The sequence below is a fragment of the Camelina sativa genome, chromosome 20 (assembly GCF_030686135.1).
Source record: "Camelina sativa cultivar CO46 ecotype springtype chromosome 20, ASM3068613v1".
NCBI lineage: Eukaryota > Viridiplantae > Streptophyta > Magnoliopsida > Brassicales > Brassicaceae > Camelina > Camelina sativa.
In genome coordinates, this window is record NC_141899.1 from 14,174,533 (window position 1) to 14,277,666 (window position 103,134).

The window sequence follows — 103,134 nt, forward strand, 5'->3', positions numbered from 1 at the left end:
ATAACCATTAAGTCTCATATAAACATAAGTTTATTAGGACTAAAGTCTAAATAATATATGCTCCTAATATTTTCTCCAAAATTTGATGCCCTAAGTGAATGTTTCTTTTTTCCTAACTATGGCACGGTTCTGAACATATAGTTATGTTGTTGTTAATAGAAATGGTTATGGAAACTTCTTAAATATAATTTTCATAAATATTGGGTATGAAATTATTGATATACAAAAAGTTTATTTCAAATAGTTTAATATGTGTGGATGGATGCACTTGCTCCTTAATACGATTACATGTTTTCCCATTTAAAAGTCTAAACACAATAAAATCAATCACAAGTAGTATAGTCTTCACGTCACAATTAAAGTCTCTTAATTGTACTACTCCCTGGTAAAATGGTTTTGTACTTGTTTCTTGTGTGATCCAACATTCTCCTTGGCTAAAACTCTTCATAAACACACCCTAATTATTAGCTAATTTAAATACCAAACAATAAATTTCTTAATGTGTTTAATTCCCAAGTCCAAAATATCAAACCAAAGTTTGCCATCCTCAAAAACAAATCTTCAAAAACAAAACACACAAATTAATGATACATTAAAAATAACCTTTACTACAATTAATTCAAACCATAATTGATGAAATTTTATTAAAGATTTTAAATTATACTATTATTCGTTATTTATTTTAATTAAATATAATATTTTTTATAAAAATAGATTTTAGACAAAATTAGAATTTAGTAGCTCTATTATTTAAGAACAATAAAATATTTTCATAACAATAATTTTCGGATATATATATTACCTATAATTTAAATATATTCTTTTTAATCAGTTTGAAATCAATATAAAAGAGCATATTCCTCTTATAGTTGTTTCATTAGTCATTTTATTATTATTAATTATTGTTTCATTTTCATAAAAAAATATGATTAAATTTTAAAACAAATTTGAAAATCTAACCTTTAAACAAAATGAAAAAGCCAGAATGATGTAGTCATGCTTCATACCATCTAGCTCGATTACTTGATTTGAGGATCCATGTTCTACCAACGGCTCTTCCTTCTCTTATCCATATCCTAATTAGTATTTAATAAGAACTCGATATTTATGATTTTTCAATCAAGGGTGTGTCATAAAAAAGAAAGATCAAACTTTAACATAATATAACATCTACAAAGTCAATTAACTAAGTAAATTTAAAGAATAAATAGATCAAAGTACCATTGGTTTGAAGAAACAGTGACACACAAGGTGGAGAAACAATCATTTCCATGCTCTATTCGAACGCTGAAATCAAGAATATAAAACTCAAATTAGATCTTCAATTAGCAAAAAGAACAAAAAAATTATGTGCTATTAAAATTGAAAAACGAAATAATATATTATAGGCTTAAACAAAAAATTTCGTTATACATAGGAAAATGGTATAGAAAAAGTTCAATATCTGTCTATGATTTTTCATTTATTATTAAAATATTGTTTGCCAAATATATTGCTTAAATTTCGTAATTGTTCGTTGATAGTTTCCACAAAATTCGCCATCATATCGCCTATATTTTGTTTGAATATTTGTTTCATAACTCAAAATAACTAATTACTTCAATTATCTTCAATTAATTCACACCATAATCGATGAAATTTTATTATAGATTTTAATTTATACTATTAATCGTTATTTATTTTAATTAAATATAATAATTTTGTAAAAATAGATTTTAGACAAAATTTAAATTTAGTAGCTCTGTTATTTAAGAACATTAAAAACTTTCATAAGTTTTAAAATAATAATTTTTGGATATATATATATATATATATTACCTATAATTTAAATATTTTCTTCTTATTAATCAGTTTGAAATCAATATAAAAGAGCATACTTCTTTTTTAGTTGTTACATTATTTATTTTCTTATTATTAATTATTTTTTTATTTTCATAAAAAATATTGTTAAGTTTTTAAAGAAATTTGAAAATCTAATGTTATCTATTTCCATTTTTGATAATTCTATATTTACTTTCTTTAATTAACCACGTCATTTATAATATCAAATTAGGTTTGACCAATTCAATTCCTTATATAATAAATTGTTGTTTCCAGAAATATATCTAAATATATTATCAAGTTAAATATGTTTACATATATATAATTCTGAATTTAAGTGTCTGATTTTTATGGTAATAAATTTAATTTTCATAAATGTTAGGTAATTTTTATTATTAGACTGTGATCTGTTTGGAAACCGATTTAGAACCCATCTTAATTGCACCCGATTTTTTAGGGTTATATCTTTTAATTTCGGTTCAGCTAATACCACTAATATCAATCTGTTTGGCTCCTAATAAATATCAATCTGTTTGGATACATGATTTATATATATTCTTATTCTGTTTTCAGTGGCATTTCATGTAATAATCTCTTAGGGGGGGTTATTGGATGTATGATTTTGATGGATTTGGAAATCCAAACAAAAATCATGTGTTATTCAATCATTGATTTTAAAATACTTATCAAAATCATGTGTTATTGGTTCCATGATTTACAAATACTTTTTAAAATCCTCTGTTATTCATTTAATGATTTGTTTTTGGATTTCAAAATCCACATTATGTTTTATATGGATTTGAATGGATTTGATAGTGTAAAATAGAATGATTGAAATCCAAGGATAAAACATGTTATTTCAAAATCCATCTGTTTTGATTTCTAAAATTTACAATTCCATATGGATTTAGAAATCATCTCTCCAATAACACCCCCTTAATCTATTTCTACTTATTAAAAATGCTTCCCTTTTAATAGTATAGATATGGTAAGTAATAACATCCAATGTTGACATTTTTGTCGTAAACAAAATCATACTTGTGAATCACCAACTCAACTGACGGATTCTGTTTGTTATTTTTTTTATGACATTTATACTCAAAAACAAATGGTATTTTGTAACTGTTTGGTCTGCTTTTAATATCAGGGTAGTTTTGGAGATCCTTTATTAAATTTTGATAGAAAATTAATTGCAATGAATGTGAGGGTTTTTCAAGAGGCTTTTGACCATTTCCACATAATAAATGATTCCTATATTAATATTATATATTATAGATTAAATCATATATGTATTTTTTTATTACAAACTTAGTAGATTTTAGTGTAATCATATGTAAATACTATGTTAAAATTAACCAAACCAATCATAAATTTAAGCATAAAAAGTTAAGATTTGAAATCTCAAAATATGCTTTAAAGATTTACTAAAAATTGGAAATTATGGACACAATTAGTAGAGATAAGTCGAAATATAGTTTGAAAAATATTTTTGTGGAAAAATATATGGGTGAGTTACTAGAATATTGCATAAAAGCTTCCTTATTACAAAAGTAACATACAATTGTTTGTTATTACTAGACTAACCCATTGTACCTATACTACCCCTGAAACTAGTGTTGGGAAAAAACGTAATTACGGCTAATGCCATTAGAAAAAAAAAAAACATTGGAAGTTGGGACTAAGTCTACCGATCCTTTGATGGTAGATTTATACACGTGGACTGATTAAAGGTGTACGTCAGATATTTTTGGTACACTTAGTTGTAGTCTTGGTACACTTATCGGTCACTGTAGATGGTACACTTAGTTGTAGTGTTGGTACACTTATCGGTGGACGTACATGAAATCGATTTGATAGATTAAGTTGGTAGAGGAATTTCCCTTTGATGATAGACTTTTGTTTTTAGCGCGTGTAGCGGCAAACGTAAAAGGGTGGGAAGATATTTATGGTAGACTAATGGCTTGTTGCGACAGATTTTTGCGACAGCCTTCTCTCCTTACAGATATTTTTGGTATACTTGTTTGTTTTTTTGAAATAGTTTTCGGAGTGTGATGGTAGGTTTCTTGTCCGTGGTAGATTTAGTAAGCATTTTTGACAGTTGTAAAGTCTTACCAGAATAACACGAATTTGTTTGAGCTGTCAAAGACAGTCTAGCATTGCGATAGACTTATTGGAGGTAGATCTAAACACGTTTGCTGTTCTTCCGATCTATGGTGTTCATGTAATAACGTTTGTAGCAGATTCATCAATCGTATTCTGTTTGTCGGCCGGAGCAAACGTCTTTTTCCTACTCTGTTTCGTTAATCTTTCCTCTGGGTTCATCCATGGAAGAGCTAGATATCTGTTCGAAAATCTATATAACTCACTTTTGATAGGTTTTTAATTTAGAAATCAGATGTTGAGATGAAAATCTATAATAGTTGAGTAAAAAACCCACAAGTGAAACCAAAAAAATAGACATAAGTTGTGAAAAAATAAAGTGAGGCAGGGAAAATTAGGGTTTTCAGTCGTATGTTAGAGGTAGAAGACGAGGATATTCTGGTAATTTCGGGTTCATTAAACCTAAAATCGAACGTGTACGTACATATAAATGTGTACGTACATATGAACGCATAAGTACATAATGTTCTTGAGATTAGAGTACGTACATAACGTTCTTTTGCTTAGTGTAGGTCCATAAATCCGTTTTAATGAACAATATTATTGTAATTTTATAGTCATCTTCAACATATCTTCTTCTATAACCCTAGCTTATATTGTCGTTATAGTTACTGTTATAGAAAAAGTAAGAGATGTTACTAGAACAACCTATGTAATTCGTGTTAAGAGGAAATTCACCAATTTTGCAATTAATTGTGGTTGAAGTCGGTTCAGTTCTTTCCAAATTATTTATTAGTTTAAATTCATAAATTATTTTAGACTGATGTTGGTGGGATGAGCCAGGCCCGTGCAGTAGTGCAACGCATGGGCGACTCGCGAAAGCCCAGATAGCAAGCTATCTTAACGGGCTTTCTCCCTTAAAAAATAGAGTTAATATCGTGTGGACCGATGGCCCACATATCAGATATTAAACTGATAAGAACAGATACTACACTTGATCTTAGCCAAAAGGCCGAGAAAGGTATGACTTGTAAGTTGGATCCGACGTTTTATTTATACCACTCGTGTTAGAGCGAGAGTTTCCTCACTCACCGATGTGGGACTTTAAACTAAACTAATGGCGTACTAGAAAGTAGGATGTGGACGCGTGTACAATATTACTACCCGCCTCTGTAATTCTTAGAATCAAACTTCTACAAGCTCTTCTTGTCATTCGTTTATCAAATTAACTGTTGATTCTCACTGGGTTGACATTTTTTTTTCTCCGGTGGAGTCAATTATATTTTACAAATCAGATTGGTATTATATGAGTATGTCACCAATGTAGGTTTCAGGTTCTCTTGTTGTTGCCGACTGTATGGTCAATGGCTGGTGCGGCTATGGATGAGTTTAGTGCTTAGTACTTAGTAAAATAACTTAATTGGTGAAATTATTAGGCTGGAAGGCGACAATCCAAGGTTTGCTCTCATCTGCTTCTTTTGGTATAACTCGTTTGAAGTCAATCATCTCATTTTGATACATTTCAGATGGTTGTCTGTTAGGCATAGGATCTCTGAACTTGCATCTTGGTATTTTTCTTAGAACACACAAAGTTTTGTGGTCTTTATGTTGTCTTTGAGATGGTTCAGTTGCAGCTAATTTGTATTTCTGCTTAAGTTTACAGCCACTCTCAGTAGAGCTTGGACCAGGAATATTGAGAAATATCTTTGATGGAAGTTGGAAACTTAAAAAATTTAGATTGGAGATAACGTTACCAGTTAGAGATTCTAGCTTCTAACTGTTGCTGGATATCATCAATCTGTTAATATTACAGAGGCTTTGAACTTGAAGACTATTGCAAAACTATCTGGTGATGTATACATCTCTCGCGGGTTTGTCTGTTCCAGCTCTTGACCAAGATTGTCCTTAGTAGCTCCAGCCAAATAAATTTGGTATTATGTTTTACCGCACAACGTTACTTTGCTGAGGTCTTCCTTCACTTGGATGCGAAACTTGAGTCTGGCTCTTGTGTAGACTAATATATTGGTCTCTCTTTCTCTCTGACTCTCTTCATTATTTCATATGTTTGTTGGTACAGACGAAAAGAATGTAGGATTTTGTACTCAAACTCAATAAGAGATACCCTCCAGGGATCATCATTCCATTTGTTCTCTAAGTTGCAATATTGGTCCTTTAGTATTGTTTACACTTTTGTCCACTAGTTATACAGTTGATTGATCTTCCACAAAGGTAAAGTTCGTACGACATGTGGTTCAAAAGGTTGACATTCTCGCTAAAGTTTTACAAATTGAGGAATGCAGAAGAAATTTTTGCAAGAACATGTGTTTTTTGGCATTAGAGAACTGGAGATTACATAATTGAAATGTTGTAGGAATAAACATAACAGACATCCAACAGTAGTTTGTTTAACGATGACAAATAGAGAAGCAGAGTAAAAACAAAGCCAAGGAAAATCTTATATTAACCAGGTCCGACTTTGGGGATATCGTAGTGCTCACTCATGTTAGCCAGATACTGATTGAAATCCTCAATCCTGTTACGGTGAGACTTGTTGGCTTCCTTAGCTAGCTTCTGCACATCCAATCTCTGTTTCTGCTCTATGTACCTTCTTTCTGCAGGCGTTAAGAGTTCATCATCATCGTGCTGCAAGTTCACATCCTCAATCCTGCCCGCTTCTTCACCTTCTTCTTCTCCTTCAATCAAATTACCCAGTGCTTCTGTGCTTTCTCCTAATAGCCAAACAACAACATATCAATTTTCCATAGTCCATGAATGTTAAGGAACAGTTAAAAGTCATGTTATGAGAAGAAAGTGGTCAAGTCTTACCTTCTATGAGATCATCAGTAATTTTAAGAGCTTGTTCTTCCTGTTTCTTATGCTTCTTCTTCTTCTTCTTTACTCCACCGGCTTTCACATCCAAAGCCTTCCCTTTTAACTTCAGCTTCCCACCAATAACATTGTCGTATGCTGACATCTCTTGGCTGCTAGTCACAACACAGAACCACAAAACACACAAATTTAGATTTACATATTGGAAAGCCAAGAATGAGACTTGAAGTTTTTGATTTCATTGATGAGGTTCGTTAACAAACAAAAAAGACTTTGTAGCAGGGGCAAAGTATCAATACAGAAAAACCTAAACAAAGACAAAGACAGAACCTAAGAAATCAACTCATCACAAACCATGCCACACACCATTTTTGACAAATGACACAAGGAGCAGAGGCAAAAGAGACTTAGAACTGCAGAAGTATATATTTTACTTACTTGAGTACGCAAGATACGTTTATCAAGGTGAGTCCACATTCTAGTTAATCGTGGTAATTGGTATTCCATTTGTGCAAGAGCAACCTATTTTAACAACTTGGTTAACCTGTGCAAGTATCAGACCCTCTCCTAGTACAAGAGAGTCCAAACCAGCTGAGACTTCGAATATATGTTGTGTGACGTCCTTGTTATACAATAGAAAACGGTGCTGACAGATCTCCGAAACTGGGATCCCACTCGTCTTGCAAAAAACATAACAAACGTCAGCATTTGCTATTGAGATTGTAATATAGTGATGAGAACATATGACAGAGAAATCATCAGACCGAGTGAGATTTAAGCATTGTAATAAAAGGCAAAGACCTTAGACATCCACTCAGTAACTTCTTTGACACCACGCTGCTGAGAGAGAGCCAAGACATAAATCTCCATGCGGTTGCAAGTACTGAGAACAACAGCTTCTTCGATATGATTCAAACCGCATAACTCAGCGATAGCTCGTGGCCATTCAGCTTCAGGAATAGCAAGCTTCTCACGCATCTCAACAGGAGCTGTGTGAATACTAAGCCCAATCACCACAATACTACTTCTTTCCTTTGTGTATCCTGAAAACCATGAAAACAATGGGAGTTCAGTAAAAACTGACACTTTTTAGCTTCAAAGAAATATACAATTCAATCTCCTCCAAAAAAATCAAAATCAAGAGTAATTAAGGAGATCAGCTAGGAGATCAATATATCGTAAAGATGATTGCTTTTACATCAAAGTATACGAGTAAACTATTCGAATCCAAGCGGCAAAATGTTGAATAGCTTATCAAATCCCATCAAAATTTAGAAATTGGCAGCCAAGGAAAAGAAAAAAACTCCAAATTTGGGACTTGAAGAGAGAGATAACGTATGGTCAATAGCAGAAGACTTGAGCAGTTCAAGAACAGAGACAAATCTTGGCCGGAACGGGAATCTGAAAAAGCTTGATGTCTCTTACAACCACCTCACCGGACTTATCCTCATAGATTTATGCAGAGGCGAGAAGCTAGAGATGTTGATACTCTCTAACAACTTCTTCTTCGGTCCAATCCCAGAAGAGCTTGGTAAATGCAAGTCCTTAAACAAAATCAGAATCGTCAAGAATCTTCTCAACGGAACTGTACCGGCAGGGCTTTTCAATCTACCGCTAGTTACGATTATCGAACTCACCGATAATTTCTTCTCCGGTAAACTCACCGATAATATCTTCTCCGATAACTCAGGCAAAATAAAAACTAGATCTGAAACTTTGTTAGAGAGAGAAAGTGAATCAAATTAGAAGGAATCAATGTTTTTTGTCCACCCAAATTTAAGAGAATCCAAAAAACAGGAATCGATCGTTCAAGTTTTTTGTGTTTCTTTCTCTTCAAAATCACAGTAAATTTAAATGTAAGAGCATAAGATCTCAAGAGCAAGAGCATAAAATCTCAAGGTTTTTTTAGATCAAATTTAATTATAAATGGCATAAAACGTAATAAAACACACAACTCAGATAGAGAAGTAATTTGCAAACTTTTTTGTGTTATTCTAGTAAGACAGAAATCTCAACGTGTTAGTCTAGTAATAAACCTACTTTTATGTAATATTCTAGGTAATTTCCCAAAATATATTATAATTAATATCACATATGACAATTGTTAATAAGGAACATCCATAAAATTTAGCTACAATTTAAAAATTTTGTTATCTACCTATTGGATTTAGTTCTATGATTTTAGGTACAAGTACACCATTGAGGATAACACAAATAGAAGAAAAAATCATAATATAATATTTTAATCAAAAGTATATGAGAAAACTTACATCTTATATCTAATTAATATAAAAATCTTAACATATCGATTAAAATATTCCATATAAATATTTATACATATGAGAATATATTCAAAAGATTAAAAAAAATTTGAGTTTGTAAAGACCCCATTTTTTAATAACCTAATAACCCCATAATTATTATTTAATTCCTATGCCAAGAACAACACAAAGTGACCAACAAAAATCTAACTCAAATTATCATAAATTTTTGGAATTCTTTCTAATATAGATATGTATATGATACCATGTAGATAGATATGTGATCTACTTATCTTTTTCACGTTTTCTATTTAAGAAGAAAAAAATATACGTAATCTAAGTTACAAAAATAAAATATATGTAATCTAAGTTACAAAAATAAAATATATAAATTATGTGTTAAAATATATCCAATTTATTGAACATGCCACTTTCTAGTTTTGAGATGTCTTGTGATTTGGTAAGAAGGATTCATACTTTATTAATAAGATTAAAAAAATTTCGATTTCAATTTTTCAACAGGAAAAAAAACTTTTATCCCTTTTTGAATTAGTGTATATTAATAAATAAAAAATTCAAAATAAGATTAGGTTAATAATTTAATAAATTAAAAAAAATATTTTCAATAAAATAAGTTTTCAAAAATACAAACAAATTTGTTTTCTTTTTACTTATATATATATATATATATATATATTTCTTGATAGATTTAGAATTTTTACATATTTTAGTAAATTTTGAATTGACACATGTTAACATATAATCGATAAAATTGACCTGTCACGATCTTGTTAGTAGATAACTTTAAAAATCAAGTTTTATAAAGAAAATAATAAAAAAGATATCTATTTTTTATAATTTTAAAAAATTTAGTTTGATTTTTATAATATAGAAATTAATTTCAAGTCGGTTCAGATAATTAATAATTTGATATTGACAAGAAAAATATTTTAAGATAATAAAATGGTTTTAGTTTCTATCGCTAGATTTTGGTTCGGCTTAGTTGATTCGATTCGGTTTTCACCTAACCATTAATTGGATCAACCAAAACCGACATAAGAGTGTCTCAAGTCTCAAGTCTACTTTAATGTAATTTTCAGTTAATTTTGTTTTCGTTGTCGCTCTGTAACGATGGAAAGCAATCTAAAGACCTATCTAGTTTCGTCCACCGACTCGACCGAGTTCACTCGCCTGAAATGGTGTTTCACTCGTTCTACGATCATCGCCTTAGACGCCGAGTGGAAGCCACAACATTCCAGCTCCTCTTCGTTTCCTACAGTAACTCTTCTCCAAGTCGCGTGCCGACTCAGTCAAGCCACGAATGATGATAATGATGATCGTGTCTCCGATGTGTTTCTCATTGATTTGACTTCGATTAATCTCCCGTCGGTGTGGGAGCTGTTGAATGACATGTTTGTTTCTCCGGATGTGTTGAAATTAGGGTTTCGGTTTAAACAGGATTTGGTTTACTTGTCTTCGACATTTATACAACATGGATGTGAAGGTGGATTCCAAGAGGTGAATTGCTTGATGAAGATTTTGAAGTTTACTTCTTTGTTTTTTAGTTAAAGCTGTGAAAAGTTTTAGTTAACGTTTTGTTGAGACTGTTCTTGGTAGTTAGGATTGCATTCAAGATAAGTGTAATCGAATTGCTACCAAAGTTTTTACCTTTAGCTCTGTTACCTCTTCAAGGTTTTAGTTTTCTTGTGTTTGGATCACGTCTGGTGTTTATAGATTAGGTAAGTAAGATCAAAGTAGAGTCTTTGATTTGTGTGTTTGTTTTCCTTTTAGTTTTTGCTTCTCTAAAACTCTCGTATGTGATTGTTAATGTGAATAGGTGAAACAGTACTTGGATATCACAAGCATATACAATCATCTGCAGCATAAGCGGTTTGGGAGAAAGCCCCCAAAGGATATTAAGAGCTTGGCAGCTATATGCAAGGAAATGCTGGACATCTCTCTCTCAAAGGTTTGTCAATCATTCCCGAAATAACTTGACTTTTGGTTAAAATAGACTAGCTTGATACTTCTATTAGATATGTGTTAACGGTTTAGGCTGTCTTAGTAATGTTAACTTGATGGATGGATTAGTCTTTTTACCTTATGCTATATGCTGTTTAGACATTTAATTTGATTGTTCAGTGTAGATCTAAACACCCTGGAGAATCTCGGTCTCTTTAGTTGTATCATATTACTTCAAGGTAGTCTTTTGACATTTAGTTAGCTTTTCTAAGGTTGCTGGTAGGTAGAGAAGCATACTGTTACTAAGTCTTTTTTAACAGTTTTTTATGCTTTTAGGAACTTCAATGTAGTGATTGGTCACATCGTCCTCTTACAGAAGAACAGAAACTATATGCTGCCACAGATGCTCACTGCTTGCTCCAACTATTCGATGTATTCAAGGCACATCTTCTTGAAGGAATCAAAGCGCCAGATCCTGGAGAGATAAATGTTGGCTTAAAAGAACTTCTGACTGGATCGGAATCTACCAGTAAGATTGTCACGCTCAAACTTTGCAAGGCTGCAGATGTAATCAGATCAATGTCAGAAAATGGTCAAAACATTACCAATGGAATGGTTTCTAGAAAAACAACTCTAAACACAATGCCGATGGACGAGAGTCTGTTAAGGATTGTCAGGAAGTATGGAGAAAGGATCCTGTTGAAGGAGTCTGATCTTCTACCGAAGAAACTCAAGAAGAAAACAAGAAGACGTGTCCCCTCAAGCACTGTGAACACAAATAAGCAGTTGGTCTGTTCTGCGGAATGGCAAGGTCCACCGCCATGGGACCCATCTTTAGGCGGTGATGGCTGCCCTAAATTTCTTTTGGATGTGATGGTAATATTTTGAAATGACTTTGTTTTATGTACTTGAAAAAATTCTATTATATGACTTCACCTAGTTAGTATCTTTGTTTCTTGAATGTAACCATTTTTTCACATCGATTGCTTATAAAATTACTCTCTAGGTTGAAGGTTTGGCGAAACATCTACGTTGTGTGGGTATTGATGCTGCAATTCCACACTCAAAAAAGCCAGATTCAAGGTATTTTTTCCAAAGCTGATACTGTAATATTTTCGTGACTATGGGGTTGATCACACTATCTATTTAGGTTTCCTGAATTTTTCTGTTGATCTGTTGATACAAATGTCAGGGAGTTGCTTGATCAAGCATTTAAAGAGAACAGAATTCTATTGACAAGAGATACAAAATTGCTGAGACACCAGGATATGGCAAAACATCAGATATATCGAGTAAAGAGTCTTCTTAAAAATGAGCAGCTACTTGAGGTACAAACGAAATTAATTCTCAACGTATGAGCTGTTCTGTAAGATCTGTGATGAGGCATGATTTGAAATGGGACACCTAAACTGGAAATTTTGACTTCAAGAAATAGGCTCTCTTGAAGATAAATATTTAAGCGAATGAGTTTATGTTTAAATAAAATCTTTCTGGGTGGAGCATTTCGAAATAACCTCATATACTCATTGTGCAACCACTTTATTTACATTAAGTAGAATGATTATGGGTTCCTACAGGGTTAATGAAACAATAAGCTGCACAGGTGATAGAGACTTTCCAGCTAAAGATCAGCGGAGATCAGCTGATGTCAAGATGTACAAAATGCAATGGGAAATTTATTCAGAAACCTCTAAGCATTGAAGAAGCCATTGAAGCAGCCAAGGGTTTCCAAAGAATACCCAACTGCTTATTTAATAAAAACTTAGAATTTTGGCAATGCATGAACTGCCATCAGCTATATTGGGAGGTAAGTCGCCTACCTCATCTGTTTCCGTTCTCCATTCTAGTTCCCGAAGGAGTATACTGTGTGTCAATATCGTCTGGTCCATGTATGTATTTGACATGCGGAATAAATTGTTTGTTTTGCTGATTGAACAGTCAATTCAGCCTAAACCATTTTCAGTTGCCTAAGGATATTTATCAGATCAGTTATCCAATTAATTATTGTATGAAGATACATAATTGGTGAACTTAATCTTGATTTCTTTAGAACATCTTCATGTGTTTTATGTGTTAGAGCAGAAACCATTGACCTCTATGATCTGTCCTATCTCTAATAGTCAGTATCGAGATGCTTAACGTTTGTTGTGTGGTTGGTTTCAGGGAACTCAGTATCATAACGCAGTCCAGAAGTTCATGGAAGTATGCAAGTTGAGTGAGTGATTCACTTATTTTTTTGGTGAAGTGTTTCAGGGCCACTCTTTCTTGATCTCAGTTCCTCAAATGTGTTTTATCATTTCTTTGAGCAAACAAGATGTGTTTGTAGCTTGTCATATGCACACGTGTTCCAGAGGTTATGAACCGTGTACAAATGTCTTTTAGTTTTTACTTTTTTTTTTTTTATGAATAAATAAATCATTCATTACAATTGAAAACCGTTTCTTGAGAATCGACGTCGACAACGATTAACTGGAACAAACTAGATTATCTCCAAAACTCTTCACTTGTCCCAGTTCTCCTTTTTCTCTCAGTGGTGCCGTGTGGTGTCATATGCTTTTGAAAAACCTTTTCCAAAAGAGCTCTTCTAATGGCTGTAGAGAAGAGCAGAGGAATGAATCAAAATTGTGATTCCTTTCACAAAGGATACAACTATTCGGTTTGTTCGATTTTTAATTTGAACCGACCGGTTTTGATTGTCAATCTGCATAAGAAAAGAAAACATTATTATGACGGTTGAACCGGACCGGTTTTGATACATTCCAATTGATTTTAGTCGGACAAGTATTGTAATTTTTTTTTGTGTTCTTTTTCTCACGGAGTCGTCGTCATCGTCACTTTCTCTTCTCATCGGCGAAGTTCACATTCACCAGTAGTACCTCGACGGTGAGATTTCGTTTGGAGTCTTCTTCCTCCTCCTCAGGATCTCTTCTGTCTCCACCATCGGAGGTCGCATCCCCGGATCTTCGCCTCGCCAGCAAATACTACATCGTTTTCTCTGTTCAATTCGCCACTGGTCTCTCTCTCTCTCTCGCCGAGCATAATCACCAAATATTGCTTAGGTATGCTAATCGACTCTTGGTTTAATTTGGTAATTTGTCAAGGGTTTTCTTGAATCATTTAAAACTTTGTGGTTCAGACGATGAGAATGCTTGATGTTTTGGGGTTAAGGTGTCAAAATTTAATTAAACCTTCTTTTGATTCTATAACCCTGCTAATTAGATCTCCGACTCAGATTACAACTTCAGATTTGATCGATTCAGTGCATATACAATAATCTTATAATTTGATTGTTCAGCTCCTAGAATCTGGTGTGAAGGATCATCGATCTCACACTCTCCTTAAGCGATTGATCATGGAAACTCCTGGAAGAAAAGTTTTGTATGAGATACGTCATCATGCTTCATTGCCTTATGTTCCTAGATATCCTCCTCTTCCTCAGGTACAATGTTCATCATGCTTATAGAGTTTTAACTAATCGCTGTGAGTATAGTGTTTATTTTATATATCTTACATTGCGCTTTGATCTGCTTGTCGAAGTTTAGGCAGATGGAACTGATTCGAAAGGAGGGCTTCGGTCTCTTGTCTCCATTAGAGGTCAGTTGCAGATGGTTGATTCTTTAGTTGTTTGACCTGCTGGTGAATAAAGTAGGGAGCTTTATATGTTCTCTAGTTTCTGTTAGTTTTCTAGAAAGTATTGGGTTAATTACTGTGTTCTGGCGTGTACGCGATTTTAAAAGCTGATTTCTTTTTTTCACATGTTTTACAAGGTTGTTTTCTTATTTGCTCGTTATAATTTCTGGAGAATGTGTAAACTGTTCTATACATTGAAGTGTTTTATCAAAATGCCGGGATATGTAGTAGACTACAGAGGGGAATTTCTCTGCCTTATTATTTATTATGCCGTTTAGCAAAGTCCATACACAAACTCAGAGATCTGTGATTTTGAATCTTTTGTTTTATGAGCTTGTAGGAATCATGTTTGTGCACATCTCTTTTCGTTAAATTAGCATTATAGCCCATTGGTTGATACAAGCTTCTTCATTATTTATTTTCTGGTATTAAGGTGTTAGTCAGCTCAAGGAAAAGTGGAGTGAATACTGGAATCCGAGAAAGACTAATAAACCGGTGTCATTATTTATTTCGCCTAGAGGAGAACTTGTTGCCGTCACTTCCGGAAATCATGTTACAATCTTGCGAAAGGACGATGATTACAGGAAACCATGTGGCAGTTTTACATGTAAGAAATCTGGCATATCTTCCCTTGGTTTCACATATTTTTTGCCTGATAATGGTTTTTGGGGATCATTGCCAATTTGCCATAGCACACTCCAATACAAGTATTTGTAGAATACTGCATTTATCTTTCCAAAAACTATCTACTTGATTTACTGTGATAACAAACGCCTAAAAAAGTGCATTTACTTTTCTTTTTCTCTTTTCCACCAAGGATGGTATGTGGAAACTTTGTCTCTTATTCTGTTAATTTTCGAAAGTATCCTCTCATCGCAATACTTTTTTCTGTCTCTCTGTTTTCTTAATTCATGGTCTATTCCATGTCCATTCTATGGTCCTCTTGACTTACTGTTCTCTGCATCAGCCAACATATCAGGATCATTTACTTCCGGAGTGTGGTCCGAAAAACATGATGTTCTTGGTCTTGTGGATGATAGCGAGACCCTCTTTTTCATCAAAACTAATGGTGAAGAAATAAGTCAAGTCACAAAAAGAAACTTGAAGGTTTCTGCATCAGTATTAGGATTGATTAAGGACGACTCTGATTTGCAACCATCATGCTTGTACGTTTCCTTCCGTCCCTATTTCTTATTGATTAAGATTTAAAGAGTACTGGGATCCTGATGTGCCCTTGTGCATTACAATATACTTGTTTGCTGAAGGTCTACCTCTGATATGAAATTTTGACTGGTGGTCTGTCCCAATGACAATTTGCCTGTAGGTGTTCGTTCAGTGTACTTACATCAGATGGACATGTTCATCATGTCGAGATCAGTAGGGAGCCAAGTGCTTCTGCCATTTCCAAACATGCTTTAAATAATGTCCCAGCTTTGAGAAAGCAATTCCCCAACCATGTTTTTTGCTTTGATTACCATCCAGACCTTTCTTTCCTTCTCATTGTTGGTAGTACTGCAGGCATATCATCGACAGTGAGTTCTGGTAGGTTTTATACAACTTATTTTAGTTATGGAAGTTTTAAAATCGTAGTACTTATTGTTAAGAATTGAAAGCTACACAGTCGCTCGAAATCAATCAATTTAGCAAGCCACAGCTGCATACTCTTATATAGGAAAGCTACCTATAATTTATCAATGTTTGTGGTCGTTTAATGAATAATGTGGTTGTTGAAAAATTTCCTATGAACAGAGATGTAGGTTTCTGATTTTGGTATTATTAATATTTTATTTACTTACACTTCAGGTTCCTCGTGTGTTTCACTTTGGCGTAAGTGTCAGAATTTGGGTCTGGAACTGTTGTCCACCACAAAGTTTGAAGGCGTGTATTCTGAGACCAAAGATGATCAGTTGGCATATCCAAAGATTTTAATCTCACCTCAGGGGTCACATGTTGCAAGTCTTGATAGCAATGGGTGTATGCATCTTTTCCAGTTAGATAAAGCAAGATTGACACTTACGTACTGTCCTTCTGAAGACAGTTCTGATTCACTTAAGCCAGATAAGTCGCTACAAAGTTGGAAAGAAAGTTTAAGAAATGTCGTAGATTTTACTTGGTGGTCTGATCACGCCCTTACAATTTTGAAAAGGAGCGGTAGCATTAGTATATGTGACATCAGTAGGTGTGTTATAGTTCAAGAGGATGCTACAAATTATTCTATGCCTGTCGTGGAAAGAGTTAGGAGATTGGAAGGACACATTTTTCTTTTAGAAAGTTCAACGCAGGAAGCAAAATCAGCTTTGGCCAAGGTTGACAAGGACCCAAGTGAATTGCATCATACTAGTGAGCATAGTATGTTATGGAGGCTAATATCTTTTACTGAGAAAACAATTCCTGAAATGTATAAAATCTTAGTTGAGAAAAGCCACTACCAAGAGGCGTTAGATTTTGCTGATAGCCATGGGTTGGATAGAGATGAAGTATTCAAGTCAAGATGGTTGAACTCAGAAAAAGGGGTAAGAGATGTGAGCATGATTCTATCAAAGATAAAAGATAAAGCTTTTGTGCTCTCCGAATGCTTAGATAGAATTGGGCCAACAGAAGATTCCATGAAGGCCATACTTGCGCATGGAGTTAATCTAACTAATCACTATGTATTCGCTAAATCTGAAGATCAAGAATCCCAACCACTTTGGGAATTTCGTTTGGCTAGGCTTCGACTATTGCAGTTTAGTGAAAGGCTCGACACATATTTGGGAATAAGCATGGGCAGGTATATATCTTTACACTTGCATCTTCTTTTCCTTTCTGCAGATAGGTAAGCAGGTATGCCATATAGTACTATTTAGGTCTGGCATATCCAGGTTTGTTTTGGGTCTATGGTTATCCAACACAGAATGAGTGTCCTTTAGAATTTGGTTAGAATTTGACATCGATTCTAGAGTTAGGTAATTTCGTGGGTTTTATTGCTACTTGAAAAACTTACAACCCTCTTTTGCCACCCTTAAATACCCACGCAGACAGTTTCCATCCGATATATCCAAGCTCTTTGCATTAGGTTCTGCATTTCAGAATTTCCGGTTACTTTCAATCTACTTTTAAACTTAACTATCCAGTTACTTTTAGAAAGGGTTAATGACATTGTCTCCACAGATATTCGGTGCAGGATTACAGAAAATTTCGGAGCAATCCTATCAATCAGGCTGCTATTGCACTCGCTGAGAGCGGGAGGATAGGGGCCTTAAACCTGCTCTTTAAGCGGCATCCTTATTCACTTGCATCTTTCATGCTGCAAATTTTGGCAGCTATTCCTGAAACAGTTTCCGTTGAAACGTATGCACATCTTCTTCCGGGAAAATCTCCTCCAACTAGTATGGCAGTGAGAGAAGAAGACTGGGTTGAATGTGAGAAGATGGTTAAATTTATTAATAAATTGCCGGAGAATAGCAAGAATGATTATCAGATTCAAACTGAGCCAATTGTTAGAAGGTGTTTGGGGTATAATTGGCCATCATCAGAAGAACTTGCCACATGGTATAAAAATAGAGCTAGAGATATTGATTCTTCCACTGGGCTGTTAGACAACTGTACTTGTTTGATTGATATCGCATGGAAAAAAGGCATATCTGAATTGGAACAGTTCCATGAGGATCTATCATACTTGCACCAGATCATTTATTCTGATGAAATTGGAGGGGAAATCTGCTTCAGCTTAAGCCTTGTTGGGTGGGAGCATTTATCTGATTATGAGAAATTTAAAATGATGCTTGAAGGGATTAAAACTGAAACTGTGGTTAGAAGATTGCATGACAAGGCAATTCCATTTATGCAGAAAAGGTTTTTGGGGGCAAACAATCGTAATGAGGAGTCCTTTCTAGTTAAATGGCTGAAGGAGATGGCAGCAAAAAATGAGATTGATTTATGCTCGAAAGTTATTGAGGAAGGGTGTATGGATTTGTATACTGTTTGTTTTTTTAAGGATGAGGTTCAAGTTGTTGATTGTGCTCTGCAATGTCTGTATCTGTGCAAAGTTACAGATAAGTGGAATGTCATGGCAACAATGCTATCAAAGCTACCGAAGATAAATGGTTAGTAGTCCAGATCCAATGTATCCCAACGCAAAGTCTATGTAACTAAATAATCAGATGTCCTTATTGAGTTATTGCTAAACCAAACTGAAATCCATGCAAATGCAGATATTGTTGGTGAAGACATTCAGAAAAGGCTCAAACTGGCTGAAGGTCATATAGAAGCAGGGAGGCTTTTGGAAATTTATCAGGTTTCAAAATTTGTCTGTATCTTGAATTACTTAAGTTGGTATCTCATAGCAAAAAATATGTAGCCTTGTTCTGTGTGCTCATATTTGAAATGAACTATCTTAAGTATAGAATCTTGTGCACTCGACTGGTTCTCTGCCTGTGTAGGAGGTACCAACAGATTTTATGTTTGAAATTTTTTGGAAGTTATAATTCTGCCTTTTATTCTACACAGGTCCCGAAACCAATTAATTATTTCCTCGAGGTTCATTTGGATGAAAAGGGTGTAAAGCAGATCCTTCGACTCATGCTTTCAAAATTTGTTCGTCGTCAACCTGGGCGATCTGATAATGACTGGGCATGCATGTGGCGTGATCTGCGACAGTTGCAAGAGAAAGCCTTTTCTTTCCTTGATCTTGAGTTTGTGCTGACAGAGTTCTGTAGAGGACTTCTAAAAGCTGGAAAGTTTTCCCTGGCTAGAAATTATCTCAAGGGTACAGGCTCAGTTGCTCTGCCATCAGAGAAGGCAGAGAGTCTTGTTATAAATGCGGCAAAGGAATACTTCTTCTCTGCTCCGAGCCTTGCTTCTGAAGAAGTAAGTGGTGTTTCTTTATTTATGTATAAAGCTTTTTTTCTCTACTAAATATAGTTACGCAACCTTCCATCCTTTCAATTCTTGCTTCTGGTGCTGTAGAGTTTTTTGTTTTCTTTTCACAAAGTTCAGTGTTAGCGACAATTCTTTTTGTGCTTGGATATGGAAATTACAGTTTTGAAAATTATATTTCCAGATATGGAAAGCAAGGGAGTGTCTCAATATATTTTCTAGTAGCCGGACTGTTAAAGCCGAGGCGGATATCATTGATGCAGTTACTGTTAGGCTTCCAGATCTTGGGGTTAGTCTCCTACCAGTGCAGTTCAAACAAGTAAACGATCCAATGGAGATTATTAAGATGGCAATCACGGGGCATCCTGGGGCCTATCTACATGTTGAAGAACTTATTGAGGTTGCTAAACTTCTTGGGTTGAATTCTTCAGAAGAGATAGCATCTGTTGAAGAAGCTATTGCTAGAGAAGCTGCAGTTGCAGGCGATCTGCAGGTGGCGTTTGATCTATGCATTGTTCTAACCAAAAAAGGGCATGGTCCCATTTGGGATTTAGGTGCTGCAATAGCAAGAGGTCCTGCACTTGAACACATGGATATAAGTTCTAGAAAGCAGTTACTTGGCTTTGCTTTGGGTCACTGCGATGATGAATCGATCAGTGAGTTATTGCACGCATGGAAAGATCTTGACCTCCAAGGCCAATGCGAGACTTTGGGAATGTTATCAGAGACGGATTCTCCTGAATTTCACAAGATGGGTGGTGTTTCTTGTCTGAGAGATTTCCCTCAGATGCTTGATGGGCTAAGCAGTGATCAACAACTAGATTTCGACAGAGTCAAAGATACACTTTCTTGTGTTGCTAAGGACTTGCCGGTTGATAATAGCATGGACTTGGAATCTCTTCTAAAGGAAAATGGGAAGCTTCTCTCGTTTGCTGCGTCACATCTTCCCTGGTTACTTAAGCTGGGTAGGAATAGGAAGTTGGATAAAAGGCTAATGCTTGATTCTATTCCTGGAAAGCAGTTTGTCAGCGTAAAGGCAACTGCTCTTGTTACCATTCTATCCTGGCTGGCAAAGAATGGTTTTGCACCAAAAGATGAGCTGATAGCCATGATTACAGACTCGATAATTGATCTTCCGGTAACAAAAGAGGAAGACATTATAGGATGCTCGTTTCTGTTGAATCTAGTAGATGCATCTAATGCAGTAGAAGTTATAGAAAAGCAGTTGAGAATAAGGGGGAACTACCAAGAAATTCGGAGTATCATGAGTCTAGGCATGATATATAGTTTGCTACATGACTCTGGAGTAGAGTGTACGGCTCCCATCCAGAGGAGAGAACTGCTTCGGAAGAACTTTGAGAGAAATCAAACAGAAAGTCTCTCTGGTAAGGGTTTCTCGGTCTATTATTTTTTAAATATACCTTTTTTTGCCAACTTCTTTTGACCTCTAGGTGCTGTTTTATACAGATGATATGAGGAGGATCGACAAACTTCAGTCAACTTTTTGGAAGGAATGGAAACATAAATTAGAGGAAAAAATGTATGATGCTGACCGTTCTAGAATTCTGGAGAGAATTATCCCCGGGGTTGAGACTGAAAGGTTTTTATCCCATGATATTGAATACATTAAGGTTGCTGTTTTCTCTCTCATTGAATCTGTGAAATTGGAGAAGAAGCTGATTTTGAAAGATGTACTAACATTGGCTGATACATATGGCTTGAACCAATCAGAGGTACATTTCACTTTATATATACCTTATACTGCACATACTGTCCTCAACTGCAACTAATATATACCTTTCTTTGTCTTCTTGCCAGGTGATATTAAGGTATTTAAGCTCTATCCTTTGCTCTGAGATTTGGACAAATGAGGACATCACGGCTGAAATTATACAAGTCAAGGAAGAAATACTTCTCTTTGCTTCAGACACCATACAAACCATAAGCACAATCGTGTACCCAGCAGTTAGTGGTCTTAACAAACAACGCCTTGCTTACATATATAGCCTCCTTTCTGAATGCTATAGCCATTTGGAATTAAGCAAGGAAGCATCATTGTTGCTTCAACCGCATGGTTCCTTTGCTGGGTTATCGAATATGTATAACGTCCTTAAGCAAGAATGCAGTAGAGTGTCGTTTATCACAGATTTGGATTTCAAAAATATTGCAGAATTGGGAGGTTTGAACTTTGACAGCTTCAACAATGAAGTCCATGCGCACATCAATGAGATGAACTTGGAAGCTTTGGCCAAAATGGTAGAAACTCTCACTGGCTTCTTCATGGAGAATTCGTCCGACCGTCTCATTTCCTGGCAAAATGTTTACAAACAATATATTATGAATTTGTTAGATACACTGGAGAGTAGAAGAGATCTTGATTTTGGAAGTGCAGAGAGTTTCCAGGGGTTCCTCGGTCAACTTGAGCAGACATATGACCACAGTAGAGTATATGTCAGGATCTTGGAACCTTTGCAAGCTGTGGAAATCCTGAAACGGCATTTCACATTAGTTCTTCCGCCAAATGACTTCTACGTGCATATCCCTGATAGTTCTACATGGCAAGAATGTCTTATATTACTGATTAACTTTTGGATAAGATTAGCTGATGAGATGCAAGAAGTAAAATCATCTACTCCAAGTCTTGTGGAGAATCTTATCTTAAGCCCTGAATGCATTAGCAGCTGTCTTACTGTTCTCATAAAACTAGTAATGGATGACAGTCTGTCCCCAAGTCAGGCTTGGGCTGCAATACTTGTCTACATTAAATCTGGTTTGGCAGGTGATTGCGCGACTGAAATCTTCAACTTCTGCAGAGCCATGGTCTTCTCTGGCTGTGGATTTGGACCCATTTCTGATGTCTTCTCAGATTTGTCCTCTCGGTATCCGACAGCTATGCAGGATCTTCCACACCTTTACTTGAGAATACTTGAACCCATTTTACAAAATTTGGTATCTGGGGCTCATGAAACACAGAATCTTTACCGGTTGCTCTCCTCTCTCAGTAACTTGGAAGGCAACCTGGAAGAACTGAAGCGTGTTAGGCTTGTAGTCTGGGAACAACTCGTAATATTTTCTGAGAACCTGGAGTTGCCAAGTCAAGTTCGCGTGTACTCCTTAGAGCTTATGCAGTTCATCTCGGGTAAGAATATCAAGGGCTCATCATCTGAGCTACAGTCAAACGTTATGCCATGGGATGGTTCGGCTGAGCTATTATCGTCTATGCAAAAGACTGAAGCCACGCTTAACCAAGCGTTGCCAGACCAGGCTGATGGTTCTAGCAGGCTCACAAATACTTTGGTCGCACTCAAATCATCTCAGATTGCTGTGGTGTCCATCGCTCCAGGCTTAGAGATCACCCCTGAGGATCTATCGAGTGTTGAGACATCTGTTTCTTGCTTCTCTAAACTCTCTTCTGCTGTTACTACAGCTTCACAAGCTGAAGCTCTTCTGGCAATTTTAGAAGGATGGGAAGAGCTGTTTGAAGCTAAGAAAGCCGAACTATTGCCGTCTAATGAGGCAACCGACCAAGGAAACGACTGGGGCAATGATGATTGGAATGATGGATGGGAAACATTTCAGGAACCAGAACCCATGGAGAAAGAAAAAAAGGAATATATAGTCTCGGCTCATCCTTTACATTCGTGCTGGCTGGATATTTTGAGAAAGTACATTGCCTTGAGCATGCCCGAAAATGTTCTACGACTTATAGATGGATCGCTTCAGAAACCTGAAGAGGTCCTGCTTGAAGAAAATGAAGCAGAAAGCCTGGCTGGGATCTTGGCCAGCACTGACCCATTTCTCGGTCTAAAGATATCTCTTTTGTTGCCCTACGAACGAATCAGATCTCAGTGTCTCAGTGTTGTTGAAGAAAAATTGAAACAAGAAGGCATTCCGGAGTTATCGAGTCAGAGCCATCATGAAGTTCTTCTCCTGGTTATATATTCTGGGACTCTCTCAACGATCATCTCCGATTCTTGCTACGGCTCAGTCTTCTCCTTCCTTTGCTATCTGATTGGAAAGCTATCTCGAGAGTTCCAAGAAGAGCGGATAAGACAAGCGGACAACAGACAATCAGATGCAAGTTCCGAGAGACGGTTTATGTCATGTTTTGGGAAACTCATGTTCCCATGTTTTGTCGCGGAGCTTGTGAAGGCCAACCAGCAGATATTAGCTGGGTTTCTGGTAACCAAGTTCATGCACAGTAACCCATCTCTTAGTCTGATTAATGTTGCAGAGGCAAGTCTGAGGAGATACTTGGAGAAGCAGCTCGAGTCTTTGGAGCATTTGGATGATTCGTTTGGTGAGAGCTCAGAACTTGCAACGCTGAAGAATACAATCTCAAGCTTAAGAGGCACTTTAAAGGAAGTTATACGATCTGCGTTAGCGTCTCTTTCTACTTGTACAAACAGTAGATGATGGAGGCTTCTTCTGAGGTGAAATGGTAACAAAAAATGAGTAATTAGGAGAGCGTAAATCTGTTTATGCGGTTTTTATATATAGTTAATATAGTTTCTAACTTTATTTTTCGACAGGAAAACTGTTTTTGAGGTATCCATATAAATTGTCCATCCTAATATGATACCTCCATTTTCAATTTTTATATAATTCAAAGAAAAGCTGGAAATTAGAAGACATTGACCTAAATGAAATGCAATTTCAACTAATTAAAATATCAAGTTCCCATAATCCCATTCTCTGCAGCCAGCCCTCTTCGTGTTTCCCTCGGCTAGTACCATATTTCATCTGAGCCACACATAACTACTATTCATCTCAAAGTTCAGGTATAAAATAATAGAGGTATCCTAATTACTATATTAACCTCTTGTTTAACTATGTTAACTCTTGTTTAATTAGTTCAGCAGCCACACATAACTATATTAACTCTTGTTTAATTAAGAACATTGACCTCCAACGTCAAACTTATGTGAAAACATATTTCATTCAGAGTGAAGAAACCCAATGTGGTCGGGGAGTTACATATGTTTTCTAGTTATTAGACTACAGCAGATAAGAGAAAGACTTTTTGCATCAGAAGAGTAACAACAAAACGAGAAACAAGATATATAAATATCCATTTGGGATGTAGTTATATCGATACATCCCTTCTCTCGTGCTTACGAGCCCAAATGAGCTTCTCGTTGATCCACAACTTTTTAATGCGTTCGCGTTTGCCATCGAGTATGCGATTCATGGTAGCGACCGAGTCCAAGACCAACCGAGCAAATAGTGATTGTTGTTGGCCATCGCTATATTGCATGTCAACGCCTTTAACACAATTTTCACCATACGTTTCTGTGAAAAACTGCTTCACCTCTGCCTCCGACACAGGAACCCCACGAGCAAACGTTAGAAATATGGTCCGTTCGCTTTCAATCTCGATGCTGTTGTCCCCAACAACGACATCATCGACATCAGTCATGTTGTTTGCCATTTAGTCTTGTGATCTAGGAGGTTAATACGTTTTGTTGCAATTCACATAATCAAATCTTTATATTTATATGCTGCATAACCAAAGCATTTTTTTAACTATATGGGCCGATCTAGTTATAAAGAGATTTAGCCACGTCTCTCTATACATTTATGATACTTAAAACTATTTATGGTTGAAGACAAAAAGAATTAAAAACACTATTTTATGGTTATTATGAATAAATAATGCATTTATAATTAATCATTAAAATCTGAAAAATATTTATGTGAAAAATCTTTAAAAATCATCCTTTTTGGGTATATCTTTTGAGTTCTTAATCAAATTTGGATTATGGTAATAAATGATATTTAATTTTTCTTTTTCTTTTATTTGAATATCATTCATTACCCATTCATTACCAATCTAGTTTCTATTTTTTTTAATTTAAAAAAAAAAACACTTTTCCTAGTAGAAACAAATTTTAAATACATTTATAAAAAATGACAAATTCCCATTATCAATTTCTGAAAAAAATAAAATTATGTTTTCTTGTTAATTGCAACTTGGCAAATTGGGAAATTGCAACATTAAATTAATAAAAGATTAAGTCGGTTTAGGCCTCTGGGCCAGTGTTCTAAAACGCGCTAGGCGTTCTCTAGGCGATAGATGAACGCCTAGCGCCTAGTTGTATACGCGGGAGTTTAGGCGGATATTTATATATACTATAAAATTATATATATATATATATATATATATTAAACAAATTATAAAATAATTATCAGTAAATAAATAAATAAAGTCAAATGCCAAATAGAAAAAATATTTCAGTTCTACAACTTGATATAAGACAAATCCAAGCTAAAAAAATAAAAATAAAAACCAATTTCAAAGAAATATAAAATTAAACCGTAAAGAAAGAAAGAAGAAGTGCAAACCATCATTTTCTTATACTCCGTATATGTCTTGAACTTCATCTCCATCTGATTCGAAGTCAATATCAACATGTTCTTCATCTTCATCATCATCTGAAATGACAACTTCATCATCCAATTCTCTAACATCACCCACATTACCCGCCATTGATGTCTCTCCAGCTCCCTCTCCAGCTCCCTCTCCAGCTCTCTTGCCATTGCCAAGTCCTAAATCCACATCCAAGTCCTCTTCTCCATTTTCACCCTCAATAATCCATTCTTGAGCATAAATAGCGTGATCAGCAACTAATATATCAATATCCTTCTCCTTTTGTACCTTTTTTCTTTTGTTCATAATTCTAGTGTTGAATTGGACAAAAACCAGATTATTCAACCGACTTGTATCAAGCCGATTCCGCTTCTTTGTGTGAATCTACATATATCAAACAAAACCATCAAGACTAAAATATTCAAAGCACTTTAGAGTCAAATGAAATTAAATAATAAATCTGTACCCCTTCAAATGAGCTCCAACTCCTTTCACATCCCGATGAACTAGTCGTTAAAGACAATATCCTTTTAGCCATTCTTTGTAAGTTAGGAACTGAAGTTCCGTAAGTACTCCACCACTCAACTGGAAAAATAAGCCATAATTCTATTAATTAATTTCAAATAATGTGTGAAAGGCTGAAAGCAAACAAGTATAGTGAAATACCTGGATCATAATCATCTTTGTTATCTTCACAACCTTTGATGGCCCATACTGTTCCAAAGTTATCTTCTTTCTTTTTGTACTTAGTAATTTCAGCATTGATGACATTGCACTGTGTGGTAAGGTCATCCGGGAAAAAAGCATCCACACACTTGAGAAAACTAGTAAGTACATTATCCTTTAATGGGATGGTTGAATCCTTGTAGAAGTAGTAAGGATTCAAAAAATAAGCAGTCAAATGCAGAGGATTGTCAAGCCGACCCTTTATCCTTTGGTCAATGATATTCATGATTGGTTGTATGTTTTTTTCAACATTGTTCAACCCACCACGCACCTCAACTTTTGCTTGTGTTAACTCCCCATGCAAGTAACCCATTGTCGGCTTCTTGTCCCCATCAACTAGCCGAAGTATTCTGACCAAGGGTCCAAAAACCTTCAAACACATTTTCACTCCATTCCAAAATTGCGTACTTCTCACTGTTTTATAGGCTTCTACTCCTTTAGGATGCTTTGCCCATTTACAGCTTTTCCAATCAGTACTAATAAACATTGCTTCTAACTTATCTTGTTTATCCATTAAACTTTGTAGTGTTAAGAAGCATGACGCAAACCTAGTGACTCCCGGTCTCACAATATCTTTATTTTGTGTGAATTTCCTCATCATTGCCAAAGTCTTATGGTGAGCATAAACAAAGATGGTGAACCCTTTAGCTCTGTCAATGACCGTCTTAAAGTTGTGGAGTTTCCCAATGCTCTCTAGCATTAAGTTCACTGTATGAGCAGCACATGATGTCCAAAAAATGCTTGGAAATTTCTCTTTTAAGATCTTAGCTGCAGCCATATTGTTTGGTGCATTGTCGGTTACCACTTGAACCACATTCTCTACCCCAACATCCTCAATGCATCCTTTAACAAACTCGAAAATAAATTGACCTGTATGAGCATCCTCGGAACACTCCCTAGAAGAACGAAACATAGTTCCTCCTCTACAATTGATGCACAAATTCATAATACTTCTTCTTTTTCTATCAGACCAAGCATCAGTCATTACTGAACAACCATTCTCCTTCCACTCTTCTTCTTGGGTCTTTAACAAACCTTTCACTCTACCAACTTCTTCTTTCAATAAAGGCTCACGTAAAAGGTATTGACTTGGTGGTGTAACTCCTGGACCAAATTGTCCTGCAGCTTCAAGCATCAACTTAAACTCATCAATTCCAGTAGAATTAAAAGAGACACCAGCTACATAAACCCATCTTGCAACATATTGATGAACTTTATGAAGTCTATCTTTCCAAAGTGCATCACTTATATTTTGTTGCTTTGTTGGAATGGAAGAAAGTCGTGGGTTAATATCTGATGCAAACTTGTCCATTGGACCAAGTGTTCGTGGCTTCTTTTTTGTTCCCATCTCTCCAAGTTCGACATCCTCTTCCCCATCATCACATATCTTTACAGAATTTCTCAAGTCAACATCTGACATCATTTTGTTTTTTCTTTTCTTCTTTGCTTCATCAATAGCAGTTTTACACTTTTCTTGATCCTCTTTTGATGATAATGGACAAGCAGAAACATTTCCTTGAATCTTTGCAATGTGCTCTTTCATCCTATATGCCCCACCTGAAAATTCTTTCCCACATAACTTACACTTCACCTTATCAGGATTTTTGGGATTACACAACATCCCATATTCCCAAGCAACATCTTTTGAATTTCTTCTTAAAGCTGATGTTTCTGCTAGCAGCAGAATGATAATCCCCTGCAATTTTAATTAGAAAAAACAAATTCAACTAAAAATCTAGTAATTAAATAATCAAATCATGACAACAGATCGAACATGATTGTATATGATGTTCTTCAACAAAAGATGTTATAATATTATATACACACTTCACAAGGCACAGCCACGAACAATAAAACAAAGGTCCGAAAACAGAGACATCAACAAAGTAAATCAGAGACATAATAAAACTGAAAGTTAAGCTATTAAACTATTACTTAGTAATATTAAATTAGAAAGAAAGAACTGTACCACAAAGACTACGATACACGAAAGTGAAGCAGCTCACCTTGGGAAGAAGGCAATCAGAATAGAGAGAGAGACAAACCAAATATGGAATAACAGAGAGTTATGAAAACAGAGAGTTATGAAAACGAGAGGTAAAGCCACAGAGATATCGATAATACTAATAGATTTTGGGATTGTATTCATTAAGTATTATGAAACTAGGGTTTTGCCCACTTAAGAAAATATACGGACATCTCGGCGGTGATCGTATACGCGGTCTATGCGGTGTCCAGGCGCCCGTTTTATAAGAAAACGCAGAATAAGCCGAATATGGTGTATTCGAAACGTTAGTACACCGAGTAGAGAATAGGCGGCGCCTAAACGTACGAGACGCCCGCGTTTTAGAACATTGCTCTGGGCCTTGTGATGGCTTATAAAAAGAAGACCTTCATGATCTCTTTCTCATTATTACGATCTCTTCGGATCAACTCTGATTCTATCGTCTCTTCTCCCCACAACCCTAAAATCGCAACGCTCTGCAAATCTCTTGCAATTCTCTCTTTCAAGGTACTTTACCATGTCTCTATGCTTCTCGATCTGAACCTCGATTAATTCTAAGATCTCTCTATTCCTAGTTCGTCAGATTTGTCATGTTTGTTCAATTTTTTTGGTGATTTTTGTACGTTCGTTATTTAGCTGTTGGTTGAGAACTATATCGTTTAGATCTGTTCAATCTAATGCTTGATTTTGCTATTCGAAGTTAAGCTTTGGGTTTTCTTGGTTTATGTAGATCCGTTCTCTTCGGGTGTTGTTTTGATTTCTTATTAGGGTTTCTTTTGTTTAAGTTTGGTGTATGTTTTGCTGATCGATTACTTGTTTTGTTTGTTTCTCCAGATGCAAATTTTCGTGAAAACACTCACTGGCAAGACCATTACTCTCGAGGTTGAGAGCTCTGACACCATCGACAATGTTAAGGCAAAGATCCAGGACAAGGAAGGGATTCCTCCGGATCAGCAAAGATTGATCTTTGCTGGTAAACAGCTAGAGGATGGTCGTACCTTGGCAGATTACAACATCCAGAAAGAATCAACACTTCACTTGGTTCTTCGTTTAAGAGGTGGTATGCAGATCTTTGTGAAGACGTTGACTGGTAAAACCATCACTCTCGAGGTTGAGAGTTCGGATACTATTGACAATGTTAAAGCTAAGATCCAGGATAAAGAGGGGATCCCACCGGATCAGCAGAGGCTTATCTTTGCCGGTAAGCAGCTTGAGGATGGTCATACACTCGCTGACTACAATATCCAGAAAGAGTCCACTCTCCACTTGGTGCTTCGTCTTCGTGGTGGTATGCAGATTTTTGTGAAGACCCTTACTGGAAAGACCATTACTTTGGAGGTTGAGAGCTCGGACACTATCGATAATGTCAAGGCTAAGATTCAGGATAAGGAAGGGATCCCACCAGACCAGCAGAGACTCATCTTTGCAGGTAAACAGCTTGAAGATGGACGCACCCTTGCCGATTACAACATCCAGAAGGAATCAACCCTTCACCTTGTGTTGCGTCTCCGTGGTGGTATGCAAATCTTTGTGAAAACTTTGACAGGGAAGACTATCACGTTGGAGGTTGAGAGCTCCGACACTATTGACAATGTCAAGGCCAAGATTCAGGACAAGGAAGGGATTCCACCAGACCAACAGAGACTCATCTTCGCTGGAAAACAGCTTGAGGATGGTCGGACTCTTGCAGATTACAACATCCAAAAGGAGTCGACTCTCCATCTTGTGCTTCGTCTTCGTGGGGGTATGCAAATCTTTGTCAAGACTTTGACTGGTAAGACGATCACCTTGGAGGTAGAGAGCTCAGACACAATCGATAACGTCAAGGCCAAGATTCAGGATAAGGAAGGGATCCCTCCGGACCAACAGAGACTCATCTTCGCTGGGAAACAGCTGGAGGATGGTCGGACTCTTGCGGATTACAACATCCAGAAGGAGTCTACTCTTCACTTGGTTCTTCGTCTCCGTGGTGGTGGATACTTCTGAGCTTATGGTCAGTAGTCAAAACTGGTGTTGTTTATTGAGAGACTCGTGCACTTGGAAGGTGATTTCTGCAAAAGATAAAAAAGACTTTTCTCTATCGCCTGTTATGTTTTCGTTATATGTACTTTTGTCGTAAACCTTTCCGGTTGGGCTCTTAATGTGTCAAGTTTTAATAATAATCCAAGTGCACGTTTTAAAAAATTGTTTTGTGATTTCATAGCATGCCTCAGAAAACGCAGAATATTAGAAGTTGAATGCAGCCAGAGTTACGAATGTTAACTCGTAGAATCTAAAGCTAACTCTGTTGTGCTCTTTAACAACCATGATTCTAAACTATGTAGTCTGTACCGTGGAGAGTGTTTAGAATCATGCCTTTTTTCGACGTCTGAATCCAATTTCACAAAGATATTAGTATCCACATAAAATTGGCATCTGATCTAAACAGACATGATGAAATTTATAGAAAATGTTGTCACTGTTTATTATTAGCTAAATCCCCAACAATGGTTCCAAACAACATCAATGAACCAAAGTACCAAACCCAGCAATGAATAGATAAGCGATATAATACATACACACATATCTCATATAAGGGACCTTGAAACCAGTCTCCAGCTGCAACACAAAATTGAGTCATATATATACATACGTTTATGTTCAGCAAAATTGAGTGTAATATGGGATTGTACCGAACCAAAATTACCAAATTGAAATATCCGTTTTAAACCGAAAATGAAAAGAAAATCTTAAACCGGTCCGGTTAGCGTTTGATATTATCCATATTCGAGAGCTTCTAGACGAAGAAATCTAGAGAGAGCCGTCGTCGACATTGTTTCATTTCCGCCAGCAGTTTGCGAACTCAAATCCTTACATATATCAGTTACGTTTCGTTTCCGAAATTATGAGAATTCTCGATTTCTCGTAGATTGAGATCTGCATAAACCCCCTAACCCCAGCAGATCATTAACTATAATTAACTAGAGGGAGGACTGCACCAGCCAGCCAATTAGTGTTTCGATTTTCTCACCATGCTTACTTGATGGATCATCTGGAACTGTAAGCTAACATCTGATAGAATGGTCCCTCTTCTAAGCCAAAGAGATGTGTTATGTCTAACACATGAACAAGTAACCAAAGAGATAAACTCTGTTTTTTCAAATTTCAAGTCTCCTCCATTAACGTGACATTGAAGTCTTTAAATACACAAACGAAACAAAACAGATTGATAACCAACCCTAGAAACAAGGAACATGATTAATGAAATGGGAATATGGAATCGTGGACTTGATATCCTAAAACTAAGGAAACCACTAAGCATCTTCTCTGGTTTGGTTCGGTTATGATCTTATCAACATCTTAATCTCAAAACAGAACATCATAGTAAAGTTTTTTTTTTCCCTTTGAAGCGCAAGTAGAGTACATGATGAGAATTCAAGAGTGTTTCAATTTCCACTGTCCTTAAAGAAAATGAAACCAAATACTCTGAAGCAGAGAGCGTAGTAGCAGCTTATTAATAGGAGGAGGATTGAGGTGGAATGTAGTAAGGTGCGGGGTAAGTTATAAATGTAACCATCCGGAGCATCCCAAGGACGTTGATTCGGAGACGGAATAATCATAGGGGGGAGAGGAGAAGAAAGTCCGCCGAGCCTTAACGCATCTTGAGCCGAGTCAAGCTTGATGGTCGTCATGGGAACATGTGATAAAACATGTCTCTTAACCCCAACGACGCGAGGAATAACTGGCAACGACCCACGAACAACGATGCGATCCTCGGGAACGCAAGAATCGTCCAAATCCTCCTCGATCAGAGAGGGGATCTCGCAAGGAAGTTGGGATGAACTCGTTGTCGCCGCGTGAGAGAAAGCCCGGCATTGAAGCTCAGCAAAGAGAGTAGAGTCGGAAGACGAATCAGAATGAGGGCTCGGCGACGACCCCCGCATGTCGCGACCCAGCCTGTCGCTGCCATCAGAATCCAAAGAGGTCGCTCGGCAAAGGTGACTCTCAGCAGAATCGTAAGAAACGGATCCGGGGGACGCTATCGAAGACAAATAAACAAAAAGAGAGAAAAGAGGAAATAGACGACTTAAAAAGAAGAGGAGGAGGTATACCTGAAAACTCGAGAGCAGAAGATAACTCGTAGACAGGGTGACGGAAATGAAGTAGAAGGGAAAGTATTTGTAGAGAGGGACGGAGGATTCAAGAGGCGCAATCATTATAACACTGCGTTTTGGCGACGGTACTACTTTCGGATCTCACGCGCGTCAGGAACCGCACAACGTGATTCGACCTCAAACATCGAAAATTGGGGGAACCCACGCGCGACCTTTCACTTCCCCAGGCCTTGTCCAGAGTTTACCATCCCTATGATCGGAAGCGATGACCTAAAATCCTTTGGGTAAATTAAGTTATCACTACAAGCAGTCCTTCGCCTGAAGACTACGAACTGAAGATCTTAGGGGGAGACTACTGTTAGGGGTAGATCGTCACCCCAACAAGAAAGCCGGTCCAGGAAAAGCCCAAAATAAACCTCCTAGGAAGAAGGGGTATTTTGGTCTTTTTAGAGGACGAACCGACACGATTCCCTATAAGTACAGGCGTACGGCCTTCGAGAAAGGGGATCACAAAAAGGGAAAAAGGACAGATATCAAGCACGTAACCCGTCGTCTTGAGTTGTCGAGCTCGCAGCTCGTCTTAAATCTAGTCATTTCACCTTGTCTAAATTGTATTGTAACCCGTCCTTTTGCTTCGGCATTAATCAATAAAAGAGAACTTCGACCCTCCATTCACCGAGTTAAACATATCTAATTGTGACCGATTTGGACATCAACAAGTCCCATTCTGCAACAAGCCCTCTTCTTGATTCTCTCCATAGAATCTAAAGCTAACCTTGTTGTGCTCTGCAACAACCATGATTCTAAACTACCGCATACCCTTTTTCGACCTCTGAATCACCAAATAACACAAAGACATTAGTATTCACATAACAAAGTTCTCATCCGATCAAACAAACATGATGAAGTTTATAGAAAATGTTGTCACTCTTTATTAGCTAAATCCCCAACAATGGTTCCAAACAACATCAATGAACCAAACTCAGCAACTGCCCAAACTCCTTTTCCAAAACCATAAGTGATGTATAGATAATACACATAAGGACCTTGAAGACAATCTTCTCCAGCGGTAACACAACAATTGAGTCATATAGTACATGTGAGTATCAGACATATCCAGCGTTATAAATGTAAGTATCAGACAGCAAGAATTGGTCTAAATGTTTGTCGGACTGTGTAGCGGATAAGCTAATTTGGAATGGTACCGAACCAAAATTACTAAATTGACATATCCAGTTTGAACCGAGAATAAAAATTTAAACCGGAGCGGTTAACGTTTGTTATTATCCCATATTCGAGCTTGAAGATGAAGAAATCTTAGAAGACCCGTCGACATTTGTAACATTTCCGACAGCAGTTTGCGAACTCAATCAAACCCCAAAAATATATCAGATTTTGTTCCGTTTCCGAAATATTGAGAATCCTCGATTTCTCGTAGATTGAGATCTGCATAAACCCCCCTAACCCCCGCAAGGTGCAGCTGAAAAATTCATTCGATCAAGAAGAAACATTTCATGGTATTCTAATAAAAAAGAAGGGCGATGAGAGGATCAGCACTACTTGATTTGATATTGTTCCTGCTCGTATCTCCATTAGCTAACAGTCTCAAGGGATCTGAAATCTCCAAGTTCTATGACAAATCCCTTTCCAATCAAATCTCTCAGCCTGATGGGTTAGTGTCTTCTTTCGATTCTTCGGTTTGAACTTTTAATTGATCGATCCATTTGCTGCTTTCATTCTCTTCTCTCTAATTTCAATTTGATGGGTTTGATTTGATTACACCTTATCTATTTGGGAACGTCAACATCTATTTGAATTGGTCTTAAAGTTGACATTTTTATTTTTCCAAAGTCCGTGTTTTTAGGTTTCTTGGACTATGTTGTTCTTAACAAGCTAAAGATTGTATTTTTAGGTTTCTTGGACTATGTTGTTCTTAAAAAGCTAAAGATTGTTTTTTTTTTCCTACAGAGAATCTGATTATGTATTGCTTTCTACGGTAGATGGGTCTATATCTTTGGTGGATATGTCCTCTCAGAAACTGGATTGGACATTTCATACCAATGAGCCTATATACTCATCATACCAAGCTCCTCATTATCATTACACTACTGATGAGGAACGTGCCTCGGCTCTTGGTGATGACTTTTACATGGATTGTGATAAGAATTGGCAACTTTACAATTCCTCTATGCGTAAAGGCAAACGCATAACTAAGGTGTCTGTCTTTTCGTATGATGTTTCTTAACCTCATTTTTTAATTAGAGTTTCTCACTGAAGTTGTATCATAACGAAGTGTGTATCTTTTTCTGTTTTAGATAGTGGATGCTTCGGAGTTCATTGGAACGTTGCCGTATACTTCGACGGATAGGATTGTTTTAGGTAAGAAAGACACATCTGTGTTTCTCTTAGATTGGAAGACTGGTAAATTGGTTAAGAGGTATAGAATGGACGAGTTATATTCTGATACATTCGTTGAAAATGATAAAGAAAAGGCTATTGTTTTGTCAAAAGAAGCTCCGTTACTATTTGGACCGGGGTTAAAGGAATCAGAAGATCTTCCTGAGCTGGTTTATATTGAGAGGAAAGATTTTAAAATCCAATGTATATCAAAGTTTGGAGATGTTTTGTGGAGTGTTTCTTATGCTAAGATGGAAGCTAAACTACAGAATCATGAGAGTGTACAACTTCTGGGTGGGTTATCTTCATCAGATGGTATTCCTATTAGAACTTCTTGGGGCAAAAACCAGTTACCGGTATCGTATACTACAAGTGTTCCTGTGGTCCAGTTACGTAATGTTAACTATGAAACACTGTTTCCGAGACTTGGTTTTCTAGACGAGGCGTTGTATCTTCCATTTCAAGATAGAAAACCTAATCAGTTGGCTCCTGGAGATGGGAATCAATTAGCACTTCCGAGCAATAAAGAGGCTGAAGAAGTCCTTTCCCTTCCCTTGCCTGAGACTGTAATATCTCAGATCACTGATGTTATTGATGGAAGCACTAAACAGGCAGGCTTTGCTAGCAAATTTTCTGGTTTGGTTGTCCTACTTTTCGGCCTCTGTGTTACTATGCTTTCTGTTTGCGGCATTTTCTTTTGCCGGTTAAGAAAGAGCATGCGGATCAAGGAAATTTCTGAAGTCCCAGTCGTGATACCAAAGAAGAAAAAGGCCAAGAAAAATGGGACTATAAAGGCTGCTCACAAGAAAGAGAACAAAGATCCCTGTAATGAAGATAATGAGAAGAGGTTTCTTACTGCTTTCCCTGGCCTCAATAATAGTCTGGCCGAAGGATATAGGGTTGGTAAATTGTGTGTATCCAACAAGGAAATTGCTAAAGGGAGCAATGGGACTGTTGTGCTTGAGGGATCCTATGAGGGTCGTCTTGTAGCGGTTAAGCGTCTAGTACAAACGCATCATGAAGTTGCTCAGAAGGAGATTTTGAACCTCATGGCTTCAGACAAACATCCAAATATTGTCCGGTGGTATGGGGTTGACCAGGATGAACATTTTATCTATATTTCATTAGAACGGTGTGCTTGTAGCTTAAACGATCTCATCCACGCATCCTCTGGACTGCTTGAGAGTCCAACATCTTCAAGTAGTATGCATTCGAGTCAGATCATCCCAATCCTCGAGAATGGCAAAGGAGTTGAGCTATGGAAGGAAAACGGATATCCATCTACTGTTTTGTTGAAGTTAATGAGGTTTGTTTAGTTTCTCATCTTTGACACTTATAATCAAAGGTTGCACACATCTTTCTGATCTTTGTATGTTTGTGTTACAGTGATATAATTGCTGGTCTAGTTCATTTGCATGATATTGGGATTGTACATCGAGATCTAAAGCCTCAAAATGTATTGATTGTTCAGAACTCATCTTTATGTGCAAAGTTATCAGATATGGGTATTAGCAAGCACTTGCCAGCCGACAATAGTGCCCTGACTAGAAATTCAACTGGTAAGAAACTTGAATACTTAGATGATACAATGTAATGATGGTAACATAAAATGATATATTCTTCTCATATTTGATTGTTGTTTTGAATGATAGGTTCTGGAAGTTCTGGGTGGCAAGCACCTGAACAACTTCGCAATGAACGGCAAACAAGAGCCGTTGATCTCTTCAGTTTAGGGTGTGTTCTTTTTTTCTGTATGACTGCAGGTAAGCATCCTTATGGAGACAATTATGAGAGGGACGTAAACGTTGTTAATGATCGAAAAGATCTTTTCTTGATCGAGAGTCTTCCAGAAGCTGTTCATCTTCTCTCTGGTCTCCTGCACCCTGATCCAAACTTGAGGTACGAATGGCACTTTTGGTTGATACCGTTGTTATCAAAACTAGCATTTATATGTTCAATATTTGAAAATGCAGACCTAGAGCACAAGAAGTGCTGCATCACCCATTGTTCTGGAACTCAGACACGAGACTGTCTTTCCTCCGGGATGCAAGCGATAGGGTCGAACTGGAAAACCGAGAAGAAGGCTCACAGCTCCTGGCTGCACTCGAAAGCACAGCAGCAGTTACATTAAACGGGCGGTGGGACGAAAAATTGGATAGCATATTCTTAGACAATATCGGGCGTTACAGGCGGTACAAGTTTGACAGCATCCGAGATTTGTTAAGGGTCATACGGAACAAACTGAATCACTATAGAGAGCTTCCTAAAGAATTACAAGAACTACTGGGGAGTGTACCTGACGGGTTTGAGAGTTACTTCTCAAGCAGGTTCCCAAAACTGTTGATTCAGGTTTATACAGTTTTACTTAATTACTGTAACAATGAAGAGTTCTTTTTGAAGTACTCTAAGACCACTGTATTCTAGGACTTCTTGTATGATAAAGACTTTTACTAATAAAGTTATACCTGATCTCATCAAGTAAAAATATGTTGCTGCTACGTTATGTAACTCCTAAATATAATTTTACTGTAATTTAGATACTTACAGTATAATGTTTCAGCCATTAAGAATACCACATATTTATGTTTTTTTTTTTTTAAACTTTTTAATCGAATATTTGTATTTTAGTTTATTAAGCAAACAATGTCGTGCTACTAAAAGCTAACAACCATTTAAAATAGGTGTGGGCATTTAGATATAAACTAGATTTGGACCCGTGCTACAGCACGGATTGAAATACATTTTATTATTTTTAAAATATTATATATGTAATTGTATATAATATTATTTGGATGCAACTCATGCAAATAATTTTTATTGTAAATATTATTCATGAAATGTAAATGTATTATGTAAGTCTTATATTGTTAATTTTAACCCGTGTTAGAGCATATAAATTTATTAATCCGTGCTAGAGTGTGTCCAGCAGCTTCCGTGCTAGAGTGTGTCCAGCAGCTTCCGTGCTAGAGTATATAAACATTTAACTCGTGCTTGAGTTTGTAAGTCTTAAAATTATAATATAAAAACAAAATTCAATTTGTGCTCTAGCATGGTCCTAATTTTTATTGAACGTTATGGTTTATCAATAAAATATGTGGAAAGTAAATTCTAATATTGTGTTCTTTGGAAACAACTTGATATATGACTAAAATCTTCTAAAAATACAGTTTGAAAGATCCATGATTTTATTTATTACCATTAATATATCAATTTGGAATATCTCCAATTAAGGTTGCACCCAATATTTAGGTGTAACCATTAATATATGAATTAATCTATAACCTATCTATAACCTATTTGTAATCATTTATAGTTAATTAAAAATATAAAGTCTACAAAAACTATGTTGTGTACTTCTTTTTATTAAAAAGGAGATCATTTGAAATAACTCCGCGATTATAATTTTAAATTAAATAATATAATTTAATCACTATAATATAAACTATATTGTGTACTTCTCTTTATTTTATATTATAATATAAATAATATAAACTATGTTATGTACTTTTCTTTTATTAAAAAGAAGATCATTTGAAATAACTATGTTATGATCTTCATGATATATTTGCTCCACGATTTATGGATTTATTATTTATTATCTATATACTCCACGATTTATGGATTTATTATTTATTATCTATATATAAAGAGTTATCTTATGAAGAGTACAAGATTAATGTATATCTTATATATAACCTATTAGTATGCATTTGTAACCATTTATATTTTTTAAAAAGTCTACAAAACTTAAGTTGTGTACTTCCCTTTTATTAAAAGGGGATGATACACCACATATTTTTTCACAAAATCATAAATAAAAAATGATCATAAATAAAAAATGATCATAAATAAAATTATGGATTTTATAACATTAATCCGATTCAGTTAATCGTTGACCGAATCTTTTGGTTTTGGTATAATAACATTGACCATAACTCTTTTTTTTTTGGTCAAGTACCATTGACCGTAATTTATTGTTTCAAATTTATGCAAATTGTTTCTATAGATAAGAAAATTAATAAAGTATAACTTGAACGTTAGTATTACTGATTTCAATTTAAGTTATCACACTCAAAATGTAAAGTAATCTGAGTATAAATTTACAAGCTTTTTGTATGGTTTCTTAAGCACATATATATACCACACACCAAAATGGCTCTCAATATGAATACGAATCTGATCATTACTACTCTTGTGACGATCTTGATTTCACATTTACCTTCTTCCTCAACAGTGGATCCTGAGCGGCCAACAAAGTCTGTAATCGACATAATCTGTAGCCAAACAGTCAACTTCAATGAGTGTGAATCGATTGTCACGTCACAGCTCGACTCGTCCCATACAGATATCGAGACCATAACGAAAGTAACGACAAAAAGAGCTCTGACCTATGCTATGGAGACGGTTTCTCATATCCAAGACTATCTTCTCCCAAATACAACAGATTCTCGGGACAAAGCTGTTTTCTCCGCTTGCAAGATCGCGTACAACGCCGTGGTTTCTCGTCTTCAGAGTGCTTATGCGTCCATGTATGAACGTGATTACGTGGCAATGAAGGCACAGCAGAAACAAGCACTTAGGTATATTGAGGTGTGTGTTAAGAGGACTAACTTCTTTCGGCGGACTCCGTTTGTAGCAGCCAACTATTATGCGAGGTTGATGGCGATGACTGCCTCCATTTCAGGCCAGATCCTTTGCTCTTCCTACAACCGCGACCCCTGTTAGAAAAATCCCGTTTTGATTTTAATTTTACAGATGATAGGCCAGGTTTCATGGAGCGTGAGCCAAGGCCTGTGCGAGTAGAAAGGCCCAATCCGAAGTATGTTGTTTGAGTCGTTACGAATTGGTGTCCTCCAATTAGAGGAGAATCCACTTTTCATTTATCTCTCTGTGATATGTCTCGCATATTTTGTAATTTTCCATTCCTTTTGTTTAGAGATTGGATAATCCCGAGTTGTTATTTCCTTTCCTATATAAATTAATGAAAAGCCAAAAAATAGGTAGTCTTAACTACCAAACAAATCTCTTGTGTCGTTGTTCTTTGCACTCTGATTGGGACTTTACCAACAGATAACTTTTTTTATATCTTTTGATAGAAACAATTGCACATTCCATTAAATTTTATTGTGTACAAGACCAAAATGAACAAACGTTAGCTATACCATTAACGTCGACTACAAGTAATTTATTTGGGAAAAAAATCGAAATATTTAGAATGTTTAATAGTTTTAATTTTAAACGTATCATCGTTTTGGACTTTCTAAGTATATTAACAAACGAAAACATTAGATAGAGAAACTTCTATTATTTTTTTGTTTAAAAATTTCAAACATAATATTCTTTAATTTTCGATGTCTATATTTTATCAATATTTTAGTTTTAATCCAGCAATAGGGGCTTAATTAGTTCTTTATATGGTATGTTGTAAGGAATTGGTTTGAGGGTTGCTTATCATGAAAATGAAGAGGACAAAAGTGGTTGAATCGAGTGAGCAAGAAAAACGTTGTGAAAAAAAATCAAATCATTTATTAATTTATTATAGACTGCAAGTCTGCAATACGATATAGACTATATATACACTAGATGAGTATCCGCTCAATGTGCGGGTTTAAAATTTTATAAATTAAATTAAAATTTTATAAATATATTAAAATTTGTTGTAAGTTATCTATAAATTTTATTTTTGTTATAATACATTGATTTATATCCATTTACAAATATTTTATGTATGTTACTATTAAAAGTGTATTTTTTTATACTTAAATATATTTTATGTTACAAATATATTCTTTATCACCATCTTGAAAATGTCTATATGAACACATTTAGCCAACTTTTTTATTTTCACTTCTGCATAGTTTTTTAATTACTAAAATTGTTGGCTCAAAAAATATTTTGAATAAAAAATATATTACATAATATACTAATCATGTATCATCACAATAATGTATGACACTCATCCCTTATGGAGAGAACCTTGCGTCCAACCTACTCCACCATGGAGAGAACCTTGGCTCCGCTTTCCTTCCTTAGGGAGATAATCTTGCGTCCAACCTCCTCCACCTTCGTCTCTTGGGGAGATAATCTTGTGTGTCCAACCTTCTCCACCACAGAGAGAACCTCGGCTCTGCCCTCTTCCTGTGTAGAGAGAACATGTTCACGTTTTTTTGCTATCTCAAAATGGCTTGCTCCGACAGCCAATTAAAGTAAAAACCTTTTTCTAACGTCACAAAAAATCTTTTGATTGTAACTAATGTTAAATTTCCCAATGTATTCATGGAAGTTTCTTTGACACACTATGATGTAGCCTCTGTCTCTGTAACGCCTCAACCGCCACCTTGCTTAGTGAGTTCATGTGCACTCTCAGTCCATGGGTCCACCTTCCTAAGTGGGTCCTACATCTATTCCCAGCCCATGAACCCATTCATATTCGATGATCGGTTTGTTACGTCTAGGAGGCTTTAAAAACTTGTTTACCGACCCTACAAATCAACAGATGATCTTTTCATGCGTTTTGTTTTCACTCGCACAGTTCCGACAATCGGGAAAGTCACCCATTATGAAGTTCTCTCAGGACCCATGAGCGAAAAATAAGTGCATTTTGGTGACATATGTGTCCAAATCAATTCTTTTACACCTTTCTGCAAACCAGGGTGTCAATGTTTTTGAGCTCCTATGGATATATCAACAACAAATTATGTTTTTTTAATCTATTTATCTATGTTTGTTGTAAGCTTGTGTTTGATTAGCCTATTTTATCTATCTATTAGGTTGATGAACTTCTACTCATTATCTCCTTTGGGATTGAATGAATAATGGTAACAATTATGTTTGCAAAAAAAAAAAAGGGTTTGTGATCAACCAATCAAGGTTGAAAATTTTGGATAAAGAATAATTTGACATAATTAAAGAAACAATAGAAAATTATTCAAAGATGAAAATATAAATTAAATAAAACAATCTAAATATACTACAATAAATTTTGAAATACATTATAAGGAAAAGAAGACGCATATATTAATTTGTTTTTTTTGGGTCAACTTATTAATCTTACCTATTCCCAACTGAAAAATGAAAAAAATAGGAGAAAAGTTTGGTATAAAAAAAATAAGAAAAATTTACCTTCCCATTAAAAAAAATTTTCAATTAAACAAAGTTGAAAGCGTGTTTTTGAATAAATTATTTAAATATGAAACAATCTATGTTTATATAGAAGTGAATACTGACAAAATTTAGAATTAATAATTAATTGTATATTTTCCTTAATCCTTTTTCTATTTTTTTGTAGAACTAATAACTTAAAATTAAAAATAAGTACATAATTTATAATTTTGAATTTTATGAACTATATATATATATATAATCTCCTTATAATAATTATTAAAAAACTTAGTATTTTTAATAAATTCTGTAATTTTGATAATTATCTTTTTACAATATTAATGTTTTATCTTTTTATATTATTAATATTTTCTTAAACAAAATATTTTATTTTTATTGTAATCAAATTTCTTCTATTAAATATTAACTTTTACACATGTCAAAATCTGAGATTGATAACTTGACACATATCAAAATCTTGTTAATGACTAACTTTCAAAACTCAACTTTATATAATAAGATACAGTATCATATCTAAAAAAAGTGGAATGGTTTATACTTTATACGTATGTTGATGCTTAAAGTAAAACTTTAATTTATGACATTATTTGTTACAATTACTCATTCGGATGATACAGATAATGGAAGTTGGTTAGTAATTAAGTAACTGGAAAGTGAAGTGTGCAAGTCATAATTTGGTTTCACTCCTAACTTATACAGTTATACATCTCAAACTGAATCTCATTTGTACGTAATCGTAATCCTAAACTTATACATCCCAAAATAAATTTAATACTTTTAAAAGTTTAATACGTAATCGATATGAATTAATTAACTAGACAAACAGAAAATCTCTAATCTGTAAACAACAATTCTATTATAACAATAATAATCTCAGAAGTAGTAAGAGTGCTGTTCTACAACTTTAAATTGTAATTGAATTCATCATTTCTTGTCCGAATCAAAAGAAAATATGATAGATAGCGTCTCTTTTTATTTATTTAACAAATTGATGGGAATTGGAATAACTTAACGGCATATGGTTGAAATTTTTTAATATAGATGGGAATAGAAGCTGACAACACATCAACATTGGGAGGGACATATCAGGACATCAGGTAGTAGTAACCTGAAGTCGGAAGTCAAACATATGCAACACCACCTAACGCAACCCAATCCACTCTTTTCATAAAAGTCAGTGCTCTTTGTGACAACACTTGGCGACACTTTCAAGGGACTCCAATTTTTTACCTATTTTTATATAACAAAACTAAAACCAACTTTACAAGATTTGTTGTACTACCACCATCTCTTCTTATTCTTCTATTCTTCTCTTTTTTACATAAAATTAAAAAAAAAAATGCAGGGTTAGTGAGTTTTCAGACCAACAACCTTGTATGTATCTCCCGCTCTGTCTTTTAACTGCAAAACGCGTGTTCCTTTCATAGTATTTGCCATTTGGTTTTGTTTTTTAAGAAACTTTGAATCTGAATTACAAAATCTGTACTTCCATAATAAATATAGAAACCCTAATTTGTACTTCTTTGCAGTACACTTCTCTCTCTCTCTCTCTCTCTCTCTCTCTCTCTCTCTCTCTCTCTCTCTCTTCATTCATTTCTCTTCTATAAAAATTTCTCAATCCAACATCACTAATATGCGATCCTCTCTTCTTCTTCTTCTTCCTTCTTCTTCGATCTTGACTCTACGAATCATTCGATTCTCGACGAGATTCGCATATTTTCCACCAATCGCCGGATCAAAGCCTTGTTTCCTTGTAAAAGAAGTAACCAATAATCAGATTTAGGTTATTTTTTCAGATTCGTGTTAATTTCTTCAAATGGAGAACGAGAGGGTTGTTGAGAGAGAACAGAGTCAATTTGAAGAAGACGTATCGATAGATTCGAGAAAACCACCGCCATGGAGGAAACAGATCACGGTTCGATCCATCGTCGCGAGTTTGTTGATAGGGATTGTCTACAGCGTGATCTGTCTGAAGCTGAACCTAACGACAGGACTCGTCCCAAATCTCAACATCTCATCAGCTCTCTTGGCTTTTGTCTTTCTCAAATCCTGGACCAAAGTTCTCCAAAAAGCAGGAATCGTTACTACTCCATTCACACGTCAAGAGAACACTATTGCTCAGACTTGTGCCGTTGCATGTTACAGCATCTCTCTTGCAGGTATAAATTCACACACACAATAAGAGTCTGCACATATTGGAATAATGTGACGTAACTAAGTTTCCATATATCACATAGGTGGGTTTGCATCGTACCTGCTTGGTTTAAATAGACGAACGTATGAGCTTACGGGAGCAAATACAGAAGGAAACAATCCTCGTGGTATAAAAGAGCCTGGTGTTGGATGGATGACTTCGTTCCTTTTTGTTACTAGCTTCATTGGACTTGTTGTATTAGTCCCTCTTCGTAAGGTAATGATTTTTAGAAAATTATGAAACAGAGTAAAATTTTGAATTCAGTGGTGTGATTACTGAGGATGAAATTGATGTGAATAACAGGTGATGATTATAGACTACAAGCTAACGTATCCGAGTGGAACAGCAACAGCTGTTCTTATTAATGGGTTTCATACTAACAAAGGAGACAAGACAGCCAAGTATGTTTGAATCTTGGTTTTTCTTTACTTGTTCATGGATTGGATTGGATATGTATATATTGATATCTTAGTCGTTTTTGATACAGGAAACAGATTCGTGGGTTTATCAATTCGTTTGGATTGAGTTTCTTTTGGGCATTCTTTGGATGGTTCTATTCAGGTGGTGACGGATGTGGATTCTCTCAGTTCCCTACATTTGGTTTACAAGCTTGGAAAAAATCGTGAGTTTCCTCTGTTTTTGTTATAACCTTTTCAAGCTTTAGTTTAAAACAAGTTTGATTGACGAGTGCTTTTATCTTTTTTGGGGGGATACAGATTCTTCTTTGACTTCAGTATGACGTATGTTGGAGCTGGGATGATTTGTTCACATTTGGTGAATCTATCGTTGCTCTTTGGAGCGATCCTTTCGTGGGGAATAATGTGGCCTCTCATAGCCCGGCTTAAAGGTGAATGGTTCCCTGCAACACTGCCAGAGAGTAGCATGAAGAGCTTAAATGGCTATAAGGTCTGATTTTGTCATACTAGTTTTATATACTTTGCGAGCTGTGGTAGCAAAAAGATGTGATAAGTTTTGTTTTTTTTGTTGTGTTGTTATTAGGTGTTTATATGCATTGCATTGATATTAGGAGATGGGCTTTATAACTTTCTCAAGATTCTTTTCTTCACTGGGAGAAGCTTTCACTCTAGACTCTCTAAAACCAACAGCGTCAACACATGTAAGTTTAACTGTGGAAAGATCCTACCTAACTCTGTTTTGTATTTGTTTCAATGTTAAAAGTATATATAACCAAGATTGATTGCAGTTGCAGCGGTAGAAGTTCCAGAAGATGGTACAAAAGAATCTGATAACCTGAAACGAGAGAATGAAGTATTCGTTCGAGAGAGTATCCCACTATGGATGGCTTGTGCTGGATACTTATTCTTCTCCATTGTCTCCATCATTGCCATCCCTCTGATGTTCCCTCAGTTGAAATGGTACTTCGTTCTCGTAGCTTACCTTCTTGCTCCGTCTCTCAGCTTCTGTAACGCATATGGTGCTGGCTTAACCGATATGAACATGGCTTACAACTACGGTAAAGCGGCACTCTTTGTGATGGCGGCATTGGCTGGGAAACACGACGGCGTGGTGGCTGGAATGGTTGCTTGTGGTCTCATCAAATCAATTGTTTCTGTCTCGGCTGACCTGATGCACGATTTCAAGACAGGACATCTAACGCAAACTTCGCCACGCTCGATGCTTGTTGCGCAAGCCATCGGGACAGCCATAGGTTGCGTGGTTGCGCCGCTTACCTTCTTTCTCTTCTACAAGGCCTTTGACGTTGGAAACCCGGACGGTGAGTACAAGGCTCCTTATGCTATCATATACAGAAACATGGCAATCCTCGGTGTTCAAGGTCTCTCGGCTCTCCCCGACCATTGCCTTGAGCTTTGCTACGGGTTCTTTGCATTTGCGGTTGTTGCCAACCTGGCAAGAGACTTCTTGCCAGAGAGGCCAGGGAAATGGATCCCACTCCCGATGGCAATGGCTGTACCGTTCCTGGTGGGCGGGTCGTTCGCAATCGATATGTGTATTGGGAGCTTAGTGGTATATGTTTGGAATAAGGTGAACCGTAAGAAGGCAGATGTGATGGTTCCGGCTGTTGCATCAGGTTTGATATGTGGTGATGGTCTCTGGATTCTGCCTTCTTCTTTGCTGGCTCTGGCTAAGGTTAAACCACCTATGTGTATGAACTTCACTGCAGCTCATTAAGGCATCTGAGATTTTTACAGACAAAAACCCGAACTCATTGCCGGAGAAATGTATTCTAGATATGGTTAGATTAGGAGTAGACAGTTAAAAGAGGAACTAAACCTCATATATACATATGTCTTAATACAACAATATAATTAATAATTTTTGAATAAGAATGAACAGAATGAGAGAGTTGGTTTATTCTTTTACCGGCGGAAGATTCTCTTTCCCGGCACAAAAAAAATTGTTTCATATACAAAACTGAAAATGGAGTCAGAGAAACTCACTTCTGAAAGTTTCACAACACACCACACAAATCATGACTACATTGATTCTGGTCTTGATATGTTAAACATGGATTTAGATAGCTACATAGCGGTAAATCAAATCCCTGAGTCTATTCTTTTACGGCTTGCCATGAACAAGTATATCACAGTTGCGTCCCAAGCACCAGGGAGTGATAAGCCAGTACACAGGGTAAAGGATTATGGGATGGAGTGTTCAATCTTGGTATGGAGGGTAGCAATAAGGTCATGTGCATCGTCTAAGAGCTTCCACACGTCTAGTTTCCCTACCATATTGTGGCACTCCCGGAGAATCTCCTCCATGCTACTGTACTTTTCTATTATGAGTTTCCTCCTCTGCAGAACTGAAGCCGCTACTGCATATAGCAACAAATCGTCTGTAGGAGGGGCTCGATGCTTTATGCGACGACTCCAGGAAGATTTCCCCATGCCAGCTCTTATTGCAGCTTGGTCTGCCCAAATCACTTCCCAGAGATGCAGCGTTTGGTCCAGAGTCAGCTCCCTTCTAAACATCACAAGAACCATTCTGTAAACAAAGAAACAGTCTTCAGCCTTGACTTTCTCAAGATGCTTGTATAGCTGTGAGTCTTTGGATTTGATAATCTTTGAGACTATGTTGAGTTGCCTTGTGATCCCAACCTCATCAAGTCTGAAATTCTGACGAGCCTTCTTCATGAACCCAACGAAACACCAAAATGCTTCGTAGTCATCAGGTATGACAGAGAGTATAGGGGAAAGAAGGTCACTCATTCCTTGGCAATATCCAATTTCAGGGTCATATAAAGCATAGGCTTCAAGGACAGCAACAAGTCTTGCAGCGTGAAATATTTTTGAAGGTTCCAAATGATTGTAGTCCTTTAAAACAACTGCGTCAGCAGCTCGACGTGCCCTATTCTCTGATACCATAGCTTGGGATGAGGAATATGGAGTCCACTCTGTATCAGCACGAAGAGCGTCAAGACGAATAATACGCTGCCAAGTCACAAAATCCTCTTTGGTACGAGAAATGAATATGCTGGATGAAGAAGTATGATTTTCATCCTTCCCTTCAGAAGAGGGAACAAGCTGAATAGACTCATTCTCATCTGAAGAATCTGAGTCTGAGGACTCAGAATTCAGTTGTCTCGAGCCAGTGTAGTCTCTATCAAGCTTACATGAGACATCACTCATGTAACCATTATCTTCCGTATTGTCTTTGTCGCTAGAGAGAGACTTGTGGTCGCTGCAAGCATCATCATCAGAACATGAACTGTCAGAGTCTTGCGCCAGTGACCAACAACTATCACGCCCGTCTTGAGTAGTTTTCTTGATCTTGTTTAACTTAAAAGTCCCACTGTTTTGTCTTTGAAGCCTTTTGCACTGTCTGCGTAGTCTCTCATATACTTTTCTGCAATTGTAGTAAGGTTAAGCAAAATCAAGTCAAAAATTAACAAAAGATATGAAAAGATCTTCCAACGATGAGTCATCTGTTTCTCACCTTCTCCAAGTTCTTGTAGCACCTCTCTCTTCTTCGGAACTATTCAAATCACACCTGTTTTGTAGAGAAGAAAATAAACAATGGTGAGGGATGTGAAGCAAGAGAAAAATGGTTCTGTGAGTATATATATAAGTGTGTCGTCGTGACATAAGTGATGATGCTTTCTTAACAAATCAGTCAAAATGTGCAATATTTGCCACCCAAATTTCACGTTATAACCAGACAATGAGACAATGTCCTTTGATTTCAACACATCACAAGCAACACAAGTAGAGTATAAACAAATAAACTACCACAAGTGCGACAACTAATAGAGTTTGAATATATATATACTTACACTCCAAGAAGGAACGGCCACACTTCCGACCGAATGCTAGGATCAATGCCCTACAAGAAGATATAAGAAAATGAATAACTCCAAAAACATTTGTAAATCACTGAAAAACTTCACTATACTGACAAAGCTTTGACTCACTCTACTCCGGACTTTCTTCAACAGATCTACTCCCCCATTCCGAAGTCTACCCTCAGGGGTGAAAAGTTTTTTCCACCGGCGAAGTGTGAGAGGTTTCTTTCGTTTTCTTCGAGACCAGGGCGATTTGAGTCGGTGCCTGAAAACAGAAAATGAAATAGTTTCAGAAAAATGCCTGCTTGTTCTGATACAATATAAACCATGGAACATAAATAAAGACATGTTGATATATAGAACAACACTACACTTTCAAAAGCTCACAAACATAGATAAGGAGCAAGATAGTGTTGAGATCCTATATGTGGAAAATAACTGAATGGGTTCATTAGGACAAAAGTAAAAAAAAACAAATCCAACCATTGATCCTGTAATAAAGACAACAACACTTAGAAGCAATGTACTAAATTCTAGATAAGATTCTTTTCTCTATCAACAAGCAATCAAAAATATCATCTAAACCACTGCGAAAGAACTAACAAAAATCTCAGCATTCAAAGAAACACATTCCCAATCAAATCAAACTCAGAATGATAGATATATATATATATATATAGAGAGAGAGAGAGAGAGATGAAAAGGAGACTCACGGATCAGAAGAAGAAGAAGAAGAAGAAGAACAAGAAGCAGGAGAAGAAGAAGAAGTAACAAGGACGAAAGCAGAACGCAAATGAGTCCACGGAGAAGACGGGGAAGAAGGAATAGGAAACGAAGACTTCGTTTGAATTCTTCTAAGTGCTTTCATCGAACCCAGACTCCTCTCTCTCTCTCTCTCTATCTTCCTCTTCCTCAATTCAAGGGTTCAAAGATCAGAAAATGCCCCGTACGAATCAGCAACAGATTTGATCCCAAAACTCCGGCGAAAACCATACGACCTCCTCCTCCTCCTTGTCAGCCGCGTCGTTGAAGAAGAAGAACTAGCTTCCGCCTCCTTCTCTGTATAAAGTTTGGATTTTTATTTTCTTTTGCGCTCTCTCTCTCTCTCTCTCTCTCTAGAATCTGAAAGAGAGGGGGGAAGTCAAAATGGGGGGAGTAAAGAGAAGGTCATATACTCTCAATCAATGTTGGAAGCCTTAAAGCCTATTCCTTTGGCTTTTTTATATACAAAGTTCGTTACCACCACCACCACCACTACGTAGAGGGAGTGAAATGCTCAATTTTTATTACACATTTAGTCCTTTTTCTTTATTTATTTCTTTCCTCTTTAATTATATTCACAGTCACAGTAATAAATGTATCTAAAGATGATTTGGTTTTAGTAATTATATAGTCCAACTAAATTAAATTTCTTAGTAAATATGTCAACCTATACCCATATATGTTTCCAACTATAAGTCCTTTTCAGTCAACAATCAAAAATCTCATATGAATCACATACCTTTTATATTCCCTACATTAAGAATAGATGAACCAGAATCTCATCTCTTTTAATGCCCAACGTGTTTTCTAGTTTCTGTAAATTAATATTAATACATGCTTCAATTTAGGAAATAAATATCTTACTCACTCACCACAAGGTCCACAATTACTATCTTGTTTTAAGTTAACACACTCATATCTCGGGCTGCACTATACCAAAATGACTCAACGGTCTCAAAACAACCATTGGATAGAGAATGTTGGTTCTGATATATTTTGATTTGATTCATTATTTCACAATGTCAAAAGTACACTTTTATTACAACAATCTCTTCCCAGATAGAGAGAGTCCGCGAGTTAAACCACTCGACCTAACAATCCAAAAAACCAAACTGGAGGAGTAGTCACATTGGTAAGTGAAATGAAATGGAAAACATTACGACTTAGAGCTTGGAAGATGCTGGTTTATCAAGAAACCAAACCAGCTCCTCTTCAGCAGAGACAGAACCCGCAGGTGGGACAGTCCCAGTCTTTTTCAGAGCTGCCTGCACGGCTTCAGCTTTGCCAGAACCGCAAACGACTAGAGCTACATGTGCAGAGGAGTTGATCACGGGGAATGTGAAGGTGATTCTTTCAGACGGAGGTTTTGGAGAATCGGTGATTGAAACTACCCATTTCTTGTTCTCGTTGCAGAGACCATGTCCAGGGAATAAGGATGCTACGTGGCCATCAGGTCCCATACCGAGAAGCATGAGATCAAATTCGGGGAAGCCGGTTGTTTCAGATACGCGGAGGATATTAGTCTTCACCAAATGTTTGAGACAGGTCTCGTAATCATCCGCTGCAGCCTCGGCGGATAGTGATTCGTTGATTGCATATACGTTTCCAGCTGGAATTGGAACCTGAAGAGCTCTTATCATCAGTTCGTTGAAAAAGTTACTATAATCATATATGTTTCAGTCATTTAAAACGTTTGAATCAAGAGTTATGTGATTCAACGTGCACTCTATACACACTGAGTCTCAACAACCACTACAACAATTCTATAGAAAAAAGAAATGAAGATAACTATGCGAGTTACAAGGATGTATCGAGAAACCTTTAATGAACATGTGAGACCAACAATGAAGGGGACAGAGAAAGTTCAAATACCTTGGATAGAAAACCATCATAAGCTAGCTTGTAGTTGCTGTCGTCGTGATCCTTTGGCACAACCCTCTCGTCAACCCAGAAGAAATGCCACCTCGCCCAATCGATCGAATCAGCATAAGGAGATTCAACTAATTTCCTGGAAAGTTTGAGCAAAGCATTTTCATTAGATAAAACAAAACACTATCAAGAAAGTAAGTCAAAGATATGAAAAGCTATGTTCTTGATCAACCATGAATTGAATAGAACCATAACTCAATAGAAAACTAAGAGAATCACAAATTGCAAAACAAACCAAGAACAGTCATACATCATCTTCAACACCAATAATGAATGAATGATGATAAACACCAATACTCAAACGATACAAATAAAACATTAGGTTCATTAATCGAACATTCATAGTAGTATCCATGAGACTGAGATCAAACAAAACCTAGTTACTTGGAATCCCATTCACAAGCCCCATTCAAATTCAAAATTTGCAGATGTTTAAACCCTAAAAATTAAAGACTTTACAACACCCTAAATCCCAAATCAAATCTTCACAAGCCAAAAAAATTATCATGGTTTTCAAATCGAAAGAAAGATAAAGAACACACACCTGAGCGATTTGATGAGAGAGCCACCAGAGACAACGACAGTGAAAGCGCCTCTCTCTTTACAAAACTTATCGGAGAGATCAGCTGTGAATTTTGCCAAATCAACCGCCAAATTCTCCTCGAGATCATAAATCTCAACTCTTTTCTTCTCCTCCGCCGTCGTCGTAGCCATGCTTCTCACCTCCAGTACCTTTCTCCGAGTATGAGATAATTTCCGGCTAGTAGATCCAGTTCCGATCGATGAAACAGAGTACGATTCGAAACGAGACGCGGTAGAAGAAGAAAAAGGAGAGCAAGTGAGATGATACTTGGGGAGAGAATAATTAGAACGGAGGTTGGTGGGCGATGAGAATAGAATCGAGCGAAGGGAACAACAAGACGAAGTAGCCATCGTAAACAAATAAAAAAGGTCTCGACTTTGTAGTGAAAGTGTGCAACTTTGACTTCGTGGAGTTAGTAGTACAAGTGGATTAAAGAGCCTTCTCCGTCCGACCAAACAAGTGCCAAACAGAGATTATGCTAAAGGACCACGACACGACCACCGTTTCGCTTCAGATGAATCTTGTTGCATATGGGCCAAGGCCCGTTAATTGTAATTAGGTTCAAAATTGTTTTCATGAACCTGAAGCATCGCGTTGACATTTTAAATGATTTGTGTAAAAGTTACAAATCCTATGTTATTCAATTATGGATTTTAAAAAGTCTCATGAAATCCACTATTATTGAACTGATGATTTAAAAATCTACTTTAAAATCCACTGTTATTCAAAACAGTTTGTGGATTTGGATTTTAATAAGTTTTAGGGATTCTGGAGGATTAGAGAGGATTTGTTTAGTTAAAAATATAGAAATCTAAATCTCATGGTTTTAGGTGGGATTTGAAAGAATTTTCATATAATTCATATCAACTTCCCTAAAATCTACAAAAATTCCAAATTTCCTAAATCCCATCAAATCCTCCAAAATCATTGTTTCAATACACCCCCTAAGTTTACAAGTTTCAATGTACTAGGTTCAATGTAGTAACATAATTTTTTAATAACTAATTTTGAGATATTTAGGCTATGAATGGGCAATAAGTTTTTCATTGGTTTTTAGTTTTTAGATTTTGGTTTTCACATTTTTGGTTTTTGGTTTTTGCTGTATATTTAAAAATTAATAAATCAAAAAATCAAAAATAAAAACTTACGCTGAAAAAAGGTTTTCCACAAAATCTCAAAATTATGGTTTTTTAGTTTCTCTTTGAAATTTGGAAAAACCACTTAGAAACTAGTTTCCCTAATCTTTAGAGAATCCAATTTTAAAAAATCTTGAATGGTAAAATAATAGATTTTTTAAAAATCAAAAACCAAAATCCAGTTAAAAACTAGTTACCATTCAAGGCCTTAGATTTCATGGAAATATAAGATAAGCATATGGGTGACTTATATAATTGATTTAGATTTAATGGAAAGTTATTCATTTAAGAAATAAATAGATTTTGTAACTGAAAGAACTTGAAATGAGTTATAAAAAAAAACTGAAAGAACTTTTTTTTTGTCAACAACTTTAATTGATTGACTCAAATTAACCAATTTTGAGGAACATTGTTATTAAAAGAAAATTATTTACACAATGAACTTTATTGGCCATAACAATATTAGGTAAAATTTTATGTACATGATTTACTTATTAAAGGGCAGATAATTAATTTCCTCATCATGTTCAACTTTTAATTATTATTTTTATCTAATAGAGTCTCTATATATATAGATTAACTAGTTACCCCAAGAACATACAATTCTCATAGAAAGAAAAGTTTAGAAGAAAACTAGAAAAGGTGAAAGTATGGAGAGGACAACCTCACTTGTATTTCTTGTTAGCTTACTTATCATATTTGCCTCAGGTATTATATATCTTCCAGAGTTTTTTTTTTCAAAATTTTCCGAATTTTAAATTTCATTTAATGAAATGCGTATTTTTTTCTTTATGTAACAAGCTATTTTGTTATGTGTACAACTAGTTTATCAAAATGGATGCTCTATATGTCAAAACAAAAATTTCAAATCCTAAAATGTAATCTAAATTTAATAAATTAGATGTCCAAATAAAAATAACATAGTTACGAAAACAATCACATATTTCTTCACAATTTAAATATATATATTTTCATTGTTAATTTCTTAGTTTACTTGTTCTTTCTATATGGTACAAATACATTTTTTTTTTATTATGTTAAGTTTACTAAAACAATAATGTTTCAGTTCTGAATCAAGCTCATACATGCGTGGACAACAGCCTTGGCCCTTGTAAAAATTGCGACGAAAGATGCAAGGCCAAACACGGGCCACTGAGCGTAAGCAAATGTAACGGTGGGGATGGGATGTGCATGTGCACCTACGAATGTGTGCCACTTTTACCAGCCAAAGTGTGCCTCGGCGCGATTGATATGTGCACTGACAAGTGTCCTCTGACTTGCTGTGATAGACTATGCGCAATAAAGTACAAAAATGGACGTGGGGGTTGTGTCGACTATCTTGGTTATAGGATGTGCACATGCGAGTACTCCTGCTAAAACATATTGACATAATTATGTAAAACAAATAATATGGTGATAAAATTATTGATATTACTACTCTTCGTTTGGGTAATACATTATGAAATGTCATCATACATCACATATAATTTATCATTATCAAGAGACTAAGTTATGTTCCTAATAATCAAATGAAAATTAAGATAACTAAAACAAATGCACTTGAAGATCTAACCAAACCACAACAGAAGCCCTTGGGTGTTTTCTATATCTCTACTCAATCTAAGGCCTGAGAAAGATGAATTAAATACAAACTAGAGTGTCTTACAAAAGATATCTCTGGTCTTTCATTCATCTGTAGAAGAATGTGTTTGGTTGGGCAAAGCTACTGAACAAATGCAGAGCTCGAGAGGGCTGCGCATAAGGCACCATATGAGCCGCTCCTCTCACTGTTGCAAAAGTCAGTAGCTTTCCATACTCGATGGCCCAGCCTCCAACCTAGTTACATTGAAAAGGTTTGCAATCCGTTTGAGAAATTTTTGCAGGGAGCAAACTTGGCTTTTACTAACTTTAACATTGTTTCACCGTCTCAGAACCTACTTGTCTTTTGTGAAACCAGGCTCCATATGGAACTGTGGTCTCGAAGTTGAGATCTTGAGCAAGTTCTCTTACGAGAGTTCTAGAACCCAGGAATGGAACTACGGAATCTTGATCTCCACTGCAATTTCGACAAGCTGGGTGTTAAGCTAAAAAAGACAGGAGAAGAAGGAGATAAAAAGAGATTTTCAATAGAATTATTACCTAAAGATCCAAACAGGAATTTTGTTCTGTAGAATTCTCTTCAGAACCGGAAGCATGTCAATGTTCCCATCTATGCCAGAGTAGTTTAACACGCTGTGACAGGCAAAGTAAAAAGCCAATAGCAATACGTATAGAGATATATCAACTTTACTTATAAACAGCTTTTTTAATTTTGTGATCAATGAAACTGAGAGAGAGAGAGAGGGTAAGCTAATTTACCTGCTGCACATTGACCATTCATAAGGCAGGTGAGTGCGGTTCGCATGAAGCGCTATCTGTACCTCTGGAAGGTTAAAATAGAAGCGTCTTTCGTATGTCATACAAACATCCACTCCCAAGCTCATCTTAGTTGCCTGAAACCATTTAAAAAAAAAATTGACAGACAATTCCAACAATTAAAAGGTTTTTTTTTGTTGGTAGGACCAAAAGGTGAAAAAGGGCTGACAATTTTCTTGAGCCTCAGCTCTTGCTGAACGATAGATGGATAGCATACGTCAAGGAGAACATCATAGTTGTTGACGTACTCAGTGATGATGCTTTCGGTTTCACCGATAGCCTCATTGCAGGCCGTGCTTACGTTATGGGGGCTGGCAAATGTGTAATCTTCAAAGTCACATTGGCTCGTGATTGTGAGTTTGAGTTCATCAGAGATCATCCCATGAGACCAGAAGAACTCGTACATAGCTGGACTGTCCCTCTCAAGCTTCAGAAGTGGATTGCCAATCTGATCAAAAAAAAAAAAAAAACAGAAAGGATTCAGAAGAGAACCAAAAGAGCTCATGAAACGTCAAGAAGGGTTCTTTTGCTTACTGCAATGCCTTTGATGTTGAACTTGAAACCACTTGACCGTGAATTGTAGCTGAGAATCGCATCAGCCAGTTGAGGTATGTAATGTCCTGCAAAAAATATGAGAATATTGATGTTTTTTAAGGTCAACATTCAGTTTCCGTCATCGATATCGAAGACACACCTGCATAGCTTTCGCCAGTGAGAAAGAGGTCGCGAGACTTCAAATTTGGGAACTTGTCCAACCATCTCAACAAGAAGACGAGCATATCGCTAGCTGTTCCAACAACATAACACATTTTAAAGAAACAACAATCTATCTACTAATCTAGTTTAAAGAGTGGAATTTAGATTGTACCAGTAGATCTGTCTCCAGCGTTGTAATCAGAGGTTCGGTTGGAGTAAGACCATCCTACTCCAGCCGGTGACTCCACAAATAGCAAGTTCGAGGCTACACATATATATTACAACACATCAAATGTAGAATCAGAGAGAGCTCATGCATAAAATTGTCAAGAACAAACAAACCTTTGTTCCAAGACATGGAGTTAACACGGAGGCCACGGCCATCGCCTGTGGGGTAAAATGGACCTAACTCAGTGAAAGCTCCTCCACCAATCGAAGAACAACCTGGACCTGCACTACAAACGCTCAAACATGAAATTTAATTCACACATTCTTTAAAACATATGAACTACTGTATGTAGAAAAAAGCTGAGCGGACCTCCATTGAGCCAAAGGGTTAATGGTTTTGTATCTGGTTGTTTGACAGCCTCCACGTAGTAATAGAAGAGACTCCGACCAGCTTTCACGTCGACATCGACATAACCTGCGTATTGTTTGAACCCAACTGTTGGTTGACCTGGTAGCCTCACCACCAAATCTTCTTCCGGGTACCCTTGCACTGACAGCAGCAACAGCACTATTGCCACAGCCATGGCCTGCCACGACACACTGGCCATCTTCTATGCCTTTTCGAATTATCTGCCCATTGATATGTCAAATGAATCCACCACATTAATAAACCCAGTTCAAACAAACAAGAAAGATATACACTATGAAAGATGAAAGGCCAAAGAAAAGAATAATCAAATCAAGAGAAATCTACATAACACCCATACCAAAAAAAAAAAAAAAACATATCATTCAACTGAAACTATAAAATTAGGAACTAAAAGACTAAAAGATGTTGTTAAAGTTTCGGAATCTCGAATCAAAATTTTGATTTGGCAACTAAAAAGACTATACATTGTTCGAATCAGTGGGACAAGAGGAAAACATATGTGATCTATACCAAAAAGTAGAGATTCTTGATGTGTGTAGCAGTAAGATCTAAGTTACTAAAACACTTCAAAATCAGCTAATTGGGGTACAAGAACACAAGCCCAGTAGAGATACAAACAGTGAAATGAATCTGGAAAGAAAAAGCATGATACTTTGAGATACCCATTAAACAAAATCCACTTTCGTATACGTTACAAACAACAACAACAACGAGCAAAATTTACTCTGTTTGCTAGAATTATGACAATGAAAAAAGAGAAAAAGAAAAAAATATATACCGAAAACAGCAGACTACAACGAACGAAAATTAAGGTGACGAATCTGGTCTTATCTTCTTCAATTTGGACAACATTGGGAGTGACAACAAACTGAAAGATGTTTGAAAAGTTTTGACGAGTAAATTTTATCAAAAACCCAAAAAATCGAAATTTTCTTCTTGATTAACTCCGGTTCGGTTCACTTGTCTACTTTTTCTTACCATTTCTTTTTTTCTTTTGTGGTAACACGCTATGAAAGTCACTGCCTTGAGGCTAGAGCTCCCATTGAGAAAGCTGGTGGTGAATGCTTAACCTTTGACCAGTTCGCTCTCAGAGCTCCAACGGGCCAGAACACTGTAATTCTCTTAACCTCCTATCTGTACTTGTGCATTTTCAACTTGATAATTAAAACTGATGGTTGGGTGTTTCTTGTGTCTAGATACTTCTTTGAGGACCTAATAACTCACATGAAGCAGTCAAGCATTTCGTTCCTGCTCCTGGTGTGCCACACATTCACTCCAAGCGATACGTTCGTGCTAAGGGAAGGAAGTTCGAAAAGGCCTCCTATTCTACAGTTGCTTCTTCATCTCTTTAATTTGTTATTGGATTTTGTTAGAGAATTCTGCTTTTTCGACATGCTTCTAAGCTTGTTTCTCTACTGGTTTTATTGAGTGCTTATTACGCATTGAGCTGTACTATGTTAAACTTAATTTATGATCTTTTGACTAAAGTCTCAACATCACTAGAAGTCTAGAACCAAATTAATTGCTACCTCACTGAGAGTGTACGTACGTTCTTGCTGTTTAGGACTCTTTCCTTTATATATTAATTGTTTCACTTCGTTATTGTTGACGTGTGTGTGTTGATGTGTGCCCTAATCTCCTATTTTGTAGCCACCCTATATAAGCTCTGTAATAGTCATATTGTATCCCTTTAAGCAGAAATATTGAATAAAGATTTCTCTTCACTATTTGTTCTTTGTTCCTACTTTCATGGTATCAGAGTTCAGTCGCCAATGGCTGATAATTCTGATTCTTCCGCTTTATGTTTTTCTCATTGTGTTACTTTAAAACTCTCCTCAAACTATCTTTTATAGAAAATCCAGCTCGAAATTGGCTTAACAATCAGAGGTTGTTGGGTCATGTCCCTGGCAGTTCTCCGTGTCCCCCTGCAACCAGAACAGTCAAAAATGGAGATGCGCAGACTGAAGCTCCAAATCCGGATTTCCTCACTTGGATACACAATGACCAGAAGATTATGGGATGGCTGATTGGTTCTCTCTCGGAAGAAGCTCTCATATCTGTGTATGGTCTTCAAACTTCTGGAGAGGTATGGTTCTCTCTAGCCAAGAAATACAACTACATCTCGGCCTCTAGGAAAAGTGACCTTCAGCGTCGTCTTTACTCTATTGAGAAGGCTGAAAAACATTTAGCTGAGTATCTCGACTCTATTAAGAAGATATGTGTTCAACTACATTCTATTGGCTACTTTGTTCTTGAAAATAAATTTTTTTGGAGTTCTTCATGGGTTAGGTCAGGAATATGAGTCTATAGCTACTGTTATTGAAAGTCAAATGGATACCTTTCCATTTACGTACGATGATGTTGTGATAAAACTGACTAACTTTGATGATAAGATTCAACGCTATGCTGGTTCATCAGTATCTCCTCATCTGGCTTTCACTACTGATAGGGGATACTCAACTCGTGGTCGTGGTCAGTCTCATGGTCGGTCTGGTGGATATCGAGGTCATGGAAGTTATTCAACCCGAGGAAGAGGTTTCCATCAACAGATTTCTCACGGCTCTTCCTCTAACTCTGACACACGTCCTACTTGTCAGATCTGCAACAAATATGGTCACTCTGCTGCTAAGTGTTACAAACGTTTTGATCACTCCTATCAGGCTGAAGACTTGACACAAGCACTCACTGCAATGCACGTTTCTGGTCCTAACACTCAAACTGGAACTGAGTGGTATCCTGACTCTTCAGCTACAGCTCATATCACCAAATCCACTACTCAGCTGCAGACAGCTCAACCATACAGTGGTGAGGACTCTGTCATTGTTGGTAACAGTGATTTTTTGCCTATTACTCACATCGGTTCATCTGTGTTGCCAAGTCGTCAAGGTAACTTGCCCTTACGAGATGTCTTAGTTTGTCCTGGTATCACAAAATCACTATTGTTTGTTTCAAAACTCACTTGTGATTATCCTTGTGCAATTGAGTTTGATTCTGATGCTGTGATTATTAAGGACAAACAGACAAGGTAGCTCCTCACCAGCGGTCCCAGACGTAAGGATCTGTATCTGTTGAAGAATCTTCGGTTCATGGCGTGTTACTCTGTGAGACAACAGGCTACAAGTGATGAGGTGTGGCACCTGAGGCTAGGTCATCCTCATCAAGATGTTCTTCAACAACTTTCACGAAATAAGGCCATAGTTATTAATAATATGAGTCATCGGTTATGTGATGCTTGTCAGATTGGAAACTCCCTTTTACTTCCTTTTACTTCCTCTGCTTTTGTTTCTAGTAGACCTTTAGAGCGTTTCCACTGTGACTTATGGGGACCTTCTCCAGTGGTTTTGACTCAGGGTTTTCGTTACTATGTAATCTTCATTGACAACTATTCAAGGTTTACATGGTTCTATCCTCTGCGTCTTAAATCTGATTGCTTTCCTGTGTTTTTACAATTTCAAAAGATGGTCGAAAATCAGTTTCAGCAGAAAATTGTTACGTTTCAGTGTGATGGAGGGTGTGAATTTATGAATAATCAGTTCATTGCACACTTAAGTAATTGTGGCATTCAACAACTAGTTTCGTGTCCTTACACTCCGCAGCAAAACGGTCTTGCAGAGAGGAAGCATCGCCATATTACCGAACTCGGTCTATCCATGTTGTTTCAAGGAAAACTTCCACATCATTTATGGGTCGAAGCTTTCTTTACCTCGACGTTTCTTGGAAATCTTCTTCCATCTTCGGTTTTGCCTGATAAGAAGAGTCCTTATGAGATGCTTACGGGAAAACCACCAATTTATACATCGCTTCGGGTCTTTGGTTGTGCATGCTACCCATATCTTCTTCCCTACTCTCGCAATAAGTTTGATCCTAAATCGCTTCTGTGTGTTTTCATTGGTTATAATGAAAAGTACAAAGGTTATCGCTGCTATCATCCACCATCAGGAAAAGTTTTTATCAACAGACATGTACTGTTTGATGAGTCTAAATTCCCTTTTGTCGATGTCTTGAGCAGGAAATTATCTCCACATGATACTCCTTTGCTTTCAGCCTGGCAGGGAAGCTTCACTTCACAAGACTCTACAGTTCAAAACTCTATTGCAGCCCCAATAACAGCTTCAGTTCCACAAAGGTCTACTGTCTGTCCAGAGAATCATGAGTCTTGTAATGTTAGTGGGGAGAGTGTTTTGGAGTCTACTGAGGAGCTTGACATACCTCCTACAGTAAACAACTCCTCTTCACCATTACAAACAACCGCTACAGATATCTCCTCAAATTCTTCGTCTCACGACTCTGACAATGATGATGATGACTGCGATATTGAAGTCCCTGTGGTTACAGAAGCTGTACTTGCTGAGCCTATGGTTACATCTACAGTCCCTGTGCCAACCACTGATTATGTTCATCCTATGGTTACAAGAGCTAAGTCTGGTGTTGTCAAGTTGAATCCCAGATATGCTCTGTTCACAGTTAAAAGCAGCTATCCAGAGCCAAAAACTATGAAAACCGCTCTCAAGGATGAAGGTTGGACTAATGCCATGGGGGAGGAAGTCGAATCTTTTCATGAGACTGGTACATTTGATTTAGTTCCTCCTGAAGTCTGTCCAAATCCTCTTGGTTGCAAATGGGTTTTTAAAACAAAACTAAAGGCAGATGGATCTCTTGATAGATTAAAAACGAGATTAGTGGCTAAAGGTTATGAACAAGAGGAATGTGTTGATTATATGGAAACTTATAGTCCAGTGATAAGAACTGCTATGGTGCGTTCAATCTTGCATACAACAACTGCTCACAAATGGACCATCAAACAACTTGATGTTAAGAATGCCTTCTTACATGGAGACTTAAAGGAAACAGTTTATATGCACCAACCCCCTGGTTTTGAGGACAAAGACAAGCCATACTACATTTGTAAGCTCAACAAGGCAATCTACGGCCTAAAACAAGCTCCTCGAGCTTGGTTTGATAAGTTCAGCACTTTCCTTCTTGATTTTGGGTTTACATGCACCTAAGCTGATGCTTCCTTGTTCACCTATCTCAAAGGAAATGACATGATGTTCCTTCTTCTTTATGTTGATGATATGCTTCTGACTGGTAACAATCTTATACTCGTCAGTACTCTGCTTGCTCATCTCAACAAGGAATTCAGAATGAAAGATTTGAGAGGCCTGCAATATTTTTTGGGCATACAAGCTCATTATCACTCTGAAGGACTCTTTCTTCATCAGGAAAAGTATGCTATGGATTTGTTGGTCGCTGCAGGCATGGCTGATTGCACTCCAATGCCTACTCCTTTACCTCTGCAACTTGACAAAGTGCGTGGAAAGGAAGTCCCTTTCACTGATCCGACTTATTTTCGAAGCCTAGCTGGCAAGCTTCAGTATCTCACCTTAACAAGACCCGATATGCAATTTGCTGTGAATCTTGTATGCCAGAAAATGCACTCGCCTTCAATGGCTGATATTTATCTCCTTAAGAGGGTCATGCGATATCTCAAAGGCACAGTCAGTATGGGACTCAACATTTACTCTGACACTGATTCCACACTTCGAGTGTATAGTGACAGTGACTGGGCTAATTGTAAAGAAACAAGACGGTCTGTCGGTGGTTTCTGCACCTTCCTTGGCTCAAACATCATTAGTTGGTCTGCCAAGCGCTACCCCACTGTATCTAGATCCTCGACTGAAGCTGAATACAAGACTCTCTCTATCGCTGCATCTGAACTAAAGTGGATATCTCTGCTTCTTCGAGAAACTGGTGTCTCTCAACCAATCACACCAGAACTATATTGTGATAATTTATCTGCTGTTTACTTGACTACAAATCCTGCAATGCACAATTGCTCCAAGTCTTTTGATGTTGACTTTCACTTTGTTAGAGAACGAGTGGCCTTGGGAGCTTTGGTGGTCAAGCATGTTCCTGCTGAATATCAACTTGCTGACATCTTCAAGAAATCTCTTCCTCAGCAGCCATACTTTGATCTGCGATACAAACTTGGCGTTGTCTTACCTCCTACTCCAAGTTTGAGGGGGTGTATTAACCAAGACCCTACAGTTCAAACAGAAGGTATCTCCTCTTCTGCTTTTGAATCTCTTAAGGCCTCAACTGAGATGGGCATCAAACACATTACCGAGCCCATTACCAAGTCCACCTCTATATCTTGCAACGGTAACAAGGCGCTAACAATTTATCTGTTGTTTACTTGACTACAAATCCTGCAATGCACAATTGCTCCAAGTCTTTTGATGTCGACTTTCACTTTGTTAGAGAACGAGTGGCCTTGGGAGCTTTGGTGGTCAATCATGTTCCTGCTGAATATCAACTTGCTGACATCTTCAAGAAATCTCTTCCTCAGCAGCCATACTTTGATCTGTGATACAAACTTGACGTTGTCTTACCTCCCACTCTAAGTTTGAGGGGGTGTATTAACCAAGACCCTACAGTTCAAACAGAAGGTATCTCCTCTTCTGCTTTTGAATCTCTTAAGGCCTCAACTGAGATGGGCATCAAACACATTACCGAGCCCATTACCAAGTCCACCTCTATATCTTGCAACGGTAACAAGGCGCTGACACAGTCAAACCGTATGACACCTACTCTTAAACGCACAGCGTGCACAGCTGAACATGTCGCTCTCCATAACAGATTTGATGCCCTTGGTTCTCCGATGTTGACGTGTGTGTGTTGATGTGTGCCCTAATCTCCTACTTTGTAGCCACCCTATATAAGCTCTGTAATAGTCATTGTATCCTTTTAATTAGAAATATTAAATAAAGATTTCTCTTCACTATTTGTTCTTTGTTCCTACTTTCAGTTATTTCTGTTTCATTGGTTTGCTTGCGAGTCACTGTCACATTTACAATTATCTATGTCCTTACTAAATTCGTCAGACTTGAGATCAAAAATTGGTTCTCTATCTGTCGCGCGCTACAAGATTTTCAGTGTGTACAATTTTTCATTGAGCTTCGTAATGTTCAAATTCATTATTTTTGAAACAAACACATGCAAAAAGAAAAAAAAAAGAAACAAACACATGCAAGAACCAAATTGTTGACAACTTTTATTAGACATAAGATACAAATGAAATGTACAGTAACACACAGCTTCCTTCAATGTCATTTAGGGATCTTAGAGGCAGCGGCTTGGTCGAGAAACCATATGGCTTCTACGTCAGCTGTGAGCCAAGCTGAAGGCAAGTCAAAGTCATCTTCGAAAACCTTAGCGACCGCATCGGCCTGAGCCTCATCACAAACAGCCATGAGGTTGTAGGAAGCGCAGTTAATGACAGGTAAAGTAAAGGTGATTCTCTTCGGTGGCGGTTTTGGGGAATCGGTGATGTAAGTTACCAAGTTTGCCTTCTCTTTGATCAGATAGTGCCCCGGGAACAAAGACGCCATGTGACCGTCTGGACCCATTCCTAAGAGCTGGAGGTCGAACTGTGGGAAGCCAGAGGATTTGTATGTCCGGATGATGTTTCGGTTCACTAGTCTTTTGATGCATTCCTCGTAGAGTAATGCTGCGCCTTTGGCATCACCGAGGGCTGCACAGTCTTGGTCAATTGCATATATGTTCGCAATTGGAATCGATACCTATACGTAGAGTTGAATTTGAGAGGAGTACACAAGAATAAATGACACAATCATTTTAGTTAATGACAACTGTTTTTTTTTTTTTTTTGAACTCATTAACTTTACCATCATATATGTATATTTGTTTGATATAAACAAGATTTGTCTCAAGGCATCAATAAAAACTTGTTCTTGATGAGGTGTGACAAGAAAAAATAAGGACCTTGGAGAGAAAACCATCAAAGGCGAGTTTGTAGTTGCTGTCCTTATGGTCCAATGGAACAACTCTCTCGTCCACCCAAAAAATGTGCCACTTTGACCATTCGATGCTTTCTTGGTACACTGGTTTCAACAATTCACTGCAAAAAGTTAACTAATTAACATTGGATTTTAAATCTTTTTTACAATATCAGAATATAAATTAGGTGCATAAGATTCAACGATTAATTGGTGATAGAAAAAAAAAGATTTAAAGATTTTATTATAGATATATACACCTGAGCCAAGAGATGAGGTCACCACCGGAAAGAACAAGGGTGAAATAGCCTCTCTCCTTGCAGAACTTAGCCGAGAGATTGGCCGTGTACTTGGCCATAGCCTCTGATAATTCATTCTTTGAGGGAAACACAATCTTCTTCCTCTCCTGTTTCCCCAAAACAGATGCCATTATGGTTCTCTGTAAAGAGAGTCTGATCAAATTAGATGAGATGTGATATTTAAAGAAGAAAAAACAAGTGGTGAGTTGACCAAAGAAAAAGAAAGAAGGAACAAGTGGTGTTGACTCTTGACGATGTGGTGATGAACGTGTACAATTTGGAAATACATGTATTAATTTTTAGTTTAATTTACTTACGTAAGTAACGTATATTATTAATGCATGTTTTCTGCTATTAGTAAACGAGCTTGAAAGGAGTATTTTCTATTACCTTGTTTTACTTGTTTTTTGTTAGTTTTGTCAAAAACTTTACGAGCTTTAAAAAGGCTTTGATTTATTCGAAGATTCTCATATTAAACACACATAAAGTTTTAAGAGTTGTGAATTTACTTTTATGAGGGGTATTCAATTAAGGAATTTTAAAGAACTCAATGCAGAAAAAATAGTATATATTAAAGTATTTTTAAAGAATTGAATTAATTCTAGCCAGATCATTGCATAAACCCTAAGAATTGTTTCTAACATTTTTGAGTGAAATTTTTATTAAATTTCTTTAAAATAACATTACCATTATCTCCTATATAATAAAACGGAAATACACAAACTTTTTTCGTAAACTATATAATTTTATAAGTTGGTTACAAAATAGGTTATAAATTAAATATATGTTAGTTACAAAAAAAGTTATAGATTAATTGGTCAATCCGTGGGCTATATGAATACACTTAAGAATATTCTAAAAAATCTTCTTAAAGAGAATATTCAAATGATTTATACAATTTTCAAAATAAAATCTTTAGTATACCATGTATTGTTACAAAATATATACTGTTAGGCATAAAAATATACTGTTAAGCGTAAAAATGAATAAAATCATGGTAAATTTATCACATTTAATCGTGATTTCTGAGATTTTATTGTGCAATTGAAAATAAAATCTTACCTAAACACGGATCATACTAAAAAAATTTTACCAAACATGTTCAAAATTAAAATAAAAACAAACAAACAAAACTATTTCTCATACATAAAATTACAAAATTAACCATATAAACTTACAAAATATGTATTTTTTCAAGCCATCATATTTAGCATATGATTTTATTGCATAATGTTTTATCTAAAAAAACTTTAAAAAACAATCATATAAATTATATATTATACTAAATTATAATATAAATAAAAAGAATTTCAACTCGTGTTCTACCACGGATCCTAATCTAGTAGCAATCTTAATATTGTATAACACTGTAGTATTTAATAGAATCTATAAAATATAGAATTGGACGCTATAATTATATGGAAACTTTAATTCATTCAAATTAGTTTAATTCCTTAATTACCATCAAAGCAATCCTTAGTTTTCCAAAATTTTCAGAATCAACCGTATTTTACTATGATCCCTAATAATATCTTTAGAAGCTTCAAGATTCCGCTCTGCATGTCACGAGGCAATGGTAAACGTAATTAATTGCTTATAGAGGCAACGCAAGTTAAGTCTTCTATATGTAAACGATTTTTACAAGCTCTAAAATCGCCATCAAGAGTATTTTCAAACCAAACCAAACCAAATATTCTGCAAGAGTAATTCAAACAAAAACCTAACTACCAAATTACATAATATGTAAGCTAGCGCTGTCCAGAATCGTCGTTGGAACGTTCGTCTTTCTTTAATTACTTTTGAGAAAATATATAATCATTATTATCTAGTACACACTTAGATAAATTATTTAGTATCTCCAGGAGGTAAATCAGATGAATACACTAAATAAAGTTTACAAGTATAATATTATTTTGTCTCCATTCCACGCATGCATAGCTTGCTTTCACATGGTTCGACACTGGACAAAAACGAGATCATATATATATTCTCTTAGGCAAGAAAATTAGGAGTACACTTATTTTGATATTTATTTTGTTTCTTTGAAAATTAGCTCAATGGACAAAAATTTATCTCCAACACGCAAGAACATGACTACAAGTCTACAGTGAACAACTCCTAGTCTAAAATTAAACTATTGACTACGACAGAAGATATTGAGCAGAAACTACCAGTCTCTTGAAGAATGGGCTCTCTTTTCTTAATTGTTCAACAACCATATTTAGAATCTCAATCTACTTTTTCTCTCTTTTGGTTCATAGTTGAAAAGCATTGAGCAAATCCATCTCACCTGAAAACAGAAAACAAAGCCCTCTAAGATAATAAATTTACCTGTTTTCTCTTTTGTTATATTAATTATTTTCTATTATAAGTTAGAGTTTTAGTTTAAAATGTAGTTTTTATTTAAGGTTAGTTTGGGATTCTTTCTAACGTTTATAATATTTGTTTCGATTACTCCTATTACAAGGAGTTTGGTTATGGTTTTTCTAGCTCTTACGGAAAAGTTTGAACACTTGTTATGTCATTGTTAGTTCGCCATGAAACTATTTAAAACAAAAATGATTGTTCATTTGTTTGTAGATGATCTTCGGGATTATTATGCATCCACATAATTTTTTTTTTTTTTTTACCAACACCAGAAATGAGCTAAAGTTCCATCCCTTAATTAAATTAAGAAGTTTCAAGATTTTTTTATTATTATTTATTATTTTTTTTTTTTGGGACCAAAGAAGTTTCAAGACTTAAAATCTACATGCATGGAGTTGTTGAAGAATGATAGTAATTGGTCCAGGTCAAAAGTATTTGTTTGGTTATCACCTACTCACATTTGGAAGAGTATATTTGTTTTGTTCGTTTGTCCTCGGCATAACATAAGCAATTATTGTTATTATTATAATCCATAGTCATAGCTAGTGACTCGCACACAAAACTACAAGAAACACATCTGGTACGGAGTCTGCATTAGCCGGTTATTTTACAATACGCAACTTAGAGATTTAAAAAAAAAAAAAAAAAAAAAGAAACACCGTTATCAATGTGTTTGAGCACTCTAGAGCTCGGAGGCAGCTGCTTGGTCAAGGTACCAAACATTTTCGACTTGTGCACTAAGATGAGCAGAAGGTAAGGAGACGTTGTTATGCTTCATGATCTCAGCCACGGATTTGGCCTGTGGTTTGTCACAAATGGCCATAAGGTTGTACAAAGCAGAGTTGATGACAGGTAAAGTGAATGTGATTCTCTTTGGTGGTGGTTTTGGAGAGTCGGTAATGTGAGTGACCCATTTCTGCTTCTCATTGATCTGAGGATGGTTTGGGAAGAGAGACGCCATGTGACCATCAGGACCCATCCCTAGAAGTTGTAGATCGAACTCAGGGTACCCTGTCTTTTTGGATATTGGGATGATCTTTTCCTTCACCAGATGCTTCAGACAATCCTCGTAGAGCGCTGCGCAGTGCTCGGCATTACCATCAGCTGCCGAGTGTTTGTCGATTGCGTAGATGTTCTTATCCGGAATCGGAATCTAAGATGTTATTACCAAAAATAGATTATTATTTATAAAAAGACACAAGACAAGGGATAAGTCTTGTGTAATTAAGGTTAAGTTATGAAACCTTGGAGAGAAAGCCATCCATGGCGAGTTTGTAGTTGCTGTCTGGATCTTCCCATGCACAAACCCTCTCGTCGACCCAAAAGGAGGTTGCACCAACTTGCTGCAACATTCGATTAATTGAAACCGTTAATTATTGGATTCTTTGTGTTTCTTTAAAGAAGAAAAATAAAACAGAGGAGAGTGAGAGATTTAGAGACCAGAGCCAATCGATGAGGTCACCGCCGGAGAGAACAACGGTGAAAATACCTTTCTCCTTGATGAACTTTGCGGAGAGCTTGGCAGTGTACGCAGCCATTGCTTCTGACAATTCATTCTTGGTCGGAAACACAATCATCTTCCTCTGTGCCATTGTGTTGTCTACAAGAGAAAAAAGAGAGAGAGAGAGAGAATGTGATGGATCAAAGAAGAAGAAGAGTGTGGATATTGTTGGGTGGTCAGTGGTGTTACAAGTGTTTTGGGGTTTCTTGCTTTTTATAGTGAAAGAGACCCCGTGAATAAAGGAGTTCGTGACTTTAATATTAGCAATTAGGTAGGACTTAGAAGAGACACGTGATTTATGTAATATCTAATTGTTTTCTTTCCACTAATTTATCAGTAAAATTATAAGTATAAATATGAGTGTTTGTCATTAATTTGTAAATTTATGTAAGGTTTCAGTAAACTTAATTTTATATATATACATTTTAATTTTTACATATTAATAACAATAAACATTTACATATTTTAAACCTTTTATAAATATGTAATTTTTTCTAATTATTAATATGTAAATTTAATGTGGTCAAATTACTGTCTATATTGAAAACCACATACTTAAGTTATAATAATTTTATAATCAAATATAAGCATATATATCCATTGTGTGTTTGTTTTATATATTTTTCTAGATTTGTTCATTCTTATCCGAGGGAAAGCTAATATATTTGTTAGTACAAATTAGTTTTCCAAAATGTCTTACATAAAGGATTTATTCCCTTATTTTTTTTTCTTATGAGAATGAGTGTATCAGAAATCAAAATATATCAGATAGTCAGATACAAACAATGGCCCTGTTCATTTTCTTGTCGCTGGATCCAGCAACAGCGACCAGCGACAGACTTCAGCGACAGCATATGTTGTTCGTTTGTCTGTCGCTAGCGACTGTAGCGACTGTCACTAGAAACTGTCGCTAAATTGTTCGTTTGCCTGTCGCTGCGATTAAATACCATATATTTTTTTAAAAAAATTAATAAAACTTAATTTTTGATAATTTATATTTTTATTTCAAAAAAAAAAAATACATATAGCCATGAAAATAAATTAAAAACATATTTACATATTTTTAAATAATTAATTTGAATTTTATTTTTAATTTATTCATTTTAATATTGTTAAATTTAATTTGTTTATAACTGTTTTTTTAGAATTTTATTTAAATATGTTCAAATTAATTTTTTATTTTATTTACTTAGATTTAGTTTAATTTTAATAACTATATGTAGTTATATTTTTATTTAATTAATTTTAATTTTGATCATATTTAATTTATCAATTTTTATTTTTTTATTTTTCTTGGTCGCTATGTTGTTCGTTTGTCTGTCGCTGGATCCAGCGACTAGTTTCAGCGACTGATCGCTGATCGTTGGCGATAGTCGCTGAAAATTTTAGCGACTGAAAATTATGATCGCTGATCGCTGGCGACAGTCGCTGCGACTGGTCGCTAAACTAGCAACAGGTAAACGAACAACTTTCTGTCGCTGTCGCTCCTTTCTGTCGCTAGCGACAGGCAAACGAACAGGCCCAATGTCTCTTCATTAAACACAGGTAAAACGAGTGTAACCAACACTGTCGAAGAAAAAGTGGTTACAACTTACAACTAATTTAAATGGTATGAATGCTAAATTAGACAAGACCCACAGAATCAATAATTTCCGAGTAGAGAGACAGACTGATTCATATGAAAAGCTTGTTCTAACCAACCACGCACTTCAATTTTTCTCTACCATACTTTTTTTTTTGTTCCCTACGAACCTCCGCATGTTTTGTTACACTCACTTAACATGTTTGAGAAATATATGTTTTACACTACCTGCTAGTACTACACTTGCAAGAACAAATCATTCTCATCGATTTATAGTTTACGAAAAGCGAAAATGATTGACGGTTAATTGCTATATTGCGTTAATTTCATCATGGGGCAGGATGACAAGTAAATCCCTATGTATGCTAATCTTGAAAAGATTCAAGAAACCACAACCTTCTTTGCTTGTTCCTTCTTTGAATTAAACTGCTTGGAACACCTGTGTCACTCGCTTCTCTTTAGACAATTCCCGTCCCAATGGATTGGTGTGATGTTTTCACCTGATTTCATATATTACCCGGGTTTGCCAAAGCCACAACGACAGCTACCCTCGGCTCTCACTAAACACTAGTATGGCACTACACAGTATCTGAAGTTTGGCGCGAACGGAAAAACCAGATTCATAGGATAGGACAACTACAACTCACAATTTTTAGAGATGTTACCAATTCGAGTAAAGTTAGAACTATTATCTACTTTTTGTACGTCGTCATTTTTCACTAGCTTTATTTTATTCCATTAGAGCTCTAACTATGCCGATGTCATATCATACTAACGAAACTGGAAGCTGAGAAACAAGATCAGAACAACACCTCCCCAATTCCTATAATATATAAATATGTTTCCTTTTTTTTGGTTTCGGTTCCTCTGAAAACAAAATGCTCCACGAATCATTTACAAAGGAAATAAATACCTACTTGACTTCACTTCCACTTCAGGTCTCTGATGACGACGTCATTTTTGGATGTTTCTTGAAACTCAATTCACATGTTAGAAGACTTTACATTACAATATGTCACCTAGGTCTCGAGCTCGAGCTTCGTACGGTCACACCATGCAAGAACTTAGCGTAGCCCAAGAAACTCAGCTTTCCGTCTGAACTCCGGATCCAATCCTTGAGCAGAGGATACGCACTCGGTCCCAGGCTCATCTCCTGCAGTCACACACTCCACAAAATTAGAACAATGTTTTTAAATCTGAAGAAATATATGGTGATATACGCGATCTCATAGAAGTTTAAAGTAGCACTGTACCCCAGCAAGTTCTTGGACGGATATGATTCGGTTTCCTTCCTGTTCGAAGTGCTCAAATGCTGAAGTTACAACCTGTTCCCATTCTTCAAGAGCCTCCAGTTGGTAAACACTGACTGCAGCCGCACAGAACTCATCAAAGTCGAGCTTCTTTTGCGCCAGCGGTTGCATCTTCATAGAAAGGAAAAAAAAAGGTAAGAAAATAGCGAAAATTCAAAGCCCAGTGCTACAATTGTAAGAGTATGAAAAGCAGTAAAGAAACATCAATCTCAATAACGGGAGAAAACTCTAGCGATATTATGATGACTCCAGCATGCTCTAAATCTAAAACCAATGATAATGATTTGCTGTTACAAGCACAATGGCAAACAAAGTGAAACTCGAATTTAAATTGAGGAATTATGATGAAAACAGTAACCACTAAAGCTCAACGAGTCAGAATCTTTTTCTCAATGTTTCCCACCCTAGAGAAAATCTACAATATTTTCGACTAGCACCACCATGAACCATATCTGCATTCATACTTGGTTCACCCATAAACTTCAAAGCAAAAGACAATATATAACAACAGATACGTTACCGTGTTTAAAATGTCAGGAAGCCTTGATTCCATCATAGCATCAGTAGCATATCTCGTTAAAGCCTGCAGTTACATTCAAACGATTATATTAATTGATATGCATAAGTTTAATGTTCTTTATAAATCAATATTCTATTTGTTTCAATAGGAAACTATTTCGTATTTCTATTCCTTCATTTCTTTTTCTCAGGAAGCTTTTAGGTCATGCAAGCTAGATATAACTTTGAAAGATTTATCATGGAAAAGCTGAAGGAAACCATTTTGGTGTTTTAGTTCTGATTTGTTTCTCTTTGTGATTTTAAGCTCTAAAATATCTCCATTCAGAAAATGGGATCTCGAGACAATAAGGGATACATATAGTGGATATAATACATTCACAAATCAAAGACCGAGTGAAATTGCTATAGCAAAATCAGGAATAGACACACTGACCGTGGTGAAACAGTTAAGAGATAGGCCTCCGTCTTTAGGGTCCAGGAGCATGAACTGTGCCTTAAGGAATACAAGTTCTTCATCGGGTATAGCTTTGGAGAGAGCCTATTTAAGAGATTAAAACATAAAAAAAACCGATCAAGATAAAAACACAGACAACCATAAGACAAATGTTATCAAATGAATGTTGTATCAGGATATTATTCACTAAGTGCCAAAGAAAAGATGAGTAACATTCTGTTTGAAGCATTAATCGTCTGACAATTTTGATGAGTAGATCTGCTATGTATATACAAGTAGAAAGGGAAAAGATAAATGCGCTCGATTATAATATGAGGGTATCCAAAACTTACCTTAAGTGCTGATCGTCTGAAAGGTGAGGCACGGATATAGGACCTGACCAACTTGTAGACGGAGAAATCAAGAAGTAAACCAGGGTTTTCATCACGTAACCACGGATGAGCTGCAAAAAATATCATATAATATACCGCTTATGGAAAGCAAAAAAACTCCCAACTCATAGTACTTAAAGCCATACTCTTGTTTCTTTTTCAAGATCAGTGTCCCATATTAAATCACAAAAAAGAACTTACCTAGAGCTTGAGCAGCTGTCATTCGTTTCCTATGGTCCTTGTTAAGAAGCCTTTTCACGAAGTCTTTGCCAGTAGGAGATATTGAAGGCCATGGCATATCCTCAAAATTAGGGTTAGCTCTAAGCACACATCGGAATATCGCAGACTCAGTTCTTCCATAGAATGGTCTGCTTCCACAGAGTAGTATGTAACTTATGACTCCAATGCTCCACATATCCGCTTCAGTGCTGTAAGACCTATGGAGTACTTCGGGTGCAACATAGTATGCACTTCCTACAACATCATTGAGGCGCTGATCTGCAAGTGTAAAAGATACAAGTAAAAAATTAAACGTGAATTATAATCTTATACATATGAGATTTGCAAGACTAATAATGCCAAGGAGACATAATATATAACAGTTGTAATAATGATACTGAATATCACATTGCAGCAAAACTCATCAGAAAACTTGTCAAAGCTTGTAACAAGAATGGGGAACAAAGAAATAGATCATTACCGTATCTAATGAAATCAGACAAGCCAAAATCTATGACCTTGAGTATTGCATCCTCGTTTCTGCTGGTGAAGAGAAAATTCTGGATACACAGTTGTACCATGTGTTTAAGCAACCATAACTAGCAAAAACGAGGAAATAGGTGGCATTAACTGAAATATCAGCAACTTATAGAAAGAATGCGTACCTCTGGCTTCAGATCACGGTGCACAACACCTTGAAGATGAAAAAATGCAGTTGCAGACAAAATCTGCACAAGAATACGTTTGGCATCGACTTCAGGGTATCGTCCACCTCTGCAGTAACATACAAGATAATAATACAAGGTTGGAACCCATATCTACTGCAAAGCTAACTAACACGTAGTAGGCCGGAATCAAAGCACTCATACGAAAGTAAGACTAAAAGAAAGGTAACTTTGGATTTACCTCGCCAAAATTCTATCCAATAGCTCTCCACCTTCGCATAACCTAGAAGCATATAAGAGAGAAAGATTGAATATCTAAAGTCGACTCATTTAATAAACTTAGTAAATCTACTTAAAACACCATGATGAATCTTCCAAATCCAAACACAATGAGATAATTAAGAATGAACCATATAGAGTTAAGTAAACTACACTTACTCCATAACAACAAAGACGTTATCAGCATCCTCATATACATCATAGAACTTAACCATTTGCCTATGCCCGGACAAAGCTTTCAGCAACTTCACTTCTCGACGAACATCTTCAATAGACAAAGCCGATGTCATCTGAAAACCAAAAAAACAAGTGATCTCAAAACCTAGCTTTAAACATTCTACATTCCATCAATTTTAAGAATCTTGTACTCTCTCTATTCTGAAATAGTGAATTATGTTGTGAACAGTAAGAACCAAGAGTCCCTACATCTCTGATGGTTAGGTATCACATTGTCTCAAACTAGACAAACCTTAGCTTTGGAGATGATTTTGACGGCAACGGTTTGGTTCTTCATCTTTCCTTTCTTGGCCTTAGCCCAACAAGTATGACCAAAATGCCCTCGCCCTACCTCCTTCCCCAACTCATACTTCCCTTCGAAGTTCTTCCCAAACCCGAAATTCTTATCCAGCCTCTCTCCGCCGCTTTCACCACCGTGATCCGCCACTTCTTCGCTATCCTCCGGGATCGGCTCATCCCGAGGCTGCGGCGGAGCGCCACGTCGCCGTCTCAAAGCCGCCATAATCGGTTTCGCAGGCGACGGTGGAGGAAACGGCCATTTGAACTTTCTCCCGGGAGTTCTCGCCGGAGATGGAGATGGAGCTACTCCCGCCGGCAAAGGACTCTGGAAAGGGCTAATGTTGTAGGAGTTGTTGACTTCGGAAGCAGCCGGAGACTGAGGAACCGAACCACGCCGGTTATTTTCCGTCGGTTGAGAAGGTTGATTCGTAACCTCGCCGCTTTCGGCGGGGATCTCGTCGTCCTTGACGGCGGAGATGTTCCGGCTGTAACAATGACCCATGACCGTTGGATGTTGAGCTCACAATTGACTGATCGGTCAGAGTCAATACATCGGACGGTGAGGAGACGAAGTTTGAATAGCGAAGTAAAAAAAATGTTTTTTTTGTAAAGGGAAAAAAAAAAATGAAGATTTCAATAAATAAAGAGAAAAAGAGCTCAGAGATTTAAAGCAGAAAAAAAAAAAAAAAAAAAAAAAAGGGAGAGAAGGCGTTATTTGTTTAAAAGAAGAGAACCCACTAAACAACAAGAGGGAAGAGCGCGTAGTGTGACATTTAATCACCTTTTGGTTTAATTGTTGGTTCAATTTCATTTAATGACACATCTTCTGATGTTAATTGTTGAATTTGAAAAAGTAACGACGAAAAATACCAATATTTTATAGGTAGCTTGGATTTTGAAAAAATAATTTTGCCTAAATATGGTGAAAAATAATTGAACATTTCCTTCTTCAATTTAATTATTTTCTTATGAACTTGCTAAGAATTCTATTTTTTGTATGTTGAGCATAATTTTATTTTTGTAAATGATTCAAAAAAAATACTGTTTTGTGGAGGATTGGTATTTCTTTTATTTTTGTAATATTAAAAGATTGGTTTTAGCTTACACTTAATTTTTTTAAAACGGAAAAGTTATCGTGCAAAGTAAGAAACTATTAGGCGGCAATGTTTTGTTAAGAGAAAAACTGTTTAACTTCTAACGGTAGTAACTAAAAGGATTCCCGCGTCATTTAAATTAAAAAAGTTTTCTAGTTATAACTAACCGTTACATATAATTACAACAATGTTCTATCGGTTTGACTTACATAATCCAATATTTTCATATAACGATATCGACAAAAAATAACTTTCAGCTTTAGTCTCTTAGCTCTTTAAAAAATAATCTAATAACTACATTAACTTTACAATGGCTTACTAACTACAATATTGTAGAATCAATAGTATGTTTGTAAATATAAATAGAATTACAATATCTACACACATTTTTATAGCTATATGTATACATTATATATTAAAAAAGTGTTATCTTAGAAAACAATTATACCTAAAGTTAATTAAATACTTTACTATTACATTTCTTATATAATTTCAATTGTTTACAATATATTTTCCGTCGAAATTGAACTTTACGAGTCAAAAATCCAGATACATCTGTATTATTATCCAAGAAAGGAAATAACATTTTATCAAAATAAAAAGTAGAATGAAGGCATCCATATTTTACTAGAAGATTGACTACCTTATATATTACAAATTTGTTTAGTGTGTTGAAACACCATTTTCTGGAATCGGCTAGTCCAGTAATGGATATTTTGAACTAAACCAGCAATAGACATATCTATACGCACTTGACAATCTCTTTCAAAGCAAACCATTCTGAATCCTTGGATTATGTATGTTGCATTATATTAAAGCTAGTAAAGCTGTAGTGTCTTCTGAAATTGAGTTAGCATAGTTAAGGGATGAAGTTCCCCAACATTTTTAGCAATCCTATCATAATCACGTACAATCCCACCAGTGATTCTTTTTTGTGTTTTCAGGATTGCATTTCGCATCAAAATTACATTCGAACAAAAATTATGTTGGACGGTCCACTACAAAATCGAAGGAATAATTAGGTAGATTTAGAACTTCTCTGTTAATTTGGGATGATTGTTGTTATCCGTTTTTAGATTTCTACTTATTAAATAATAAATTAATTAAATAATCAATTTTAAAATGTTAATGTTGAAATGTAGTTGATAACTAGATTATGTTTTAAAATTAATGAATTAATTTGTGTTTTTAAAATTGAGAGACTGAAGAGGCCTTTTATCATAGTATCTATCATGTTTTCTCAAATTTAACATGTTTTCTCAAATTTAACATGTTTGTAGAAGACCTATCCTGTGGGCAACTCAACCCTATGTACAAAAAAGAATCCATGAAACATCTACCTACCAAATGATTCAACAATTTTTTTGTTTCCATTTTTAAAAAATAAAGATTTCAAAATAATAATAAAAACGCTCGTTGGTTACAGAAAATAAATAAAATAAGGGAAGTAATAATATAATAATTTTTGAAGAAACGGACTCTGATCTGTCACCATATGTCCATATATGCATGAGAAACGCGAAAACGAGTTTAATACAGTCACCTACTACTACTCCCTCCACCGTCAAGCACTGAAAAAGACAACAAAAGGCCACTTTTTACATCTTTTAATATAAACCGGTTGAAACGGCCTTGATACAAATTAGTAACCAAATCTCATTCAACATATCGCCGGTTTGGTCCAAACCATTAGATGGTCGCCGGTCAAATGAACCAGAACTTGCTGCCTTCTCACTTCTCAGTAGGAGAATCAATCAATTGTCTCTTAACCGTATGGTCCGGTTTGATTGTTGACTTGTGTCGCACGAAATATCTTACGTTGGGTCTGTCTGGTCGTAACTTTTTTCGTATACGTAATCTTCATTCTCCAACCATCTTGACCGGTTGGTTAGCCGACGATAGTCTCATCAGTTGACATTTTCATTCCAATTTCTATATATATATTTGGTTTCTCCTTTTCTTTCAACCTTTGTATACGTTTATATATAAGTATATAACAAGTTAATGTCCCAAATTTTGACAAAGTTCTTCCGGTTACACAGGAGGACTAGGTCAAGTTTATAATCTTTTAAACATGGTTTGTATTTTAAATTACAAACATAAAGTCAACTAAAACTTCTATATGTCCTTAATTTTTCTGTTGTTGGTTCACATTTGAGTGTAAGTTTGCTAAATCATATAAAACAAACCAAACAATTCAATCAAATATCGTTTAATATTTTGTCAATTATATCGAACCAACGTTTTTCGGTGAAGAAATTTTACATTCATATAGAAAAAAGTCGTTTAATATCATAGAGAAGCGAACTAAAATAGCCCATTTCAAACAAAGATGCAATTAAAACTCAAGGAAAAAGATTAGCAAAACAAAAATTAAAAAAAACAGAGAAACTAAATCTTCATTCACAAAGCAAAACTCTCCTAAAATCTAACAGAAACAATATCAAAAAGATCAAATATTAAAAAATCCAACAACTTTCACTTTCATCAAAAAAAAAAAAACATTGAATAAATCATACCAAACATAAATGCGTGAAGAGCAAGAGAAAGAGAGGATTTGTACAATAAGGTCTTAAAATGATCCATATATAAAGATAACCAAAAAGATGTTCCCAGAGATTAAAATAATTGAAAAAGAAAAAAGAAAAAAAACAGATCAGTTTGGTTCTAAATTTATAGAAGAAGAAGAAGAAAGATTAGCCTAAGTTACTGATAGTTCATAGTTCAAAGATACCCGAGCAGCCTGCCGAACAACAGAATCTCAGAGTGATTAGCTTTTAGTTAACATCATCAGAGCGGTGTGGCCTTACTGGCGTCTTTGACGGGCTTACCCTTCACACACGTACATAGACAAAGCAAATATTAATCTCACAGTGATAAGTAAGTATTATTAACTAACCTTATTTTGTTTTTTTGTAAGCTCAGCTTATTGGAAGCCCTCCCAAGACAATACCACTGCAATTAAGAGCAGAAACTGCACTTTCTGCCTGAAAATACACGCAAAGAGTCATAGCATACAAATAATGTTCATAACCGAGGGATAAATACTATAATCGTAATTCATGAATGGAAACAAGCGATTAGAAAATCACCAGACTAAATTCGACAAAAGCAATGCTGGTTTGGTGGTACCAGTCTCCAAGCAACCTCAGATGGTGAACCTAAAAAGAAAAAAAACAGAGATGGTGTTAAATGATAAACACACAACATCTTTAATAGCACAGACAAAACCAAATTATCTATACCTCACCACAAGCTGTTTTAAAGAAATCTTCCAATTCCGTTTGAGTGACCTACATTTTTTTTTTAAACGTATATAAGATGGTAAACGTTGATTAGTCTGATATGCAAATAGGTACTGAGTGTAACAGAGGATTTGACAAAAATGAACATAATAAGTTTTACCATCTTGCCAATGTTAGTACAATAAACAGTCCTTGCACACTTCTCTCGCTCGTCCTCAGACTAAAGGAAAGAGAACAACGTTATGCGAACACGTAGTTGTGAGATCATTGAATCAGAGTTATCTATAGTCGTCAAGCTCAAGATTGATTATATTAAATCAACTTACCTTTGGAAGGAAATATGGGTTAACAGGCGTGATCGCTGTTTTGGAAATAAGAACCCTAATAGGATGAGAACCAACCATAGTACCCGATTTTCCTAAAGCAGACCTAGCTCCCTCTGAATTAGTGAACTCAATGAAGGCGAAACGGCGAATAGACTTAGGGTCACCGCATATACGGCAATCAACAACCTTTAAACCCAAAAAGAGAACAAATGTATAAGAATTGAGTGAACACCAAGACACAAAACTGGTTTAAAAGTCATTACGTAAGTACCTGGCCACAAGATAAAAATAGACTTGCAAGCTGCTCCTCAGTAACCTATATATATAAAAAAAAAGGATAAAGAGAGCTTTTGGTTGATTAATTTGACAAAAAAAAAAAAAAAAAAAAGTAGAGCTTTTGGTTGTATATATCAGACTCTTTATGAGAAAAATGGTTTCTAACTGAGACAATATATATATATCTACTGTTTTATACTTGTTGATCGATGTCTGAGACATATACAGTTCTCCTGGTCTGACTAAAGTTTGTTCTTTTCTTTATCCATCGCCTCCCTTGGTCAAAGTTCATTCTCTGTGTTTAATTGACAAGACTTAAAGAACAAGCATGCATTAAGAAGAATAACAATAATCTAAATCAATATGCACATAGGTTCAAAGCTTTCAATCACTACTCAAAACTTAAAAGGGTTACTTCATTACCAAAATCTCGAAAATGCTAACATAAAATAGAGAAAAAAAAAAAAAAAAAAGACGGAGAAAATTGGGTGTTATGAACAAATATGTAAAATAACATGCAAAAAGAGTCAAAACCATTTTGGATCAAATATTGAGCAGAGATTTCATGAAACATAATAAATCCAACACAAAGAGATCATAATTGAGAGAAAAAAATAAAATATGATATATACCCTTGTAGCAAAATGGCCGGTCTCCTCAATAGAAATAACTTGCATTGGAAAATAGTTAGCAAAGCATAATCTATTTCTTAAGAACTCGGAGTGGTTTAGAGCAAGCGGAGAAGGAACATATTCCTTAGCCATTGGATTCAAATGACTCTTGAAATTCACTTCATCACTGGTTCTTTGTGTCGATTGGTTTGTGGGATTTGGAATTTCGACAGAGGTATCGGATTTAGGTTTCTGATCATCAGGACATGGTAGTATTGTGTCTTTTAAGGAATCAGTATTTTTGTCTGAATCATGATCAGAAGAGTCCACTTTCACATCAGCATTCTCAACAACAGCCATGATCAAACCAAAAGATGGATCAACTCATGAACTGAAGAAACGTTTGAAGAGTTAAGGAAATGATCATAATAGAGGGATCACATCATTATGATCTTTATAGCTAAAACAATACTTTCTAGTCAAGATTTTTCTTTCACTTTTTTTTGACATTAGTCAAGAAAATAAGCATATACAATAAATTATAGTTATTATTTTATTTTTCATTTTCTTCATTTGTCTTCCTACATTTAAAGTGATTTTATTAATAGGATTCTCATAATATTATTTTCTCTCTCTTATTTCTTTATATTTACTTATAATATTTCTTTTTTGGCAACATATTTTACAGTTTTTTAACTTTTCTTTTTCTTTTTGATAATTTTCTTCATTACTTTTTTGGGACAATCTGGTTCTTTTCTTTTTTCCTTTGGCAACATATATTAACCATTTCTTATGTCCACAAGGTGAATATATAAATGCGGAAATAAATATTTACTATATTTATACGCGTTTTCTTTAAAAATAATAAATATGGTTCATGATTATAGTTAATATTTTATTATTAGTTTCTTTTGTCAATGGTTTCTTGTAGTATTTTAGATTTCTAATTTTTAATTTTATAATTAGTGCTGATCTTTGTAAAAATTATTTAGGTATTATATAGTTTAACAATTTATTTATTTATACGGAAGTTATTTATTTTGACATAAATCGCACTCTATATTTTTTTTTTTTCAGTTATACCCACGTGTTAATTTAGTCAGAACCGGTCCGGTTAAGTGTCACTCAAGACTGAGGAGATCAGTTATCCTAAACGTTGCCGTTTAGAATTCCGCCACTACGGGGAGGAAACAGATCCCGTGCAAAAGCTCCGGTGATTCTTCTCCGACCGCCGTATGTTCTTCCGGCGCACCAGACGGCCTTCTGGACCGGCTCTAGTTCGAGATCTATTCCGATCCTCTGTCTAAAATTTACTTCTGGTATTACCATCGTTCCCTCTCTCCCTCTGTAACCTCTGCGTATTTAAATCGTATTGACTAGAGTCGTCGTCGTTACACTTGCATCGCTCCCTCTCTTCCATGGCTTCGGAACTAGTTCTACCTCTATTATTCAATTCCTTGTTAAATTTATATGAATCGTATTAACTAGAGTCTTCGTTACTCATCTCATGTATCTCTTTTGTTTCTTGGATTCACAGTAAGGTGAATTTGGGAAAAACAACAATGGGAATCATCGAAAACGGAACAATCTCGGGTAACTTGCCGAGCAAGGAGGCGTTTGTGGTTCACTATCCTGGGTACCCATCATCTATTCCCCGAGCTCTCGAGACTCTTGGGGGAATCCAAGGGATCACTACTGTAATTTTCGCGTTTTCCGTAGATTTTTTTTTTTTTTTTTTTTGTTTCTTTGCATGCTACATATTACTTGGTACCCCTGTTGTGGTACTGATTTCATCCATAGAACTATTTCATAGCATTCCTCGATTTCGTTGGCTTGATCTATTTCACTATTTTAGCAAAATTGGTGAAGGAAGTGGTGTTTTAGTTGTACATTCAAAAAATGTTCTACAAGAAAAAGATTAAGTAGCAACTTGTACACAAGTACTGTACGATTTAGTCACTTTGATTTTTATTTTTTTTGGTAGGCTAGAGAATCAATGTCAAACAAGCTTGAGCTGCATTTCCGCCCTGAAGACCCTTATGCACATCCTGCTTGGGGAGTCCAACGTCCTTGTAATGGTTTTCTGTTGAAAATTTCTAAGGAGGACGTTAAGAAAGATTCTCTGCCTGAAAGTCAACCTGTTCTTGCTACTAAAGATGCTTGCTTACCAGAAGCTTGCCCACCGCTTTGTGCTGATATTGTAGCTCGTGTGTCTGAATCGTATTGCTTCGATGGTAAGTACCTAGGTCACCAATTTATGGGGTTTTGTGCATCTAAGCTTCTCTTATATAGAGTTTATTTTTTATTTTTTTACTCTTATTCTTGTGGATATTGTGAAGGCATGGCTGACTATCAGCATGTGATTCCTATTCACGCGGATACTGCACAGCAAAAGAAGAGAAAATGGATGGAGGTGAAGCCGCTTGCAGGTAATTTGTCTCTATTCATTTGTTGTTTTTATTATATTGCAAATCTGCTGGTGATGTAGGTGAACTATGATGTTTTATAAATCCTCTCTGATATCATGCAGGAAACAATGATCTAATGGACATGGCTGATGAAGATGTAATGATGTTATTGCCACAGTTCTTTGCACCCAAAGATATGCCAGATAATTTGGTGTAAGATTACACTGTCTTTATTATTCCCAACAATTTTATCATTAATACCTGGTAACAGAAATTTTGTCCAAGTGAAGTTATCTGTTTCATCAGAATCTTAGTTCGGAATACCCGATGTTTATTGCATAGGATGTATATTCCAAAGTATTTTAGTTACAGGCGAACGATGACGGAGAACATAGTTGATTTAAGTGTTTTAAGTTCTATTACTAATTCCACTTACGTTGTTTGTTCACAGGCTGAGACTTCCAGTAACGTCACCAAAAAAGAAAGAGGAGGAACCAACTCAGACTCTTTATGAGGTAAAAGAAGAAATGAAACCATTTGACGTTTCTGGATAAACATACTGTTGTTGAAGAAAAAATGACTGAAACATTTAATCATCTGATATGATAAACTATATTGTCTTACGCAACTAGTAGACCGGCTGCGAATTCTTAATTACTATAATGGTAAGCTTTGAGACTTTGTTGACGGATTGGCCTTTCTTAGGCAGACCTGATTTTGGATTTTGGGTGCTTGGAAGAGTTGGATTCGCTTAAGTATTTTTCAGGATAGTCGTTAGATTGTAACTGTTTTTTTCTAAAGCCTACAAATTCAGAGTCAAATATTCTGAAGCCTGTAAAAGCTCGCAGTTTCACACTTACTAAACATCATGAAAGTTAAAGATGTCATGAAAGTTTACTTGTGGTTTCTAGTTCTTCATTTTTGCTAATTGATTTTCTGATGATGCAGATAGATATTGGCCCAGTATTTGCAATTGATTTCGGTGTTAAAGATATCCTTTTCTCCGTTTTATTAATCCTCCAAATCTTATTATTGATGAGTATTAAGCCATGTTTTTTTGGTGATTTTTTTGTTAGATATCTTTGATCGTTCCTTAGCATTAATACAGATCCCAAAGATATTAAATTGGGAAGACGTAATTGTTCCCAGCTCCAACCAGTGGAAATGGCAGGTGGCAGTGTCTGCACTCTTTGAAGAGCGACCTGTGTGGACAAGAGATTCCATAGTCCAACGACTACTTGATAAAGATCTTAAATGCACACATCATATGCTAAACAGGTGAACAGATTTTGTGCGTGTCTTATGTGTATTAGTTTTCCTAGTACTGAAATAACCAACTTTTTGGAGTTTTCTCTGCAGGTTTCTTCTTAGATCTGCATATTATTTCTCGGGTGGTCCGTTTCTTAGGTTCTGGATTAGAAGAGGCTATGATCCACGGAAAGATCCTGAGTCTCGTGTGTAAGTTATATATCTATTAATTCACTCATATTACAAACGCATGGCCTGTGACATGTTAAATGTACGATTGTCATTTTTTGCACCTCAAAATAAAACATATATTTCTCTTCCATTTAGTCTGTTGATGTATATGTTAAAGCTCTTCACATCCATCCTCTTTGTGTATTTTATCTTTTCAGGTATCAGAGAATGGAATTCAGGGTTCCACCTGAATTAAGGGGTTATTGTGATGCTAATGCAACTAACAAGTAAGTTTTTCCTATTTCCTAGTTAACTCAATTTTTTTCTCTACTCAAGATTCTCAATTTGCTAGTATGTATGCCAGAAAAACGGAAAACATTATAAAAAATTTTGCAAGTATATGTGGATTTATGTTTGGAAAAATTTGCAATTAATAAGGTGATTTATTCTTTCCGTCTTATTTGTGGCAGGTCAAAGCCAAGCTGGGATGACATTTGTGCTTTTAAAGTATTTCCTTTCAAATGCCAAACATTTCTACAGTTATTTGAACTTGACGACGAGTACATTCAACGAGAAATAAGAAAGCCTCCCAAGCAGACTACTTGTAATGTGAGTTTTAAGCTAAGCTTTTGTTTATGAAGTAGATATCAATAAAATTAGACTCTGCCTTAGTGTTAACAATGACGGGTAGATATGATATGTTACTCTGCCTTTATATGCACTTGCAATGTTGCTAAAACCTGCCTCACCAATCACCCACAAAGTCGTGTAGCAGTTATCTTTGACCAGCCGTTAAAGTTTATGAATTGGGAGATTGCTTTCTCTGATTTGATGTTTTTGGTGCCAGTATAAAACAGGATGGTTCTCAGAAGCACTGCTTGATAATTTGAGACTCCGTGTAGCTGTGAGATTTGTATCTGTGTTTCCTGAGCCAGGTTTCGAAGATGTTTTTAAATCTATTCAAGAAGAGTTTGAGAGGTCAGAAAAGACACGAATTCAGAAAGATGCAATGAAACCAGGTCAACGGAGTCACCACGAAACAACTAAAGGTAAGATCGGCAAAGAAATTTCAGGTTTTATCTCCTTTACGTTTTAGGCAGTTTATATAGTGATTGTTAATATGCAATGAAGGCAGTTCTTCTCTCTCAATGGTCTCAACATTGTGTTAAAGTTTTGTGAAATTGACTGAATAAACTTGGTGGAAATGTTGCTATATATGAGTATATAACTATGTAAGTGCCTAAATCGAATGAAGAAGGCATTATGTTGTCATACATATTGTGCTATGCTTATTCTCGTTGATAAAAATGGATTAACATTGATGTAAAATAATTCGCAGATATGAAAAGGTGTAAAAACACAAACGAAAAGAAAGATGGTGATGTTAATGCGGATGAAGATTCGGAAGACATGGATGATGAATACGAGGAACTCAATGTGGTGACTGTGCTTACAAACTTTTTCTTGTTTACTTCACCTATTCATTTTTCGGAAAGGCCATTTCATCGTTTCTCTGTTACTCTTATGTTGTTGTTCTTTTGCAGGGTGCAAATGATGATGACATATCATTAAGTTCTCATGGATGTATCCTTAAAAAGCATAAACTTTCATAACATAAGCACCCAATTAATCTTTAGTGCATACATACAGATTCTAGGTTTCAGGAGACAAGTTAGAGAGATTGATCTGGTTTGGTATACGTTTTTCCTTAAACAATGATAAGATGACGACATGGAGTACAACTCCAGAACCTATCTGCAAGGTTTGTTCAATAGTTTTCCAAGCAGCGCACCAGCTCTATATGGTGCTGGTGATGATGGTAGCGACGGAGAGTATCCGATTTACGAACAAGAATCCAACGCTTTGGATGATGACGATGATGATGATGATGATAATGATGACGACGACGATGACGAGTGAAGAACTTTGCATATATGTAGTGTGTATTTTGTGTGTAGCTAATGTAAAGAGACAATCTAAGGGTGAAATGTATTTTCAAATGTAAGATTGATTGTGCAATTAAGGAAAATGTAGTAAAAAAGAAAAGTTAGTGGGTTGTAAAGTTCAAAATATAAAAACATAAAGATGTATTGTGCAATTAAAGAGAATCTAGTAATATTGAAAGATTAGATATGCGAATAAACGTCACAAATCTCTTCCTCATATTTTTATTATTTATCCCTGGTCCTCTTATTAATTAGTATTTTATTATACCCTCTCTGAATCTTGAGAACCGAGTATGAGCCACGACGATTTGAGTTAATAAGTTCGTTAGGTGCGTTTTGGTCAATTGACATGTTCGTTGGCCCATCTCCGCCGCACAAACCACTCGTAAACCGCCGCAGCAACAACAACCACTGGCCTCGTAACGCGACCGTCACCTCCGCCATACCTGATCTGTTTCTCGCGGCGGTTTCTCTCCTCTTCCTCTGGTCATCTCCGAAACCTTTGCTATCTCTTCCTCCTAACAGATTCTCTTTCCCTCTAAATCCTCGCCGTCGATCCACGACCACCACCATGTCTCGCCGATCTCCTCCTCCTCCTTCTCAACGCTTCGCTAATCCTCAATCTCTCTCCGATTGGCTCGAATCGAGATTACCTTCTGACTCATTCGCCGCCTGGGGAGTCAAACCAGGAACCAAAAACGTTCATAACCTCTGGCTTGAACTCTCCGACGGAGAAACTTCTCTCGCCGATTCAACACCTCCGGTACGAACCGTCAACGTCGTCACCGTTAAAGTAATCGGAAAAAACGGACGGATTCTAGTGGAATCTCATCAGGAATTATCCGACGGGAGTATCAGAGAGAGGTCTCGTCCGTTATCGGAGAAGATGAAGCCTGAAGAAACTCCCGACGAAGCTGTGATTCGCGCCATAAAAGAAGAGCTCGGATCTATCTTCGATGGCGGCGACGACGACGTTGGAAAGAGGATTAGGGTTATTCCCGGGAGTTACAGCAGAAGAGTGGAGGAGAGGAACTCGTTGTCGTATCCTGGATTACCGGCGCGTTACGCTCTGCACTCGGTGGACGCGACGGTGGAGGGATTACCGGAGGAAGATTTCACCACGGAGGAGAAGGAGTATGGAGGCGGAGACTCGACGGAAGATTCGGTTGAGACACGCGCCGCCGGGAAAGCTGTAACTGTGAAGCGGCATTACTGGAAATGGGTTAGTCCTGATTTGATTCGACCTTAATAAAACCTCTCTACACTGTGTTTGATCAAATCTAGAATTGAAGAATCAGAGCTTATGTAAAGGGATGATATGTATACTCTCACACATACACATTTTTATATATATTTATAGAATCTTCTTCTACTTCTTCGTTTATGCAAATGGCTATGGCTATTGTTCTAAGTTGCTTTTCAGAAGTTTTGATAGATAACTGTAACTTCTTTGCTTTATTGATTTTAGAAAGTTTGATCACTAAAATTGGAGTTTCATGGAATACACATACAGTAGGAGGGGAAATTGTAGATTAGACATTGAGAGTGTTGTGTTCGTATGAATCGCTTAAGACCCTGTGATCTTTGGTTATCCGATGATCGAATATGATAGCATCTTTGGTTACTCATGTGTGTGTGTGTCCACTCTTATGACCACTGGTTAAATAATCTAGTTGGCGATGGAAGCCTCTCTAATCCATAGATTTTGGAAGGCGTTAAGTAGGCATTATTATTTGCCTTCGGCTTTGAGAGCATTATTATTGCTATGCTCCAGTATTGAGCCCTTCTTATTGTAAAAACAAAAAAAATCCCATTACGCTGCGACCACGAAAAATTGTATTTGCTTTTTGTTCTTATTGTTGGGGTGTTTAATTATAGACTGGACTTGCTTGATGTCTGAAAACAGAACAAATCATAGCAACAACACAAGAAGATTGATATTTTCCAATGCTCACTCTCTCCAGTCCAACAGGGATTTGAAAGAAGAAACAAACCACCAATACATTCCCTAATTGGACAAAAAAACGAACCTAACAAGAAAAACTGAGTTTTGAGAAGAGAAAAAGAGACAATCAGACGTGACAAAAAGATAAAAGCTGGCTTGAATTAATAAACCCACAAAACCACATAAACACTAATCTTAGACTTTTGGCACTTATATAAAATCAAACATTCACGATAGCCTATCCAAAAAGCTTTTCTTTAATCTACCATCCCATAACATATCCATAACCATCTTTATAGTGGAGGCATCAGCAGCGAACCTGCACCTCTTCATTTCTTCGATGAGTTCAGCTGAAGTCATTACGTCACTACCTCGGAGATGTGCTCGGATTAGAGTGTTGTCTGTACAGTCGTTTGGCGCACACCCTTCCTCCTTCATTTTCCTAAGTAACATATTTGCTTCAGACAGTGAGCCTTTCTTACACAGTCCTAAAATCATTATGTTATATGTCTTAACGTCGGGCTTCACACTCCTTTAAGAGGTAGACTAGAGAATAAATCCCAAGCAGAATCTACCTTACTATCATTGCACATCCCGCGAATGATGATGTTATAGATACCAATATCGAGGTCCATCTTACTCTTCTGTATTTTTTCAAAAATTTCCATTGCTTTTTTGAGTTCCCCATTGTCACACAACCCATCCAGCAAAATTTTGTAAGTCACAATACAACACGACAAGAAAACATCTCTTGGAAGAGTTCTTTGGCGACCTTAACTTTTCCGGATTGACAAAACCCTTGGACAAGTGTGTTATAAGTGACTGTATCAGCAACCACCCCTCTCATAGACATTTTGTGGAAAAGTTCAAGACCATCATCGACCCGCTTAGCCTTACAATATCCATTTATGAGGATATTAAACGTCACAATATTAGGATCACACCCTTTGCCAACCATGAGTTCCAACATCTGGTTGGCCTCGTCTAGGCGTTTCTCCTTGCAAAACCCATCTATCAAAGAATTGTATGTAATAATATTAGGAGCTATACCTCTTATGATCATCTCCTCGTGCAGTGCTTCGGCATCTACAAGTTTTCCCTCTTTCGCAAAACTATCAATCAACGCGTTGAATGTGACAACGTCAGGGGTGATATTCCTTGTGATCATATCCCTAAGCAACTGCGCACCATCATCCCATCTACCATCATTACAAAAGCCTCTTATGAGAGTGTTGTAGGTAAAAATATTTGATTTGATCCCTTTCACTTCCATTTCATTGAATAGGTTGAGTGCATCGTCGAGGTTTTCGTCTTTGCAAAGCCCATCAATGATGATATTGTATTTAGCTACATTGAGCTCCATGGCCAAGGCAGTTTTCCCTGACTTGCACATTACACTTAAAACAACTTCATCGGGTTGACAACCATTCGATCGATCAAAACCACAGCTTCAGACACTTTACCATTGAGACAAAGTCCATTGACCAAAGTGTTGATCGTTATGAGATTGGGTCTGTGTCCCATTTCTATCATTCGATCAACTAGCTCAACAGCTTCGGGAACTCGACCCTCGAGACATAAGCCATTGAGTAGAGTGTTAAATGTGGTTGTGTCAGACTCAGACCAGATACGAGAGAGATTTAATAACCAAACCGGTTTAAGCCTAAAAGGGAGATTTATTTGGTCTTGAGAGAATCATGTGATTGGTCACCAATATCAGTGGTTCAACATCCACTTCCAGATTCGTAGACGTGTGTTGTAATCAAGAGTTGGTAAGGCACGAGGCTATCAACTATTGTATCTTGACTTGTTTAGTTGGTAAGGCTGAGCTTTGTCCATATTATTTAACTCTTCTTGCAAGCAAGTTTACACAACTACAATCCAAACGTATGTAGTAATTACAAATCTAAGGGTAGATCCTAACTAAACTCAACAACAAACTCAAAAGCTGCAAAGTACACACAAGAGTGTCACCAAATCTAACACCCCACTATCTACGTGGAATTAGTGTACAAGAACAGCACCTGTATCGGAGAAAACAAAATTCCCCTAGTTGATACAAAATTGAACTGTATTAATAATGTATATCAATTTGTTTGATCACTGAGGAGCCTCTGTGGATTGGACTTGACGAACGAATTGCCCTTTGATTCGGGGACGTTGCTCTGCCAATTTCTTCCGGCTCTCGTAACGGACCTGTAACGTAATTCAAAAGCCGTTAGTATCACTCTTCTCAACAAAGCCGTTATGAGTTTATCATCTATGTGATGAAACATCAGAGTTAGTTTATTTATACCTTTTTCTCAAAACATCTATCTTTACGCTTCATCCGGAATTTGGTTAAAGCAGCTTCCCGTTGAAGAGATTGCTGAAGTTTCCCAACTGACGACGAGTATCCGTCTTCGTTCTTCTTCTCAATGTGATTGCCTATTGCACTATGTTCGGTTGCAGAAGAGACGTATCTTCTCTCATCTAGGTCCATGGAACCATCCCGCTCTAGCAAACCCTCGGGTCTACCGTTGAAAGGGTGAAACATGGAACTGTATTCATGCGGGCTAACGGAACTAGGACTTGGGGAGACTGAAGCAGGAGCCATTGCAGATGCATACGCTGTGTTAGGACCCCTGAACTGTATGTTATTGATGGGCATTGGTGTTGGGTAAGAGCTTTGTCCAGGCCAAGAATTCATCTGATTGCTAAATGGTGGACCTGGTGAGTCTTCTCCAGTGTGAAAGCAGGCATCGTTTCTTCTTGGAGCAGTTGGAAGCGGTTCAGATGAATTGTATTGGTTGAATATCACAATATTATCATCTTGACTTGGCGCGACGTTCTTTCTTTGATCAGGAACCACCGGAGAGGCTGAGCATTGTGTCTGCAGTGGTCTGTGTACGTACCTGTAACAAGAACATAGCGACATAGTAAGTAGAAAGAACGAGCAGCTATCGAGAGACTGACAGAAGGACGAAATCAGAAAACTAGACTACTAACCGTGAGAAAGCCGAGGCACTAGAAGGATGAAGAGAGGGTCGGTCTCCAGAAGATTGGTTCTCGGAAGAAGCGTTAGGTCTTCTTAGAGAGAGATCAAGCTCTATCCGAGATTCGTATTGTGCAACAGTTTCTTCTTTGTTACGTTGTCCAGTTCTTCTAAAGGATGCTCCCATGAAGTCGATAGCTTCTTTAGATGAGTCTGTAGAATCAACAGAAACATGAAGGGTTAACTAATGATACTGATGGAACTTTTTTGGCTAGCTCGCATAAAAGATGAAAGCACTCGCTTACTCTGCATCTCATTCGCTAGAACTGTCTCCCTAAACTGAGACTTTGCGCACTCCATCTGTAATGAGTCTCTCGCGTTGACCTCCACGTCTGCACTCTCACCTTCCATCTCAGGTCTTGTACACGAGCTCTACAAGTACAAAGATTAGGCAAAAGGGTTTAGAAACAAACACCAAGGAACAGAACCAAATTCACACATGGATCAGCAGACTAACCTGAGCATCACCACCATTCCCAATTACAAGATGCTCATCTCTCTTTCCGTTTGAATTGTTTGCAGAGGCACCCTCGGGTTTCTGTTGTCCAACACTCTCATCCATTGGAAAGCAATCAGGAGCTAGTGACTGTCAAGATGATCAAAGAAACAAACAGAGAAAACAAATCTGAGAACTCAATTATCTTTTAAGACAACGAAATTTCCCAGAACTTATATAAGAACGGGTTTAAGTTGTATAGATTACTCAGAAGACATAAGCTTTAAACATAATAAGAAGATGGATATGAAAACATACAGTTTGTCGTCTCCAAACATGTTGCCAAAGATTTCTCAACTCATTCCTCCTCAACGGCTTAACAAGATAATCCGCCGCACCTCTCAACATACACTTATACACAGTATTCACAGAGTCCTGTGTCGACATCACTGAAATAAACAACAACACCACAATAAGAACGAAATCATCCCAATGGATTTAAAGAAAGGACTGAAAGCAAGAGTTGTAAAAATGTCAACGTACTTATAACAGGGATGTTCTTGCAAACATCATGCTCCATGATGAGTGTGAGAAGAGCATATCCAGATATTGAAGGAAGATCAACCTCTGTTAATATCAAATCAACACTCTCAGGCTTTCCTTTTAACATCTCCCATGCCTTTAAGCCATCAGGTACAGCAGCAACTGATAGATCATACACACAAAATAAACCAACCTCATTAAAATCAAACCTTTTGAAGCTTGTTGTAGCAACTCCAATTATATACACTCTAGGTCAATCTAGTTTCTTAGACAAGCATCTATGTTTGTGTCCGAAACTAAAAGATTGCAAAAACCGACACAACAAAATCGTTGACTTTCTAATTTTGACTCCTAAATTGTAACATTCCAAATCATTCATTTGTCGAAATCAGATTCACTGCTCAATATCGAATCCTCAGAAACACAGAAACTGACCTCTGTAACTACATTTCCTGAGAAGAGCAGAGATAATCTGTCTAGTCGAATCATCAGCTTCGACGAGAAGAACTCTCAACGCGATTTTAGGAAGAAACCTCTCCCACTTCACCAAACCATCACCTCCTCCGCCTTCGCCGTCTCTCTTCCGCATCTTCCTCCGTGATAACTTTCCTCCGCCGCCGCCGCCAGCCTCAACTGCTTTCTCCATCGTCACTTCAACTACTTCCACGCTACTACTCATCTCCACTTAAAAAAAAAAACCTAAATCGTCGTCGATTGAATAAGCAAAGTTCTCTCAAGAGAAGAGAAGAGAAGAGAGAAGAAACAGTTACAAAACAAATCAAAAATATTTGTTGAGTGGGAGAGATAATAAAAGAGACAGAGAGAGAGAGCAGAAGAAGAAAAATAAAAATATTATTCTTTTATAGTAATAATATTATATTTGTGTGGAGAAAATGAAAATATCTAGAAAAAATCTAGCGAATCTTTTAACGGTTGAGATTTAAAGCGGGTGGTGAACCGACCATGATCTAACGGTGAACCGATTCGAAACAAAATATCTAGTATAGTTGGCTGACGTGGCCACGTTTGCCACATCAGCAAAATACTGTACTATTATATATACTAGTTCCAAAGAGATCATCCAATACGCCAAATAACCTTTTTTTTTTTTTCTTCTTCTTATAATAGGAGGAGGTGTGGTCTGTGGTGGCTATAAGTCTTTGGTTTTTTTTTTTTGGCTCTGTGGTTCATATTTAAAGTTAGGAATATTTTTATTTATCGATGTGAGAAGAAATATGTACTGAATTGCTTGTTTTTATCAATTTAATGAAGCTATCTCTTTACGTAATTAATTACAAATGTTTGAAATTATTTTATTTAATTAGATTTCAACATTCAAGTTTGTTGTGAACAAATTGGTCTATAAAAATCTTGCTCGTGACTTTTAGGATAAAATCGAAAAAAATCAATCCCAATAAAAAAATATATATCTAATGCAAGTGGCGAAAAAAGTATCTAAATATTCAATTTATCTATTAAAAAAAAAAGTAAATGGTTTATTGTTTTGGTACATAGTTTTGCAATTCAATTATTTTATATAACAGTTTTATTATTTATTTTTAAATATAATACAAATATTTTAGCTTTTTTTCCTTCTCACAAAAGAAATCAAGGGCACATGGATGGATTATAAATTTTGTTATCTGAAAACATTAATTTATTTTCTAACTAAATAATAACAATATTCCATTATTTCTATAAAAAAAATCAATTTATTGGTAAAACATCAAATTTATCAAACCAGAGTTTTCTTATAGGTCAATTATTGCAAAATCTGAAAATGTCATTGAAGGTTTAATTTTAGTTTTGTAAAAATAATTTGGACGACCAAACTAATAATTATTATATCATCTCTACTCTATTGATTTAAACTGTTTTAGTGAATTCTTCCAGTTTTTCCGGTCATTTTTTTAACATCGCCCATGTATCGGAGCCACCTTTTCCGATCATTCACTTTTGTAAATTGTTTTTTAGATATTTAATTTATTTAAATAATGATTATCGACCAATAGTTTACCAAATTTTATCAGCATTTTTGGTTTTTTTCCTCGTTGCTTATTGTTTTGTTTGCGTGAGTGGATTAAAAATCAAATGAAAGAACAAACACACGAGTATACGACGGGTCAAGGGTAGGGACAAGGTGATTAGAGTTTTTAGAAGTTTATTTTTATTTTTCCGCGGCTAGATATTTTCTAGTGTGAGATAAGGCACAACACAACAACAAAGGGACACTTGTTTAAACTTCGTGTTCTCGGTGGATAGGAATAAGACACGTGTTTGGTTGTAATCTAACACTGTTAATGGTAGCTGTCCGAAAGACTACTAAATATCTTCTTTTTCTTTGTCTCCTCACCCGCCCGCGAGTGTGACAGATAGCTTCTACTCGCTCTCTCGTTCAGTCATTCCACTCACGTCCGTTATAATTATTCCATTCAGGATTATATTTTTTTTTTTTTTTTTGACTTTCTTTGTTATTGACCAAAACTTATTAGTAGAATACTAGGTTAATAGAAAAGAACAATTAGTGTAATGCCTGACAGGCTGACACTAAGGATCATAGATTAACAAATCAAATCAAGAAAATGGTTATAATATAGCCAAGGGCCCAAAGAGCTACGAATGATTCTAATATATTAGTATCAAGTTATTGTCATTATGTTTTGGCCGGTGTGTTAATACTTAATAGTTAATACTGACCAAAGATTAAATTTAGTTTATTTTTAATTTTTGAAAATTTAAGGTATGAGAATAAGATTCGAAGTCACAATCCCATTATTTATCAACCCTTAAATGTGATAAAACACGTTTTTACAAAATTTCTTACTCAGCAAAATGTATAAAAGGTTTTCTGAAGTCGCAAGTTCAAAGCTGCACTTGAACTCATAACCACCGGCTTTTGATTCTATTATCAATACTTTACTTATTTGACAAACTGCAACTATTTTGAAAATACTTTTTAGTTTAATAATCATAAAGATATAAAATGTGGGGTGAATTTGAATTTATAAACTATATATGCACATGATGATCTTGAGACAAAAGCTTAAAAACTACTTTAACTCGAACCTATGATATTCAGACAGGCAGATAACCACAATTGACTTCTACTATATCAGCAGCATATATGGTTTTTTTTTTTTCTCACAAGTCACAGGTATAAGAAAAAAAAGAAAATGTTCGATTTAGTTGGATGACATAAATCTCTACGCGCCAGTGTGTAGTAGTGGAGCTAATGACTTTTGGTTTAAGGAATAAAAATCTAAAGATATTTTGGCCTAACTTACACTAAACATGCGATATCCTTTTTTTTGAAACAGATATTTATTTTTTGTCTGCAATGATATTTTCGTCCTCTCCTTTTTTGTGTGGCCAACTTTGATATTTTTTATTTCTTTTTCGTTCTTTACAGTCTGTGTAGTGTGTAGGATATTTTTCTTCATTTTAATTAGGCCACTTTAAAGATATTTGTATATAATCATGTGGCTAATGACTTGTCAATTTATTTTCTGAAAAAAGCTAAGCTAGTTGATATTAATGAGCTTCAAAACATTTACAAGCTTACAATAATTATTTTTGGTTTATATTGCTTTGAAACAAATGTTGCAAGACAAAAGATCAAAAGCGGTTTTAACGACAACTATTATTTGGGTAAACTAGCTTGGAGCAAAAACAGAATGTTAATGACAAAAAGAGCTTCAAAACCACAATTGGAGAGAATCTCAAAACTTTAGGATATGTTGTGATTTGTGAATCCCTCAATCAATAAATAAACAAATCCTTAGTCGGAGTATGGAAACCATCTATGAAGAATGAGATTTGTGCTTTTCTTCGGCATCAGATTGAATAAATCACTGTCTTTTCCACTAAGAATCTTATAAGGCTTATTAGACCATGTCTAATGGAGTAACCCATCTAAATTGCTTAAAAATCAACTAATCATTTAATTAATATTAAACTAATCAAAGCAACCCACTAACAACTTAAACCAAAATCATTCTTTCACTAGAGAACTCTTATCAAGATTGCTCAATTATTAAAATTAAAACAATTGTTTATTAATTATCAAATTGTAATAAATTATTAAATAAACAAAAATAACAAAACAGTTATTTCAATTACTTATATTACATAAATATATATATATATATATATATATATTTTACAAAAAAGAACTCATCAAGAACAAAAATTATGAGATGATAATTTACAAGAAAAATACAACATTAAAATGTTTAATTAACCAACTTTGGCAAGAACTTCATTCAAAGCAGAGACAGTCTCAGCATCGTGAAACTTTTTATCTTCGCCGCATAATCCAGCTGCCAAGAGAATCGACCATAAACAAACTTTTGATCTGATTTTCAATGCCAATGAAAAGTCTCTTGTTTGGTCTGAGTTATCTGTCCCAGCTGCTCAACATAACAATACACAATGTTGTCACCATAGAAAATAAAACAATTTTAATTAGTGTTATTTACTGTCTAATGACTCTGTGTAAGCTATAAGTACCAAACCAATCTCAAATCCAGATTAAACATTCTTCTTCTTCATTCCCACACAGAACACATGCTTGATTATTATGAACTCAATCAATTCTTATATAAAAAATGATTAAGCAGCCACATTGTAATCTTACAACAATGTATCTAGATATCTTAACCTAATTTACGTTTCATAATAAAAATGAGAATGGTAATCTTTTTGAAAGATTAATAAGTTAACTTACAAAGACCACCAGAAAGAGGTGGAGGAGAACCAACTTTGATCGGATTAGCATCAACAACCTGAACAACTTTGAGTTATTTGTAATCAGATTCTTCTCCCTCTGATTCTTCAACTTCATCATCTTCTCCTTCTTCTTTCCCTTCTCTTCCTTCAGCCTAACCAAATATAACTCAAAAGCATTGATTTGGACTATTTAAAAATTTAAGATAGAACTTGTGCCCACATTGTTATTTCCCTACCTCGTCCTTAACATCATACTCGTCCTGTCAAACAAACCAAACACATGAACATTTACTACTGCTTATGAAAGAAATTTGTTTGTTTGTTCTACAAATAACTGACTTGAACTAAGAGCAATGAAACCAAAGCTAGACTTACTTGGCAGATGATGCACTTTCTGTCTTCAGCTGGGGTATTCCGTAGACAGCTTTTGATCTGTTTTTCATTAAGTCCAGTGTTCACATACCCAATTCTATCACCAAGCTTCAAAAGTTGTTGTTTTCCAAACCACAAAACAATGACAACACACACTCAAGAACCTAAAGACATCATCAGCTTCTTGTACTTGTACTTTGTAAAGAAGACACCTTAGTTACCTCGTATAATCATAGTTATCAGCTCTATCTCAAGCCAAAATATTCAATAAACAATTGTAGATTGTCGAAAACCAACCTAGTACAACCATGAAAAAAAGAAGACTTTCATATGTAAATACAGAGCAAAAAATCAACAATAGAAAGTGAGTGAGTAACCTGATCAATGCGCCCCAGTATAATAGCTGTAATTGAGAGAAAATCAACAATAGCTTCATACAAATCGATAGTTTTGCAATCTTCTCTATAAATCCTATCTGTAATTGAGAGAAAATGAGAATTTCAAACAAGAAGTAGAAATAGAAAACGGAAAGAGAAAGTGAGACCAGAGAGTTTAAACCAAACAGTTGGCAGGGAAATAAATGTTTAGAGTCAATATGGATCCCAAGCCAATCCAAGGTTGTACCAGGGAAAATCCCGGTAAGGTTATCCCCTTCCAAAATGATGAATTCAACACAATATGACTACAAAAAAAAGTGGACAAAGAGTCTTCACTTACATAGAGTTCAGGTGATTGCGAATTTAATTTCTGCTAATCTCTCTTTGCTGTGATGGTTATTTAAACAATTACATTATGTCAATTTAAGGAATGAACATGTATGTGTGCGTGTCCACGGGTAAAAAGATGCACAATAGAACATTTACGTTTTAACAACGATTTCTTCTCTCAGGCTTGCAATTTTGTTCTGAAGTTTTGACACCTTCTCCTTAGAAACAATCTCTGCTTCCATCAATCTTTCTCGCTTCTCAGCCTATAAACAGCCATCAGATTTTTCTTCTTCTTTCTAAGATTACAACATATCTAGTTCTATCACATTGAACATAGCTGCATAGGCAATACCCAATAAATATACAATAAATCATTAGTATCGTACTATATTTGTATTTCACCTAATAAACTTACTTACTCAATAAACCTATTTACTAAACATTAGTAAAATTAGAAACGTAGAGAACAGAAAATTAGAAAAGGCTACAATGAAATATATATAATTATATGGAGATGTATTTTTAGTCAAGTGGTTAAGTCTACTTCGCTTTTTTATTTTTATTATTTACAAATGAATGATATTTTGTCATGTGAGAGAATGTATTAAATACAAATCCGTAATTTTTTTATGGTTTTTATTTTATAGTGCAACTACGTATTGAAAGATATTACTCTAGAAGATTCTTGTAAAAAATAAACATGATAATTTTGGTTATCAAAAAGATGTTTTAAAGGAGAAGTACATGAATTAATGTAGTGTCTTGCAAAAATTTGAAAGCACACTACAAACAAGTTATGTAGGGTTATAGTTAATAATTTCTTTAAAATATCGCATTATTCAAATCTCTACTACTGTAAATAATATACTTTATAAAAAAATTGTAATACATTTTAAACACATAATTATATAGAAATTGAAGTCAAATGTAATAAAAATATTTTTTAAAACGTTAAAAGTGATAATATAAGGAAAATTTTAATTAAAATCAAGTATGAGAAGGAGAATCGTGTAATAAGAATAGTATAATATTTGAAAATTAGTTGCATACAATGACTATAAATTAAATACATTTGTATATGTAGAATCTTGTGGATATAAATTATATTTCACTTAAGGTTTATGAAAAATTAAAATTTTAGTATATATCCAAATAGCGTGACATCTTCGTTCAAACTTGCGTGAGTTGAGATTTGTAATAGTAAATTTGGTTTTTTTTTTTTTTTTTTTTTGCAATTATAGGGTTCATTTACAAATTCATTGAGTTTCTCATATATAACATTTATTTAAGAAAGTTTTTGGAAAAAACTATTCTTGCCTATTTGTCTTTTTGGAGTACTCAAAGTATGTAATTAAACGTTAGAGTATTCTCCATTTGATATGACTAGAGGTCAACCTAATTTCACCGCTATTATCCAAATTATGAATTTGATGTTTGTCATTTGTTCGTAGTTTCCACTATTCACAAAAGTGGTTTTTTTGACGCTAAGAACATCTAACATATATAAAAATATTGAAATATACTAAAGTTCCCAAACATTAAAAGACACTAAAGTTCAAAACAAAACTAGAACAAATTTCAAGTTTATAGCTTCTAGAAAACCCAAAAGTGGACCAAATTACACAAAATTGGATATTTCTAATGAAAATCCAATAACCAAAGACCAACAATTTGTGATTTTCTAAATAGAATTTGCAGTACTTCAATGACAACAAAATTTTTTGTTCACAAGTTAAAGTTCATATATCAGTTTCCTCTCCCGGTGTATATCTTTGTCATCTCGTTTGTCGTTGCTTCAAACCTTGCCTTATTGGTTTTGTAGAGGTTGGCAAGATTTTTATTGACTTTTTCCTTATCATCCACTTCTGGTTCAATCAACTTCTGCACTATTCTCTTGTAAAAGCAAGTAGTCAGTATTGGTTGCCAATATGTGGGTGTCAACACTTTTAGGTAAATGCCTCTTTCATCTGCTATGTTTGGGTGGTAAATTTTTGTGGCGAAACTATTCTTTGGGGACTTATATGGGTAATCACATGGAAAACGAATACTCATTTTAAACATCCCTCCTTGATATGTGGTATTCACCGGTCCGATAAGTGTAGCCTCCCAGTGGTAAATGTTGTCATCAACAATTCCTGCTGTGGCATTGGTCGAATAATCGTGGCTTAGACTTTTCAAGGTGTTCCTTTAGATAGAGTGAAGAATATTGTGACATTTATAAGAAAAGAAGGAAATAGGATTTGTCTAGGCTGGGAAAAAAATTTTATGTTTCCGGCAGACAAAAATTTACTTGTCACAAAAAGTGATATTTTTGCCATACAAGACAGTTAATCAATTAAAAATGTCAGTCTTATTCATTCTTTTATCACAAAACTAATAATATATTAGTTTTATTCAATGATGTATTACAAAATTTAGAAATTTTTACATTTGCTCAATTTACACAAGATAATATTTTACATTATTATTCATCAATTTTATCAATTTAATCAAAATTCAAACCGCCAAATTTTATTAGTATATTATGGGTCTGAATGGTAACCGCGGTCAGAGCAGACAAATTCATCTTCGGATCAGACCGCTCTGTTTTAAGTGTGGACAACAAACCGCTGCGGTCAAATTTTATTTGTAAGCAAAAGTTGGTCCGCTGCAGTTTTGTCTATGTTTCCTTTAGACCGCACCACTGCGGACAACATTTAGGTCGTGAATGGTTACCACAGACCGAGTGATTTTTTCCGTTTATTGTTATGTCCACACTTTGTTTACCATTCAGCTTTTGTCCTTAGAAAAGTGGACTAAAAGAAATATGAAATTTTTTTGAAAAAGCAAAAATAGACAGATAAACAGAAGAACCGCAGTTGGGAACAGTACATGTACACAAGAGGAGCGGACAAGTCCACAGAAAAGTGGTCTGCTTTTGACTAACCATTCAAATATTTTTTCTTTTGAATTTATTTTTGTCTTATATTTTCTCTCTATAATCGGGAAGAACCAAACTGCTTTCACCATTTACTCTCATATTTTGCTACAAAATTTCACTACAAACTGGAAAACACACAAAAAAATCTTCTCAACATTTTTATTGTTTGTTTAGCTTGTTTATTACAAATAAAAAGTTCTAGCATTAATCAAGGTAAATAATATCTATTCAGATCATGTAAGTTTATCTTATATATTCACTTATTGATTAACTGTTTTTTTTTTGCTTCATTATAGTGATGTCTTTTAGGAGAAAAATACAAACAATGATTCTCAACCTTCTACACAAACACGGGAAAATATCTATAAAAATATTGTTTGATAATTTTTTCAGAAAACTTAAAGTTCGTTAGCTTATTTTATGATACATAAATGCTTTAAACTATTTAAGTATAAAATTTACCAATGAGTAGCCTATTGTGAATATTTTTGTATCAATAGTTTATAAGTTCAGAAATTAAAAATATTGTCAAATATTTGATTAATGGTTCAAAAAATATATTTTAATAAATATAACTAACACAGATTAAATTTTTTTCACTTTTTATTAAAAATATGACATATCTAGCCTCAATATTAAAAAAAAAAAATAATGTATGTTTGGAAATTTAAATGAGTTAATTATTGTGAATTTTCATCTTTAATTAGTTTACAATTTCATAAATTAAAATATTGATAACATAATATTAAATAATTGATGTATATGTCTAATAAAATTTTAAGTTAATATTGCTAAAATGAAAAACTAGAGTTAAAAATTTTCAAAATATGACATATCTAATACTAAAAATCAACAATTAGAATTAATGATATATATATGCAGAGAGCTGAACGTCGGTGGTCTCCTGATGAAGAGAAAACACTACTTAACCTATACAATGAAGCATTTGGATGGAATCAATATAGGTTTAAAGATCCTGGACAACCGGATAGAGCATTTATAGTTCGTAAGTCAACAAAATCTACAGTGAAATTTTAGTATGAGACACGATGAAAAATAAATTTGATCAGTGGAAGAAATAGTTCAAGCTTTGGAAGCAACTACAACGTTATACTAGAATTTCAGTTGATAATATTACGGGAAAGATTTTGGCAGAAGATGGATGGTGGAATCATCGTGAACATGTCCTTATTTTTTTTCCAATAATTATTAAGATTACAAATTTATAGAAAATTTTCTTATACAAATTTTTGATTTTAGGAGTATAGCAAACTTGCATGTCTGAACCGAGAACCACCAAAAGATTGGGATACCAAGTCTCGTTGTTTTGTTGTCTTAGATGTGGGTTCACATCATCAGTATTCTATGCGACAAAGAAGAGCTGAAATAAGAAATGAACAGCCACATAACGATGATAACAACGATGGTTCGGAGCCAAATGAGGTTCCAGAAACTCAACAAAACTAGGAGACGTATCGTATGAACATTTATGATGATTCACAACCGTCATATGAAATCTCACGTGAGGCTACCGAATCATAGTCACCAATTCAAATACCTGATCGTAGTGGGCAACAACATTCAAGAGCTGACCCATCATTTAGTCGAAGAACTCGGTCAAGGGGACCTAGCGAAACACGAGCACCGCGTAGAAAGCAAAATTTGGAATTGACCATCCAAGAGACAATGTCGTCCATTAGAGAAGGGAAACCTACAAACGAATACGCCTTGGTGCCTTTGACCGCGAAGATTATACCGAGTTTGAAAAGGCGGTCAAGATTCTTGAGTCATTAGATATTCCAATATACAAAGATTTCTACATTCAATGCCTTCAACTTCTGAAAACTGATCTCTTTTGGCGTAATTATTGGATGTCATCGACTCGGTTTCAGACCAATGAGGATAGGATATTTTTAATGGAGTCTCTAATAGGATTTACAAGACATGGTGAACATAAAGGAACCACTCGCCCACTGAGTGGATCGTCTACACCTCGATCATCTGATCCATCGTCTGCAGGCAGTATTTCTACGCATACAAGCCAAATAACTCAAAATATATCAATTGATCCACATACTACTGGTTTTCGATAGTTATTGGCACCAATAAATGTTGAGAAACGATTATCCCCAAGATCACAAGTAGGATCTCTGAGCATAGGGATTGTTGATATTCTCCAGGATCAAATTTTGGATTTCCAAGGTTAGGCTTTACACGTTATACACCTAGACCACGAGTAGGATCTCCGACCTAGGATTTCTCAATAATTTTCCAAACGGACAAATGTTTCAGACACCAGGAGCAATGAGACTATTTAACACTTTTAGACAAAACAACGCATCGACATCTCAACCTCTTCCTCGACAAACCTAATGACATGAGCGAAAATGATGAGGAGTAGTTTATTTATTTATGTGACAATTATGTTTGAAATAAAAATTATGATATTTATCTCAGTTTGATGAAACACTTTTGTTTTATTGATATGTTGTTTT

At 35.8% G+C, this 103,134-nt stretch overlaps 20 protein-coding genes, 1 long non-coding RNA gene, 1 other non-coding gene and 2 pseudogenes across 36 annotated transcripts; 9 read left to right on the forward strand and 15 right to left on the reverse strand.

Moving 5' to 3' along the window:
• Positions 1-4,750: 4,750 nt before the first annotated feature.
• LOC147918855 (U2 spliceosomal RNA) lies at positions 4,751-4,946 on the reverse strand. Its single transcript, XR_015594238.1, has one exon. It is a non-coding gene; the product is annotated as a U2 spliceosomal RNA (small nuclear RNA).
• Positions 4,947-6,275: 1,329 nt separating this feature from the next.
• LOC104770825 (uncharacterized) lies at positions 6,276-6,902 on the reverse strand. The gene is made up of 2 exons (XM_010495279.3): positions 6,748-6,902; positions 6,276-6,650 (listed from the first exon to the last, which is right to left on the reverse strand). The coding sequence occupies exons 1-2, from the start codon at positions 6,893-6,895 to the stop codon at positions 6,382-6,384; spliced, it is 417 nt and encodes a 138-aa protein (XP_010493581.1). The 5' UTR covers positions 6,896-6,902; the 3' UTR covers positions 6,276-6,381.
• A 3,172-nt stretch (positions 6,903-10,074) lies between these two features.
• On the forward strand, positions 10,075-13,408 carry LOC104770827 (uncharacterized). Of its 7 annotated transcripts, none has more exons than XM_010495282.2 (7): positions 10,075-10,529; positions 10,849-10,980; positions 11,310-11,849; positions 11,980-12,056; positions 12,166-12,301; positions 12,577-12,780; positions 13,137-13,408. In XM_010495282.2, exons 1-7 carry the CDS (start codon positions 10,143-10,145, stop codon positions 13,194-13,196), a joined length of 1,536 nt encoding a protein of 511 aa, XP_010493584.2. In that variant the 5' UTR covers positions 10,075-10,142; the 3' UTR covers positions 13,197-13,408. The 7 variants fall into 7 exon arrangements, 5 of the variants coding, with proteins under 5 accessions (XP_010493584.2, XP_087362698.1, XP_087362696.1 ...); XR_015593998.1 differs by having other exon boundaries at positions 10,087-10,529; positions 12,551-12,780; XM_087506572.1 differs by having other exon boundaries at positions 10,098-10,529; positions 11,294-11,849.
• Positions 13,409-13,756: 348 nt separating this feature from the next.
• LOC104770828 (MAG2-interacting protein 2) lies at positions 13,757-24,094 on the forward strand. Of its 2 annotated transcripts, none has more exons than XM_087506148.1 (13): positions 13,757-14,032; positions 14,269-14,412; positions 14,516-14,567; positions 15,037-15,210; positions 15,571-15,769; positions 15,928-16,145; positions 16,407-17,373; positions 17,754-18,688; positions 18,797-18,879; positions 19,092-19,451; positions 19,645-20,845; positions 20,928-21,193; positions 21,279-24,094. In XM_087506148.1, the coding sequence occupies exons 2-13, from the start codon at positions 14,326-14,328 to the stop codon at positions 23,874-23,876; spliced, it is 7,140 nt and encodes a 2,379-aa protein (XP_087362274.1). In that variant the 5' UTR covers positions 13,757-14,032; positions 14,269-14,325; the 3' UTR covers positions 23,877-24,094. The 2 variants fall into 2 exon arrangements, with proteins under 2 accessions (XP_087362274.1, XP_087362275.1); XM_087506149.1 differs by having other exon boundaries at positions 13,775-14,032; positions 14,511-14,567.
• Positions 24,095-24,380: 286 nt separating this feature from the next.
• LOC104770829 (uncharacterized) lies at positions 24,381-24,961 on the reverse strand. Its single transcript, XM_010495286.3, has one exon. It carries the CDS (start codon positions 24,889-24,891, stop codon positions 24,547-24,549), a length of 345 nt encoding a protein of 114 aa, XP_010493588.1. The 5' UTR covers positions 24,892-24,961; the 3' UTR covers positions 24,381-24,546.
• An 803-nt stretch (positions 24,962-25,764) lies between these two features.
• Positions 25,765-28,457, reverse strand: LOC104772527 (uncharacterized). The gene is made up of 4 exons (XM_010497129.2): positions 28,380-28,457; positions 26,497-28,252; positions 26,297-26,415; positions 25,765-26,214 (listed from the first exon to the last, which is right to left on the reverse strand). Exons 1-4 carry the CDS (start codon positions 28,455-28,457, stop codon positions 25,816-25,818), a joined length of 2,352 nt encoding a protein of 783 aa, XP_010495431.2. The 3' UTR covers positions 25,765-25,815.
• A 29-nt stretch (positions 28,458-28,486) lies between these two features.
• Positions 28,487-30,840, forward strand: LOC104770830 (polyubiquitin). The gene is made up of 2 exons (XM_010495287.3): positions 28,487-29,068; positions 29,396-30,840. Exons 1-2 carry the CDS (start codon positions 28,928-28,930, stop codon positions 30,545-30,547), a joined length of 1,293 nt encoding a protein of 430 aa, XP_010493589.1. The 5' UTR covers positions 28,487-28,927; the 3' UTR covers positions 30,548-30,840.
• A 1,081-nt stretch (positions 30,841-31,921) lies between these two features.
• LOC104770831 (uncharacterized) lies at positions 31,922-32,984 on the reverse strand. The gene is made up of 2 exons (XR_015593744.1): positions 32,653-32,984; positions 31,922-32,579 (listed from the first exon to the last, which is right to left on the reverse strand). It is a non-coding gene; the product is annotated as an uncharacterized LOC104770831 (long non-coding RNA).
• A 950-nt stretch (positions 32,985-33,934) lies between these two features.
• Positions 33,935-37,537, forward strand: LOC104770833 (serine/threonine-protein kinase/endoribonuclease IRE1b). The gene is made up of 6 exons (XM_010495289.2): positions 33,935-34,327; positions 34,624-34,870; positions 34,971-36,358; positions 36,439-36,611; positions 36,705-36,951; positions 37,026-37,537. The coding sequence occupies exons 1-6, from the start codon at positions 34,197-34,199 to the stop codon at positions 37,474-37,476; spliced, it is 2,637 nt and encodes an 878-aa protein (XP_010493591.1). The 5' UTR covers positions 33,935-34,196; the 3' UTR covers positions 37,477-37,537.
• Positions 37,538-39,204: 1,667 nt separating this feature from the next.
• On the forward strand, positions 39,205-39,866 carry LOC104772529 (uncharacterized). The gene has a single exon (XM_010497130.2). The coding sequence runs from the start codon at positions 39,205-39,207 to the stop codon at positions 39,775-39,777; it is 573 nt and encodes a 190-aa protein (XP_010495432.1). The 3' UTR covers positions 39,778-39,866.
• Positions 39,867-43,439: 3,573 nt separating this feature from the next.
• Positions 43,440-46,702, forward strand: LOC104770834 (metal-nicotianamine transporter YSL2). 2 transcript variants are annotated; one of them, XM_010495290.3, is made up of 7 exons: positions 43,440-44,333; positions 44,412-44,584; positions 44,672-44,769; positions 44,856-44,990; positions 45,085-45,274; positions 45,368-45,485; positions 45,573-46,702. In XM_010495290.3, the coding sequence occupies exons 1-7, from the start codon at positions 43,991-43,993 to the stop codon at positions 46,517-46,519; spliced, it is 2,004 nt and encodes a 667-aa protein (XP_010493592.1). In that variant the 5' UTR covers positions 43,440-43,990; the 3' UTR covers positions 46,520-46,702. The 2 variants fall into 2 exon arrangements, with proteins under 2 accessions (XP_010493592.1, XP_010493593.1); XM_010495291.3 differs by having other exon boundaries at positions 43,700-44,333; positions 45,579-46,702.
• Positions 46,678-49,885, reverse strand: LOC104770835 (rab GTPase-activating protein 22). The gene is made up of 5 exons (XM_010495292.3): positions 49,343-49,885; positions 48,759-48,894; positions 48,621-48,670; positions 48,284-48,337; positions 46,678-48,193 (listed from the first exon to the last, which is right to left on the reverse strand). The coding sequence occupies exons 1-5, from the start codon at positions 49,495-49,497 to the stop codon at positions 46,987-46,989; spliced, it is 1,602 nt and encodes a 533-aa protein (XP_010493594.1). The 5' UTR covers positions 49,498-49,885; the 3' UTR covers positions 46,678-46,986.
• Positions 49,886-50,362: 477 nt separating this feature from the next.
• On the reverse strand, positions 50,363-52,561 carry LOC104770836 (6-phosphogluconolactonase 3, chloroplastic). Its single transcript, XM_010495294.3, has 3 exons — positions 51,865-52,561; positions 51,264-51,399; positions 50,363-51,013 (listed from the first exon to the last, which is right to left on the reverse strand). The coding sequence occupies exons 1-3, from the start codon at positions 52,251-52,253 to the stop codon at positions 50,555-50,557; spliced, it is 984 nt and encodes a 327-aa protein (XP_010493596.1). The 5' UTR covers positions 52,254-52,561; the 3' UTR covers positions 50,363-50,554.
• A 1,027-nt stretch (positions 52,562-53,588) lies between these two features.
• LOC104770838 (putative defensin-like protein 179) lies at positions 53,589-54,478 on the forward strand. Its single transcript, XM_010495298.3, has 2 exons — positions 53,589-53,747; positions 54,106-54,478. Exons 1-2 carry the CDS (start codon positions 53,690-53,692, stop codon positions 54,414-54,416), a joined length of 369 nt encoding a protein of 122 aa, XP_010493600.1. The 5' UTR covers positions 53,589-53,689; the 3' UTR covers positions 54,417-54,478.
• On the reverse strand, positions 54,451-57,493 carry LOC104770837 (serine carboxypeptidase-like 42). The gene is given in 12 exon segments (XM_019241653.2): positions 54,451-54,758; positions 54,760-54,875; positions 54,978-55,095; positions 55,179-55,271; positions 55,398-55,531; positions 55,624-55,902; positions 55,989-56,074; positions 56,149-56,241; positions 56,323-56,415; positions 56,493-56,600; positions 56,689-56,948; positions 57,401-57,493. Coding segments are annotated over 11 exon segments (1,392 nt in total). The 5' UTR covers positions 56,927-56,948; positions 57,401-57,493; the 3' UTR covers positions 54,451-54,724.
• A 6,184-nt stretch (positions 57,494-63,677) lies between these two features.
• LOC104770839 (putative 6-phosphogluconolactonase 4) lies at positions 63,678-65,129 on the reverse strand. Its single transcript, XM_010495299.3, has 3 exons — positions 64,808-65,129; positions 64,534-64,669; positions 63,678-64,331 (listed from the first exon to the last, which is right to left on the reverse strand). The coding sequence occupies exons 1-3, from the start codon at positions 64,975-64,977 to the stop codon at positions 63,858-63,860; spliced, it is 780 nt and encodes a 259-aa protein (XP_010493601.1). The 5' UTR covers positions 64,978-65,129; the 3' UTR covers positions 63,678-63,857.
• Positions 65,130-67,712: 2,583 nt separating this feature from the next.
• On the reverse strand, positions 67,713-68,913 carry LOC104770840 (putative 6-phosphogluconolactonase 5; annotated as a pseudogene). Its single transcript, XR_015593745.1, has 3 exons — positions 68,654-68,913; positions 68,458-68,556; positions 67,713-68,366 (listed from the first exon to the last, which is right to left on the reverse strand). The product of XR_015593745.1 is annotated as a putative 6-phosphogluconolactonase 5 (transcript).
• A 2,183-nt stretch (positions 68,914-71,096) lies between these two features.
• LOC104770842 (CDPK-related kinase 4) lies at positions 71,097-75,432 on the reverse strand. Its single transcript, XM_010495300.3, has 11 exons — positions 74,583-75,432; positions 74,273-74,403; positions 74,076-74,117; positions 73,835-73,943; positions 73,651-73,729; positions 73,152-73,448; positions 72,912-73,021; positions 72,559-72,663; positions 72,127-72,189; positions 71,550-71,717; positions 71,097-71,449 (listed from the first exon to the last, which is right to left on the reverse strand). Exons 1-11 carry the CDS (start codon positions 75,129-75,131, stop codon positions 71,312-71,314), a joined length of 1,791 nt encoding a protein of 596 aa, XP_010493602.1. The 5' UTR covers positions 75,132-75,432; the 3' UTR covers positions 71,097-71,311.
• A 2,858-nt stretch (positions 75,433-78,290) lies between these two features.
• On the reverse strand, positions 78,291-80,608 carry LOC104770843 (polyadenylate-binding protein-interacting protein 13-like). Of its 5 annotated transcripts, none has more exons than XR_015593746.1 (9): positions 80,203-80,608; positions 79,770-79,865; positions 79,566-79,610; positions 79,295-79,480; positions 79,129-79,188; positions 78,974-79,016; positions 78,816-78,884; positions 78,623-78,710; positions 78,291-78,466 (listed from the first exon to the last, which is right to left on the reverse strand). XR_015593746.1 is itself a non-coding variant. In XM_087506151.1 (9 exons), exons 1-8 carry the CDS (start codon positions 80,539-80,541, stop codon positions 78,645-78,647), a joined length of 909 nt encoding a protein of 302 aa, XP_087362277.1. In that variant the 5' UTR covers positions 80,542-80,607; the 3' UTR covers positions 78,291-78,466; positions 78,623-78,644. The 5 variants fall into 5 exon arrangements, 3 of the variants coding, with proteins under 3 accessions (XP_087362277.1, XP_087362278.1, XP_087362279.1); XM_087506151.1 differs by having other exon boundaries at positions 78,969-79,016; positions 80,203-80,607; XM_087506153.1 differs by having other exon boundaries at positions 78,458-78,558; positions 78,652-78,710; positions 78,969-79,016.
• A 665-nt stretch (positions 80,609-81,273) lies between these two features.
• Positions 81,274-86,151, forward strand: LOC104770845 (uncharacterized). 2 transcript variants are annotated; one of them, XM_087506154.1, is made up of 15 exons: positions 81,274-81,500; positions 81,719-81,878; positions 82,166-82,415; positions 82,521-82,610; positions 82,712-82,802; positions 83,041-83,104; positions 83,538-83,580; positions 83,696-83,867; positions 83,949-84,047; positions 84,227-84,295; positions 84,479-84,617; positions 84,856-85,057; positions 85,348-85,448; positions 85,553-85,592; positions 85,732-86,151. In XM_087506154.1, exons 2-15 carry the CDS (start codon positions 81,744-81,746, stop codon positions 85,926-85,928), a joined length of 1,692 nt encoding a protein of 563 aa, XP_087362280.1. In that variant the 5' UTR covers positions 81,274-81,500; positions 81,719-81,743; the 3' UTR covers positions 85,929-86,151. The 2 variants fall into 2 exon arrangements, with proteins under 2 accessions (XP_087362280.1, XP_087362281.1); XM_087506155.1 differs by having other exon boundaries at positions 85,348-85,445.
• On the forward strand, positions 86,145-87,329 carry LOC104770846 (uncharacterized). The gene has a single exon (XM_010495306.2). The coding sequence runs from the start codon at positions 86,304-86,306 to the stop codon at positions 87,201-87,203; it is 900 nt and encodes a 299-aa protein (XP_010493608.1). The 5' UTR covers positions 86,145-86,303; the 3' UTR covers positions 87,204-87,329.
• A 774-nt stretch (positions 87,330-88,103) lies between these two features.
• Positions 88,104-89,201, reverse strand: LOC104772530 (uncharacterized; annotated as a pseudogene).
• Positions 89,202-89,709: 508 nt separating this feature from the next.
• Positions 89,710-93,003, reverse strand: LOC104770847 (two-component response regulator-like APRR5). The gene is made up of 8 exons (XM_010495307.3): positions 92,348-93,003; positions 91,913-92,074; positions 91,688-91,818; positions 91,391-91,519; positions 91,179-91,305; positions 90,888-91,086; positions 90,196-90,793; positions 89,710-90,095 (listed from the first exon to the last, which is right to left on the reverse strand). Exons 1-8 carry the CDS (start codon positions 92,589-92,591, stop codon positions 90,000-90,002), a joined length of 1,686 nt encoding a protein of 561 aa, XP_010493609.1. The 5' UTR covers positions 92,592-93,003; the 3' UTR covers positions 89,710-89,999.
• Positions 93,004-96,007: 3,004 nt separating this feature from the next.
• On the reverse strand, positions 96,008-97,692 carry LOC104770848 (uncharacterized). Its single transcript, XM_087506157.1, has 6 exons — positions 97,571-97,692; positions 97,390-97,487; positions 97,016-97,072; positions 96,877-96,900; positions 96,639-96,792; positions 96,008-96,321 (listed from the first exon to the last, which is right to left on the reverse strand). The coding sequence occupies exons 2-6, from the start codon at positions 97,446-97,448 to the stop codon at positions 96,274-96,276; spliced, it is 342 nt and encodes a 113-aa protein (XP_087362283.1). The 5' UTR covers positions 97,449-97,487; positions 97,571-97,692; the 3' UTR covers positions 96,008-96,273.
• Positions 97,693-103,134: the final 5,442 nt, after the last annotated feature.

Coding starts and splice junctions, on each gene's coding strand:
- LOC104770843 (XM_087506153.1), bottom strand. CDS start 80,541: ATGGCTGTTGTTGAGAATGCTGATGTGAAAGTGGACTCTTCTGATCAT. Junction 79,866..80,202: donor CCGGCCATTTTGCTACAAGG/GTATATATCATA, acceptor AATTAAACACAG/AGAATGAACTTTGACCAAGG. Junction 78,885..78,968: donor TTAAAACAGCTTGTGGTGAG/GTATAGATAATT, acceptor TTTTCTTTTTAG/GTTCACCATCTGAGGTTGCT.
- LOC104772527 (XM_010497129.2), bottom strand. CDS start 28,457: ATGTCTCTGATTTACTTTGTTGATGTCTCTGTTTTCGGACCTTTGTTT. Junction 28,253..28,379: donor GGCTGTGCCTTGTGAAGTGT/GTATATAATATT, acceptor TTAAAATTGCAG/GGGATTATCATTCTGCTGCT. Junction 26,416..26,496: donor CAAAGATGATTATGATCCAG/GTATTTCACTAT, acceptor TTATTTTTCCAG/TTGAGTGGTGGAGTACTTAC.
- LOC104770839 (XM_010495299.3), bottom strand. CDS start 64,977: ATGGCATCTGTTTTGGGGAAACAGGAGAGGAAGAAGATTGTGTTTCCC. Junction 64,670..64,807: donor GACCTCATCTCTTGGCTCAG/GTGTATATATCT, acceptor AACTTTTTGCAG/TGAATTGTTGAAACCAGTGT. Junction 64,332..64,533: donor TTGATGGTTTTCTCTCCAAG/GTCCTTATTTTT, acceptor CTCTACGTATAG/GTATCGATTCCAATTGCGAA.
- LOC104770825 (XM_010495279.3), bottom strand. CDS start 6,895: ATGTCAGCATACGACAATGTTATTGGTGGGAAGCTGAAGTTAAAAGGG. Junction 6,651..6,747: donor TACTGATGATCTCATAGAAG/GTAAGACTTGAC, acceptor TTTGGCTATTAG/GAGAAAGCACAGAAGCACTG.
- LOC104770828 (XM_087506148.1), top strand. CDS start 14,326: ATGGAAACTCCTGGAAGAAAAGTTTTGTATGAGATACGTCATCATGCT. Junction 15,770..15,927: donor GATTTGCAACCATCATGCTT/GTACGTTTCCTT, acceptor ATTTGCCTGTAG/GTGTTCGTTCAGTGTACTTA. Junction 19,452..19,644: donor CGAGCCTTGCTTCTGAAGAA/GTAAGTGGTGTT, acceptor TTATATTTCCAG/ATATGGAAAGCAAGGGAGTG.
- LOC104770838 (XM_010495298.3), top strand. CDS start 53,690: ATGGAGAGGACAACCTCACTTGTATTTCTTGTTAGCTTACTTATCATA. Junction 53,748..54,105: donor ACTTATCATATTTGCCTCAG/GTATTATATATC, acceptor ATAATGTTTCAG/TTCTGAATCAAGCTCATACA.
- LOC104770827 (XM_010495282.2), top strand. CDS start 10,143: ATGGAAAGCAATCTAAAGACCTATCTAGTTTCGTCCACCGACTCGACC. Junction 11,850..11,979: donor AATTTCTTTTGGATGTGATG/GTAATATTTTGA, acceptor ATTACTCTCTAG/GTTGAAGGTTTGGCGAAACA. Junction 12,781..13,136: donor GCCATCAGCTATATTGGGAG/GTAAGTCGCCTA, acceptor GGTTGGTTTCAG/GGAACTCAGTATCATAACGC.
- LOC104770846 (XM_010495306.2), top strand. CDS start 86,304: ATGTTCGTTGGCCCATCTCCGCCGCACAAACCACTCGTAAACCGCCGC.
- LOC104770829 (XM_010495286.3), bottom strand. CDS start 24,891: ATGGCAAACAACATGACTGATGTCGATGATGTCGTTGTTGGGGACAAC.
- LOC104770842 (XM_010495300.3), bottom strand. CDS start 75,131: ATGGGTCATTGTTACAGCCGGAACATCTCCGCCGTCAAGGACGACGAG. Junction 73,730..73,834: donor ACCGTGATCTGAAGCCAGAG/GTACGCATTCTT, acceptor CTGTGTATCCAG/AATTTTCTCTTCACCAGCAG. Junction 72,664..72,911: donor TCAGACGATCAGCACTTAAG/GTAAGTTTTGGA, acceptor TCTCTTAAATAG/GCTCTCTCCAAAGCTATACC.
- LOC104770830 (XM_010495287.3), top strand. CDS start 28,928: ATGGCTTATAAAAAGAAGACCTTCATGATCTCTTTCTCATTATTACGA. Junction 29,069..29,395: donor TTGCAATTCTCTCTTTCAAG/GTACTTTACCAT, acceptor TTGTTTCTCCAG/ATGCAAATTTTCGTGAAAAC.
- LOC104770835 (XM_010495292.3), bottom strand. CDS start 49,497: ATGAAAGCACTTAGAAGAATTCAAACGAAGTCTTCGTTTCCTATTCCT. Junction 48,895..49,342: donor TCTTCTTCTTCTTCTGATCC/GTGAGTCTCCTT, acceptor TTCTGTTTTCAG/GCACCGACTCAAATCGCCCT. Junction 48,671..48,758: donor TGAAGAAAGTCCGGAGTAGA/GTGAGTCAAAGC, acceptor ATCTTCTTGTAG/GGCATTGATCCTAGCATTCG.
- LOC104772529 (XM_010497130.2), top strand. CDS start 39,205: ATGGCTCTCAATATGAATACGAATCTGATCATTACTACTCTTGTGACG.
- LOC104770848 (XM_087506157.1), bottom strand. CDS start 97,448: ATGAAGCTATTGTTGATTTTCTCTCAATTACAGCTATTATACTGGGGC. Junction 97,073..97,389: donor TACTGGGGCGCATTGATCAG/GTTACTCACTCA, acceptor AATGAAAAACAG/ATCAAAAGCTGTCTACGGAA. Junction 96,901..97,015: donor GAAAGTGCATCATCTGCCAA/GTAAGTCTAGCT, acceptor TTTGTTTGACAG/GACGAGTATGATGTTAAGGA.
- LOC104770833 (XM_010495289.2), top strand. CDS start 34,197: ATGAGAGGATCAGCACTACTTGATTTGATATTGTTCCTGCTCGTATCT. Junction 34,328..34,623: donor CAAATCTCTCAGCCTGATGG/GTTAGTGTCTTC, acceptor TTTTTCCTACAG/AGAATCTGATTATGTATTGC. Junction 34,871..34,970: donor AAGGCAAACGCATAACTAAG/GTGTCTGTCTTT, acceptor TTTCTGTTTTAG/ATAGTGGATGCTTCGGAGTT.
- LOC104770836 (XM_010495294.3), bottom strand. CDS start 52,253: ATGGCTACTTCGTCTTGTTGTTCCCTTCGCTCGATTCTATTCTCATCG. Junction 51,400..51,864: donor TCTCTCATCAAATCGCTCAG/GTGTGTGTTCTT, acceptor CAAACTTTCCAG/GAAATTAGTTGAATCTCCTT. Junction 51,014..51,263: donor ATGATGGTTTTCTATCCAAG/GTATTTGAACTT, acceptor AGAGCTCTTCAG/GTTCCAATTCCAGCTGGAAA.
- LOC104770834 (XM_010495290.3), top strand. CDS start 43,991: ATGGAGAACGAGAGGGTTGTTGAGAGAGAACAGAGTCAATTTGAAGAA. Junction 44,334..44,411: donor TTACAGCATCTCTCTTGCAG/GTATAAATTCAC, acceptor TATATCACATAG/GTGGGTTTGCATCGTACCTG. Junction 45,275..45,367: donor AGAGCTTAAATGGCTATAAG/GTCTGATTTTGT, acceptor TGTTGTTATTAG/GTGTTTATATGCATTGCATT.
- LOC104770847 (XM_010495307.3), bottom strand. CDS start 92,591: ATGAGTAGTAGCGTGGAAGTAGTTGAAGTGACGATGGAGAAAGCAGTT. Junction 92,075..92,347: donor CAGGAAATGTAGTTACAGAG/GTCAGTTTCTGT, acceptor ATGATCTATCAG/TTGCTGCTGTACCTGATGGC. Junction 90,794..90,887: donor AGTGCCTCGGCTTTCTCACG/GTTAGTAGTCTA, acceptor TTCTTGTTACAG/GTACGTACACAGACCACTGC.
- LOC104770845 (XM_087506154.1), top strand. CDS start 81,744: ATGGGAATCATCGAAAACGGAACAATCTCGGGTAACTTGCCGAGCAAG. Junction 82,803..83,040: donor GATATGCCAGATAATTTGGT/GTAAGATTACAC, acceptor GTTTGTTCACAG/GCTGAGACTTCCAGTAACGT. Junction 84,618..84,855: donor CCAAGCAGACTACTTGTAAT/GTGAGTTTTAAG, acceptor TTTTGGTGCCAG/TATAAAACAGGATGGTTCTC.